Below are 144,179 nucleotides of genomic sequence, written 5' to 3' on the forward strand. Positions count from 1 at the left end.
ACTGTGCCCTGATTGGCTGTTGCTACAGCTGAAGAAGCTACCTAGTACTCTGGTAGAGTGAGGAACTGGGCATTCTAAATTATGTTGTATTGTGCACAGAGGCCTCTGCTGTTTTCACTGTTCGAGAAGCGACCCTGATTGACATACACTATACTGTCAAAAGTATTGGGACACCTGCCTTTACACGCACATGAACTTTAATGGCATCCCGGTCTTAGTCATTAGAGCTCAATATTGAGTCCCCCCCCCTTTGCAGCTATAACAACTCTTCTGGGAAGGCTATCCAGAAGGTTTAGGAGTGTGTCTATGGGAATGTTTGACCATTCTTCCAAAAGCGCATTTGTGAGATTAGGCAATGATGTTGGATGAGAAGCCCTGGCTTGCAGACTCCGCTCTCGAGATTTTTCCCTAAGGTGTTCTATCAGGTTGAGGTCTGGACCTTGCCTTGTGCACTGGTCCAAATCATTTGGTGGAGGGGGGATTATGGTGTGGGGTTGTTTTTCAGAGGTTGGGCTTGGCCCCTTAGTTCCAGTGAAGGGAACTCTTAAGGCACCCAAATACCAAGACAATAACATGTTCCCAACTTTGTGGGAATGGCCCATTTCTGTCCCAACATGACTGCACACCAGTGCACAAAGGAAGATCCATAAAGACACGGACGAGCAAGTTTAGGGTGGAGGAACTCGACTGGCCTGCACAGAGTCCTGAGCCCAACCCGATAGAACACCTTTGGGATGAATTAGAGAGCAAACTGCAAGTTTTTTCATCCACATCAGTGCCTGACCTCACTGCACTTCTGGAAGAATGGTCAAAACATTCCCATAGACACACTCCTAAACCTTGTAGACAGCCTTACCAGAAGAGTTGAAGCTGTTATAGCTGCAAAGGGTGGGCCAACTCAATATTGAACCCTACGGACTAAGACTGGGATGCCATTAAAGGGGGACTGTCTGAAGAGAGAGGACTACATGTTAAATGTGCTACACTGCTGTTCCAGAGTGTCCTGTGTTTTAGTGTTCCACTTATCCAAAGTGACATATATCTCGAGGAAGGACCCTTTTGCCAGTCAGAAGTCAAAGATGTATAGCCAGCAACTTATCACCCAGAAAGCAAAATAATTAGATATATATATATTAGATATATAGCGGCATATGCGTTTCAGCTACAAAGCCTTAGTCATAGCTATTACCAGCCACCGAGGAACTGTCCAGGACCAGAATTGGGGTCATCTTTTATGAGAGGCCTCTAGCCACCACCTGATTCATGTAGAGAAGCACTCCATCAAAGGAGTCCCATCATCAGCAGACTCTTTTTTTTTAATCCACGAAGGTGGATTTTATAAGATACATTTTCTATATGAAAAAATAAAGCTTGAATATATATTTTTCAGCAATCTCGGTGTCCTATAATACAAATTAACTGTCAGTGTGTTGAGCCAGTGTACTGTGTATAAGGCCCTACTTAAAATTGAAATATTAGGTTGTACAGTAAGGTAGATTAACAGTGTGGTCACACTTGGTTCCCTCTTTGAACAATTCACAGGATGATTTCTAATGCCAGATTCTTCATAAATTTGACTGTAGTCCAGACACTTATATGGCCATTGTGTTCTGCAAGTGCATAATTGCATAACAATTAATCAATCAAGTAAAACATTCATATATATCAAAAACTGTAAATAAGAATTTGTTAAAAAACATAATTAATTCAGTAAAGTCCATCAGAAAAAAAGAAGAGAAGTGCTCTTGTGCAAAAAGTTAATTTATACTTGTGTATCAACAAAAATCCATATTTTAGTGTGGACAGCAAAATATTCACACCCAAAAGTGCAGACCCAACTCTGAAGCAGCTACCCTGACCCCAAGATGGGGGTCTGGCTGCACTTTATCCCAGTATCACCATGGCATGGATGGATATCAGGAGCCAAGATTCCAGGATGGATTACCATAACCAGGTTGTTCAACAGTGGGCTCAGCAAAAGGGAGAAACAAAAGAGGAACTCATAGTGTAGTAATTAAAAGTCCAGGCTTTTTAATGTAGGTTAAAACTACTTACAAGAAGGCAGAAGTAAAATCTTATATTAAACAATCAATCACATGCAGACACCCCAGTGGGTGTGATAAAGTCCCTCCCAACTAGTTTCGCTCAAAAGAACATTATTAACATTACCATCAGAATGTAAGCTCTATGAGCAGGGCCCTCCTGTTCCTTCTGTATTGTACTGTAATTGTGCTGTCCCCCCTCTACATTGTAAAGCTCTGCGTAAACTGTTGGCGCTATATAAATAGTTATTATTAATAATAATAATAAGCAAGAGATAAAGGAGCATTATGAAGTTGACTATTCACTGCTGCATGCTGTCTCTTCGTCAAAAGTCATGTGTTCAGGCTCAAAGCTTCACAGAGCACGCAACATAATCGTCAAAATATATTCTGCCGCTCTTGCAGTAGCGATTCGCTATGGTATTAATTGTGTTTTGTGTTTATCCTGTAATCCATTGACATAATGGCCTGGTTCAACACATGGGGCTCCACTGACCCACTCCTGTCTTGTTCAAATGTGCAGAAGTTGTTTCCAGGCACTGAATTCATTCATTAAACCTCATTTTGCATTTATGGCCCCAATCCAACATTGCAATCATAATTCTGCAAGTTTCTAGGCTGAAAGGTATATAGGTCCCATGGACTTCAGCCTGCATTAAACATCTATGTAGTTCTTCAGCGTCTACTTCACCATCCTGTTCAGCTATTGCTGTGAAGTAGCCCCACATCGGGTCTCCTCCAAGGTACTGAGGTTATCCATAGAAGCCTCCATGTGACATGGCTTGACCTATTATTGGCATTGAGAGATTTACGTTTCCGTATCCTCCATATCCAAGGTACACCATGGTGTGGGTGCGCTGGGCTGTGTCCAAGGAATGGCAATGCTTGGTTCACACACCGATACCCCTCCTCAGGCCTCCGATGTATATACAATTACAATTACAGAACTGTAACATAACAAATACTGTCCACGGCCTGTCTCTGCCCTTTGCTGATTGGTCGGCAGACTCTTTAAATTGTCCTACTGGCCAGTGCTTAGGCAAAGCATCTATGCAGTGGGTAGGCTGTATTGCTATTGCAAACATTATTTGTATTACTACACTGTTGTTGTTTTTTTGCATTTCATCCTAGTATCACTCTTTCTCACCAGCCTAGAGCACCCTTTTGCACTTGTCACTTCCCAGTCAGACATGGTGAACGAACAGTGACAATTGTGTTGCTTAACAAAGTACCTGCACTGCTGTGATTTTGACAACTGTTGTCTAACTAACCTACTCCTTGTTAGGGCTTTCCCTTTAACCCACTGATGCTGACAGTAATCAGATATACAGCCTCATTGGACTGGGCTTTTTTCCATGGGGGCCGTCTGTCTTTGTGCTTCCTCGTGTTGCAGGCACAGAGACCGGGGTCTCACCGAGAGCCAGAGAGCCCAAGGTCCTGTACTAACGATCGGCTATCACAGTGATCAGTCACTGTGAAGCCCACCCTGTGTTTCTCTCTCTGCTATTAGTTACTTCCAGATTCCAATAAGCCTCCTGACCACACTCCTACACAACCACCAGGAAAGGTACTCTTCACATGTTTAGCGCTTGTGGTCTGGTATGGTCCAGAGGGATACAGTATGTCTGTCCCCCTACCCTCCTGGCCTGATTGGATAAGGGTCTGGCATTTTTTTTGTGAGTTTCCCCTTAAAATCCATACACGACCTTAAGGGTCTGGTATTAATTTTGGATGGAACCTCATGAAATTTTTTTTAATTTACTATCCCCGTTCTTTTGCTTACAATCATCTGCCTGCCTGGAATTCCTGATATTATGTTTTTTGGGAGGTTCCCCTTAAAGTCCATACAAGACCTTAAAGTGGTTGTAAACCCTTACAACACACTTTGACCTACAGGTAAGCCTAGATTAAGGCTTACCTGTAGGTCCAAGAAATATCTCCTAAACCTATACGGTTTAGGAGATATTTGCCCGAAGACAGGCACCGCTGTCTACGGCGCATGTGCCGTAGACAGCGGCGCGCAGGCGCACTGAGCGCGGCATTTCTAAGAACGGAGCTGCCGCGCGTGTCGGCTCCCGTGCGTATGCGCAGGAGTGACGTCATCGCGGCTTCGCCGAATGACAGCGGCGGAGCTGCGAGACCCCACCGACAACATGGATGCGCCGGACTACAGGGGACAGCGGTGACTTTGCTGGCTCCTGTGTCAGGTAAGTGACACATAATGGACTACTATGCGATGCATAGTAGTCCATTATGCTTTGCCTTTGCAGGGAATGAAAGAGGAAGTAAACTCATCAGGGTTTACTTCCTCTTTAAGGGTCTGGTATTCATTTTGGATGGAACCTCATGACTTTTGTTTTTATTTACTATCCCCATTCTTTTTCTTACAATCTTCTGTCTGCCTGAAATTCCTGGTATTTATTTATTTTTTTGTGAGGTTCCCCTTAAAGTCCATACAAGACCTTAAGGGTCTGGTATTTATTTTGGATGGAACCTCACAACATTTCTTTTTATTTACTATCCCCATTTCTTTGCTTATAATCATCAGTCTGCCTGGAATTCCTGGCTAACAGCTGAATGGCTGGGCAGGGATACATTAGGGATTGTTAGGACAGTGGCAGTTGGTAGCACCCTCACAACCAGGAGATGCTTGAACAGGAAGTTGTCACACTTCTCGTATTTATCCATCCACCACCACCACCAGAGTACAGAGACGCCAAATCAATAAATTATATTCTTACTAATATTCTTTGTGTCTAGGAAAAAGCAGCAAGAGAATTCATAATTTCGCAGACCACCAGCATCTATCAGGAAACCTGAAATGCAGTAATTCCTTGCTGTCTCTTTGAGGGGAGAGTTTTCCCCTCACTCCAGTGGCAGGCAGGAAATATATAAAATATATTACAGATTATTACCTGACATGCCCAGAGCCTGGGGAGTCTGTCTCTAAATAAATGTCTTGTGATGTAATGCTTCAGCACTATTTACAATGATGTGTCAATAGTAAATGTACATGTATTCATGTAAATGAGATTCTTTGTGGGCAACACTGCACTTATCTATAAAAATCACTCTTTTTATTTTTATGCATTTTTTTTTTTTTTTTTGTGTAACCTACTATGAAGACAATAAGCTTCCATCAATAGACTACTTAAAACCAAGCCGATAATGGCATGTGGCTGAGGTGTGTATGCTAAATGATCTGATCATCTTACTCATTCCATCAGTGAGCACAGAATGCCAAATTATCCCAGCTGTCCGATCAAGGGCCTGCATTTAAAGAAATTATCTGAGGGCCTAACCATTTATATGAAATTCAAATCCACCCTAGCAGTAATTTGGATGTAAGGAGATTGATTTTTACTGAGTTTTACTTTCTCATTTTCAACAGAGTGAGGCTGTAACCAGGTTAATTTCTGTTAAACACATTACGCAGGTACAGACTTAGTGAAGCTCCAATGATTTTATGTCTTAGCTGAATGATTATAATTGGGAGAAAATGGGACCATAACTGTTCTGAGTTATTAACTATGGAGAAAGGCATTTATTGCATATGATTTTATTGTCCTTTCCTTTATCAAGAACATGGGTACTTCTAAGGTCTGGGTTTTATATAAAGTAATACAATCTGCTAGAATAATGTATTTTTTTTATACAATAAGTATCACGATTGTTGGAGGTCATGTGTGCTTATTTTTAATTGTTGCACATGGTTTTACCAGTACACATACCTAGGAACTTGCCAGAATTGAAATTGCCTGGTCATTGCTAGAATCATTATAAACTCAGGAGTTCCTATAATGGAGATGTGCGTGTTGTAGTTTCTCTAGGTCACGCATGCTGTGTGTATCAACAATGCAAAGGTGATTCAGAGAGGAGAAGGGGTTCAGAACACATAGGGGTCAGTTGAAAGAGGAGTTAAAACAGTATTAACCACTTTCAAACCGGACCATTTTGCTGGCTTAAGACCAGACCACTTTTTGCGATTCGGCACTCCGTCGATTTAACTGACAATTGCGCGGTCATGCGACGTGGCTTCCAAACAAAATTTACGTCCTTTTTTCCCCACAAATAGAGCTTTCTTTTGGTGGTATTTGATCACCCCTGCGGTTTTTATTTTTTGCGCTATCAACAAAAATAGAGCGACAATTTTGAAAAAAAACACATAATTTTAAAATTTTTGTTATAATAAATATCCCCCAAAAATATCTAAAAAAACATTTTTTTCCCTCAGTTTAGGCCGATACGTATTCTTCTACATATTTTTGATAAAAAAAATCGCAATAAGTGATTATTGATTGGTTTGCGCAAAAGTTATAGTGTTTGCCAAATAGGGGATAGTTTTATGGCATTTTTATTAATAATTTTTTTTTTACTAGTAATGGCGGCGATCAGCGATTTTTATTGTGACTGCAACATTGTGGCGGACATATCGGACATTTTTTAGATATTTTTGGGACCATTGTCATTTATACAGCAATCAATGCTATACAAATGCATTGATTCCTGTGTAAATGACACTGGCAGTGAAGGGATTAACCAGGGGGTGGCAGTGTAGGGGTTAAGTGTTCCTAGGGGCGTGTTACTAACTGTGGGGGGCTGGGCTTTGTGTTAGTGAACATGGAGCAGAGATCAGCGTCATTGGAACATGGAGCAGAGATCAGCGTCATTGTTAGGCAGAACGGGGAGATGCTGTTTACAACAGCATCTCCCCGTTCAGCCGCCCCGTGAGACGATCGCGGGTATCCCCACAGCGATCGAGTCCATGGGACCCGCGACCAGACTCACGTGATGACAGGGCAGCATTAAAAAATGGACGTACCTGTACGCCAATATGCCTGCCCGTGCCATTCTGCTGACGTACATCGGCGTGCGCTGGTGGGGAACTGGTTAAACCCAAATACAAATTTTTATTATATTGCAGCTTACCAATTATTTGATGTTCTGTTTTTTAACAGAACAAGCTGTCCTGGAGATGTAGCAATTAAAGGGTTAAAGTGTTACTTTGAGGATATGATATGTGCCTGCTGTACCATTTACTTGTATGAGAAAGTATCCTGTTGTCTTTGTATTGCTTTATGTCAAATCCCCAGTGTTCCTGCCAATCCCTCTGCTTTATTATAAAAAAAACTGACCACACTAAGCAGTAGAGCACACGTTTGTCAATTCCTCCAAAGCATAGTAAGAAAATACGCCATATTCTCTGTGCCTGTTTTAAGCTTTATCTATTTCAAAGCAGACACCGCTACTACCTTGCCTAGGGCCTTAATTGGTCCTATATCCATCTCTGGCTTGAGTTACAAAAAATATGCATTTGATTACAATAGAGAATGACATGCATGCTACATCTAGGGCCAACCGTGATTAGGACCATTAGGACAAAAGAAAGGAGGCTGGCATTTCTGAGATATCCTTCTTACAACGTAAGCTACCTGTCTGGCAAAGTGATGCTCTTTCTTCAATATATTGAGTTCCTGGCTTAAAACAAATGTAGCATTCCTTCTCTTTTGGTGGTGTAAAATGAACCACTAAGTAATGTGGCAGGCCAACATTTCCATCTCAGGGTCTGGTCATTGGCCAATGGTGGGGTGGGGTGTGGTTAGTCTGTTCAATTCAATTTAACTGCTTGCCGTCTGCCCACCATCAAATGATGGTGGAATGGTGCGGTTCTTGTTCTGGGACGCTGACATATGACGGTGTACCATCAGAGCCAACCTTGCACGCCCGTGGGGGCACGCAGCGCGGCGATTGTGGCCACACCGTGTTGCTAGGACATGGCCCAACCCCAATCTGTGTAAAGACCCGCATCTGCGGCTCTTTAACTATGTGATCGGCTGTGTCCAATCACAGCCGGTCACATGTAAACAGAGAGATGCCGGCAATTGGCTCTCCTCGCCTCACACTGACAGAATATGAGGAGAAGAGAGCCGATCAGCGGCATCTCCTCACAGGGGGACATGTAGGAATGTAATCAGGGCACTGATCATCAGTGCCCTGATTACAATAAAGAAATATAGTGTCACAAAATAGTGCCCACCAATCCCAGCATACATTGCTCACCAGTGACAGCAATCAGTGCCCTCCACTGCCCACAAGTGCCACCAATCAGTGCCCATTAGCCATGCCAGTCAGTACTGGCAATCAGTGCTGCCTATCAGTGCTGCCCATCACTGCTGTCCATCAATGCCCATCAGTATTGCCCAGTGCCACCCATCAATGCCCATCTGTACCGCCTATCCATGCCACCAATTCGTGCCCACCATTGTCACTAATTACTGCCGCTTTTCAGTGCTCATCAGTGCCATATATCAGTGCCACCTATCAGTGCCCATAAGTGCAGCATATTAGTACCTCCTCATCAGTGCCACCTCATCAGTGCCACCTCTCCAATGCCCACCAGTTCAGCCTATCAGTGCACATCAGTGAAGGCAAAAAATTATATAGTTACAAAATTTACTGACAGAAAAATGTTTTTTTTTTTAAATTTGTGGCCTTTTTTTTTGTAAAAAATAAAAAAAACAGCAGTGATTAAATACCACCAAAAGAAAGCTCTAATTGTGTGAAGAAAATGATAAAAAAAATTGTTTGGGTACAGTGTAGCATGACTGCGCAATTGTCATTCAAAGTGCTGAAAGCAGAAAAATGGCTTGGGCGGGAAGGGGGTGTTAGTGCCTGGTTGGCAAGTGGTTAAGGAAAGAAGATTTAAGGGTACGGGTATTCTGACGTAGTAGTCTCTTAGTAATTGCTGGCTCTGTTAGAGCAGCCAGGCAGATCTTTGACCCCGTAGGAGCAGTCACAATCTTTCTTCAGGAGCAATGGATCTCTTTCTATTGAATTTGGTTCCTGGCCCTTACAGTATGAAACAATGAATGTAGTACTGAATATAGGGAAATCAGCAGGTTAGCATAATAAAAAGCATTCTCAGAAGGAGGTTAGCAGGCAGGTTTACTTTAAGAATTTCCATGCTTTATAAAGTGCATTCAAGAACATTAATGCGATATTTAATGAAAAAACAAAAACAAAGGAGCATGAAAAATTTGTGTAAAAACAAAAATCCAAATAAAAAAATGAATAATGGCAAATAATCACATACTGTATGTGAAAAATACAACAAAAATCTACCGTAATGCATTAGGTGCAAAGAATGTTCAGATTAATTAGTGATCGATGGTACTTTTTAAAGCTTGTTCCTTCCTTTTCAGTTTAGGAGATTAACTATTTAGACTGTATTACATAGAAAACTGATATTTGAGATTCAGTTAGCTTTGATCTGTCTGATCTGAGCAGACAACAGCAGAGATACGTAATAAAGTGCAGTTTCACTCCATTTAGGGCTACAAGGAATCTGATGCTTAAAGGATGATGATTTTGTTGGTCCCTGAATGAATTAACTAATTAGGAGGCATGCTTCTAAATCTCTAAGTTAAGTGTAATTTTATTTATGTAGTGGGAACAATGTGCAGGATGGTACGAATTATGCTTAGAGTTTTTGTTTAAAAAATAATATTTAAGTTGAATATTTTGCCCTTACAGAACAAACTTGATTTTTGTTCGGGAAATGTTCCACTTTAAGTGTTTAGCTTTGCAGTCAAACAAAGGCCTTTAACCAACGAAAATTTTAAATACGCAATTTTAAATACTGACATTTTAGAACAGCTCTGGGACTAACATACCCTCCAACTTTCCTCAGATGATAAAAAGGGATCATGCTTCCAGTCATGTGGACCACAAAGAACTAATATGCAGAAAGTGACTGGTTAAACCCAGAAGTGCCTTTTTCACCTATGCTTCATCTCTATACTATTTTCTTAAAGTAAAATCTACACTAATTTAGAGATTGGATGAAAGATTTAGTGTAGAACAACACTTTTGTTAGTTACATTTAGTTCATGTTTTATCATTATTAAGTATTAATTTGTAAGTATTAACCACTTGCCGCCCGCCCTATTACAAATAGACGGCGGCAAAGTGGTTTCATAATTCTAACCGGACGTCATATGACGTGATCAGGATTATGAGCCGCTGCGCGCCCCCGGGGGCGCGCATCGCGGCGATCGTTGTTGCGGGGTGTCAGTCTGACACCCGGCAACTACGATCTCGGTAAAGAGTCTCCGACGGAGACTCTTTACCACGTGATCAGCCGTGTCCAATCACGGCTGATCACAGTGTAAATGGGAAGAGCCGGTGATCGGCTTTTCCTCACTCGCGTCTGTCAGACGCGAGTAGAGGAGAGCCGATCGGCTGCTCCTCTGACAGGGGGGGTCTGTGCTGATCGATTATCAGCACAGCCCCCCCGAGGATGCCCACACTGGACCACCAGGGATGCCACCAGACCACCAGGGATGCCCAGCAGAGGTAATCCTCCCTAGACCACCAGGGATGCCAGTCAGGCACAATGGATGCCAATCAGTGCCCATAATGGATGGCAATCAGTGCCCACAATGGGCATCACTGATTGGCATGCATTATTGTTTGGCACTGATTGGCATCCATTAGTACAGTATAACACCTGTGTTGCTAATGAGTGCCCACCTGTGCCGCTAATGAGTGCCCACCTGTGCCGCTAATGAGTGCCCACCTGTGCCGCCTATCAGTGCCCACCTGTGCCGCCTATCAGTGCCCACCCATGCCCATCTGTGCCGCCTACCAATGCCCATCTGTGCCGCCTACCCATGCCCATCTGTGCCGCCTACCCATGCCCATCTGTGCCGCCCATCCATGCCAATACGTGCCAGCTATCAGTGCCAATTTGTGCCACCTATCAGTGTCCATCCGTGTCGCCCATCCGTGTCGCCTATCAGTGTCGCCTATCAGTGCCGCCTATCAGTGCCGCCTATCAGTGTCCATCAATGCCACCTCATCAGTGCCACTTCATTGGTGCCCATCAGTGCCGCCTTATCAGTGCCCATCAGTGTAGCCCCATCAGTGCCCATCCGTGAAGGAGAAAACGTACTTATTTACAAAGTTTTGAAACTGAAACAAAAAAAAACATTTTTTTTTTCAAAATTTTCGGTATTTTTTTATTTGTAGCACAAAAAATAAAAACCGCAGAGGTGATCAAATACCACCAAAAGAAAGCTCTATTTGTGGGAAAAAAATGATAAAAATTTCATTTGGGTAAAGTGTAGCATGACCGCGCAATTGTCATTCAAAGTGCGACAGCGCTGAAAGCTCAAAATTGGTCTGGGCAGGAAGGTGTTTAAGTGCCCTGTATTGAAGTGGTTAAAGTAGCTGTTAACCCACTTATATAATTTTATATAAGCCCCTCTGTGTCCTAATTACAAGTGCTCCTGACTTGGAAAGTGAAAGTGGGACAAAGATTTAGCTTTACAGTGTCTTGAAAAAGTATTCATACCCCTTGAAATTTTCCACATACTGTCATGTTAGTTAAAGTGCTTGTAAACCCTTACAAACCACTTTGACCTACAGGTAAGCCTAGATTAACCACTTGCTTACAGGGCACTTAAACACCTTCCTGCCCAGACCAATTTTCAGCTTTCGGTGCTCTCACACTTTGAATGACAATTACTCAGTCATGCAACACTGTACCCAAATGAATTTTTTGTCCTTTTTTTCCCACAAATAGAGCTTTCTTTTGGTGGTATTTGATCACCTCTGGGGTTTTTATTTTTTGCGCTATAAATGAAAAAAGACCGAAAATTTTGAAAAAAAACGCATATTTCTTTGTTTCTGTGACAGAATTATGCAAATTATTAATTTTTCTTCATAAATTTTGGTCACAATTTATACTGCTACATGTCTTTGGTAAAAATAACCCAAATTAGTGGATATTATTTGGTCTTTGTGAAAGTTAGAGAGTCTACAAGCTGTGGTGCGAATCGCACAAAATTGATCACATCTGATGTACTGGTGACCTATCTCGCTTCTTGTGACCCGAACAAGTCAGGAAAGTACAAATACCCCCCAAATGACCCCTTTTTGGAAAGTAGACATTCCAAGGTATTTAGTAAGAGGTATAGTGAGCTTTTTGATGTTGTCATTTTTTTCCCACAATTCTTTGCAAAATTAAGATTTTTCATTTTTTTTTTTTTTCTCCACAAAATTGTCATTGTAATAGGTTATTTCTCTCACATGGCATGTGTATACCACAAATGACACCCCCCAAAAAATTCTGCTACTCCTCCTGAGTATTACAATACCATATGTGTGGGACTTTTTCACAGCCTGGCCACATAGAGAGGCCCAACATGCAGGTAGCGCCATCATGTGTTCTAGGAACATAAGTTACACATCTAACTTGTTGACTATTTATTACACTTTTGAAGCACCAGGACAATGACACGTGACACTGATGACAGATGGCACTGATACGTGGCAATGATGACAGGTGGCACTGATGACAGATGGCACTAATATGTGGCACTGATGACAGATGGCACTAATATGTGGCACTGATGACGCGTGGCACTTATACGTGGCACTGATGACACGTGGCACTAATACGTGGCACTGATGACACGTGGCACTGAAACGTGGCACCGATGACAGATGGCACTAATACGTGGCACTAATATGTGCCACCGATGACAGATGGCACTAATACATGCCACCGATGACCCGTGACACTGATGACAGATGGCACTGATAAGTGGCATTGATGACACGTGACACTGACAACAGATGGCACGTGACACTGACAGGTGGCACTGATGACAAATGGCACTGATACGTGGCACTGATGACAGATGGCACTATGTGGCACTGATGACACGTGGCACTGACGGCAGGTGGCACTGACGGCAGGTGGCACTGACGGCAGGTGGCACTGGGGGCAGGTGGCACTGGGGGCAGGTGGCACTGACGGCAGGTGGCACTGGGGTGGATGGCACTGGGGGCAGGTAGCACTGGGGTGGATGGCACTGGGGGCAGGTAGCACTGGGGTGGATGGCACTGGGGTGGATGGCACTGGGGGCAGGTAGCACTGGGGTGGATGGCACTAGGGGCAGGTAGCACTGGGGTGGATGGCACTGGGGGCAGGTAGCACTGGGGTGGATGGCACTGGGGGCAGGTAGCACTGGGGTGGATGGCACTGGGGCAGATAGCACTGCTGGGGGCGGATGGCACTGCTGGGGGCGGATGGCACTGCTGGGGGCGGATGGCACTTTTTATTTCATTTTTTTTTTTTTTTTTTTTTCCGGAATCAGAACGGCTGCCGCTGCAGCCGTTCATCTCTCCCCTCTCGCACTGTCTGTGCGAGGAAGGAGAGCGGCGCTGCGAGATGATCTCATATGTTTACATATGAGATCATCTCCCATTGGACACGCCGATCACGCTGTAAACGGCCGCTGTGATTGGCCGTTTACAGCGATCTGTGTTTGCCTGTCCCCGGGGGACACGGCGAACACAGAACTTCCGCGATGCGCGCCCGCGGCGGCGCGCATTGCGGAAGTAAACATCAGGCCGTCCAGGGACGACCGCCCAAACGAACGCGCCTGCTCTACGGCCGTAATTCGGCTATAGGGCGGGCGCGAGGAGGTTAAGGCTTACCTGTAGGTCCAAGAAATATCTTCTAAACCTACACGGTTTAGGAGATATTTACAAAAAGACAGGCACTGCTGTCTACGGCGCATGCGCCATAGACAGCGGCGCGCAGGCGCACTATTGCCGTTAGCAGCATGCTCCCGTGCACTTGCGCGGGAGTGAGGTCATCGCTGCTCAGGCGCTGTGAGTGGCCGGAGCAGTGATACCCGGAAGAAGATGGACGATCTGTGCTAAAGGGGACAGCAATGACATTGCTGGCTCCTGTGTCAGGTAAGTGACACATAATGGGCTACTGTGCAATGCATAGTAGCCCATTATGCTTTACCTTTGCAGGGAGACAAAGAAGTAACCCCATCAGGGTTTACTTCCTCTTTAAGGTTTTATACAATTCTGTATATTAAACTAGAAAGAGGGCTAACTGAACGGGGAAGTAGGACAAAGTTTTAGCTTTACAGAGCCTTGAAAAATTATTCATACCCCTTGAAATTTTCCACAATTTGTCATGTTACAACCAAAAAAGTTAAATGTATTTATTGGGATGTGATAGACCAACACAAAGTGGCACATAATTATGAAGAGGAAGAAAAATTATAAATGGTTTTCAATTTTTTTTACAAATAAATATCAGAAAAGTGTGCCATGCATTTGTATTCAGCCCCCCTTAGTCAATACTTTGTAGAACCTCCTTTCAATGCAATTACAGCTGGAAGTCTTTTTGGGGATGTCTCTACCAGCTTTACACATCTAGAGAGTGACATTTTTTGCCCATTCTTCTTTGCAAAATAGCTCAAGCTCTGTCAGATTGGATTTAGAGCATCTGTGAACGGCAATTATCAAGTCTTGCCACAGATTCTCAATTGGATTTAGGTCTGGACTTTGACTGGGCCATTCTAACACATGAATACGTTTTGATCTAAACCATTTCATTGTAGCACTGGCTAATATTTAATGTTGTTGCCCTGCTGGAAGGTGAACCTCCGCCCCAGTCTCAAGTCTTTAGCAGACTCTAACAGGTTTCTTTCTAAGATTGCCCTATATTTGGTTCCAACCATCAACTCTGACCAGCTTCCCTGTCCCTGCTAAAGAAAATCACCCCCACGACATGATGCTGCCACCACGTTTCACGGTGGAGGTGGTGTGTTCAGGGTGATGTGCAATGTTAGTTTTCCGCCACACATAGCGTTTTGCTTTTAGGTCACAAAGGTCAATTTTGGTCTCCTCTGACCAGAGCACCTTCTTCCACATGTCTGCGGTGTCCCCCACATGGCTTCACACAAACTGCAAATGGGACTTCTTATGGCTTTCAACAATGGCTTTCTTCTTGCCACTCTTCCATAAAGGCCATATTTGTGAAATGCACGACTAATAGTTGTCCCGTGGACAGATTCTCCCACCTGAGCTGTGGATCTCTACAGCTCCTCCAGAGTTACCATTGGCCTCTTGGCTGCTTCTCTGGATAATGCTCTCCTTGCCCGGCCTGTCAGTTTAGGCGGAGGGCCATGTCTTGCTAGGTTTGTAGTTGTGCCATACTCTTTTAATTTTTGGATGATGAATTGAACAGTGCTCTGTGGGATGTTCAAAGTATGGGATATTTTTAATAACCTAACCCTGTTTTAAACTCTACAACGTTATCCATGATGTGTCTGGTGTGTTCTTTGGTCTTCATGATGCTGTTTTTTCACTAAGGTTCTCTAACACAGCCCTGAGGGCTTCACAGAACAGCTGTATTTATACTGAGATTAAATTACACACAGATGGACTCTATTTGTTAACTAGTTGACTTCTGAAGGCACTTGGTTCCACTAGATTTTAGTTAGGGGTATCAGAGCAAAGGGGCTGAATACAAATGCTTGCCTCACTTTTTATTTGTAAAAAAATTGCGTTTTTAGTTGTAACATGACAAAAACTTGGAAAATGTCAGGGGTATGAATACTTTTTTCAGGGCACTGTATTTTCTCACAGAGAATAATTTTGCCTAAAGAGACAAATCTCTCACTGACAATGATGAAGTACAGAACAGTTACCATCCAGCAGGTGGCAGGGGCACAGCAAGTCTAAGCAATCCAAGTGGAGGGCACAATGCAGGAGAGGACAAGGAACATGTTGTTCATGATCTGAAAGAGTAGATTGTTCCTAGCAAACAGCCAAACCATATTTGCAGTAATTTAAACCATACAGATTTGTAGATTATATTATACTCTCCCTCAATTGGTATTCTCTGCAATGTAGATAATGCATTGTTTCCAGTCAGTAAGGCCCAACTGATAAGCTTGCATTAACAAAAAGAAACCTTAAAGCGGAGGTCCACCCTAAAATACACTCCCAGGGCTATGTGATCCCCCCTTCCCTAAACGCTTGGTAACCCCCTTACCTTCCAGCTGTCTTCTTTAGTTTTTTTTCTATTTGAAATTTCCTTCCACAGTGAATTCCGGAACGGGGAGGAGCCGATGCGGAACGGGGGCGGGGCTTAATCGGCAGGTCACTCGTTCCGGTCTGCCGCATGGGCTCCTGGGACCTTTTTTTTTCCCAGGAGTCTGTGGTGTCTCATTGTTTATCTCCGTTGCCATCACAACGGGGCGGGACTTCCGACGAGAACACCCGTTGTCATGGCAACCGGAGCTGTAGACGGCGTTCGATATTGCGCTGACTGCGCATGCGCGAGATCTTTTATAGAACGGGCGGTGCATGCTGGTCATTTAGCAGCACACTGTCCCGGAAGAGGATGCCTGTGGGCTTCACATGCCCACAGGCAAAATGGAAACCGTCAGGAGACGGTTTTATAAACTCATTTTCGAGGAGACAAAGGCATGCTCCTGAGGCCAGAAACACCAAAAGTAAGTGTTAGCCTTTGTAATAGTATTGATTGTCACTATGCCGAAAAAAAAAAAACTTTATAAACGGTGGAATCCCGCTTTAACCACTTGCTTACTGGGCACTTAAACCCCCCTCAGTCCCAGACCAATTTTCAGCTTTCAGCGCTGATGCACTTTGAGTGACAATTACGCGGTCATACAACACTGTACCCAAATGAAATTTTTATCATTTTTTTCCCACAAATAGAGCTTTCTTTTGGTGGTATTTAGTTACAGCTCGGAGTTTTATTTTTTGCTAAACAAACAAAAAAAGATGCAAAAAAAAAAATCATGTTTTAATAGTTTGTTATAAAATTTTGCAAACGGGTCATTTTTCTCCTTCATTGAAGTGCGCTGATTAGGCGGCACTGATAGGCTGCATTGGTGGGCACTGATGGGCTGCATTGGTGGGCACTGATGGGCTGCATTGGTGGGCACTGATAGGCTGCACCGGTGGGCACTGATAGGCATAGTTAAGGCGGCACTAATAGGCACAGATAAGGCGGCACCGATGGGCACAGATAAGGCGGCACTGATGGGCAAAGATGGGCACAGATAAGATGGCACGGATGGGTGGCACGGATGGGTGGCACGGATGGGCACTGATAGGTACCACAGATAGATGGGACTGATGGGCACTGATAGGTGGCACTGATAGGTGGCTCTGATAGGTGGCACTGCTGGGCACTGATGGACGGCACTGCTGGGCACAGATGGGCGGCACTGCTGGGCACTGATGGGCGGCACTGGGGTGCAGCACCTTTGAGGCAGATTGGGTGGCACTGTGGGTGGCACTGTGGGGTGGCACTGTGGGTGGCACTGTGGGTGGCACTGTGGGCACTATGGGCACTGACGGGGGGCACTTACTTTTGCTTTTATTTTACTTCAGGATGGCACTACGGGAGGCAGGTGGGCACAGGCAGGTGGCAGGTGGTCCCTTGTATTGATGGCCGTGATCGGGACTGATGTCCCGATCACGGCCGCCGGTGATCGGCTTTTTTTTTCTCTCCTCGCGCTGTCAGCGCGAGGAGGAATAATAGCCGATTACCGGCTCCGTTCTATCACATGATCAGCTGTCATTGGCTGACAGCTGATCACGTGATAAGGGGTCAGGATCGACCCCTTACACGGATCGGTGATCAGGCGAGTCTCACGGACTCGCCGATCACAGAGAGCGCCGCGCGCGCCCCTCAGGGGGCGCGCAGGGCGCTCGTAACCGGGACGACGTCAATAGACGTAGTCCCGGAAATGTAGGTCCGCGCTAATGCCGTCATTTGGCAATAGCGCGGATCTGTAGTGGTTAAGGCAGACCACAAATGACTTAATAATAGCAAGAAATATGCCCACTTTCAAATACTGCCTAAAAATTAGGACCATCTTTGTTAATCATTGGGAACTAACGCATAAAATATCTCTGTGTTGGTTCCCTGACGCCCTACAGAATATCAAAATTTTCGCCATCCCATTCATCTCAGTGTTGGAGAAATTGTGGCTCTATTGGTCATATTATGCACATATTTTGGAGTGCAAGCATATTACTAGTTTTTGGAATAAAGTTTTCAGTGTTATCTCTGACATTACGGGCATCATTACGCAACCTGATTCAGCCTTAGAAATTTTGAATCTAGGAATAGAGAAGTTTCCTTTGGACAGTCGCGTTATTGTCACTCATATTTTACTAGCAGCTAAAATACTTATTATGAGAGGCTGGATTTCCATACATTCACCAAATCCGTCAGAAGTTATATAGCTAGCATCTACCAACCAAGCTTTTGAGAAACTACTGACCCCCAAGCCTGGTACCAGAACAACCTTTTTTTTTTAAGATATTTTTATTGCATTTTTTTACCAGAACAACCTTTGAAGCTCAATGGTAATATGATTAGTAAATACTGATATTAGTTTATTTTTGGCACATTCCCTGTCAGACCCAATATTTGTTTGTTCATCAGTTTAAATCTTTATTTGCATCCTTGTTATTTCTACTGCTGTCCAATAGAAATTAAGCAACAATGACATGGTATGACAATAGATTATACCTGGCAATCAATATTCGTATACTTTCCTTTGTAACTTTTGTATCTATATTTTGTACTGCTATATTCTTATAGACAATAAAAAAAACTATTAAAAAAAAATTAAGACCATCTTTGATCTTCTAGACCTAGGGGCTAATTATTACATGCACCACTCTCCACTCGCATATCCACTGCTAGGTTATGCTGTAATGATAATTACTTTTCTATAATACACACTGTGTACTATGTTGGGTGAGTTTAGATGACATATAAGAATTGGTAATTAATTTTTATATGTTAATGCATCATTTCTAGGTTACTTTCTTATAGCTTATAGCTACTTTTAAATCTTGACACTCTGAATTTTATTTTGTATAATGTCATAGTGACATCTTGTGGTCAAACTAGAAAATGCAGTTCAGCTACAAAAACACACATTGCCTTGTAAACTGTCACAAATAACCATCTGGCCAGAAATTACTTTTAACATTGTTGTTCAGTAAAAAGGTTATTTTGCTTGCAAGAAAATCAAAACAAAGTGACAACATACATAACATTCAATCACAGTCAGATTAATCCTCATGCATCAAAGACATACAATTAGATATACAAAAATAAAGGACATTGTCATAATTGAACTAAAATGGGTGTAATGTTGCCATGGTATGTATCCAGAAATCCATTGTCTTTTTCAAGGTAACTTCCCATCCCTCCCTTTTAATAAGGTACATGTTAATATGCATAAAGTAAATGTGAATGGGTGTGATCCACTTTTAAATAATTAGAAACCACACATAACCTCCTGTTTAATTACGATCAAGTTCTCATGCTGTGCAATCCTGTCTATTACATTTTAAAAAACATCACCAACTTAATAAGGCCTTAGGGGCAACTAAAGGAACTTATTAAAAGTATTTTCACAAATGGTAAAATTATTATTTTTTACTTTATCTGCCTTAGATAAATATGAGTAACAAAAGGCACCACACAATGTTGCTTCTCCTGCTGACTGTAGCAAATGGGCTTTGTTTTAACAAAGGGGCTGTTGGAATAGTGAGTATATTGCTTCTTTTGCATACAAAGTGACCCTGTGTTCCTCAATGTGCCTGCATACAACATGGCAACATTTAAACCCATGGTAGTTTTCCCAGCACTGAAGATAAAAATGTATCCCTTGACAACTGAGTTTTAGCAGCAATGCTTCAAAATAGGCCCAACCAGAATTGTTGCACAGGCTGTTTTTTTCAGTTAAATACAATCGAGATTAAATCACTATTACTAATTGATACAAGATTGTAGAAAATTATTACCATCTGAATAACTCTAAAAGAGTCAATAATATATAGTTGTGTACAAAGAAAGCCAACACTTTGTAAATTTTCCAAGTGGATGACCGAACAGAACAAACCCCCCTCTACAATGGGGTCACTACAAAATTCTCCAACAGGGTCTTTTATAACACATTCTGTTATTATCTGTAGTTTCTTATAAATTTCTAATTCAGACAGCTAGTTCACAATTGCTTTTTAAAAACAATATTATAACAAAGGACACACTTATAAGGCCTGATAACAATGTCCTGTCCACCAGATGATGATTCTAAAGTAAATTTTTCACCTGGTATCATTCATTTTACTCAATCTCTCTGTTGAAGCATATGTAGACAATGGGACAATTTGACTTGTTGGAATAAATTATATATGAAACGGCAATATTTTAGATTTTTTTTTTTCTCACATCAGACTTTAAACCAAAACTAACACAAGTGTACAAGTTCTTTGAATGGAATTACATACCAGGTTTCAAAATATTCCTAGTGGAAAAATGTATAATACAAAGCTCAGCAGCTCAGGGAATGTAATGTTTAACACAGCATACACCATGCAAGATTTTTTGTACATGGTGTGTCAATACATTGGCAGCAGTCAGTAGAGTAATGCACCAGTAATGTGGCTGTCTGTGAAGTAGAAAAGTGTGTTGGTAAGTGAAGAGGTGAGTTCATTTAATGGCAGTCGAAGCAGAAGTGCAATGAGGTTGCAGAATCAGTCAATGGAAAATTGGATTTTTATAACAGCTTGTCTGTAAAATCCTTTTCTTGGAGTACATCACGGTACACGGAGCCACAGTAATTACTGTATGGGTTATATGGCTCCTTCAGGTGATGGACACTGGCACACCATAGACAGGAAGTTCAACTCCCCATATAACCTTTCCCCTTACCATGAGTACCTCAGTTTTGTAGCAAAGCAATACACGTGTAACCAGAAGAGGGGAGGGACCTCTGTGTCCCGTGATGTACTCCAAAAAAAGGATTTTACAGGTAAGCTATTATAAAAATCCTATTTTCTTTATCGTACATCACGGGACACAGAGCCAAAGTAATTAGTATATGGGATGTCCCAGAGCAATGCTATCTGAGGGGAGGGAGACACAAACAAAAGTAGGGTGCAATCAGTCATGAGGACCTATACTGCTGCCTGAAGCACACTGCGCCCAAAGGCGATATCCTCATGTCTTCTTACATCCACCTGATAGAATCTGGTAAATGTATGGACTGAAGATCAAGTTGCGGCCTTGTAGATTTGAGCCATGGAGGCTTGGTGATGCACTGCCTACGAAGCACTAACAGCCCTGGTGGAATGCTCTTTGATTTGAAAAGGTGGAACTTTTCCTCTTCAAACCATAAGCTTGAATAATTACTTGTCGAATCCACAGCAATAGTAGATTTCATAGCCTGTCTTTTCCTAGGACCTTCAGGCAGCACAAACAAAGCATCAGTTTTACAAATCTGAGCAGTCGCTTTCAAATAGATTTTGATTGCACTCACTACATCCAGAGACTGTAATGACTTCTCTTCCATAGAATAGGGTTCTGGAAAAAATGAAGGTAGAACAATATCCTGGTTTAGATGAAAACCTGAAACTATCTTTTGCAGAAAGCTACGATGAGGACACAACACTACTCTATCTTTGTGAATGATTAAATGTGGCTCTTTACAATAAAGAGCAGTCAATTCTGATACCCTTCTTGCAGAATGATATGGCTACCAGAAAAACTAGCTTCCTTGTCAACAGGACCAAGGGAATATATATCGTATCGGCTCAAAAGGCTGTTTCTGTAACAACAAAATAACTAAATTCAAGTCCCAAGGGTTCAGGGGTGCTCTAGCCAGTGGATTAAGCCACGTTACCACCTGTATAAAGTTTCAGACCAAAGAATGCGAAGCAAGTGGTCATTGAAACAAAATCGATAAGGCCGAGACCCGGCCTTTTATGGTATTCAAGGCCAGCTTCACTTCTAACCCCATTTGCAGAAAGGCAAGGATTCTACCTATGACATACCTTCTGGGATGTCAACCCCGGATTCACACCAGGAAACATATGCCTTCCAAACTCTATAATAAATGACTCTGGAAGCTGGCTTCCTTGCAATAATCAAGGTAGATATCACTGAGCCTGAAAGCCCAGGATTCTTCAGAATGTGGGTTTCAATAGCCAAACCGTTAAATTTAGCGTTTGTAAGTGTCAGGGCTAGCTTAACCCTTCCTTCTCTGGGCTGGTGGCTAATTGCCAGCTCTCTTCTCTCTCCACAGTTACCAGCTGTTCCTGATGCTCGTCTGACCTGCCTACTTAAAGCCTTCCAGCTCACTTCACCTCTGCCTTCGCCTTGGTCACATCACTAGAAACCATCTCCTGCGGTTTGTTTTTTGTTGCTTGCTGACATCCCTTCTGGCTCCTTATCCTGCTTGCTGTTGCTCTACTTGGATCCCTGACTTCTGGCCTAGCTGACTAGCCGATCTGGTTACTGGACTCTAGCTATGCTTGACTACGCTTTTTCTATTTACCCTTTTATTTTTATTAATAAACAAGTGTGATTTAATTTTACTTCTGTCTCAGTCTGATTCATGGTTTCTGACAGTAGGCAAAGGCCATGAATTCAGAAGATACAGTCAATCCACTTGTTGGTAATATTTTTTCCAGATTGGATGAGCAAGATCACCGCATGGATCAGTTTGCCATGGCGTTACAAACGCTCCTGAATCGCACGGCTCACTTGGAATCCACCACGATGGCTGCTCCGGTACAACCTGAGTAACAGGCCGTCCCTGCTGCTGCTCCAGTCTCTGTGCAGGCACCCGCCTCGAGTATTACCTCTATAAGGGGTATGTCTGGTTCTGCTCCACTTCCCCAGAGATTTGGGGGTGATCCAGTTCAATGCAGAGGGTTTCTCAATCAGGTTGAGATATACTTCGAGATGCTGCCCCAGGCGTTTCCCACATGCAGAAGCAAAGTAGGTTTCGTGATATCTTTGCTTTCTGAGAGAGCCTTGGCCTGGGCTAACCCTCTATGGGAAACGCAAAAACCTGTTGTCTTGAGTTACCCTCAGTTTGAGGCCTCTTTTAAAAGGGTATTTGACATTCCCGCACGCTCCGCTTCTGCTGCCAAGTGCCTCATGTCCATCAAACAGAGTACGAAACTGTTGCCGACTACGCCATTGAATTCTGTACTCTGGCAGCAGAGGTTGCTTGGAACAATGAGACCCTCGTGGCTGCTTTTTCTCATCGTCTCTCAGATTCCAGGAAGAGATAGCAGCACGAGATATACCCATTGAGCTGGAGAGCTTCCGCCGAGCGTTCGCGTGACTGCGGGTGCTAGTCTGTACGCGCGTGTGTGCGCCTGTTGGCGCCAGACGGGCTATTTAACTCGGTCTGTCACATTGAGATCTTGCTGTCTGATCTACAGCGTGCGAGTATCCTGACCCTGAGAACCTGCCTTCTGTGACCTTTGACCCGGCTTGTCTACCTACCACCCCTGCTTGCACCTGATTCTGCCTGACTACCCTTCTGCTTAATCCTCTGGTACCTCTGCTGTCTGCCTGATTACAGACCCGGCTTGTCCGACCATCCTCCTGCTTGCTCCTTTGGTACCTCCTCTGACCGCCGACCCGGCCTATCTGACTTCCCTGCTTCCAGCCTCCTGGTGCCTGTCTGCTGTCCTGCCTCCAGTTGTTGGTCCAGCTCCTGCCTGCAGTCCAGCTTCAGCCTGAGTTCCTGCTTCTGAGTCCTAGTTCCAGCTGCCTTCCTGCTGTTCTGTTCCAGCCTACTGCACCCGCCCACTGACCCAGCTCCTTCCTGGTCCCAGCCTGTCTCCTAATCCTGCTGGAGGTTCAGCTACACAGTACTTCCTGGGTTCCAGACCCCTCCGCTGCTGTTGATCCTGCCAGGCACTCGTGCCACTCCAGACTCTTGTGCTTCCTGTATACTCTACCGGGGCCCTCGAGTCGGAGCCGCAAGAGAGGTCTCTCCCTGCAGGTCTGGCTCTTCCACTAGGTACGTGACACTCCTGTACGTTTGCCTCCAAGCTTTGTAGTCCCACCCATGCCTCCCTCACCTCCCATGCCTCCTAGTACCGAGTTGGTCAGTGAAGATGAACCCATGTACCTGGGCTTCATGCGTCTCTCTGTGGATGAGAGAGCCTTTAGGAGGAGGGAGAGATTGTGCCTTTATTGTGGCCAGGCAGGTCACTTTTTGAAGTCTTGTCCTACCCGTCCAGGGAACGCCCGCACCTTGAGGTCCTGTTATGGACAGACCTTAGGTGGCGCTGTTTCGTCCCCTGTTATCCAGAAGGATAAGCCCCTGGTTTTGGTCACCCTTTCTTGGGCTGAGTCGTCCATCGAGATACAGGCTCTAATCGACTCTGGGGCTGCAGGCCTGTTCATTGATGCTGCATTTGTTTCGCAGCACTCGATTCCGCTGCAGCTGCGTGACACTCCACTTGCCATTGAGGCTTTTGATGGGAGACCTTTACAGCCTGCCCATGTGACTCATGAGACGGTTCCGTTGTCCATGGCCGTAGGGGCTCTTCACCATGAGATAATCCAATTCCAAGTTATTTCCTCACCCGGGTTTCCGCTGGTTATTGGTTATCCTTGGTTACAGAGGCACAACCCTTCTTTTGATTGGCTCCGTGCTGAGGTTCTCTCCTGGTCACCACAATGCAGTGAGACATGCTTCCTGAAGGTATCCAAGGTCCTGTGCACCTCTTCACTTCCCTCCCTGCCGGAGTACCGTGATTTTAGCGATGTCTTTGATAAAGGTCAAGCCGGTAGTTTGCCTCCACACCGGTCTTATGATTGCGCAATTGACCTTCAACCTGGTGCCATACCTTCTTGTGGCCAGGTTTACCCTTTGTCGGCCTTGGAGGATAAGGCCATGGAGGAGTATGTTGCTGACGCACTTTCTCGAGGTTTCACCTGCAAATCCTCATCTCCTGCTGGTGCTGGTTTCTTCTTTGTGAAAAAGAAGAGCGGTGAACTGAGACCTTGTATAGATTATAGGGGTCGCAATCGTGTCACGATTAAGAATGCCTACCCGATTCCATTGATTACAGTTATTTGATCGCCTCAAGGGAGCAAAGGTTTTCACGAAGCTTGACTTGAGAGGGGCATACAATCTCGTGCGCATTAAGGAGGGCGACGAGTGTAAAACTGTGTTTAATACCAGAACAGGCCATTATGAATACCTGGTAATGCCTTTTGGCCTTTGTAACGCCCCGGCAGTTTTCCAGGAATTTATTAACGATGTCCTCCGAGATATGTTGCAGTTGTGTGTGTGGTTTATCTCAATGATATCCTCATATTTTCCAAGTCCCTGGAGAGCCACCACACAGATGTCTATCTTGTGCTTCAGAAACTAAGGGAAAACAATCTCTATTATAAACTGGAGAAGTGCGAGTTCCATCATGAACAGGTTACATTCCTGGGCCATGTCATTTCCACTGCTGTTTTTTTCGATGGACCCAGAGAAAGTTTTGGCAGTCCTACAGTGGCATCGACCCGTGGGTTTACGTCCTCTGCAGCGTTTCCTGGGCTTTGCCAACTACTATCGTAAGTTTATTTGTAACTTCTCATCTCTGGTCAACCCCCTGACTGATATGACCAGAAAGGACGGTAACCCACAGATTTTGGTCTCCGGAGTCCATTAAGGCCTTTGAGACTCTCAAGGCTGCCTTTGTTTCTGCTCCTGTGTTGGCACATCCTGATCCTACGTTGCCTTTTATCCTAGAAGTTGATGCTTCTGAGACTGGAGTTGGCACCCTTCTGTCTCAACGTCCTAACTCTGAGAGCGCTATGCATCCGTGTGGCTACTTTTCCAAGAAATTGTCACCTGCTGAGTGCAATTATGAGATTGGTGACAGAGAGCTGTTGGCGATCATTTTAGCTCTGAAAGAATGGAGACATCTCCTTGAAGGTACCACTGTGCCTGTTCTTATTCTTACTGACTATAAGAATCTTACATTCTTGTCTGAGGCTAAGCGACTCTCTCCCAGAAGGGCGTGATGGGCTCTTTTCTTGTCGAGCTTTAATTACATTGTCTCATTCTTACCCGGTACTCAGAATGTAAGGGCTGAAGCCTTGTCACAACAATTTTCCTCCACTTCCAAGTCGGAGTCAGTTCATATGATTCTTCTTGATCGTATCTTGGCTACGGTTCGCACCAGACTCCATGCTGACCGCAGCCGCCTGCCTGCGCCTTCCTACTAGGTTGGGGACAGGGTCTGGCTGTCATCTCGCAACCTCCGGCTTCGTGTTCCCTCACTGAAGTTTGCACCTCAGTTTATTGGGCCTTTCCTATCCTTCGCAGGATTAACCCAGTGGCTTACGCGTTGGACCTTCCTCCTAGTATGTGCATCTCAAATGTGTTTCATGTCTCCTTATTGAAACCGTTGGTCTTTAACCGATTTACCACCTCGGTGCCACGTCCTCACCCTATTCTGGTTGAGAACCATGAGGAGTATGAGATACAATCCATTGTGGACTCCCGTAGGTTCTGTGGGCGCATACAGTACCTGGTGCATTGGAAGGGGTTACGGTCCGGAGGAACGCTCCTGGGTTTCATCCTCTGAAGTACATGCCCTTGTCCTCCTCCTCGAGTTCCATAGATGTTTTCCCCTCAAGCCCGGTGGCCCTCTGAGGGAGAGGGGTCATTGAAGAGGGGGTACTGTCAGGGCTGGCTTAGCCCTTCCTTCTCTGGGCTGGCCACCCAGCTGTCGGCTAATTGCCAGCTCTCTTCTCTCTCCACAGTTACCAGCTGTTCCTGATGATGCTCGTCTGACCTGCCTACTTAAAGCCTTCCAGCTCACCTCACCTCTGCCTTCGCCTTGGTCACATCATTAGAAACCATCTCCTGCGGTTTGTTTAAAGACTGGCCTGCTGACATCCCTTCTGGCTCCTTATCCTGCTTGCTGTTGCTCTACTTGGATCCCTGACTTCTGGCCTGGCTATGCTTGACTACGCTTTTTCTATTTACCCTTTTATTTTTTTATTAAAAAACAAGTGTGATTTAATTGTACTTCTGTCTCAGTCTGATTCATGGTTTCTGACAGTAAGGTAGGATGGAACACTGGTCCCTCCGATAGCAAGTCTGGACGTGGTGGTAGGGTCCATGGGACCCCTACTGCCATTTTTACAATCTCTGCATACCAAGATCTTCTGGGCCACGCTGGGGCCACAAGAACTACCGACCTATTTTCCTGCTTGAACCTGCGAAGAAGTCAGGGTAGCAGCAGAATAGGAGGGAATGCATAAATCAGTGAGAATTGATCTTGCGCAGTCACCATTGCATCTGTTCCATAGGCGAGTGGATATCTTGTTCTTGACACAAAGTTGTCGACTTTGTTGTTGAACCTGGATGCAAACAGATCTACGTCCGGAATCCCCCATCTTTGGCTTATAGCCCGCAAGATGTCAGGGGTGAAGAGACCATTCCCCTGGAAACAACTACTGGCGACTTAAGAAGTCTGCTGTTAATTCTCTACCACTGGAATGAAGATTGCCGATATGCACAGCATATGCTTTTCTGCCCAGATTAGGATATGGTTCACCACTGCACGACTTCTGGTGCCCCCTTGGTGATTGATAAAAGCCACTGCTGTGGCATTGTCGGATTAGATCCTGACAGGACAATTCCGCAATCTGAATGTCCAGGCCTTTAGGGCTATGTACGCTGCCCGAATCTCTAGAATGTTGATGGGCAAGGTCCTTTCGGTTCTGGACCATTTCCCTTGGACAGTTGTCTCTTCCAGGACTGCTCCCCAACCCGAAAGGCTGGCATCTGTTACCACCATACACATAACTGGTAAGGATTTCCCCTTCCGCAGATTCTCGGGTATCAACCGCCAATTGAGGAGGTGCACTTTTGACGATAATATATATAACGGAAAAAAGAGCGCCTGGACCTTCTTGTTCCAGGCAGACAGGATACTTTTTTTTGCAGCAGTCGCAAATGAAACTGAGCATAGGGATCAGCATTCAAAAGAAGCCACCATCTTTCCCAACAATCTCATGCAAAGTCGAATAGCAGGACCCTTCTTTGCCCTGAATACCTGAATCAGATCCTTTATGGCGCTGATCTTTGCCTGGGGTAAAAACATCCTCTTCTGGGTTATATATATAACCAGACCCAAGTACTCTAGCTTTCTTACTGGCTTTAAAGAAGATTTCTCTAGATTGAGGACCCAACCTAGGTATTCCAGGTAGTTGGCTGTGGTGAACATGCTTTGGTCTAAGTGGGCTACCAACCAATCTATCAAGAGCAGGCTATAATCGTTATACCTCAGGCCTTTAATCTGGCCAGAGGAGAAGCCAGAACCTTTGTAAACAACCGAGGTGCAGTAGCTAGACCGAAATGCAGATCTACAAACTGAATATGAAGGTTTTCCACTTCAAAACGCAGATATTTCTGATGAGCAGGGAAGATAGTTACATGCAGGTATGCATCCTTGTTGTCGATTGATGCCAGAAGTTCTCCTCCTTATAGGATGGAGAATATTGATCAGATTGATTCCATACAAAAAGAGCGAATTTCCAGGAACCGATTTAGATCTTTCTTTGAGATCTAGAATGGATCTGACATCTCCATTTGGTTTTGGAACCATGAAAAGGTTTGAATAAAACCCCAACCCCTGCTCTTCCATGGGAACCACCATGATCACTTTTTGCGACAAAGATTGGTCTAACGCATGAAGGAGAGACTTCTTTTTTCTTTGGATCTTTGGAAACATTTGACCTGAGGAAAACGAGTTTTCTCAGAACTCTAGTTTGTAACCTAGAGCTATTGTGGAGACCATCCATCTGTCTTGAAAATCCACCTGCCAGACCCTTAAGAACTGAAGCAGTCTTCCCCCTACTTGCGTGAGCAGGGGCGCTCCTTCATGAAGAGGCTTTAGCGTTCTGTCTTGTAAGTTTCCTCCCCCAGGACTTCTTTTGTCCCTGGGGTTGACTCTCAGGTTTATCTCTTGAACCTGGCGGTGGAGGTCATCGTTATTGCCTGGAGGCTGATGCTCCTGGCACTGGAGAAAGAGCCTGTTTAAATGAGGGACGTTTACTCCTTTTCTTACCTGGCATAAGGGTACTTTTCCCACTTGATATCTTTTGGATATATTTGTCCAAATCTTCCCCAAACAGCCTTTCACCGCAGAAAGGAAACCCGGCAAAGAGCTTTTTGCATGGCACTTTAGCTGACAAATTTTTCAAAAATAAAATTCTAAGCATATGCACCAACCCAAGCGTGAGGCAAGAGGTCTGAAGAATAGAGTCTCTGATTGTGTCAATTGCAAAGCAGATCAGCTAAATCCTGGGCCTGCTGTTCAGGGAAAACCTTTAGCACCTGTTTCAAGTGGTCTCTCAAGGATTGACATACCCAAATTGCCGCCACTGCAGGTTGAGCTACTGAACCTGCCAAAGAAAAAATGTTTTTTAACAGGAATTTCAACTTTTTATCAGTTGGATCCCTAAGTATTTGAGCATTATTGACACAGTCAAACCGTTATGCCGCGTACACATGTATCAGACTATCCGGCGGACTTAGTCTGGCGGACAAACCGCTGGACTTTCCGCCGGACTTTCCGAACAAGCTACCTGCCCACACACCGTACTTTTGCGGCGGACTATCCGCTGTACCGCCGGACTATCAGCCGTACTTTTCAAATGAACGGACTCGCCCCCACACACACGGAGGAAAGGCCGCTCATTTTGAGCGTGGCTCCAGGTAGCCGGGACCAGCGAAGGAGGCGTCGCTGGCCCCGTCACCTGGTATGGACGTAAAGGGGAATCCCTACGCCGAAAAAACGGTGTGGGGGTGCCCCCCAGGTCTATATCAGACCCTTATCCGAGCACGCTACCCAGCTGGCCAGGAAAGGGGGTGGGGGCGAGCGAGCGCCCCCCCCCTCCTGAGCCGTACCATGTTGATGAGGACAAGGGCCTCTTCCCGACAACCCTGGCCATTGGTATGTACCCCATACTCATTCACATAGGGTGGGGGGGCTGGTATCTGGGGGCCCCCCTTATTAAAGGGGCTCACGGATTCCATTAACCCCCCGCCTGCAGACCCCGACAACCAACGGCCAGGGTTGTCGGGAAGAGGCCCTTGTCCTCATCAACATGGGGACAAGGTGCTTTGGGGTGGGGGGCTGTGCGTGGGGGGCCCCTTCCCCAAAGCACCCCCCATGTTGAGGGCACGCGGCCTGGTACGGCTCAGGAGGGGGGGCGCTTGCTCATCCCCAACCCCTTTTCCTTTCCTGGCCAGCCGGGTTGCGTGCTCGGATAAGGGTCTGATATGGACCTGGGGGGGACCCCCACGCCATTTATTCAGCGTAGGGATTCCCCTTTAAGTCCATACCAGGTGACGGGGCCAGCGACACCTCCTTCGCTGGTCCCGGCAACCTGGAGTCACGCTCAAAATGAGCAGACTTTTCTCCGGGCGGGAAAAGTCCGTTAATTTCAAAAGTACGGCGGACTAGCACACACACGGCCGTATTGATTGGCGGACAGATTGATGTGCAAAACTACTTTCTTAGGGTAAGTCTTTCTTTGGGTAAAAAAGTCCGCCGGAGCCCACACACTGGCGGATTGCGAGTCTGCCGGATTTTTCCACCGGATTGTTTGATCGTGTGTACGCGGCATTATTTACAGAGGATATAGCAGCGAGAATTGCTGGTATACCACACATCTTTCTAAATTTTTCCTCCATAGAATAAAGTGTTGAAAACTTTTTAGGAGGTAAAAAATGGTTACCTGGGTGATCCCACTCAGAATACATAAGCTTTTCCAGCAACGAACGGACAGGAAACAAAGCTTGAGGAGGCTTCCGCGAACCCAAACAAGAAGTGGGCTTTTCAACCGACTCAGTTAAGGGTAGCTTAAATGTGGAGCGGACCTTTTCAGTAAGAGATTGCACCAGCATTTTCTCAGCCTGTAAAGCTGAAGAAGGTCCTTCCCCACTTGATCCCTCAGAAGAGGAGTCATCAGCCTCTTCATGGTCCCCTGAGGGAGAATCATCTTCCCTCTCCCACTGTTCCTCTGTTTGGTGGTCCTGGGTGGTAGAAGGGGACCTAATGCGTTTTCTTCCACTCTGTGAAGATGCGATTAAAGCCACTAATCTTTCCTCCAATCCAATCATGGCTGAGGAGAAAACCTCCTCAGTAATATATACAGGGGCTGAAATGCCGGAAGCAGTTGCAACCCCTGACAACCCTGATGGCTCGCTCTGACCAGCCTCCCTAGGTCTGTCGGGGGGTGGCATTGCAGAGCGAGGGTCCTCATAGCCTGAGGGAGATCCCTTTGAGCCCCTATTTTTTGGGTTATTTGTACCACCCCTTCTGCCCATAGTGCTAAGCAGAGGTACTAGAGCTGCCATGACGTGTAGAAGTAATCGACTACGAAAATACGTTGACATGCGTGAAAGACGTTGACTTGTCTCATCTCGCGGGTAAATGGCGGTAAATGGCAGCTGTTGCTCCTGCTCCTGGGAATGGGTAAAGTTCCAGTGCAGCACGAAAAGCCAGACCACAACTTTCAAAAGTATGGAAATTCTTTAAACAGAGGCCAGATAAAATGGTCTTTTGTTCCCTCTGCAAAACCGAAATGGCGTACCACAGCAGCACTACTGCGATGCACGAGCACCTCAGAAGAAAACATCCTGGCGCTCTACGACTTCAAACGGACGAGCCACCTTTGTAAGTAGTACTTTTTAGTTTTGGGAGACCATTATGGGAGTAATTATTACAATTGCGTCGTGGTCAATTAATATATGCTAGTAAATAATTATGGATACATCATTATTAGTGCATGCTCAGGGGTACCCATATTTGTTGCTGTGCTTTGCGCTGCGCTTTGCTAATTGCTTTTTTGTAGTGGCCATCTCACGTCTTTTTAAATGTTTCACAGGGCACTTTGCACTGCAGCCCTCAGTGTCTTGCTGATCTGATGATCCCTCAGGGCATGGTTGACATAGAGAACTAACTGCAATGTATGACTAGCACAGAGAAGAGATGCCATGCTTTTCTTCCAAAATACACAGAGCAGCAACAACATTGCATTTGGATATGGCCATGGATATCTCAAACTTTTTCAAATAGATGAAATACATTTATTATATTTATTATAATCATTATCATTCATAATTAAACAACATAAACATAGTTATTAATCACATTCAGTTCATATTTAATATTATGCAGATTTACTACCCTACCCGTACTCTCTTTGAAACACAGTACAAGTACATTATTAGCATTGAGCATTCATATATTTCATGTTGGTTAAACTTGGTTGGTTCCTAAATGTTATTAAAGTGGTGTTGCCACCAAAAAATTAAAAGCTGCTTAAAATTCTTAAAAAAAAAGAAATAATAATAATTGGCAAAAAAAAAAATTTTTACTCACCTCTAAATACCGGTTGCTAGGGGGTCCCTCGTAATCTGCCTTCTTCATTGCCAGGGCTGGTGACATCACTTCCCCTCGCGCCGCACATTCACCTGGGACCTGTCATGTGTCCCAGGTGACTGTACAGCGTATCACCGCGCCCTGCGCCGCTCGCGCATGCGCAGTGGGTGCCCGGCTGTGAAGCCACAGCCGGGTGCCCACAGTATGCATGACGGCGCCGCGAGCGGAGCGGGGAGCGAGGGGGGGGCTTCGTTCCCCCGCATCGCTGGACCCTGGGGCAGGTAAGTGTCCGATTATTAAAAGCCAGCAGCTGCAGTATTTGTAGCTGCTGACTTTTAATTTTTTTTTTTAGGGGGTACCCCACTTTAATTATTGTGTGTTTTGTTGTTTTTTTCTCAGGAAGAGCCAAAGCTGTGTACAGGAGTTCTTCTTTCATAAAAAGGATGTCACTGTTTGCACACCCCAAATCGCCGTTGCACATACCAATAGAATACTCAACATGATTTTAAAATATATGAGACCTCTTTCTATTCTAGACGGTCAAGGTTTTCGTGAGATGAGCAACACGTTTTACCCAGGATACACACTTCCCTCCAGGTCCCATTTCACTAAGCTGATGGAAAAGAAATATGAGAATTTTGAAAGATTGAAAGCGTCACTCAAAGATGTGAAATCAAAAATAGCTCTCACCACAGACGCATGGACCAGTATTGCCACAGAGGCATACTTGGGTGTCACATGCCACTTCATTAATGAAGACTGGAATCTTACATCGTACAATCTGACCACTATGCCACTTGAAGATCGGCACACAGCTGAAAACATTGCAAACTGGGTGAAAAAAGCAGCTAAAAAGTTTGAGATATCCATGGCCAATGTAAATGTAGTTGTCCATTATAACGCTGCAAATGTTGTCGCTACTCTGTGTATTTTGGAAGAAAAGCATGGCATCTCTTCTCTCAGGTGTGCTGGTTATACATTGCAGTTAGTTGTCAACTATGCCCTGAGGGATCCCCAGATCAGCAAGACACCGAGGGCTGCAAAGTGCCTTGTGGAACATTTAAAAAAAAAAAGCGAGCTGGCCAATACAAAGCTTAAAGCAAAGCAGCAACAAATGGGTACCCCTGAGCATGCACTAATAAGTGATGTATCCGTAAGATGGAACAGTACTTTACACATGATCAGCCGTCTGCTTGAACAGAGGAGGCCCGTGACTGCAACTCTTTCTGATCCTGATGTCACACCACGAGGGAAGCGCTTCCTGGATTAGGGATGAGCTGAACACCCCCCGGTTCGGTTTGCACCAGAACTTTCGAACGGACCGAAAATTCGTACGAACTTTAGAACCCCATTGAAGTATATGGGACTCGAACGTTCGAAATAAAAAGTGCTAATTTTAATGGCTAATATGCAAGATACTGTCCTAAAAAGGGTTTGGTGACCTGGCTCCTGCCCCAGGGGACATGGGTCAATGCCTAAAATGTTTTAAAAAATGGCAGTTTTGGCAGGAGCACTGATTTTAATGACAATTAAAGTGAAAAAAAAGTGAAATATTCCTTTAAATATCGTGCCTGGGGGTGTCTGTAGTATGCCTGTGAAGTGCCACGTGTTTACCGTGTTTAGAACAGTCCCTGCACAAAATGACATTTAACGGAAAAAAAGTCATTTCAAACTGTTTGCGTTTTTAATGTAATATCTGGTTCTGGCAATATGGATGAAAATCATTGAGAAAAATGGCATGGGTAGCCCCCCCCCCCTGCCCATTACCAGCCCCTTTGGGTCTTGTACAGATATTAAGGGGAACTCCGTACCCATATTAAAAAAAGGGAAGACGTGGGGCCCCCAGGCCCTATATACTCAGAACAGCAGTATACAGGCGGTGCAAACAAGACAGGGACTGTGTAGATTTGCTGTGTTAAGTAGAATCTGTGTGTAATTTTCAACTGGTACATTTTTAAAGTGTAGCTCCAGTCAAAAAATCTATTTTTAAGCTTTTTGGAAAACATAGGGAAGGGTTATCACCCCTGTATAATTTGTTTTGCCGTCCATCTTTTTTCATCTCACTTCCTGTTGTCTCTTTCCGTTTGCAAGTAGGAGACGTTTGTAAGTTGCATGTTTGAAAGTAGGGGCCTGCCCTATATGCTCTGCAGAAATGGCGGAACAAGGTGTTGATGTTGCCACAACATTGTAAGCCCTCAAAGTGACTCTTGGTGGGCGCTGGAGTGCCCTGCTGTGAACGATTATATCAAGAATTGTAATTACATGCCATTATTGAACAGTGGTCGAAAAATTGACCTTTGGTGGTCGTGGTGCTGGTGCCACAACACTATAAGTCCTCTCAGTTATTGTAATTAAACGCCCCTGTTAAACAGGGGCTGAAAAGTTGGGCCTTAGGCACTGGTGCTGGTGCCACCACACTGCAACCTCTCCCATTTACTCTAGTTGTGGTGCAGGAATGAGCCCTGCTGCAAAGCATTGCATCAAAAATTGTAATTAAACGCCCCTGTTAAACAGGGGCATGTAAAATTGGGCTGCTGGCACTGGAGCTGGTGCCACGACACTGCAACCTCTCCCATATACTCTAGTTGTGGTGCAGGAATGAGCCCTGCTGCAAAGCACTGCATCAAAAATTGTAATTAAACGCCCCTGTTAAACAGGGGCAGAAAAATTGGGCTGGTGGCATCAACCAGAACCAAAAATGTTCTTTCAACATATCAGCAGAGAAGGAAGAGGATAGACAATCAACATAACAGGACAGTCACTCAGCATCAGCATAGGCAGTCTTGAAGGGATGTGATATTTCAAAAAAAATTATTCGGTTACATCAGCTTCAGGTGCTTGGTAGCTGTGGGTGATCCAAGACTGATTCATCTTGATGAAGGTCAGTCGATCAACTGAGTCGATGGACAGGCGCACCCTGTGATTGGTAACAAGACCACTAGCAGCACTGAAGGTGCGTTCTGAAAGAATGCTGGATGCAGGACAGGCCAGTAGCTCAATTGCATACTGTGCAAGCTCTGGCCAGTGATCCATCCTCAAGACCCAGTAAGCCAGAGGATTTTTGGTGGGAAAGGTGTCCAAGTCTGACCTTGCCCCTAGGTATTCCTGCACCATGTAAATCAGACGCTGGCGATGGTTGCTGGAACCGATCATACCTTGGGGCTGCGGACTAAAAAATTGTCTGAACGCATCGGTCAGACGCCCACCTTCTCCACCGCTCCTTCTGACCGATGCCTCAGCAACACGTTGTCCAGGACCAGGAGTTTGTAACCTCCCAGTCTCTGGGAACGCGTTGCACAGACCTTTCTGCAAGGCCTCCCGGAGATGTCTCATCCTCTGCTCCCTCTGCGACGGCAAGATAAGGTCGGCAACCTTACCCTTGTACCGTGGATCAAGGAGAGTGACCAGCCAGTAATGGTCCCTCTCCTTGATCCGAAGAATACGAGAATCCTTTGACAGGCTTTGCAGGATCAGGGAGGCCATGCAGCGTAGGTTAGCTGAGGCATTCGGTCCAAAGTCCTCTGGGTCACTAAGGACTAGGGATGAGCCGAACACCCCCCGGACGGTTCGCACCAGACCTTTCGAACGGACCCCAAATTCGTACAAACGTTAGAACCCCATTGAAGTCTATGGGACTCGAACGTTCGAAATTAAAAGTGCTAATTTTAACTGCTAATATGCAAGATACTGTCTTAAAAAGGGTTTGGTGACCTGGCTCCTGCCCCAGGGGACATGGGTCAATGCCTAAAATGTTTTTAAAAATGGCCGTTTTGGCGGGAGCACTGATTTTAATGACGTTTAAAGTGAAAAAAAAGTGAAATATTCCTTTAAATATCATGCCTGGGGGTGTCTATAGTATGCCTGTGAAGTGCCACGTGTTTCCCGTGTTTAGAACAGTCCCTGCACAAAATGAAATTTAACGGAAATAACGTCATTTAAAACTGCTTGCGGTTTTAATGTTATATCTGGTTCCGGCAATATGGTTGAAAATCATTGAGAAAAATGGCATGGGTAGCCCTCCCTGCCCATTTGGGTCTTGTACGGATATTAAGGGGAACCCCGTACCCATATTAAAAAAAGGAAATACGTGTGGCCCCCAGGCCCTATATACTCAGAACAGCAGTATACAGGCGGTGCAAACAAGACAGGGACTGTGTAGGTTTGTTGTGTTAAGTAGAATCTGTTTGTAATTTTCAACTGGTACATTTTCAAAGTGTAGCTCCAGTCAAAAAATCTATTTTTAAGCTTTTTAGAAAACATAGGGAAGGGTTATCACCCCTGTATAATTTGTTTTGCCGTCCATCTTTTTTCATCTCACTTGCTGTTGTCTCCTTCCGTTTGCAAGTAGGAGATGTTTGTAAGTTGGATGTTTGAAAGTAGGGGCCTGCCCTATATGCTCTGCAGAAATGGCGGAACAAGGTGTTGGTTTTGCCACAACATTGTAAGCCCTCAAAGTGACTCTTGGTGGGCGCTGGAGCGGCCTGCTGTGAACGATTACATCAAGAATTGTGATTACATGCCATTGTTGAACAGTGGTAGAAAAATTTACCTTTGGTGGTTGTGGTGCTGGTGCCACAACACTACAAGTCCTCTCAGTTACTCTGGGTGGGCACAGGAACGGGCCCTCCTGTGAAATATTACATCAAGAATTGTAATTACATGCCCCTGTTAAACAGGGACTGAAAAATTGGGCTGCTGGCACTGGTGCCACCACACTGCAACCTCTCCCATATACTCTAGTTGTAGTGCAAGAATGAGCCCTGCTGCAAAGCATTGCATCAAAAATTGTAATTAAACGCCCCTGTTAAACAGGGGCAGAAAAATTGGGCTGCTGGCACTGGTGCCACGACACTGCAACCTCTCCCATATACTCTAGTTGTAGTGCAGGAATGAGCCCTGCTGCAAAGCATTGCATCAAAAATTGTAAAACAGGGGCAGAAAAATTGGGCTGGTGGCATCACCCAGAACCAAAAATGTTCTTCCAACATATCAGCGGAGGAGGAAGAGGATAGACAATCAACATAACAGGACAGTCACTCATCATCAGCATAGGCAGTCTTGAAGGGATGTGATATTTCTAAAAAAATTATTCAGTTACATCAGCTTCAGGTGCTTGGTAGCTGTGGGTGATCCAAGACTGAGTCATCTTGATGAAGGTCAGTCGATCAACTGAGTCAGTGGACAGGCGCACCCTGTGATCGTTAACAAAGCCACCAGCAGCAGTGAAGGTGCCTTCCGAAAAAAACGCTGGATGCAGGACAGGCCAGTAGCTCAATTGCATACTGTGCAAGGTCTGGCCAGTGATCCATCCTCAAGACCCAGTAAGCCAGAGGATTTTCGGTGGGAAAGGTGTCCAAGTCTGACCTTGCCCCTAGGTATTCTTGCACCATGTAAATCAGACGCTGGGGATGGTTGCTGGAACCGATCATACCTTGGGGCTGTGGACTAAAAAATTGTCTGAAAGCATCGGTCAGACGGTCACCTTCTCCACCGCTCCTTCTGACCGATGCCTTAGCAACACGTTGTCCAGGACCAGGAGTTTGTAACCTCCCAGTCTCTGGGAACGCGTTGCACAGACCTTTCTGCAAGGCCTCCCAGAGATGTCTCATCCTCTGCTCCCTCTGCGACAGCAAGATAAGGTCGGCAACCTTACCCTTGTATCCTGGATCAAGGAGAGTGGCCAGCCAGTAATGGTCCCTCTCCTTGATCCGAAGAATACGAGGATCCTTCCGCAGGCTTTGCAGGATCAGGGAGGCCATGCAGTGTAGGTTAGCTGAGGCATTCGGTCCGGAGTCCTCTGGGTCACTAAGGACAACATGATCCGCAGCTACTTCCTCCCAGCCACGTACAAGTCCACGTGTTTCTTGGGACTGTAAATCATCCCTACAAGACTGCCGCTGCTGCTGATGCTGAGTGCCAGCCTCTACCTCCATGCTGCCTCAATCCTCCTCCTCCTCTTCCTGTGTGATGGGTGGCACAGCAGGAACACTGTCTGGATTTAGGGGGCCTTGAGAGGCAAGGAAGTCCTCCTCTTCCTGCCTCTGTTCTGCCTCAAGTGCCCTGTCCATTATTCCATGCAGCGTATGCTCCAAGAGGTGGACAAGAGGTACAGTGTCACTGATGCATGCACTGTCACTGCTCACCATCCTTGTGGCCTCCTCAAACGGTGACAGGACAGTGCATGCATCCCTGATCATGTCCCACTGGCGTGGTGAGAAAAAAACCGAGCTCCCCTGACCCTGTCCTGGTGCCGTAGTCGCACAGGTACTCATTGATGGCCCTCTGCTGCGTGTGCAGCCGCTGCAGCATGGCCAACATTGAGTTCCACCTTGTGGGCATGTCACATATAAGGCGGTTCTTGGGTAGGTTCAACTCCTTTTGGAGCTCAGCCAGCCGAGCACAGGCATTAAATGATCGGCGGAAATGCACACAGACTTTCCTGGCCTGCTTCAGGACATCCTGTAAGCCCGGGTACCTGCCCAAGAACCGCTGCACCACCAGGTTAAGGACATGAGCTACACAGGGCACATGGGTCAGTTGTCGGAGGGCGGAGAGGAGGTTGGTGCCATTGTCGCAAACCACCATTCCTGGCTTAAGCTGGCGTGGCGTCAACCACCTCACGGCCTGTCCCTGCAGAGCTGACAAAATATCTGCCCCAGTGTGGCTCCTGTCCCCCAAACAAACCAGCGCCAGCACGGCATGGCATCGTTTAGCCTGCGTACTTGCATAGCCCCTGGAATGCCTACGGAGCACCGTTGGTTCTGAGGACAGAGCACTGGAAGAGGCCATGGAGGAAGAAGAGGAGGGGGTGGAGGAGAGAGGTGGGCATTTTGGAGGCGTGGTGGCGGAACAACCTCCAACACTACTGCACCTTGTCCTGCATCCTTCCCAGCTGCCAGAAGAGTGACCCAATGGGCCGTGAAAGACAGGTAACGTCCCTGTCCTTGCCTGTTGGACCATGAGTCAGCGGTAATATGCACCTTACCGCTGACCGCCCTGTCCAGCGAGGCAAGGACATTGCCTTCCACATGCCGGTAGAGAGCCGGAATCGCCTTCCATGAGAAAAAGTGGCGTTTGGGGACCTGCCACTGAGGAACCGCACATTGTACAAACTCACAGATGGGGGTCGAGTCTACCAACTGGGAAAAGGCAGCAGTTGAAGTGCTAGCAATTTATCCAAGCTAGCATTCAACCGCTGGGCATGTGGATGGCTGGGAGTGAACTTCTTTTGACGGTCCAGCAGCTGGGGCAGGGAAATTTGCCTGCTATAATCGGACGTGGATATACTGCTAGCAGAGTGCCCTGAAGCACTTGGCTCTATTATAGAAGAGCGGTGTATAGTGCGGTCAGGGCATGCAGGCAACAGGCACAATCTCCTACAACTGACTGCAAGCTCTATTACAAAAGAGAAATATAGCTAGCTATATAGGTGGATATAATGGTGTATACTGTGGTCAGGGCACGCAGACAACAGGCACAATCTCCTACAACTGACTGCAAGCTCTATTACAAAAGAGCAATATAACTAGCTATATAGGTGGATATAATGGTGTATACTGCAATCAGGGCACGCAGACAACAGGCACAATCTCCTGCAGATTGCTAACAGCTCAATTACAGAAGAGCAAGAACACAAAATCGGCCGATAACGAACGGTGTATACTGTGTTGAAGGTACACAGAGAACACCCATTAACTCCTACAGGTGCCAACACACTACACAAGGCCGCCACGCTGGCGTCCTTATATAGTGTGGGGCGTGTACTACACAGCCTGAGCTATTATTGGCCACAGGCATCCTGCCTGTGGCCAATAATGGCTCTCCTTGCTGCCGGCACCGTGATTGGCCAAGCATGCAGGGTCACAGTGCATGCTTGGCCAATCATGAGCCAGCAATGCACTGCGATGGCACAGTGCATTGTCGCGAACGGCCCATAACGTTCGGTATTCGCCGAACATGCGAACAGCCAATGTTCAAGTCGAACGTATGTTCGTCTCGAACACGAAGCTCATCCCTATCCTGGATTTAAAACATGATCAGTGGAGCTTACATGAGGAAATGGAACAAGTCCTAAAGCCTTTTGAGTGTGCTACTGTTTTTTTGAGTGGAGAGTCTTATGTGACTGCTTCCGCTTTACCTCCTCTGGTAAAGAGCCTTCAGAAATCCATACAGAGCACAATTTGCGAGACAGCAGCAGTCAAGGCTTTCCAAAGTGTTGCTGCACAGGAGATGACATCAAGATGGGAGCGGGAAACTAAATTCAGAGATGATGGTAGAGAAAATATATGTCTTATTGCAGCCGCCCTGGACCCCAGATTCCGCAAACTAAAATTCCTGCCAGCAGAGGACAGTTTAAAATTTCACCTCAAGGTCCAAGCTCTTGCTCTTGAAGTGAAAAGAAGATATGAGGAAGAGCAAATGCAACATCAATGTGAGGAAAAACAGTCAGCCAGTACAGACATTACATTTTCTGAGAAGAGGCATGTGTCTCTGTTAGACACTTTGCTCGGTTCTTCAGATTCAGATGACCACCACAGTAATGGCGAGGATGACATGACTGGTCACATCCAAGATCAAGAAACCCACCTTGAAGTTGTGAGGAATGAGATCCACATGTATTTTAGTGAGCAGGCTATTCCAAAGGAAGAAAATTCGCTGAAATGGTGGAAGGAAAATGAAGAGGTTTCCCATCTTGGCCATGCTGGCAAAGAGTTACTTGTCTGTGCCTGCAATAGGGATGAGCTTCGAGTTCGAGTAGAACTCATGTTCTACTCGAACATTGCCTGTTCACCTGTTCAGTGAATAGTGAACAATTTAGGGTGTTCGCGGCAAATTAGAAAAGCTGTGGAACACCCTGTACAAGTCTATGTGAGAAATCTAAAGTGCTAATTTTAAAGGCTAATATGCAAGTTACTGTCCTAAAAAATGTTTGGGGACCTGGGTCCTGCCCCAGGGGACATGTATCAAAGCAAAAAAAGTTTTAAAAATGGAAGTTTTTTCGGGAGCAGTGATTTTAATAATGCTTAACCAATTAAGGACCGCCGCATGTCAATGTACGTCGGCACAATGGCACCGACAGGCACAAGCACGTACATGTACGTGCTTGCCTTACAGCGGGTGGGGGGTCCGATTGGACCCCCTCCTGCTGGCTGCGGCGGTCCGTTTCGCTTTAGGAGCAATCCAGGAGGGGATGGCCGTTGGTTTCTGGCCACCCCCTCTCGATCACTCCTGGCGAATGAGAAGCTTCCCTCGCCTGTGTAGTGTAAACACAGGCAGGGAGGAAGCGATGTCATTCTCCTCGGGGCGGTCTTTTTGACCGGACTGCGAGGAGAACAGAGATAGTAAGTGCACCAACACTACACTGACACGTAGGTACACAGAGGCACACTGTCACCCCTCCCCCGCCCCCCCTCCCCCAGTCAGTGTCACTGATTGCAGTGATCATTTATTTACTGATCACTGCATTTAGTGTCAGTTGTGACAGTAAAAAGTGTCAGGGCAGTTAGTGTTAGGTCCAGGGTAGCCCCCTACCCCCCCCATAAAGGTTTAACCCCCTGATTGTCCCTAGAGTTAACCCTTTCACCCCCCTTTGCCAGTGTCACTAAGCAATCGTTTTTCTGATTGCTGCATTAGTGTCACTGGTGCCGCTAGGTAGCTAGTTATTTTTTTAGGTTCACCGCCAGGTTTTATAGCATTAGGTACCCCCATATACTACCCAATAAAGGTTTTAACCCCCTGATTGCCCCTAGAGTTAACCCTTTCACCAGCGATCACCGTATAAATGTCACTGGTGACGCTGGATAGCCAGTTAGTTATTTAGGTTCCCTGTCAGGTTTTTATATAGCGTCCGGGACCCCCATATACTACCTAATAAAGGTTTTAACCCCCTGATTTCCCCTAGTTAACCCTTTTACCAGTGATCACCATATAAGTGTTACGGGTGACTCTGGTTAGTTAGTTTGCTTTTTATAGCATCAGGGCACCCACCATTTATTACCCAGCGGGTGATATCAATTAGATTTTAGGGTCAGGGTCTGCGTCGCCCCAGGCAGCGCTAGGTTAGTGCCAGTACCGCTAACACCCACGCACAAAGCATACACCTCCCGTAGTGGTATAGAATCTGAACAGATCAATATCTGATCTGATCAGATCTATACTTGCGTCCCCAGCAGTTTAGGGTTCCAAAAAAAACACATTGTTAGCGGGATCAGCCCAGATACCTGCTAGCACCTGCGTTTTGCCCCTCCACCCAGCCCACCCAAGTGCAGTATTGATCGATCACTGTCACTTACAAAACACTAAATACATAACTGCAGCGTTCGCAGAGTCAGGCCTGATCCCTGCGATCGCTAACAGTTTTTTTTGGTAGCGTTTTATATTTAAATCCTGAAGGCAGTGCTTGGTTTTCGGGGTGCCGTACGCGGCTAGGCTCCCAAAGAGTCCCACATATGTGGTATCCCTGTACTCAGGAGAAGCAGCAGAATATATTTTGGGGTGCAATTCCACATATAACTATGGCATGTGTGAGCAATATATCATTTAGTGACAACTTTTTGTAAACTTTTTTTTTTTTGTGTCATTCAATCACTTGGGACAAAAAAAAAATTATTCAATGGGCTCAAGATGCCCCTCGGCAATTTCCTTGGGGTGTCTACTTTCCAAAATGGGGTCATTTGGGGGGGGGGGGTTTGTACTGCCCTGCCATTTCAGCACCTCAAGAAATGAGATAGGCAGTCATAAATTAAAAGCTGTGTAAATTCCAGAAAATGTACTCTAGTTTGTAGACGCTATAACTTTTGCGCAAACCAATAAATATACGCTTATTGACATTTTTTTTTACTAAAGACATGTGGCTGAATACATTTTGGCCTAAATGTATGACTAAATTTTAGTTTATTTGATTTTTCTTATAACAAAAAGTAGAAAATATCTTTTTTTTTTTAATTTCAGTCTTTTTCCTTTTATATCGTAAAAAATAAATATCGCAGAGACAATCAAATACCATCAAAAGAAAGCTCTGTTTGTGGGAAGAAAAGGATGCAAATTTAATTTGGGTACAACATTGCATGATCGCGCAATTACCAGTTAAAGCAGTGCAGTGCGGAATTGTAAAAAGACCTCTGGTCCTTAGGCTGACAATTGGTCCGGGGCTTAAGTGGTTAAAGTGAAACACTAAAAGTGTAATATTCCTTTAAATTTCATACCTGGGGGTGTCTATAGTATGCCTGTAAAGGGGTGCATGTTTCCCGTGCTTAGAACTGTCCCTGCACAAAGTGTAATTTCTGCAGGAAAAAAGTCATTTAAAATCAATCGCGGGTATAATGAATTGTTGACTTCCGTAATACAGAGAACAGTCATTGAAAGTCATTGATAAGAAAAAAAAAAAAAGCGTGGGGTTCCCCCAAATTCAATTACCAGGCCCTTCAGGTCTGGTATGGATATTAAGGGGAACCCCGCGTCTGAAGGTGTATTTGTGTGCCACGGCTTCCTTTCAGGAGTCAGACTCACTGTTTGTTTCGGTGGCTGGTCCAAAGAAGGGTGTGACAGTCTCGTTGGCCACCATTTCCAGGTGGATCAGACAGATTGTAGTTCAAGCCTACGCCTTGAAGGGGCAGGTGCCCCCCTTTCCGGTCACAGCCCACTCTACAAGAGCAGTCGGAACATCTTGGGCCTTCCGACACCAAGCGTTGGTCGCTCAGGTGTGTAAGGCGGTGACCTGGTCGTCTGTCCATACGTTTACCAAGTTCTACAAGGTAGACATCAGTGCATCTGCTGATGCCTGTTTTGCAGGCGGCCGTGTAGATGCAATTGGATATGCAAGCTTAGTTTTTCCTGGTTTTTCGATAAAAACTCAGTACTGTTGTGTTTATGCACTGTTGCATTACTCCCGCAATGTTGCGGTCTTGGGGATCACTCCTGTTGAGGATACCCGGTTATATGGTGGTGTTTTTCCACACTGCTGTTTTTTTTGTGGGTTTAGTTTCACTAGTTCCCACTTGCCATGGTGGATGAAGTTTTTATGCTGTTTTTCTCACCCCTCGTTTGCCACTGCTTGGAGACGTTCTTTAATCCTTTTCTCTTTAATTCACCGACCGACACAGCACCCGCCCCTCCCTTTTCTCTTTACGTTATACTGCTTGTTGACATACTGAGTCTGCTAGGGCAGGCTGTGGGGGTTGTAGCCTAGGGACCGCCTCCTGGGAGGAACTAAAACTTCTGAAATGTTGTGTTACAACTTTGCCTAGTAATCTGCAGTGATAGGGCTGACAACCCATTTTGTTATAGAGAGATGTCGGTCGGTAAATTAGAGATAAAAAATCCTATTTTTGTTGGTCATAATATCTGAACGGAGACCCTTGGTATTGCAGAGAATTCCTCTCATATTGATAATAATTGTCCCGATAGGGACTATTATATTTTCTCCCTCCTCTCCCTCTTTTGTTGTTGCGTCTACCTCTTTGAGTATTCCTAGGAGTACGAGTATTGTGTGACCATCCTCCTTGGGATTGAGCGACTGCACCCATAGGTTGATTTTTGTTTATTGCCGGTTTTGGCAGAGAAGGTAAATCACCAGTAGTTCCATTACTGGTACAAGTTATATTAGTCTCCATGGCTGGAATATCACCAGCCTGTATAGCTGTGGTACCCGCAGTGGAGTCCTGCCATCTAAACACTTTCCCTGCCCTTTAGTCTCCTACATCTCTCGTGTATTTATGTTTTTTAATTTTTTGGTCCTTGTCTTCCTTGATCAGATGAGCATGAAAGTTGGAGGACAAGGAATTATACTCCACTGAATTTTAAAATTTCAATAATCCGTCCTTGAGTTCCTTAATCTCCCAATCTAGGACATTAACCACTTCAGCCCTGGACCATTTTGCTGGCCAAAGACCAGACCACTTTTTGCGATTCGGCACTGTGTCACTTTAACTGACAATTGTGCGGTCATGCGACGTGGCTCCCCATCAAAATTGTCCTTTTTTTCCCCACAAATAGAGCTTTCTTTTGGTGGTATTTGATCACCCGTTTTTATTTTTTTCGCTATAAACAAAAGTAGAGCGTCAATTTTGAAAAAACTCATTATTTTTTACTTTTTGTTATAATAAATATACCCCAAAAATATATATATAAAAAAAAAATGTCCCTGAGTTTAGGCTGATACGTATTCTTCTACATATTTTTGGTAAGAAAAAATTGCAATAAGCGATTATTGATTGGTTTGCGCAAAAGTTATAGCGTTTACAAAATAGGGGATAGTTTTATGGCATTTTTATTAATAATTTTTTTTTTTTACTAGTAATGGCGGCAATCAGCGATTTTTATTGTGACTGCAACATTATGGCGGACACATCGGACATTTTTGGGACCATTGTCATTTATACAGCAACCACTGCTATATAAATGCAGTGATTCCTGTGTAAATGACACTGGCAGTGATGGGGTTAACCAGTGAGTGGCAGTGTAGGGGTTAAGTATTCCTAGGGGTGTGTTACTAACTGTGGGGGGCTGGGCTTTCATTTAGTGAACACTGATCTCTGCTCCAATCACATGGAGCAGAGATCAGTGTCACTAGTTGCTAGGCAAAACGGGGAGATGCTGTTTACAACGGCATCTCTCCGTTCAGCCGCCCCGTGAGACGATCGTGGCTATGCCCGCGGCGATCGAGTCCGCGGGACCCATGACTCACGGGGGTCCCGACCAGCACAGGAGTGCGCCGGCGCACTCGCGATGGCAGGGCGGCATTAAAGATTGGACGTACCTGTACGCCAATATGCCTGCCCGTGCCATTCTACCGACGTACATCGGCATGCGCTGGTCGGGAACTGGTTAAGCCGATCTTGTTTTTTGGAGATCAGGAAGCCAAGAAGTTTAACGCCAGCCTCATTAAAATAATTGTACCATGATTCGGGATCTGTCTCACCCTGTTGGGGCTGCGAGGGACCATATTTTCAGAGACATATTGTCTCGGAAACACTAAATCCCATTGGAGGTGAAGTTCCGACACCATAATGTTTTTAAGCCTTTGGAATAGGCCTTTTCATATTTATTTTTACTTTATTTTTATATTTAATTTTAATTTTATTAATTTTTATTCTTATATTTATTATTTTCATTTTTATATATTTTTTTTCATTTTTATTATTATTTTATATTTTTCACATTTATCATTTATCTTTTCATTTTTGGTTATCGTTTCACATCTATTTTTAATTTATTTTCACATCTATATTTTGTTTTCATTCTCACATTCTCATTTTATTTACATACACTCTTTTGTACTTTATTGTAAGGGGGTAAAGATTGGTTGGCCAGACATTGTATCCATTCACTGCGATTTTTCGATCTCGTTTGCTTATAAGGCTAATTACGCAAAGTATACCGGCCGCTTTTTCTATTTAGATAGCGGAAGTGCGCCGTTGCAGCCTCCCTTTCAGATCGAGGCTTGGAACTTAGACGCCAAACCGGAAGCGAGCGTAACTATGCCTCATCTCCAAAGCGAGGCTTGAATATAGATAGGTCATTGGTTGCTATTGAGCTGAAAGCGTGGCTTGGCGATCGGAAGCTTATAGTGGAGTACAATGCAGGTTTATTCACACTTGGTCTATTTGTCTATAAGGGCTAATCGACAGATTGGAATAGGCATATAATATTTATAAATAATTATTATGAAGGGATATTTAACCTTTTTAACATATGACTTAGACGAGGTATACACTTCCGGTGTACAACCAGAAGTGACGATGGGCGGAAGTGTTTTGGCGGTTTGAGTGACACAGGGGTCATCATTCCTTTATAAGCGATGCTGGGAAGGGGGGTCCACACCCCAGATGATGACTCCGTAGTCGAAACGCATTGGGTGGACTCCTTTGCAGACATTGCTTGCATTCTTTTATCTATGTGCCGTTTTGATTCCTTCAAAATGCGAGTGTTCCTTTATGCTTTACTTATTAAAACACATCTTTATGGTTTTATATACAATACCGTGACCTCATCTCCTATCGGATAACAACAAATTCTCGCCATATTGATGCTGTGTTGTGAGCTGAATTTGCAGATTATTTATACCTGTTGGGTTGAATTCCAGCTATATGCCTACATGACTTGGGGGGCATATGCCTAGCTAAGTCCAAGTCTTCCGGTAAGCCTCCCCCAGTTTCACGGTGGTTGTGGTGTTGTATACACGAAGAACACACCTTGGAAGTTTTTCTTGCAATTTGGCACTGGATGTTATACTTTGTGGGACTCATCTAGTATTTGCACTTTCTGATAAGGACGTTGCGAATGATATCTAATTTTCTTCACTTATATTTATTTCTCACATACATTTATTTTTTTGTTGAAATATTTGATTTCACATTTTTTTGTTCATGCAGTAGTATTTGATATCTATTTATTTAGATGGTTTCAGATATATGTATGTTGACACATTTTCTCTGACACTTTAGCGCTACACAAAAGACCAAGTTAGACTTACCGGTAACTTGTTTTCCAGAAGTCTTTCAGGACAGCACCTGAGAGATAGTGACTCCTCCCTCCTCGTTAGGAAACACCTTCTTCCGCCAAACTTTAAAGGGGGGCACCTCCCTACCACACCTCAGTTGTAGAAGAGAACCTCCGGCTTGATCGCTGGCCGATGTGAGGTCCAGCCTATAATGTTTCACAAATGGCCCAGGATCCCTGAGTAAAACGTGTTCCTAGGTGGGCTCCCCACCCCCAGGAACTGGCGTCGGTTGTTAGCCTTTTCTCGACTGGAAAGGCCCAGACTAACCCCTCTGATAGGACATCTTGTCTTTTCCACCACCATAGAGACCTTTTCACCTGGGTTGGCACTCTTACCTCTGCCTCTAGGGATGCCACTGTGTGATCCCAAGATCTTAGAAGAAAAGCCTGCAGACACCTGAAATGCAGCCTTGCCCACTGGACTGCCGGCTTTGTTGAGGTTAGAACCCCCAAAGCTGACATAACCTGTCTTACCGTCAGATTTTGACTGGTCTGCAGTAAAGACACTGTACCGCAAATCCTGTCCTTTTTGTCTAAGGGAAGGAAGATCTTTTGATCCACTGAATTTATTAGATACCCTAAAAACCGAATCTCCTGGGATGGGTTTAGGAAAGACTTTTGGAGGTTCAAAATCCACCCCCAGAGCCTCCAAATGGCTGCGAGCTTTGCCTAGATTGATCTGCAATTCTTCGCTGGATGGGGCGAAAAACAGTAGATCGTCTAAATAAGGAATAACTGCGATTCCCTGAAGTCGCAGCAGAGCTAAAGCTTCTGCCATCACTTTGGTAAAAATTCGGGGAGATGATGACAGATCGAAGGGTAAGGCTCTGAACTGGAGATGATGAACCACACCCCCCAACCGCACCGCCAGCCTGAGGATCCTCTGAGACTGGGGCGAGATCGGAACATGCAGGTATGCATCCTTTAAATCCACTGACGCCATAAAACAAACTGGTGTCAGCAGATTCCTGACTGAGAAAACTGAGACCATCTTGAACCTTCTGTACCTGATGGACTCGTTTAAAGGTTTTAGGTTGAGAATCAACCGAAATTTTCCTGTCGGCTTTTTTACTAGGAAAACATGCAAATAAAACCCCTCCTGCTGTTCTTGCAGGGGCACCTGTACTACTACACCCTGCTGCATCAGTTCCTCGAGAGAGGACTTCATGGCCAGGGCCCTTAACGAGTCCCGCGGGGTGTTTGTAATCAAGAACCTTCTTGGGGGGTTGTTGGCAAACTCGAGTGTGTAACCCTGCGAGAGAGTGGTCAGAATAAACTGATTTGAAGTTATCCCTGACCACTGCGGAAGAAATTCCTGTAGTCTTCCGCCCACCCGCAGAGACGAGTCATTGAGATTTTTCGACCTGTATAGGAGGACGGAAGAGAATTCCGCCTCTACCTTTCGGCTTCGGGGCGGACCAATTTTTCCTTCTTCCCTGCAACTTGCTGTCTTGATCCTGAGTTTTTTTAGGTCGAAAAAGACGTTTTGGTACCTGTTTTTTCTCTTTGACCGGAAAGGATCTCTTTTTATCGGCTGTCCTGTCAAGAATATTATCGAGGTCAGGGCCGAAGAGAAGGTCACCCGAAAAGGGTAACCCACACAGCTTGTTCTTTGATGCCGAATCACCGGGCCAGGTTTTAAGCCATAAGGCTCTTCTTGCAGCAATAGTAAGAGCTGCTGACCTGGCTGACATCTTAATTGCCTCAGCTGAGGCGTCTGAAATATAAGCAACTGCCGCAGTCAGGGTAGGAAAAGAATCTAAGATTTCCTGTTTAGGGGAATCTGCAGCCAAATGTGGCTTTAGCTGGTTGATCCAATATTCTAAATTCCTGGCTACACAAGTTGTGGCCATTGCTGGCTTTAAATTGCTCATAACTGATTGCCATGATCTCTTGAGCAAAAGATTCATGCGTTTGTCCATCGGATCCTTCAAAACTCCCATGTCTTCGAAGGACAGATCCGTGGACCTTGAGACCTGGAGAAGGCGGCATCCAGTCCGGACACCTTATTCCACACTGCTGCAGGGTCCTCCTCGAAAGGAAAATGCCTCTTGTGGGCTTTGGAGAAAGGGTTTTTTCTATGGATCCTGCCATTCTTTCCTAATGGCCTCAGAGATGACCGGATGAACGGGGAACATTCGGCCCTTAGGCTCGTCCAACCCAGCATACATGCGGTCATGGAGTGATAATTCCTTTCTTTCCTCACTTAAGCCAAGCGTAGCACGAATAGCTTTAAGGAGCCCATTTACCTCTTCAAGGGACAATTTGAATTTAGAGGGGAGCACCTCAGTCTCCTCCAACTCCTCTTCCGAATCCTTAACGGAAAGAGCAGTGGACTGCTTTTCCCTATCTGAAGGGTCTTCAGGCAGAGATGCCAACACTGGGATAGACTCTGAAGTGGAAGGCTGACTAGCAGCCGGGTTTACTAGTGAGTCATGAAAATTCTGAATCATGGCGTATAGCTCCTTCTTTACAGAGGCAACCAGATCCTCACATACATAGGCCGATTCCTCTTTAACCAAAGAAGTAATGCAGGCACTGCATAAGGGTTTCTTCGAATTTTCTCCCAGTTTGGCCCTGTAAGAAGGACATCTCTTCTTTGGATCAGAGCTCTTAGCCTATGAAGAAGAAGAAGAAAAAAAATAAATAAAACAGGGGACCCTTAGTGAGACCCAGTCTCAGCTTTGATAAGGATCACCACACAGGTGCACTGAGAAGAAACCAGTCAGCCTCCAGTGCCCCGACAGGCCCCTTGCCACCAGGGGGGAAAGAAAAAAGAGAGACACCAAAAGCCAGGAAATAGGAGAAAAAGGCAGACTTTAACCGCTGCCTCCTACCTGGACTTTGCTGGTGCCTGTCCCCACTGCTGCAGACGCTGATTCTTCCATAGCAGGTGTGCAGAATTCCACTTGTGGCTTCACACGCTGCCTTCGGACTCCCATAATGCATCTGCACCGGACCGAAAGCGCAAATAGGCACCAGCTCCTGTCCTCCCTCCTCCCCCCTGCGTCCACGCCTGAAACAAAGTTTTCGCCGACCCAGTGACCCGCTCTGTCGTTTCCGGCGCGACCGCCGAAAGAACATGGCGGCGGCACACGCGCGCCGCTCCTACGAACGTGTGGGCCACTGAATCTTCGGCTCTCTCCGAGCACTAAGAGGGAAAGAGGAGCCCGCTTGCTACCGCTGCCGAGGCCTGGGTAAGTCGGGAGGACAGCGGGTCCCTAAGGAGGAAAAAAAAGGAAGGAAGCCCTGTCCCTCAGGAACACCCAAGATACCTTGACTCCCTCCCAAAAGATGTTCCCTCCGGGCCAGAGAAAACACAATAACTGAGATGTGGTAGGGAGGTGCCTCCCTTTAAAGTTTGGAGGAAGAAGGTGTTTCCTAATGAGGAGGGAGGAGTCACTCTCTCAGGTGCTGTCCTGAAAGACGCCTTGGGAAAAATGTGTTTTCACGCTTTTGCCTAAAAGCTGTGTTGGCGGCTTAATCAAAGTCCTTGTCACAGCGTAGTATACACCGATTAATATTAGTAGAGATAGGGGCCACCAAGTTACAGCGGACTGATGATGGTAACTGGGGGAGATATGTTGAGGAAAGATATTCCTCTACAGCAAACGAGGGTGTGAATGAAGGAGTCAGGTTATATAGAGAGGAATAATATTCTCCGAATACCTGGGCTATATCTTTTGGTAGTGAGGACATCTTTTCCTTTTATTTGAGGTGTATATGGTTATACTTCTTTCTTTAAGTTTCCCAGCTAGTAGTTTACCACATCTGTCTCCCAGTTCGTATGTTACCTTCCAACTTGATTGTATTGTTGCTTTAGCTTTGTAACGGAGGGTGTCTACAATCAAGTGAGCCAGATCCCTTCCCAGGGAGGGTAACTGAGGTTTTATGTTGGAGCTCCAACACCTGGATTTCCTCCAACAGTTTCATTATCTGTTTTTCTTGTCCCTTCTTTAATCTAGATCCATGTTTGATTAAGATCCCCCTAATCACTGTCTTGTGTGCCTCCCATACCAAATCCAGGTCACTCCCCAGTGTGTTGTTTACTTGAAAATATGCTGTAATTTCTTTTGCTACGTCTTCCCAGATATCGGGGTTCTGTAACAAGCTCTAATTTAAAGAGGAAGTAAACCCTGATGGGTTTACTTCCTCTTTTTTTCCCTGCAAAGGTAAAGCATAATGGACTACTATGCATCGCATAGTAGCTCATTATGTGTCACTTACCTGACACAGGAGCCAGCGAAGTCGCCGCTGTCACCTGTAGTCCGCCGCATCCATCTTGGTTGTGGCGTCTCTCGCAGCTCCGACGAATGACAGCGGAGAAGCCGCGATGACGTCACTCCCGCGCATGCGCACGGGAGTCGCGTCTCGGAGCTCCGACGCTGCCATTCGCCGGAGCCGCGATGACGTCACTCCCGCGCATGCGCACGGGAGTAGACAAATTTGGCAAATCCATTCTTGGACTTGCCGCATTTAGTGCGCCTGCGCGCCGCTGTCTCGGGCAAATATATTACTTGGACCTACAGGTAAGCCTTAATCTAGGCTTACCTGTAGGTCAAAGTTGTTTGGAAGGGTTTACTTCCATTTTAAACACCACCATCTTTCCAGGGAGAATACCGCATTGGACAGGAAGAGACGCAAAGTGATCAGGGCATGGTCTGACCCCGTTATGCTTCCTATCAATACTTCCAGTACTGAAGTAAGCAGATAGTGTGGGACAAGGAATAGATCTATGAGAGAATACACTTGATGGTGGTTGGAGAAGACGGTATAGTCTTTTTCTCCTCCATGTAGAGTCCGACATACATCTACTAACTGCAATTTCTGCTTTATTCTGTCCCTAACTGGGGCAGATGACGTATCCATTTTGGGGTCCAGGGGGGGATATTAAAATCTCCCTCGAGAATCAATTTACCTCCTGCAAACTCTATTAACTCTGAGTTTTCCTCATAAAGCAGTCTTGATGTACATTCAGGGCATATAAGGTAGCTTAGGTCACCTTCATCCCTCCACTATGACCCTTAAGGAAGAGAAACCTACCATTTATAGCTAAACGTTTGTCTACCAAGGAACTCCGAGATCAGAATCGATACACCCTTAGATTTTGCTTCTTGATTTGAAGCATGGTATACACATGGGAAGAATGAGGCGGCTCTTCAGATCATTAAAAAGCATCCTTAGTTTCTCTGGGACATTCAGTCCATTGGAATTTAAGGAAGTCACTTTTACTCCCTCCATCTCTTAAGGGCAAAAAAAAAAAATTTAAATCCCCCCTCCCCCCCCCACAAAATATCCTCCCCTTTCTAAGCACCTAAGGGGATGCACCCACTACTAAACTGTAGTTTTGGGGGGGTTGGTCTAAAATGGCCAAGGAGCTCCGATTCGATCTCATCCCTCCGGCTACTTTTATATAGTCACATAATACTTCAACTACCCCAGTAAAAATGTGAGCAAGAGGGGACAAGAAAAGGGCAAAATGAGGAAAAAGAACAAACTCCTCTATATATAAAACTTAGCAATTGGTGCCCATATACCCTCCCCTCAAGCTCCAAAAACTTTATCCTGATTCCACCCCATGTAACCCCCTTCCCACCTCCTCCCCTTATCCATTCCTCCTCCGCTATCTCAGAGGCCCCAACTCCCCTCAAGTTTCACCCACCCCCAATTTCAGGGTGTTACCCTCCTAGACTTGATCTATTCTGGGGAGAAAAAAAAAAAGGGGGGGGGTCTCCCTCCCATCTTTTTGCTACTTCTGGGACCTCCCATCTCCGGTCCAACAGGAGCCCTATATAGTCCCTTTCTATTTCCCGTTCAACGGGATCCTCTATTCTCATTTATAACATTTCGTCTTTGGTAGCTTATCTTCCTTCTGCTTCATTCCAGGCTGAGTGTCAGCAGTAATCTCAGCGGCTCCGGGATAATTCCAGGGGGTAGCCATCTTAACCACTTACAGACCGGACCATTTTGCTGGTCAAAGACTAGACCACTTTTTGCGATTCGGAACTGCGTTGCTTTAACTGACAATTGCGCGGTCGTGTGATGTGGCTCCCAAACAAAATTGACGTCTTTTTTTCCCCCCCACAAAATAAACTTTTTGGTGGTATTTGATCACCCCTGCGTTTTTTTGCGCTATAAACAAAAATAGAGCGACAATTTAGAAAAAAAAAAAAAACACGCTTTTATTTTGTTATAATAAATATCCCCCAAAAATATATATAAAAAATGTTTTCCCTCAGTTTAGGCCAGGGGTGTCCAAACTACGGCCCTCCAGTTGTTCAGGAACTACAATCCCCATCATGCCTAGTCATGTCTTTGAATGTCAGAGTTTTACAATGCCTCATGGGATGTGTAGTTCTGCAACAGCTGGAGGGCCATAGTTTAGACACCCCTGGTTTAGGCCAATACGTAATCTACATATTTTTGGTTAAAAAAAAAAAAAAAAAAAAAATCGCAGTAAGCGATTGATTGTTTGATAAGGGAGTACTATGAATAGATCTGGCGCTATACCTATATATCAAAAACTAAAATTACAAGTGTTACATCAATCCGGTGTATGAGTGCCAATGTGCAATATATTAGTGTTGAAATAAAATATAAACTATAAGCAAAAAATATGTGTATATAAAATGTTTGTCACATAGTAAATAATTGCCAGCGTGCTGGCTAAAAAGTAAGATTTAACTCAAGTGCAATAAAAACCTAAATAAGTGATCACCTTATAAACTCTAGATCATATAAATACCTTAAAACATGTGAACTACTTAATATATTGGTGATGAATTAGGTAAAAGATTATACATGTAAAATATAAACCACTAAATTAACACAGTTGTTGGGTTTAAAGTGCACAAATGTGACAAATGAAGTCTATGCGTGCAATGCTAAAATGTACAATAAATCTGTGATGAATATCAATACTTCACGTGAAACATGCCAAATGTTAGGAGTGAAAAAATAAGAATAAAAATAAAGGTAAATATAAATATAAAAATGAAAAATAAAAATAAAAATAAAATAAAAATGAATTAAAAATTCCCAGAAAAATAAAATTGAGAATATTCGATATTTGTCCCAAAAAATATAAAAATATAAAAATGTATACAAAGAGAAGATGAACGGTAAAAAAGTAAAAAAAGATAAAAAAGCAAGCAGTCTCTGGTGCAGTGCAATTAGTGGGGGATTTCCCGTGGGTAAAGGAGGGGATGTGATGGATCCAAACAACTATTCTTCATGCATTGTGGACACTTCTAGGTTGTACTCTCACCAGAAAAATAACCCCGTCCGGGGTGGATCAGCCTTCACAGTATGAGCTACTGTGTCGCTCTCTGGCTTGCTTCAAATAGGCTGCTGAGGATCCCTCGTTATTTCCAGGTGGAGTATGTCCCAGTGTATATATATATTGAAAGAGAGGACCATACATAGTGTGATACTGTATAAATCAATTTATTAAGAAGATACTTAAAACTACTCACACTTTTGGTAGAAATAATGGCTTAAATAGATGCAGTATAAAGGTGCAATGTGAAAGGTATGGAAGCTGCTGGGAGCGTTCCGTTCGTCTTCCACGCCGTCTGTATTGGAAGTGTGTGTTCGATCGGCCACGCCCTACGCGTTTCGTCACTAGGACGTCATCCGGAGCGGCCATCTTTACACACCTCACGCTCTTTATAGGACACAATACACCTACCGCGCATGCGCGGACAACCGCCGCCATTTTTACTGTGGGAATGCCCATATGTCGGATAAAGCGCGGTGGTGATTGTGTTCCTATTACCATCCTATGTAATATTCTGCCGTTTAGCCCACCGATGGTTTTTACATGCAGAGCTTATATGTGTATGTTAATTTGCTAATATACAATTATGCTGCTTACTTAAAACCAAATATAAATTACACATGAATATGGTAAATACAGATTACAAATAAAACTAATGATAAAAACATACAAATAAGTGACATTATTAATAGATAGACCGTACTATAAAAATAAAAATATTATTGCTAGATTGATTGTTTGCGCAAAAGTTTAGCATTTACAAAATAGGGATAGTTTTATAGCATTTATTAATTTATTATTTTTTTACTAGTAATGGCGGCGATCAGCGATTTTTATTGTGACTGCGACATTGTGGCGGACCCATCGGACATTTTTGGGACCATTGTCATTTATACAGTAATCACTGCTATATAAATGCAGCGATTCCTGTGTAAATGACACTGGCAGTGAAGGGGTTAGCCAGGGGGTGGGAGTGTAGGGGTTAAGTCTTCCTAGGGGTGTGGGGCTTTTATTTAGTGAACACTGATCTCTGCTCTAATCACATTGAGTAGAGATCAGCGTCACTAGTTGCTAGGCAGAATGGAGAAATGCTGTTTACACAGCATTTCCTCCATTCAGCCGTCCCGTGAGACGATAGCGGGTATGCCCACGGCGATTGAGCCCGCGGGTCCCGCGACCGGACTCACGGTGGCCCCGACCAGCACAGGAGCGTGCCGCCGGCGCGCTCCCGATGGCCTGGGGCGGCATTGAAGATTGGACGTACCTGTACGCCAATATGCCTGCCTGTGCCATTCTGACGACTTACATCGGCGTGCGCTGGTCGGGAACCGGTTAAGCACCAATTAGCCAAGAAGGTGGACAGAGCTATGCGAGCATGTCTACTCCATGTTCAGACCCCACCCTCTCAGGCTCCAGTTTTTACATTAATAGAACAATTTTTGTAATAGATTTTCTTCATGGATAGTCTTTATAGCCAGTTCATTTAAGATGGATAATTTTGTACTTTTCAATTCTAGTCAAATTTTTTTGCTCATTGGTTAATATTTGTCCTTATGGTAATTTGACTAATTGCTATGAGGTCTATTTTTTTGCCCTATTCTGTTATACGATTAGGTAGGTTTGTGAAATTTTTTATTCTAAAACAAGTAGTTTGTTTTTTAGTCTTCTGGCTCTGCATGTTAACGTTAGCCAGCATGGCCAATGAGCACATATTACGGTCTCTGGCTGTTCCTAAAATGAGGCTTGCATCGCAAGCCGTCAGGTTAGCGCGACATATGCGCCATTTCTCACTTCCAGTTTTTGGTTAATTTCAAACAGAGGCTTGCATTGCAAACCATTAGCGCAATATACATCCAGTTTCCCACTTCTGGTTTTAGGCCAATCCTAAAACGAGGCTTGCATCGCAAGCAGGTCGGCGCCATTTTTATTCATCCGGAAGCTTGGTAAACTTCTGGTCAGCGCAGTAATTACATGCTTATGGGCAGTCTTAGACTACGATGTAGCTATCAGATCAGTACTACACACTTGTGACGTCTGCGTTGTTTTCAAATGAGGTTTGGAACACATGCCAGCGTCACCATCTTGTTTTTTTCCCCCCGGAAATTGGCCCAATTAATTTTTTGGAGCCATAATTCAATGGGGGGGGGGAGGGGGGGAGAAGCACACATGCAGTAAAAACCGTGGATCAGTACTCCAGATGATGTCCCATAGGACGAAACACGTTGGGAAAGATTGCCGATGCCACTGCCTCTGTTAAGCAGTTGAATTTATCACAATTGTGAGCGTTATTCCTTTAATAAAAAAGCTGGGTTTAATAGAATTATGCTATGTGCCCTTCTATTTTTTCCTCCTGGCAGTTAAATCTCTAAATGCATGCTATTCTGAGTTCCGTTAAGGATTTCTGGAGTCTGCTGTTGTAGAAGGCTGCCATTATCTAAGCTCGATTTACCCAGTGGGTACAAGCCCTTCTGTGTCCAGTAAGCCTCTATCCATGGTGGGGGATCACCCATTGAACAAATTTGTTAAAACATACCATTTTCTCACCAATGGATTCACTACTTGTCTTTCTGGAGATGTTTGGACTTTGTTTATATGATTTGAGACTCAGTTTGGTTCCTCTTTGACACTTCTGATTTACGATTGTCACATTATTATATACAACACAAGTGTTGATAGCATTTAATTTTGTTGGTCACTAGTGATCTGTGATTCTATATGAGCACTGCACTTGTTTACTTTCACTGTACGCGATCGATGGCCAGGCTGGGGAGAGTATCCAGCCTGTCACCCATCCGGCTATTGATAGCAGATCACAGGATCTTTAATCTTGTGCAAAAAGCAAAGCTTCTGCAGAAAAATCCACGCACCGATGGGCCTGCAGGGTTCCTAGGTCCTTCACTAGGCAGAAACCCCCCCCCCCTACACACACCTGAAGCTGCAGTAGCAGGCTGAGGGTTTGTTACCCAAGGGACCACACCCAGAAAGTTCTAGTTTTATTACCCCATGTTATGTCTAGTCCTCTCCTGAAGGTGGCACAACAACCCAATGGTCTTAGAAAGGAGCTGTGTAAGTCCATGAACATAAAGAAATAACTTTTTAAATGAGAATTTACAATCACATTGAATGTGTTTAGACACCTTAGGGGCAACAGGGCTCCAGTCGAGACCCACCCCCCCCCCCCATAGATTTCACATATTAATCGGTGGTCTATGAAAATAATTACCGTCTGATGAACCCAGTAACATTACTTGTATTATGTCAGCAAACAGCATATTGAGGAAATGCAATTCTACATGCCAAGATATGCAGTTGTGATTTTAGTGGACACACTGAATGAATACATAGACAAGACTTGTTTAAATCACTGTTTATTAAATGTAAACACAGTACAAGACAAATGAATAATATTTAAACACATGTTAGGCTACTTTTCGCTACTGAATTGGTACTTGAAGCACTTTACCATGAATAAAATGGCAAAGAAAAAACAAAAACAAAAAAACATGCCCTTGCTGTATATTACAGAAACATTTGCTCCAATAAAAACTGCACAGGGAAAAGAAAAGTGACATGGCTAAGTATTTCTTAGTGTACAAAATGTTATATACAGTTATTTACAAATAAAGATCCCACCTGAAAATCTTGTGTCCTTCACGAACTAGGCCAAATCTGAAAAATAAGACCCATATTAAAAAGAACCATTGCCAAACACTGATCAATGATCAGATTAAACAAATCATTCCCATTTCCCTACCCGCTTGGTCATAAATACCCTCTATGAAAATATAATCTTTGAAAAACTGTACAAAAAAAAAAGTCCAGAAATACAGGCTATCGAGCCCTGCTTTTATAAGCCTCTTTAGGAGACAAGCTTTTTGAGAATGATTTCGCTTCACTGGTCACTGGACACCACAGCATGTATGGACTCCTATGGTTGGTCTCCATCTGTTCTTTGACAGCTTCCACCCTGTCTCGCGACGCAGCTCCATAACCCTGTGAAAAATAAAAGACAGTAAGCTTTATAGACTCAGTAAGTGGCACACACACTGACAGAACAAACCTGACAGGAAAAAACAAAAAAACACACCCTCTCACACTGGAGGCGTTTTTCAGGTGCTAAAGGGCTAAAAATAGCACCTCTAAAGTGCCTCCCCTGCAGCCCCAGCACGAGAGGCCGAGTGGTTTCACACTGGAGCAGTGGCACTTGCAAGACATTAGAAAAAGTCCTGCAAGCCGCATCTTTGGAGCGGTGAATACACTGGGCCTCCACCACCCCTGCCCATGGGAAAGAATGGGCACCACTGCTGAAGAACCTGCAAAGCACAGGAGCGCATTTAACCCTTTCTGCCATCGCCCCCCCCCCCCCCCCTTTAATCATCCTGCTAGCAACCGAAAAAGCAAAGCTAGAACGATGATAAAGTGATGCTGCCTCACCGCTGACATGGAGTGGTGCCAGTGTTTATGGGGTCTTAGTATGGTGCTTAATTTGTGTGCCACGAAGATGCAAAACACACACACACACACGGTGTAAAACCTTCTGGTCCATAAGTGGTTGTAAAGCTTCGTTTTTATTTTCTAAATAGGTTCCTTTAAGCTAGTGCATTGTTGGTTCACTTTTCCTCAGATTTCCCTTCTAAATGTTTTTCTGTCCGAATTTCTTACTTCCGGTTTCTCCTCAGTAAACTTGACACCATCATCCGAGCGGTGTTTAGTAGGGATGAGCTCAGGCGTGTTTGCAAGGACCACGTGCAGAGCCCACCAGAAAGTCAGCACAGCGCTAATCACAGGTAGCGAGACATTGCCCGATCTCTGCAGCCACGCATTGGAGCAATGTCTCACTGCCTGTGGTTAGCGCAGCGCCGACTTCCTGGCGGGCTCTGCACGTGGTCCATACGAACACGCCTGAGCTCATCCCTAGTGTTTAGTCAGCCTGAACAGCTTACTGAGGAACAGGAAGTGAAATTCAGACCAAAAAAACATTTAGAAGGGAAAAAAAGGTAAGTGAACCAACAATGCACTAGCTTAAAAAATCCTATTCAGAAAATAAAAAACAAACCTTTACAACCCCTTTAAAGATTCATTGGAAATTAGTATGTCACAGGGGGTTGAAACAAACAGTTTTGTACACTATACTTACGCTTGAACTACTGGAACTGCGCGACTTGCCACTTTGTCTATCCTCTTCTGAAGTTTTAGATCTCTTTTTTTAAAAAGGGGGGAGAGAACAGAAAGTATGGTTACTACAGGGGGAGAGGAAAAAAAAAAAAAAAAAATATATAAGCTTTCCTCTGAAGCACAATCCACATTTGGTTCATGCCTTAAAAGCAATTGATAGGCAATGAGGATGTGATGAGGCACCTCTTCAACTTTTTTTAACACCATTTTTGCCAACAGATGTGCCACATCTGTGTGCATTGCACACAGTTGTGGGGCGTTTGGCGCTTCCTGCCCACTTAATGTCAGGTAGATCTTGTCGCAGGCATGAAGAAAATTGCAATATGTATACACCGTCTGCTGTTTATTGCAGCTTTGGGGAGGGCTAGCAGGTGGTTAAAAAGACATGGCTCATCCACACATTTTTCTCCACCACCAACTGCATGTCTAAATGACCAATTTTGTCAGGGGGAAAAAAAAAAAAAACCCAAACATTTATCAGCTTTTTGGTCCAAAAAGTAAAAATCCATTTATAAAAATTGAACTTGTCTAGTAATTACAATACCTAGGCACAGAGAGGGTCAGTTGATTAAGGCCTCATGCTCACAGGACTTCCCCCCCCCCCCCCCCCCCTTCAACTTTCCTTTAAAACAAGTCTTTATGAGGAACTGCAATCTCACATAATTTGTAATACATCCATCTTTGCCATTCTGAAGTTTCCTCCAAACACTCTACATATTGTATTTATACACACTGCGATTCCGTACTTGTCAAATATGCTGCAGAAATCTCCCTCCACCAAGTCTGCCTGCAACCATTTTAACTGGACAGCTGAAGCTGCTGCCTGTTCACTTCCTGGATTTACAGACACCAACCTCCACAGCCTATAAAAGCATTTTTTGGGCTAAAAAGTAAGAATAAGCCCTTACTTTGCTTTTACAGGCATCAAGCTCTTTGGTGTTAAAGTGGGTGTAAACCCGATTTTTTTTGATGTCATAGAGTATAAGATTTCCTATCATTTGAGCCCAGTCTTGCCACAGTTAATCCAGCTCTGAGCAATCCTCATTGTTCAGTCAGATAATTATTGACAAACAGAAAAACAATCAACCCCCCCCCCCCCCCCCTGCTGTGAGCGACAGGTGATTTACATCTCGTGCACTAGCCTAAGAGACATGCATTTTTTTTTTTTTAATTCCCTCCCACTCCTTTCTTCTGCTTCTCTGCCAGAATTGGATGTTCCCCATCTCAGCATGATTTGGCATGCTGAAGTCATGTGGTTACCTTCCTGTCTTTTCACTGGATGTTAGAGATCATAGCAGAAGTTCAGTGTAAGTTCACAGGACAATATGCATATTGACAAGGGGAGTGTAGGTGGACGGGGAGTCTGACATCCCGACTCCACCCACCGAGCATGCAGTTTTTTGGGTCTCAGACAGAGGGGAGACATGTATATTCTTATGGTTAAACCCTATGGCAGTAGTTTAGAAAGAATGACATTGAACTTTAATTTTAATTCATAATTGAGTGAATTAAAGTAGATGTAAACCCAAACACTAGCCTTTAGGTTTTTTTGGCAGCAAACTTTTTTGCTCCTGGACACTGACAGTCCCCCCCCCCCCCCCCCCGCCTTTAAAAGCTCCTGCAACTAAATGCTGCTAAAATCCTATGTGTGCATAGACACATAGGCCAACATGGAGGGGCAAAAATAAAATAATGACACCCCTAGAAGCAGCTGTAAAGATGTCCAGTGTGCATGAGGCCCTAGTATAAACAAGAAATATAATGCAATAGTTAAGTGTTGAGGCAGTTGTGCTGACTTTAGAGTGCAACTTGGATAAGACTGGCTTTGACCAATGATAAAGAGACAACTGTTGCATTGTATGTTTATATACAGACCCACTTGGGGAATTGAAAAGCCCTTCTCAAAAATAAAATATAGAGCAAGTGCCAGCTCTTTTTTTCACCATATTACAGCAACAAGTCAAAAGAACAGAAAAATACAACCATCTGAGAACAGTACAGTAAACTTATCTGCAAGTGATGCAAGCCTCTTCTTCCATTTATTCTTAATCTGGAACATAGTTAATAAATTATGAAGGTTACCTCTACCTGGGCTTGTGAAATACCACTCAAGGGATTTTCAGTGACCCCACAGTGTAACAATGGAGGGGCGTTGTATGCAATGCCAAAGTAGAGTGAAAATTTAAATTGTAACATACCTCCCAAAAGGGCACATTTAAATTTTTTTTTTTTTTTTTTTTTTAAACATATGAACAAATTGGACATGCTAGCAATTTAAAATTATGTCTTTTAAAAAAGGGGGGGGGGGGGAGAAAAGAACCCCACTTGTCTACCAGATAAAAGCAATTGCTTGAACCATTAAGAAATAGGCGATGACAGGCCAAGCTATAAAAACGGGCTCTGTAAACAAACATGGCAGCCTACGATTGTGGGTGAAGGTAAATTAAGTGACAGTGTACTTCTCCCAGTTTAATCCCAATACCAATGTCCAACCACAACATTACCACCCGGTTCTCATCCTCAAAGGGCTGGTGTTCATTATTCTTTTCTATGAAAACAGAAAAGGCATTTAAACTGAATTCTGATCTGAAAGGGGGGAAAGAACAGCATTACCACAGATTTTATTCAAAAACAAAAATTCTAGTCCAGCGCTTCCATTGCCAACCTCTAACATTTCAATGCATTTGTAGTGCCAGATCAGCTACTGCTGAGGTCTACATATCACCTCCCGCAATAGTTGACCCTGCACTGTTGGGCATCCTCAAAAACGGGAAACCGATGCATCAGAATTGGCAAAGCAGCATTCCACTGCAGACTATTTTCAGCTTTAACCCAGTTACATCTGGACATTTGATGTATAAACCACAAGACATCAATATGGCAGCCATTTAAGAAAACGACGGCTTCCATGCACCCCTCTCCCAACCCCCCCACCCCTCCCGAACAGGCCTTCCATATTAAATTCACGACAAAAAAGAAACAAACACTGAAACCACCAATTATTTAAACACACCTCTATGATTTTCTTTAGGCTATCAGGTAGTTCAACCTCCTTTCCGAGGGCTTTTGAGGCATTCATTTTTGCGATTTCCAACAGCTTCAACTTTTCTGTAAAATAAAAAAAAAAGGTTCTCTTAATGCCAATACTTGTCTCAAACTAGCATGGAAAGTGAACTCATTCCTCTGATTTGATACTCCAATCCACAAGTACCTGCCCATTTAATGCAACTCTAGAGGGGTACACATGGACACACAGTTGGAGGAGCTAGTCATTGACTTGCATTCATTAAAATCCACAATCAAGGTGGCATGTTAAGCCTATATTTGCTGGCCTGCACAAGACCCCAGGGGGGGGGGAATTTTAGGTGTAACCCACCCCAAGAATGAAAAAGCATAAACAAATTAGGTCATTAAAGCTTTTGTTACCCCAACACTACAAATTGTTGACATGTCTGTTGTAGCATACGTATTGTATGAAAAAGTATTCTGCTCTCCGCTTCATTTGTGTGAACTCCCTGGTAAACATGCAAATCCCTCTGCTCCCCCATTACAAATTGATAACACTAGGCATAGAAGCACATCCATCCCAGCATGGTCAGTTCTCTAGCTATGCTGGAACTCAGTCTGCTTTCCTCCAATGAACAGATTTGTTCTGACACGCCCTCTGCTGCACAGCCATTCACTAGGAATCTCAGTGTGCCATTGCGTCGCTTCCCCCAGCTCTTATAAAAAAAAAGACCCCCATTCCCCCTCTTCAGCTGTATGACTACACAAATGTTTTGCCTCATTTCCATTTCAAACTGAATGGGTTGTTTCACAAACACAATCACTTTAAGCCATTAACCTACTCTAGGCTTAGATTGTAAAGGTAGGTTTAGCTTAACGTATTTTATGCCCCTCCAATACTTACCTGAGGTCCCTCTAGATCCAGCGATGTTGCAGGAGTGTCTTGGCTTCCCATGACTCCTCTTGGGCTCAGAGCAGCACAGAGCCATTGGTTCCTGCTGTCAGCCAACGACAAATGGAAAAAAAGGGGCAGGGGCCGTGCCCTGGCATCCCATCTGAATACACGGAGCTGTGGCTCAGCTTGGGCGCCCCCATGGCAAGCTGTTTGCTGTGGGGGCACTCAACAGGAAGGGGCCAGGGTCACAGAAGAGGGACCCAAGAACATCCAGGCCGCTTTTTATTTAAAAACACCTAAGACTTTAGTATCACTTTAAGAGCATATATGGTTTAAAACACAGGGGTAGGCATGCAAAGGCTCTTGCCAGTACTCGACACTAATGCATTCCAATTTTAAAATTCCCCACGCCACAATGCACTGAGGGGGAGGCACTGTGCCCCCACACATTGTAAAACATGGGAAACTTTGTTTGGTTCTCTAACCTTTCTGTAGCTGCAATCATCAGCTTTTGTGGTGGGGGGGGGGGGGGGGGTTTGGGGTCCCCATTTCCAAGAGGACTCATTGGTCACTGCCGAGTGCCTTGACTGAAAGGAGGTTGAGAAACACTATTCGATCCAAAATTACAGAGTTGAAAGGAAAAGTAGCAGTATACAAACTTAGGTTACTGTCATACTGTATGGGAGATCCTTTTGTTTTACTTGGTGACCTTTATTGTAGGGCCAAAGAACAGAACTTTTCCTACAATAAATATCTTACCTTTCTCACTTAGGCGCAGTGGTGTTCTGCTGCGAGAATGGCTTCTAGAACGGCTTCTCCAACTTCTGAATGTAGGAGAGTAGGGACGCCTCGCAAAGCCATAGAATCTTCTGCTATGCGATGGAGAACGGCTTCTTGAATAGCGTCTTCCACGAAATGAACGGGACCTGCTACGTGACCTGTATCGAGGAGGAGACCTGTAATATCTTCTGTAAGCAGGTGAATATCTTCTTCTCCGACGTGGGCTGTATGATCTGGAACGACTTCTGGAGTAGCTTCTTGAGTAAGACCTGGAACGGCTACGAGAATACGAGCTGGAGCTTTTTCTGCTTCTTTTCTGCCTATATCTTCTATCACGGGAAGGAGGAGATCGAGCTCTACCCCTACTACTTGACCGTGAAGAACTAGAAGTGCTGGATCCACTACTGGAGCAGCTGGAGGAACGAGAAGACCTGCGACTGATAGAACGCGTCTTGGACCTTGATCGAGATAGCCTCTCTTTTGGTGAATTCAAGCTCAAATCATCCATAAAGTTGGTCATTTTATTTGTTTGCAGTTTACTGGAATCACTTTCAAAGCTTTGATCAAGTTTCCTGTTTTCATTGCAAACAGCATCTGTAGGTGGGGAAAACAAATTTTTATATAATCTTTTTGTTTACACTTTTTTAAATCAACTTTATTGCTACCACAAGGGATACACAACATCACTTGTATGGGTAGAAATAGTTACTCTTTGCTAGACCCCAGACCTCTTCTCTGCCCTTCAAAGCCTCGGGTCAAACTAAAAATCAGTTTAATCTGATGCCTCCAAGCCAAATAATGAGGCTTGCTTACATCCAGCAAACCTGAAAGTTACAAAAGATATAGGTCACCGAGTTTTAGACCACAGATGATTGAGGACTTGAACATCCCCCAATGGCAAGCTGGCAGAACCAGAACAGCCAGCTTTCAGTTGGGATTGGTGGTCCCCTTGCCTCCACCTGTAAAATCATTCCAGCAGCCAATTAGCCACAGGGATCGAAAAGGGGGGGGGGGGTGGGACAGGCCCAATGGCTGGCTGAGAGAAAAAAAAACAAACAAAAAAAAAAAAAACACACACACACCCAGAGAGGAGACACCCTTTAGCCCCATTTCATACTATGAATCACATAGCATTCTTATGCAATCCAAGACCATTCGCTTTGAAAGGGCACAAATTGCATGGCATCACAGCTAGTTTCCCTAAGATGCCGATGTTAGGGACCCAAAAGTTTACTGAAGGATCGGCTTGGTGGTATGACAGCACTGAACCCCTAAACAGTAAGTGTCCCTATATTAATCAGCAGCTACAGTGTTTGTAGCTACTTTCTTAGCTTTGGGGGGGACCTGAAGCTCCTCTTCAACCACTTGCCACTTCACCGTTATGCGCTGATGAGGCGGCAAGAGGTTAGCACCGATCATCAGTGCAGATATCCCCCTTTCAAACTAGCCAGTTACCAGCTCTCCCCTCACTCTGACAGAGTAAAGGAATGCCATTAACCGGCAAGTATGTTTACATTGTGATTGGCTGTGATCTGACACAGCCAATCGCGTGGTAAAGAGCTGCTGTCGTTGGCTTGTTACTCTGACCTGTGATAATGAGCAGTGTCCTACAGACACCACTAACCACCAATTGCCTTGCACCCAAGGGAACGGGCGGGAGTCGTGACGTCCACCCAGAACTAGAGCGGCCCCGCCCAGCTATACAGCAGGTGGAAAGGAAACTGGTCATTTACTATCCAATGTGGATCCAGCCAGGCAGACCATTGCACTCAATGGCACTGCAATCAGCACTAGTCTCCCTCAGTGAAGGGAAGGGTTAGCGGGTTCACATCCAAAGTCATACTATCCCTCAATAGACCAATTAAAAAAAAAAAAAAAAAAAAGATTTTTTTAGTACCTCCCACTACAGGCAGTCCCAGGTTACAAACAAGATAGGGACTGTAGGTTTGCTCTTAAGTTGAATCTGTAAGTCGGAGCAGATCCATTTTTTTTGGTGTAGCAAAAAAAAAAAAAAAGGATTTAAAGAGGGATTCCACCTACAAAAATGTATTAAAAGCCAACAGCTATAAAAATACTACAGCTGCTGACTTAATAAATGGACACTCACCTGTCCCAGAAACAAGGTAAGGTCTGGTGTCTCATCTGTCCCAGGGTCCATCGATGTCAGCAGCCGAGACCGATCGACTGGCTCTCGGCTGCTGCAGCCACCATACTTGGTAAGGGAATCAGGAAGTGAAGCGTTGCGGCTTCAGTTCCCTACTGCGCATGCACGAGTCGTGCAGCACAATAGGAATGGTCCACGCTCTCCCTGGGACCCGTGTGTGTCCCAGCAAACAGCGCACCGTGACAGGAAGAGGCATAGACTCCCATGGGAGCATATACCTGTCTTAGACAGGTATCTGCACCTCCCTCCCCCAAAAGGTGCCAACGAGCAGAAGTTCCACTTTGGGGTGGAACCCCACTTTAAGCTTTTTGGATAGCATAGGGAAGGGTTAACACCCTTGTAACATTTGTTTAGCCATCTGTGCCCCTGTTCATAAGATTCCACCTCACTTTCTGTCCCAATAATTGGATTTTGAACATTTTGGGCAGTTAGGGAAACAAGGTTAGGTGATAAAGCATCAGTGGAGACACCTCTCCCTCCCCCATTTTAACTGTTACAGGAGTAAATTTCCTTTCACTTCCTGTTGTCTCCTTCCGTTCGTAAGTAGAGGACTGCCTGTACATAGCGTGTCAGTAAACCATGTTTATTGTAGTTAGCATTAGAATTTCTGGTCAGTCCCCCCTCCACAGAGATTGAATTTTTTTTTTTTTTTTTTTTTTTTTTTTTTTTTTTACACACACACACACACACACACACACACACTTTAATATAATTCACATTTTGTAGACGCAATAATGTTTGCACAAACCAAACAAACGCTTATTGCAATTTAGTTTTACCAATAATACAACATTGACCTAAACAGCTTTTTTTTTTTTTTTTTCGGGGGGGGGGGGAAGAAGAATATCTCCACACACACACAGATCAAATACCACCAAAAGAAAGCTCTATTTGGGGGGGGGGGGGGGGGTATTAGTGAGCAACATCAATTTGATGTGGGTAAAAACATCACACCACAACAAAAGTAACACAGTTCTGTATCTCCAAAATAAAAAATGGCCTGGGAATTAAGGGAGTAAATCCTTCCGGGGCTGAAGTAGTTAATAACCCCGATTACAGTGATGAAGAAGCACTCACCCAGTATTTTTGAGCTGTAGTTCTCATTGCGATCTGTACCAGACGAAATCCTGAAAATAAAGAAATCATCGGGATTAATGAACAGTTTAATATATATCAGTGAAATAAAAGAAGTAAACGTTCCATAGAATACAACACACGCCCTGTGAGGGATCGCAAAATGGCGGAGGAAGAGCGCGAGATGGCCGCCTGACACAGCCGCTCCAATAGACAGCAGCGCACCTTGTATTCACACACCATAATAAACACATGCACGTCCTTGCATTGTAAGATACACAGAGAAACCCTTACACATTGCTCGGTGTGTTTCCGTGCTCTGGCACCTCCATTTCCAATGTACGAGTCATGGCCGAGACCTAGGACGATACAACGAGAGCTCACGTCTTCCACTACCTTCTCTGAACTAGTCTGAGAGGAAAGTTCCAGAACGGATTATACAACAGAGTCAGCAGGGCGGGGAAGACAACTGGAGTTTCGTGATTGGTGGGCTGTTAATAAGCTCCGTTGCAGATTGGATGGCGGGACCTGTCAATAACCAGTGAGAGCTGTGGGAAGAGAAAGATTGTTCTAGAAACCAGAAAACTAGTATAAACCAGTTCTCTGACGTTGCTTGTTGATTCAGACACATGCAGACTTGTGTTATTATGTTGTATTATTATAAAACCGTGTAAGGCCCTTTTCACACTTGTGCAATTTTGACATAACTTGAAGCATATACTGTGTAACTTTGAGGGCTATGAACCTCAAATCACATCAAAATAATACAGGGACTACTTTGAAGTTGCTGTGACTAGAAGTGGCACTCATGAATGTTACTCGTTGGAAATCACGGGGTACAACTTGTCCTGCGACTTTGTAGTCCCAAGTCGCACAAGTGTGAAAGGGACGTAAGCCTAGGTTCACATTGCAGTGAGTTAGAAATCGCGTGAGTTCAGCTGAATCTGACTTTGGGGGGGGGGGGGGGGGCATTTGACAGGCATTTCTGGTTTCATGCACAGATGTCTATTGAAACCTGAAGTTGCCAAAAGTAGTGCAGGAACTACTTTTGGGAATTGGTGCGGCACACGCAAAGTCAACGCCGCACCGATTCAGTAGAATAGCGAAGATTCCACCCATGATCCAGGTCACCAAGATGTGAACAGAGCCTTATAAAGCACTTGAGGCCTAATAGAACTAACTGACCAGTCTGAGCTCTCACAGAGGCAATTCACTAAAAAGAATAGCTAACAAAGAAAAAAACATGGCCGCCATTACTAAAGCTGGGTACACAATACAGTTTTTTGGGCTGCACAAAAAAAAATGACAGTTCAGGTCAGAGCCGCTGTACTAACCATGTGAGGTTAGTCCAGTGATCTTCCTCACTGAACCGTTGTGTTATGACCCCCCCCCCCCCCCCTCCAGAACACTCTAGACAGGGGTAGGTAACCTTTTGAGCATAGTGTGCTGAAAAATGTTTTCAAAGAAATTGAGGGTGCTGATTTTATAACAAAAAATGTATACTTCTCACTCTCTAAATCACAAAAAGGATTTTTTAGAAAGTAAATGCTGTAAACTACTTTAGCAGTGAGAAATAAACTTCCTGCACTCACACCTCAGATCAGTCACAACTCATGTACCTTCACACCTCAGATCACTTGTACTACCTGCTCATCTGCCCCACCACTGTACCCCCCTGCTCACCTGCCCCACCACTGTACCCCCTGCTCATCTGCCCCATCACTGTAACCCCCTGCACAACTGCCCCATCACTGTAACCCCCTGCTCATCTGCCCCACCACCGTACCCCCTGCTCATCTGCCCCACCACTGTAACCCTCTGCTCATCTGCCCCAGCACTGTAACCCCCTGCTCATCTGCCCCAGCACTGTAACCCCCTGTATATCTGCCCCACCACTGTACTACCCTGCACATCTGCCCCACCACTGTAACCTCCTGTTCATCTGCCCCACCACTGTACCCCCCTGTACATCTGCCCCACCACTGTACCCCCCTGTACATCTGCTACAGCACTGTACTACCCTGCACATCTGCCCCACCTCTGTACCCCCTACTCATCTGTCCCACCACTGTAACTCCCTGCTCATCTGCCCACCACTGTACCCCTCTGTGCATCTGCCCCTGCACTGAACCATCTTCTCTTCTGTCCTAACACTGAACTTATCTGCTCACCTGCCCCACCATTGTAACCCCCTTTCTCATCTGCCACGCGACTCTGTACCTCCTGCACATCTGTCACACCTCTGTTCCCCCTGTTCCTTTGCCCCACCTCTGTAACCCCCTGCTCCTCTGTGCCACCAATGTACCTCCTTTCTCCTTGGCACTCAACACCCCCCCCCCCCCCCCCCCGCTCATCTTTCCCACCACTGTAATCCCCTGCTCATCTGCCCCATTACTGTACCACCCTGCTTTTAATCTTTATTTATGGACAAAATGTGAGAAATAACATATATCATACAATGGTTCCATAAACACATACCACATACACTGCATATATAATTTGAGGAAAATATGCTTATATTCGATCGTGTGTGGGCTGCAGCGGACTTTTGATTTGCAAAAGTCTGACTGACTTTAGAAATGGAACATGTTTCAAATTTTTCCGACAGAACTCCGCCGGACCCAGTTCCTACTGAGAAATCCGCTTGTGTGTATGCTAGTCCGACGGACAAAAACCGACGCGAGGGCAGCTATTGGCTACTGGCTATGAACTTCCATATTCTAGTCCAGTCGTATGTCATCACGTTCGAATCCGTCGGACTTTGGTGCGATTGTGTGTGGCCAAGTCCTTTCATTCGGAAAGTCTGTCAGAACTCTGTCAGAACTCCGTCAGAACTCCGTCGAAAGTCTGTCGGACTTAGTCCCTCGAAAAGTCAGTTCGTGTGTACGTGGCATTAGATTTCATTTCTTCAGCCTGTAGGTTGAAAAAAAAAAACAACCCAATCTAAATAAAATTATTCTCTTTGCTGTGACTCTCCCTCACATCCTCTCCCAGTATGGTTCAACTTGGATTTTCGTGGTCCGAAGCCTCTACCCAACCTTTCCAAATAGCATCAAATTTAACTCGGCACCCTCTATGCATATAAGTAAATTCCTCCTTTATTATGATTTCTTTTATTTGTGTTTTTCATTCTTCGACTGTCGGGGGGGTATATTGATATCCATTTCTGGTATTTTAATTTTCGTGCCTGGAACAGGCCTCTCGTTATTGCGATTTGGGTATTTTTTTAAATATTTAGTTCCTCCACTATATTTAATAAGCATAGTTTTGGTTCTAGTGGTATTTCTATACATAGTACACTATTTATATTTTTAATTATATCCTGCCAATATCAGTGAAGTCTGGGACATCTCCACAGCATGTGAATTAGATTGGCCGGTGTACCCTTACATCGAGGACATAAAGAGGATTCCTTGCGTTTCCCCTTATAGCGGAGGTCCGCCAAAATAGTTTTAGCAATTTTTTTATTCAAATACTGCAGCTACTTTTAAAATATGGACACTTACTTGTCCAGGGCGCTCGCAATGTTGGAACCCAAAGCCGATCTGTCGCTTGGCTCTCGAGTGCTCCCGCTGCCATCTTTAGTAAAGGAATCAGTAACGCAAGTTTACGTTATATCATAGGGGGCGGGGTCACCCGTACGTCACTTGGGAAGCCCAGTGTCCCATCATATAAGGTCCCCCATCCGATAGTGTCCACTGTATACTGCGTATGCGCAGTACACAGCAACACAGATTCCGAAAATAGCTGAGGATGAACGGCGCCTGCGCCGTGAGTCCAGGTTCTATCCCCACCATCCAAGTGGACATAGAGTAGGAATATAAAAGAGCCGAGCGCAGCGAGGCCCAGCCCGAAGCGTGGCGAGCGAAGCTCGCCCGCGAGGGGCCCTCTAATTTTCACAACCCTATGTCCACTTGGATGGTGGGGCTACCACCTCCACTCACGGCGCAGGCGCCGTTCAGCTTCTGAGATTTTCCGAAGTTCGTCTGCTCTGTACTGCGCATGCGCAGTACGGGGCGGACACTATATGATGGCAGGACACTATCTGCCAGAACACCGGCTTTCCCCTTGCGTCAGAGGGGGTGGGGTCAGGTGATGGGTGGCCCCGCTCTCCTCAGATAAGAAGTGTCAGGCTGCCGGGATTCCCGCAGTGTCTCCAGTGGGGACAGAGGATGGATGCGCTGCACTGGAGGGAGAGATCACCCATCGCTGGATCAGATCAGCCATCGCTGGACCCCGGAGAGATGATCATCCGTCGCTGGATAGCAAGAGTGGATTACCACCCCTGGAATCTTTTTTAAATTTTTAATGACTTTTGCAACGGTGTGTGTGTGTGTCTTTTTTAACTATTTTTTACACTTTCTTTGTGAAATGGTAGGAGTACTTTTGTACCCCCTTACCATTTCAAACAGGGGGAGGGGGCAGGATCTTGTTAAAGGGGGCTTCCAGATTCTGATAAGCCCCCCGCCCGCAGACCCCCACAACCACCGGCCAGGGTTGTGGGGATAAGGCCCTTGTCCTCATCAACATAGGGACAAGGTGCTTTGGGGGGGACCCCAAAGCATCCTCCCAATGTTGAGGGCATGTGGCCTGCTACGGTTTAGGAGGGGGGGCGCTCTCTCATCCCCCCTCTTTTCCTGCGGCCTGCCAGGTTGTGTGCTCAGATAAAGGGTCTAGTATGAATTTTTAGGGGGAACTCCACACCATTTTTTTTTTCATTTGACGCGGGGTTCCCCTTAATATCCATACCAGACCTGAAGGGTCTGGCAATTGAATTTGGGGGAACCCCACGCTTTTTTTTTTTATCATTGACTTTCAATGACTCTTCTCTGTATTACGGGGAGCCGACAATTCATTATAGCCATGAGTGATTTTAAATTACTTTTTTTTCCTGCAGAAATGACACTTTGTGCAGGGACAGTTCTAAGCATGGGAAACATGCGACCCTTTACAGGCATACTATAGACACCCCCCAGTACGAAATTTAAAGGAATATTACACTTTTATTGTTTCACTTTAAGCATTATTAAAATCACTGCTTCTGAAAAAACGGCCGCTTTTAATACTTTTTTTTGCATTGATACATGTCCCCTGGGACAGGTCCCCAAACACTTTTTATGACAATGACTTGCATATAAGCCTTTAAAATTAGCACTTTTGATTTTGAACGTTTGAGTCCCATAGATTTTAATAGGGTTCTAAAGTTCACACGAAGTTTAGGTCTGTTTGCAGGTTCTGGTGCGAACTGAACCGGGGGGTGTTCGGCTCATCCTTAGTCTCTAATAAGGAGGACATTAATGAATATCCCTTACCTAGCAGAAGTAGTAACCCCTGTATGGGATCATTCTCGTCTATCTCTGTCCATCCATAGAATTGGGTTTATGAAGCTAAAAAATAGTTTTATCCAGATGAGTTCACGAAAAAAGAGATTCTATCCTTCTAAACCAGATTATCCATATCTGGCAGCTATGAAAATTGTACAATAGCTGTGGGGCCCAGATCATCTTTATAAAATTGGCTCTGCCAATCACATAGTTTGATTGATCCTCAACCTTGTCCTTGGGTCTTTATATAATAATTTTAGCCAGGTTATAAAACCAGGGCCTATACCAAAGGCGACCAATACCATCCATAAATACTCCCATTCTACCATGTCAAATGCCTTCTGGGCATCCAGTGACAAAATGGCACCAGGTCCCCCGTTATCCATTGGCAATTGCAGATTCAGAAAATGCCTACGAATATTTATTGCTGCTGATCTAGAAGGGATGAAACCTGTTTGGTCCCTATGGATCAGGGTATCAATGTGCCTGGATAACCTGTTTTCCAAGACTTTATCTAGTATCTTGACATAAGATGTGAGGAGAGAGATTGGGCGATATGAACCAGCCTGTGTGCAATGTATCCTGCAGTGATGCAGGGCCCAGCAGGGGGAACCACAGTGCACAGCTGCTTTCTATGGAAGTGTTGAATGCCAAAGACTTTGCCAGAGGTCTTAGCACTTGTAAATACTGGATTCTGGACTCGCCACCTGTCAGAAAGGTATACCTGATGAACTGGCTGAAATGTGCTGAGCTGTTAGCCCAGCAGACTGGTCAGCTGTCAAAATACATACGCAGAAGGCATAGGTGTGCACAGCCTATTGCATTAGGGTGTGCACCTCACAGCTCAAACACATATGTGTTTATGCACATGTATACTGATGGTGTCAGTAGAGCAGTGGACAGTGTCAGTAGGGCAGAGATTGGTGTCAGTAGTTTTTATTTGTATTATCTTATTTTTTATTATTTTTGTCATTTTTTTTTTTTTTGTACAATTTTTTTTAGGAGCCCCGTTAGGGGGATTTGGTGAAATATCAGTGGTTTAAACAGGGGGAATGTGGGAAACACAGGGTGATTAGGGACACCTGGCAGACCCTGTGCGCACGCCTTTGGCAGCAGGAAATTCGTCCATTAGCGATGTATAGCATGGACAGAGGAATTGGTTAATTTTTGTTTTTTCTTCCTTCCAGCCCACAGGCTAAGGGCCAGTTCACACCGGGATTGCACAAGAACACATGTGTTTGAAATACACACACATTCTCGTGCAATTCCTACACATTCCCATGGGGTGAGTTTTGACAGCCCATTCATTTGAATAGGCTGCAAAATGCACAGGAAATGTTGCTCTGCTTTTAAAAACACACACAGTCTCAGTTATAGATTGGATTTCCAACTTTTAACAACAAATTTCACTTCAAAGTGGCAGGAGTTATAAAGAAAAAAAAAAAGTTTTGCCTATAGTTCTACTTTAAAGTAGAACTACAGGCAAAACATTTTTTTCATTTTGGATAGAGTAAGAGAGGGTTATAGCCCCTGCTGGATTTTTTTTTCTGCCATCTGTGTCCCATCCATTGCAGAGATTTCCTTTCACTTCCTGTCCCATAGCCAAAGAGGAAGTGAGAGGAAATCCCTGCAAAGGCAAGGAATTAGTGTCCCCATTGGAAGATGTCCCCTCTATTACTTTTCTGGGGGTAACCCAAAATTTGTGATTTTCTTTTACTTTCACTTTCAATGATAATAGTAAACAGGAAAAATAGAAAGGAGGAATCTTTCTAATGTGGCACAGACAGCAATAAAAACTGATAAGCATTCAAACCCCTCTCTACTCAATCCAAAACTAAAAAACGGAAAATTTATATCAAATACTTACCGTAATTTTCCTTTCCTGATAGGCTCCATGGCAGCATACGTGTGGGTAGCCCCGCCTCCACGATTACCCAATAGGACCCAACTCCCATAAATCTTTGCTCCTGGCCACTATCAGTGTTCCGTAACTAGCCGACTCCAGACATTTGGGAGGGAACTCCTGCTGCCATGGAGCCTATCAGGAAAGGAAAATTACGGTAAGTATTTGATATAAATTTTCCGTTTTCCTGAAAGGCTCCATGGCAGCATACGTGTGGGAAATAACTCGCCAAACACACCCGGGTGGGCAAAATGTCGAGCAAAGAACAAAAGTTTATTTAGCATTGTCAACCGACAAAACTTGCAAACCAAAATTAACAGAAGACAGAGCCGCTGGCTCTACACAGTAATGAGAAACAAAGGTATTAATAGAAGACCAAGAGGCCGCTCTGCAAATAACTTCAGGCGCCACATGGCGAGAAGCTGCCCACGATGTTGAAATACTCCGTGTTGAATGAGCTGTTAATGCCTCAGGAGGAGCCAAGCCCTTTGCTCTGTACGCCCTCTGAATGATCTGAATGATCCAGGTAGAGATAGATCTAGCCGAAGCTTGCAATCCTTTATTCTTGCCATGAGGGAGAACAAAAAGAAATTTCGTTTGTCTAAAGGGAGCTGTGACTTCCAAATATTGTTTCAGCGCGTGTCCTACGTCCAGAGGATGAACATCCTGACTCTCTGAGTTTTTGAAAGTGGGAAGCACAATTTCCTGATTCTCATGGAAGACCGAGGTTACTTTGGGATGCGATCCCAACATGGGAATCAATACTGCCCTATCTGGAAAGAAAGTCAGAAAGGGTTCTTCCGAACCTAGATTCCTAATCTCAGAAACTCTCTTGGCTGAGGTTATAGCTACCAAGAAGATGGTCTTGAGAGTGAGATCCCTTATGGACAGAGGCTCCGTAGAATCCTTTCCAAGGTTTGAGAGAAAATCCAGCACTAAAGGGAGGTCCCATTTAGGAAACCTTGGTTTTCTTTGGGGTCTGAGCCTAGTAGCTCCCTTGAAGAAGAATTGTTGTACCAGTGCATGGTTTGCCCAGGAAATACCCGTAAAGGCTGAAATAGCCGATACTTGGACTCTCAATGAACTGATAGCTAGAGGTAAATCAAGGCCTGTTTGAAGAAAGCTTAGTATGTCTTGTATTGTTGGAGAACTGCAAGAATTTTCTCTGGAGGACATATGGGCCGAAAACTTGGACCATATACGCTCATATACCCTATTAGTACTCCCGCGTCTGGAATTGAGAAGGGTTGGGATGACCTCTTCCGGACAATCAAGAGCTTCTAGCCTTTCCCTCTCAAAAACCATACCTTGAGGTTCAGACATGATGGGCATGGATGTAACCTTGTGCCTTGAGATAGCAAATCCGACCTGAGAGGCAGGGGAACTGGCTCTTGATAACTGAGGAGCAGCAGTAGAGGGAACCAAGGTCTGTTGGGCCAGAAAGGAATTACTGCGAGAATCTCCGCCTTCTCTGACCTGAGTCTCCGAAGGAATTGCAGGATCACCGGAACTGGAGGGAAGGCGTAAGCTGTCTGAAACTTCCAATGTTCTGTGAGGGCATCTATCCCATATGCCTGGGGATCCCTGAACCTTGAGTAATATTTCGGAAGCTTCCGATTGCACGGGGAAGCGAACAAGTCGACTTCCAGGGACAATCCTAAGGTCAGGAGCCAATCGAATACTTCCCGGTGTAGAGACCACTCGTTGTTGTCCAACTCGACACGCGATAGGAAGTCCGCCTGAACATTCTGCACCCCTGGGATGTAGACTGCAGAAAGGTTGGACAAATTCTTCTGAGCCCAATTCATTATTGGCTCTGTCTCCTGTAACAGGGACCAGCTGCGAGTTCCCCCTTGCTTCTTTACGTAAGCCACCGCGGTTGTGTTGTCCAACCTTAGCATGACCGAGGCATTCGCTGTCAGATGATGGAATGACCGAAGCGCCTGGAAGGCCGCTCTTAGCTCCAGAACATTGGAGACGACTCTCTGTGATGGAAACGTCCACCTGCCCTGAGCGACCTCCGAAAGGCAGTGAGCGCCCCATCCTCGGTTGCTGGCATCTGAAGTTACCGTGACCCATGAGATGGGAATGATTGAATGGTGGTTGCGCAGGTTCTTCCCCTGTAGCCACCAAAGAAGAGACGTCCTCATGGCTGGAGTGAGGAATATGCGCTGTGTCTGGCTGGATAAGTCCCACTGTTGTAGAAACCCCTTCTGAAAGGGACGAGTGTGCCACTGGGCCCACTTTACCATGGGAATGGTGGCTGACATTGTGCCAATCACCCTCAGACATTGGAGAGCCGAGAGATGGGATGCTGCAAGGGCTGCATGAATCCTGTCTCGTATGACTCCAACCTTCTCTTCTGGAAGGGCGATAGTACCTTCTGCTGTGTTGAACTGCGCCCCTAGGAAAACAAGAGACTGAGTTGGATCTAGGTGACTCTTTTCTAAGTTCAGAAGCCACCCGAACTCCTGTAGAGTGGAGATGACTAGGTCTTTGTGCTCCAAGAGCTGATCTTTGTTCTGGGATAGCAGAAGAAGGTCGTCGAGATAGTGATGGAGACGAACACCTTTGACTCTGAGAAAGGCCACAACTGCCAAAAGAACTTTGGAGAAGACCCGTGGGGACGTTGTTAACCCAAAGGGAAGACATGTAAATTGAAGATGTTGAATGCCTACTGCAAAGCGGAGGTATTGTTGAAACTCCTTTGCCACGGGAACATGGAAGTAAGCATCCTTCAAATCGACTGATATCATCCAGTCCCCCAGATACACGGACTGCTGGATGGTAAGCAGAGATTCCATCTTGAACTTCTCTTTGCGAATGAAGGAATTGAGATGGGTCAAATCTATTACCGGCCTCCATGTGCCATTTTTCTTTTGAACCAGAAACAAAGGGGAATACATGCCCTCTCCACGTTCTTCTTCTGGAACGGGAACGGCTGCGCCTTGATCCAGTAAAGAGTTCACGTAGGTCAATAGGACTTGTTTCTTCTCTTTTGATTCTGGAAGATTTGTGGGAATAAATCTTAGCTTTGGGGTGCTGATAAAACCCCACTTGTGACCTGAGGAAATTGTTTTTACAGTCCAAAAATCCCGAATTGAGGCCGCCCAAACATGCCTGAAGTGGAGAAGACGAGCCCCCACCTGACAAGTTTGAGCGGGCCCAATTTCAAAAGGATTTCGCGGAATCCTGCTTGCCGGACGAACCCCCTTTTGAGGTATTTTTGAAAGAAGATTGCCTGGATCTCCATGACCTTGAGAATTCTCGACCAGGTCTATAGCTCCGCGCCTCCCTGGCACGATCAGGGCCTTGTCTTCTAGGAAATGGACGCCTTTGATTTTGAAGACGTCTGTCCTGGGGAAGAAACCCAGATTTCCCACCTGTAGCCCGGGATATGGCAGTATCCAGCTTGTTACCAAACAAAGATGACCCCTCAAAGGGAATACGGCACCAGGCCTGTTTGGATGCTGGATCCGCCAGCCATGGACGGAGCCATAACGCACGGCGAGCTGAGACTGCTGCTAACATATCCCGAGATATCAGGCGGATAACATCAATAGATGCCTCCCCCAAAAAGGCAGACGCCATCCTGATTTCTTGAATAGGGGAGTCTTTTGCTGATTCAATAGAAATACCCCTCAGGAATTCCTCTACAGAATCAGCCCAGGATTCTATGGCCTTGGATACCGCTGCCATTGCAAGCACTGGATTGCAAGCCATTCCAGAAGTCAGATATATCCTCTTAAGGTCTGAATCGATCCGCCTTTCCAAAGGATCTTTAAAGGATACCGTATCCTCTAAGGGTAGGGTTACATATCTCACCAAACGCATGAGCGCTGCATCCACCAGTGGTGCTGACTCCAGGTGCTTCACATCCTCTTCTTTAAAGGGATATAATTTCAGGATTTTTGACTGCATGGAACCCTTTTTATCCACCTTGCTCCATTCCTCGGTAATAATGTCACCCAACTCTGAAAGGAAGGGAAAAAATTGTCGCTCCTTATTGAGCTGTTTAAAGAACTTTCTCTGCTTTGGTGGGGAAGTAACAGGGTCTTCCCACTTCAGAGCCTCTCTCACTGCTTTGACCAATGAAGGCACCAGTCCATAGTCAAAACCTAAACCAGGATCCTCACAGTCAGATTCACTATCTGAGATGGGAGCAGATAGGCGGCTTGGCTGAGAGGATTCCCATGTCTCCTGCAATGGGTTCTCTCCAGGTGGAGGAGCCAATAATTCTGACGGGGATTCACACAGCTGTAGAGCGTCCCTCTCCTGCAGAGACTCCTTCACAACCCGTCTTACTATTGACTCCAAACGCTGGTCTGCATCATCCCTTTCATCTGCAGCTTTGGAGAAGCAATGATCGCATAAGGATACGTCCGAAGGAACAGGCATCCTGCACCCCCAGCATGATTTTTCCGTACGCTTGCTGGAGTGAGCAGCAGGGGGGTGAGAATAATTCTTATTATGCTGTTCAGATCTTGACCTATGCTGGCTAGATCTTGAGGAGGATTTATGGCGGTGTGATCTTGATGATCCACTGCGTCTAGAAGTGTTAGGTTGTGGATCAGACCCAGAAGGGCTGTAAGGGTAAAACAGACAGAGAGAGAAAAGGATATACAGTCAATCCTACCTATGCCAAACACTCTCTCCAATATATAAAAAGCATAAATACTAAAGACCTACCTAACATGAGCGGGCTGGCCACTAGGAGGCAGTAAGGCGTCCATATTCACAATAAACCCACAGTTTAAGAAACACTGCAACTAAAGAGAAAAATAAAACACACATTTTTTTTTTTTTTTTTTTTTTTTTTTTTTTAAAAAGCATTTCCCCAGCCTAAGGGACACGCTCTTACCTTAAACCGCCGCGCTGACAGCCCCGGGAAGTCGCTGCGACCACTGCAAACATTCCCAGGGTTCTGACAGCTTCCAAAGCCTTTTAAATTTGGCGCCCGTGACGTCATCGCCGACGTCAGACGCGAGGCGCTCGCGCGCATGCGCGGGAACCAAGCCTCGGTCTCATACCGGGTTCGCACATGCGCAGAACGCCTGCATAACCCGGAAGTAGGAGAGAGGTTTGCTGGAACGCGGAAGCGAACGCAAACGGCATGGAGGAGACCGCAAGACAAACAAAAGAAATACACACAAATACAATGCTGCCATGGATAGATAAAAGGCTCACCACTCCACCAACGATCACCTGGCCGAACGGACTGGAACACACACGCCATACCTCCAGCAGATAATGGTCACCCATAACAACGGGACACAGACCGTGCGCACTCAGGTAGGAAATCCTTTCTTCAGCGCTACTCTGCAAATACTCTCCATACCCTGCTTAACAGTCAGGGCCTATCGGAGGAAAATTTCTCAGTCAATCAGCCAATCGATCGTCGTGAAGTTTTATTTCCAGGAAAGAAACCATCTGGTCCTACTGGGGAGGACAAAAAAGGAACACTGATAGTGGCCAGGAGCAAAGATTTATGGGAGTTGGGTCCTATTGGGTAATCGTGGAGGCGGGGCTACCCACACGTATGCTGCCATGGAGCCTTTCAGGAAATACAGTTTTGCCTTTAGACCGCTTTCACACTGGGCCCCTTTTCAGGCATTTTAGCGTTAAAAATAGTGCTTGTAAAGTGCCTGAAAAGCACCTCTTAAGCCACCCCAGTGGGGAAATCCGAGTGCTTTGACACTGGGCGGTGCGCTTGCAGAACAGGAAAAAAAGTCCTGCAAGCAGCATCTTTGGGGCATTGTGGGAGAGCAGTACACAGCACTCCCAAAATGCCCTGCCCATTTAAATGAATAAGTAGCGCTGCCGAAGCGCCTGCAAAGCGCTTCGGCAGCACTACAACACGGGTGCTATTAACCCTTTCTTCGGCTGATAGTGGGGGTTAAAAGCACTGCTTTCATAGTTTAAAACTAGCAGCGCGTTACCGCTAATGCTTGCACTGCCCCAGTGTGAAAGGGGTATTAGTTGTACTTTAAGTGAACTTGCTCTTTTTAAGAGACTACCCTTTCTTCACCTACCGCATTTGTACATTTATACACAGAAGCCTGATTTCGATCCTGAGAAGAAGCATAAGAAAACATCCCCAAAAAACCCCATCCCCTATATATGGGGGCCTATTATTAATATTATACAGGATTTATATAGCCCTATGATGAGCTTGCATTACATCCTACTTTCCAACTGTCTCAGATCTGCCAGCACAGTCATACTTTTTATTAAACTGTCCTGGGAAGCATCCAAGAACCTGTACTGTGCCCTCCCGATCCACGTATTGTGCCCTCTTGCCTTCCCCTGTACTGTGCCCTTTGTGTTGATTCGTTTATTCATCATTTATGGCATAAAAGAAAAGGGTGAGATTGCGCTATGGATAAAACACAGTGGGTAAGAGCTGCCTCTACCTTGTATGTCCAACCAATTAAGGTGGACTTATGCTGGTATAAAAATAGGTTAAGTAGAGTTGGCGCTATACCTTTAAATTGTGAATGAAAAACTTCCCCAAAAAAGAAAAAAGAAAAATATTAATTGTGTTCCTTTGTGCTGTGATATATACCCTTCCTACTGGGTATTACAATAAATAAATCCTGGTGACAATATTTGAATATGTCAGGGTATTGTATCCCCTGAATTAATTAGTACGTCCCTCCCAACCCTAGAAAGGGTGCTTGCAAAATTTGCTAAAAAAATGCGCGAAGGAAGAAAGAAAAATTATTTTTTATGAAAATGTGTAAAGCAGTGGATAATAGTACGTATCTGAGATCAATGCCTAATAGCCAGTTTACAACAGTTAACACCCATTATGCGTACATACTTGCCTATGGTGTATACAATGATAAACTGTTAATTATACAAGAATGCATGCATATGATAATGTGCATAGGTAAAAAAAATAAGATGAATTACATTTCTACATAAATTGTCAAATAAATAATATTGCGCTCACCAGGTACCCTGGCCCTGCAGGGGTAGATTGGCCTCCACAGTGTAAGCCCCTGTGCCGCTCTCTGGTGTTTCCCTGGGAGCTTTGTTTCTCATCCACTGGTGTAAATGCCTCATTCACATAGTCAATAAAAAAGAATGATATCCATGGTGTAGTATGTCTCCACAAATAATTTAAAGAAAGAAAACTACTCACATGTAATAAAGATTAAAAACCGCAATGTATGTTAACTAGATGCTGACCGCCGACCGTCAAATGACGGCCAGGCGGCGCACCTATTGTGGCGGGAGGCCGTCATATGACGGCCTCCCGTTTAAACAGGGAATGCGCGCGATCGTGCGCGCGCATCCCTGTTTCTTCGGTCGCGGCGTGTCACGGAGACACCGCTCACCACCGAACGGGGTGGCTGTTTACCACGTGATCGGCCGTGATGAAGTCACGGCCGATCACACATGGTCACACCCCGGCTGTGCACGGCGCATGCGCGCGATCGCAAAGCGCGCTGCGCGTGCACGTTGGTGGCGGCGTGTTCCCCGGGAACACTGCTCGTCACCGACGCTGGTACCTGTCACTGTCCATCAGAGTATTTGAGTACCTGTCCCAGCCCATCAGAGTACCCGAGTACCTGTCCCAGCCCATCAGAGTACCCGAGTACCTGTCCCAGCCCATCAGAGTACCCGAGTACCTGTCACAGCACATCAGAGTACCCGAGTACCTGTCACGGCACATCAGAGAACCCGAGTACCTGTCACGGCCCATCAGAGTACCCGAGTACCTGTCACAGCACATCAGAGTACCCGAGTACCTGTCACGGCCCGTCAGAACACCCGAGTACCTGTCACGGCACATCAGGGTACCCAAGTACCTGTCACGGTCCATCAGAGTACCTGTCACAGTCCATCGGGAGACCCGAGTACCTGTCACAGCACATCAGGGTAACCGAGTACCTGTCACGGTCCATCAGAGTACCCGAGTACCTGTCACAGTCCATCAGAGTACCCGAGTACCTGTCACAGTCCATCAGGGTACCCGAGTACCTGTCACAGTCCATCAGGGTACCCGAGTACCTGTCACAGTCCATCAGAGTACCCGAGTACCTGTAACAGTCCATCATGGTACCCAAGTATCTGTCACGGTTCAACAGTGTACCCCAGTACCTGTCACAGCCCATCATAGTACCCAAGTACCTGTCACAGCCCATCAAAGTACCCAAGTAGCTGTCACAGCCCATCAGAGTACCCGAGTACCTGTCCCAGTCCATCTGAGTACCCGAGTACCTGTCACAGTTCATCTGAGTACCCGAGTACCTGTCACAGTTCATCTGAGTACCCGAGTACCTGTCACAGTTCATCTGAGTACCTGTCACAGGTCATCTGAGTACCCGAGTACCTGTCACAGTTCATCTGAGTACCCGAGTACCTGTCACAGTTCATCTGAGTACCTGTCACAGTTCATCTCAGTACCCAAGTACCTGTCACAGTCCATATGAATTCCTGTCACTGCCCTTCGGAGTACCCAAATACCAGTCACCAAGCCAACAGAGTACCTGTCACCAGGCCATCAGAGTACCCGAGTACCTGTCACCAGGCCATCAGAGTACCCCAGTACCTGTCACCAGGCCATCAGATTACCCCGAGTAACTGTCACCAGGCCATCAGAGTACCCCGAGTACCTGTCACCAGGCCATCAGAGTACCCCGAGTACCTGTCACCAGGCCATCGGAGTAACCCGAGTACCTGTCACCAGGCCATCAGAGTACCCGAGTATCTGTCACCAGGCCATCAGAGTACCTGAGTACCTGTCACCAGGCCATCAGAGTACCCGAGTACCTGTCACCAGGCCATCAGAGTACCCGAGTACCTGTCACCAGGCCATCAGAGTACCCGAGTACCTGTCACCAGGCCATCAGAGTACCAGAGTACCTATCTCCAGCCCATCAGAGTACCCGAGTACCTATTTGCAGCCCATGTCCCATAGAATATACGTTGGGATGTTTGCTTTCCAAAATGGGGTCATTTTGTGGGTAATTTTACTGTCCTGGTGGTCCAGGACCTTCAAAAGTGTGATAGGTAGGAATGAAATGAGATGTGTCATTTATGCTCCTAGAACGCCTGAACGTACTACTTACTGTTCGGCCTCTCTATGTGGCCAGGCTGTGTAAAAGTCCTACACATGTGGTATCGCCATACTCGGGAGGAGTAGCAGAATGTGTTGTGGGTTGTAATTTTTGCTATATACATGCTATGTGTTAGAAATATCTCATAAATTTACAATTTTGTGTAAAAAAAAATGTGTTTTAATTTTTTTCCACATATTCCAAAAACTTCTGGAAAAAAATTAACCATTCAAAAGACTCATTATGCCTCACAGATTATACGTTGGGGTGTTTGCTTTCCAAAATTGGGTCATTTTAGTGGGAAATTCCATTGTCCTGGTACTCCAGGGCCTTCAAAAGTGTAATAGGTGGTTGAGAAATGAGATGCGTCATTTTTGCTCGTAGAACGTCTGAAGGTACTACATCAATGTTGGTGCTCTGTATGTGGCCAGGCTGTGTAAAAGTCTCACACATGTGGTATCGCCGTACTCGGGAAGAGTAGCAGAATGTATTTTGGGGTGTAATTTGTTGTATGCATATGCTGTGTGTGAGAAATAACCTGATAATATGACAATTTTGTAAAAAAATAATAATAATAAAAAAAATCTTCATTTTGCAAAGAATTGTGGGAAAAAATGACAACTTAAAAAAACTCATCATGCTACTTACTTAATACCTTGGAATGTCTACTTTGTAAAAAGGGGTCATTTGGGGGGTATTTGTACTTTCCTGACTTGTTAGTGTCTCAAGAAATGAGGTACACCTGATGTACTGAAGGCCTGATCAGATGTGATCAATTTTCAGCGATTGGCACCATAGTTTGTAGACTCTATAACTTTCACAAAGCCCATATAATATATACTAATGTGGGTTATTTTTACCAAAGATATGTAGCAGTATAAATTTTGGCCAAAATGTATGAAGAAAAATTACTAATTAGCAAAAATTTATGACAAAAACAAAGAACTCACTAGTGATTAAATACCACTAAAAGAAAGCTCTATTTGTGTGGAAAAAAGGACGCAAGTTTCATATGGTTACAGTATTGCATGACTGAGTAATTGTCATTCAAACTGTGAAAGCTGAAAATTGGTCTAGTCAGGAAGGGGGTGTAACTGCACTGTATTGAGGTGGTTAAACCACCGCCGACCGCTGTTGTTTACTATGGAGAGTGTATGTCCTATGGCCACGCCCAAATATTATTTATTTGCACCAAAAAGTGCACCGGGAGCTCTTTCCATCTTTGGAATAATTACAGATTGTCTGCACAAGTCATCTTCAATTTTTTGGGACTATTTCTGTAGAAATTTAAAGGGATTGTAAAGTAATTATTATTTTTTTTTTAAATAACAAACATGTTATACTTACCTCCACTGTGCAGCTCTTTTTGCACAGAGTGGCCCCGAATCTGCTCTTCTGGGGTCCCTCGGTGGCTGTCTCTGCTTCTTCCCGCAGGTACTTCTCACGTTCGTGCGAGCTCCCTCGCATGGTGAGAAGCACCTGCGGGCACGCTCCTGTGATACAGCCAGCGGCTATAGCCTCTCGCTGTATCACACGACCCCCCCCCCCGGCGCGCCGCGTCATTGGAAGTGATTGACAGCAGCGCGAGCCAATGGCTTCACTGCCTTCAATCCATCCACTCCAGCCAATCAGCGGCCAGGCTGAGTGGCGAAGAGGATGGCGGGGGCGAGCGCGGGACTTTCGAGAGGTGAGGTAAGTAAAATGGGGGGACTGGGGGCGCCGGCAGTGTGAAATGTTTTTTCTTCTTAATGCATAGACTGCAATAAGGTGAAAAAACATTTACCTTTACAACCCCTTTAATTCATCTTATTTGCTTTACCTATGCACATTATCATATGCATGCATTCTTGTATAATTAACAGTTTATCATTAAATACACCATGGGCATGTATGTACGCATAATGGTTGTTAACTGTTGTAAACTGGCTATTAGGCATTAATCTCAGATAAGTACTATTATCCACTGATTTACACATTTTCATCAATTTATTTATTTATTTATTTATTTATTTATTTATTTTTTCTTCCTTCACACATTTTTTTATCACATTTTGCAAGCACCCTTTCTAGGGTTAGGAGGGATGTACTAATTAATTCAGGGGATACAATACCCTGACATATTCAAATATTGTCACCAGGATTTATTTATGATTTATGGCATGTTTTCTTATTGTTTAAAATCAATTTTATTGAAAGTACTAATAAATATATGTTTAATTCTATCAACTATTTATACTTTAATTCTTGAGAATAAGTGTGCAAACTGGGGCAGGCTGGGAGGGGCCCCAGTGCATTACATTGCCCAGAGGCCCATGATGCTTTTAAGACAACCCTGGCCACAAACCTCTTGACAATGCAAGGAATGGCTGTAGATGGGACAGCCACCTATAGGCTGGGTAGCTGGCAGTAACCCTTCAGTGGCGGCCCGTGGACTGTGGGCGCACGGGCGCTGCCCCCCCCCCATCCACGCGCCGGCCCCTTTCAGAATGCCAGACGCATGGATTCACATGGTGGGGGTGGGAGGGGGTGGTACTTTTTGAAGCACCTGATTAGAGCCAGAGGCACTAATAGGCTTCAAAATAAGATGGGCTCGGGACGCAGAGAGCGCACCCTGATCCCACCCAATTGTGTGACGATAGCAAATAAATTTTCGCTATTTTGACACTTCCCTTCCTCCCCACCAATCAGGAGGGGAACCCTATTGGATGCCGGGAGCTTAGCAAGAGGAGCGGAGGAGACTCGTGCTGGAGCGAAGGTCGCTGCCACTCTGAGAGGAGCTTCTGCAGTGCTACGGAAGGTCCCATCGGCTCTGTCAAAGCTGCGCACGGGGGGAGGTAAGCTGCCAGAGCCGCAATCTGCACATGCGGGGGGGTGGGGGGTGCTGCCAGAGCCGCAAACCCCACAAGTGGGGAGGGGGGTTGGTGGGCTCAGTGGCTGCATATACTGGGCACAAGTGACTGCATTTGATGGGCAAGTGGCTGCATATCATGGGAACAGTGGTTGCATATGATGGGCACAAGTGGCTGCGTTTGATGGGCACAGTGGCTGTGTTTGATGGGCACAAGTGGCTGTGTTTGATGGGCACAAGTGGCTGCATATGATGGGCACATGTGGCTGCATATGATAGGCACAGTAGATGCATATGATGGGCGCAAGTGGCTGCATATGATGGGCACAAATGGCTGCTTACGATGGGCACAAGTGGATGCGTTTGATGGGCACATGTGGCTGCATATTATGGGCACATGTGGCTGCATATGATGTGGCACAGTGGCTGCATATGATGGGGCACAGTGGCTGCGTTTGATGGGCACAGTGAGGCTGCAATTGATGAGGGGGGTTCAGTATTTTTCAGTTTGTTTGCGCTCCCCCCCCCAAAAAAAAATCTGTTTGATCCAGGTAGACATATATAGTATATTTAAAGTTTGGTGGTATAAAGTCTTCATCTTCAAGCCCAGATTTTATAAGTCCGGTTACCTTCTAGGCATTACGGAATAACAAAAATACTAACATTACAACATACACAATCGTAGCATGTTGTAATCTTTACGGTTTGTATTGAAATCTGCTGCTGACCTATAGCAGAGTTCTTTCAGAAAGCACCCATATATAACAAATACATAGCTGCATTCCTGAATTGCTCCTCCCACTCTCACAATAGGCTTCCCCATGAAACCAGAGCACATTGTACAAAGGTTGGTAGAGCAGAGCAGAAAGGGGATTGCATAAGCAGTGCTGTGTTCTTCTACAGAAACAGCAATACAGCTACAGCTATGAGTGCAGACAACATTGACGATATACTACCCCAGAACTTCGCCTATGTCATCTTCACCTTCGTCTACAGCTATGTTCTAATTATGTATCTCGGTATAAACGTGGGAAAAGCCAGGAAGAAGTATGGAGTCAAGGTAATCATTCAGAGACAGATTTGCTGTGTTTAGAGGATGCAAATTGGGCTCCTTGTTATTGTAGCTGGCTCTTTAACTATAATGGTCTCTATCACTCAGCATTGGCAATGTCATTAGATATCTATTTTGCAATACAAATATATATATTTATTTATTTTATTTTTTGTTTTGTGTTTTTTTTTATTTTACAAGCTTCATGGTTAATTTACACTTCTGTAAATTGAAAGTATCCGTTTTTTTTCTTTATTTGTGTAACTGTAATTTGTGTGGCTTTGCATTAAGGAATTTGGGCAAGAGGGAAACCAGTTTCTTGTTTCAACCAGTTCAAAATTGCAAACCTTCATAAGAAAAACTTAATTTTTTATTTTTTTTCCTAGATGTGTATTTAATTCATCTTAGTTGCTACATCTATTCTTTGCGATGTCATTATACGATACAGTCACCATTGATTATGTTTATCATCATAGAAAACCATCTAACATCCCACTATAACGGGAGAGCCTCACTGCACCTTGAGATTAATTGGGCTGTATTCACAGCTATCCACTTGCAGTAAATCAAGTGAAACCTGTGTGCCTATCTGCAGTAACACAATGCACCACAATGTATGACCCCTTTCACACTGGGGCGCTTTTCAGGCGTTTTAACACCTGAAAAGCACCTCTTAAGCCTCCCCAGTGTGAAAGTCCAAGTGTTTTCACACTGGGGCGGTGCGCTTGCAGTACAGAAAAAAGTCATGCAAGCAGCATCTTTGGGGCAGTGTGGGAGTTTTGTATACACTGCCCCTGCCATTGATATCAATGGGCAGCGCTGCTGAAAGTGACTGCAAAGCGCTTTGGCAGCGGTGCTTTTCACCCCTTCTTTGGGGTTAAAAATTTGCCGCACAGCGCCGGTAAAGCACCACTAAAACTAGCGCCGCTTTACCGCTAACGTTCGGGGAGGTCTGAGTGTGAAAGTAGCCTTAATGTAAGTTGACATTTATTCTGAATAAATATATAAATGAATCCGCACTAAAGTGTACTACACCGCACTATGATTTGTGTTATATATGTAGTACAAGTCTGTTTTTGCTTTTAGGCCTGATTTACACCTATGCAGGTACAGTTTGCATATTCCAGCTGCAATTTGCATTTTTCAATACACGTTTTTGATCAATTGATGTCTATGGAACCAAAAGCCCGAAAAAAAAATCTGTCCCTTTCCATAAATGCACAGATGTGAACATGACCCATTGGAAACCATGTAAAATCGGCTGTAGTGAGTTTCTGCATAACTGAAAATGCACTAAAAAATGCAAAAGTAAAGTTCATTAACCACTTGACCTCTGGCAGATTTCCCCCCCCCCCCCATGACCAAGCCATTTTATTTATACGACACTGTGTTACTTTAACTGACCATTGCATGGCCATGCAATGCTATACCCAAATAAAATGCTATAAGCAAAAACTTAAATTTTGGGGGAAAAATAATATTTCTTACATTCTGCTATAAAACATCCAATAAAAAAAATAAAAAAATCTAATATATCTTCATAAATTTAGGCCAATATGTATTCTGCTGGTAAAAAAAATCCCAATAAAAAAAAAAAAAAAAAAAAAATTGGGTTCCTTAGTTTTACTTTAGGTGTTTGTACAGTTATGATGATTTAATCCTTTACATGGATCAATGATTCCTCCTCTATGTGCAACTCTGTTATTGGATACTGTTAAGAGGCTGTCACAGACTTCTTGAGGCTTTAACGCTCTGTGATCTTATGAAATAAAAGGAGAATTACAGACAAAGCTCGTTTGGCTGTACTTCTCCTGTGGACTCATTTTTAGCAGACATTGGGCTGAAGCCCGCTGTTGGCTGACATCAAAGAGTCAGTCCGCTGAGATCCTGAGCCAAATGCTCCCGCCCCTGCACAGCCCAGCACTCCTGTGAGAGCGGAGGAGCAGAGAGCCGGTGACTAATAGACACTAACCCTCTGCTCATGAGCTCTGAGAACCAAGCTATCAGAGGTCTTTGATCACTCAGTTCTCCGTCTTCGAGCCAGCGGGGAACATATGCAGCATCAAACCGATGCTGAATCCACCTAGGTAAGTATTATTTTGAAAAAAAATATATAAAATAATTTTTTAATGTTGCTGCTTGCCAAAACATGTATTAGTAAGCTACAAGTAAATTAAAACTGGGCATTTTACATTTCTTTGAAATTCGATTGTGCTACATGAAGTAGCTTTGCCCTATGGGAGTTTTCTGCTTTCAAGAAATGTGCCACCTCTTGTGTTCTCTAGAGAAATCTGATTGGAACCTTTTATGGGTCCTTCGTCCCTTAGCTGACAGTGCCACCTTGTGTGGGCAGAATATGGTCTTTTCTGTAGGGATCATGGATTGTTTCATTTGGTTCACAAGATCTTAGCTCACTTGCAACTAATGCTCCTGTATTGAACAACTTCAGAAATTTCCGTATGAACATAACCTTTTACCCCAAACATTAATATTTCCCTAAATGGAGGTGGATAGTATATTCTACAATGCCTGTATTTTGCATAAGGCAATGGTAATCATCCACTGCGTTTCCAGATAAGGGATTTCGTAAATTCTTCATTCAAAGTACAAGGTTGCTGTTTTAGTCTGTGAACCCTTCTCTAAAACTGCAAGTCATGATTGCAATGTTAAAAACACCCATCACTTCACATGGGTGTGGTGTAACCAGTTTATCTAGATCAGGGGTGTCCAAACTACGGCCCTCCAGCTGTTGCAGAACTACACATCCCATGAGGCATTGTAAAACTCTGACATTCAAAGACATGACTAGGCATGATGGGGATTGTAGTTCCTGAACAACTGGAGGGCCGTAGTTTGGACACCCCTGATCTAGATATTCAGGAAGATGTTCTAAAAACCCAGGAAGAAATAATCTGATAACACAGATGCATATAGGATTCCTACTGTAAGCCTGTTGGACTCTATATAGGTGAATTATATCTTCAAAGTAGAGAAATACTTTATGAATTAAATATTGAAATAAAAATTAAATATTTATTATATTTTAAAGAAGTAATTTTTCTTATTTACTTCAAAGAAATGTTACTTAAGACAAATGACAAAATTAAAGATAAATAGTGTATAACCCTGGGTTCATATCTATGCAGTTTTCATGTGCCTTTTGCGCTTTTAAACATGCATTTTTGCATGTGTTTTTTTTTTTATTAGTTTTTTTTCCCTGCATTTTGCATTTTCTTTTTCTATTTATTTATAATTTTTTTTATTATTTTGGTTATTTTTTTTTCTTTCTAACGAACTGTTCATATCTGGTTGTTGAGGAGCAGGCTGCTGTGTCCTTAAAAACTGATCAGTCATCAACTATCAGCGGGGACAGCTGAATGTAAAAACAAGAATTGCTGGCAAAAAGAGAAAAAATTGGGGAAAAACCGGAGTGGGTTTCCCCCCCATACCATGGGGGGGAAACTCAATCCAAAAAAAAAAAAAAAAAAAATGGCATGGGGTCCGCCCCAAAATCCATACCAGACCCTTATCCGAGCATGCAGATCAGGAAAGGGAGGGGGATTAACGAGCCCCCTCCCCCGAAAAAAAAACATATCAGGTTACATGCCCCCAACAAATTAAAGGGGGGGCTTCTACATTCCAAAAAAGCCTCCTGCACCCCTCCCCCACCAAAGTACCTTGTGGGGATAAGGACCTCTTCCCCACAAACCTGGCCGGTGGTTGTGGGGGTTTGCATGCAGGGGGCTTATTCGAAATCTGGAAGCCCCTTTAATAAGGGGGGCCCGCAGATCCCACCCCCCATGTAAATGAGTATGAGGTACATAGTACCCCTACTCGTTCACCTCAAAAAATAAAATCAAAGGTGTAGTGTAAAAAAATAAATAATGGGCAGTATTAAAAAAATAAAAAAAAATAATGGGCAGTTTTTGACAAGTCCTTTTATTTAGGAAACAAACATAAAAAAACAATGTGCCCCCTGATGTAAATCCATCATCAATCACTACGCCTGCCACCACCGCTGACCCTAAAAAGGGGGGAGGAAAAAAAACCCCCAGTTCACTCTTGTCACCTGCACCTTACAAAAACAAAGGGATGGGGTCAAAGGGGGGCTTTCAGATTCTGAATAAGCTCCCACCTGCAGACTTCCACAACCACCGGCAAGAGTTGTGGGGAAGAGGCCCATGTGTGCCAAAGCGCCACCCCCATTTGAAAGCATGTGGCCTCTGGTATGGTTCAGGAGGGGGGCGCTCACTTGTCCACTCCCTTTCCTGATTTGCCGGGCTGCATGCTTGCTCTAAGGATATCCGTGATCTACAGGCCCCCTGGACCAGTATCAACATTTCTTGATGACTTCTCTGCCTGGCTACCCTACTTTCTTCTGAAATCCCCACAATCATTCTTGGGGACTTCAACATTCCTATTAATACTAACACTTCTGCCCCTTCCAAACTTCTCAGCCTAACCTCCTCCTTTGACCTGAAGCAGTGGATACATGATCCTACTCACTCTGAAGGCAATATCATTGACCTCGTTTTCTCTCACCTTTGCACTCCATGCAACCTCACTAACTATCCATTCCCTCTCTCTGATCACCACCTTATTAGTTTCACTCTCTCCCTCTCCTTCACCTCCTCTCCCTCCAACCGCATTAAAGTTACCCACAGAAACCTACGTCATCTCAACCCTTCTCTTCTCTACTATCGACGACCTCTACGACAAAATCTTACCCCTATCCTGCACCAACCTAGCCACTTCTAGCCTCTCTGGACTCACTGGCCCCCCTCACTACACACAGAATCAAGCCCCGACCCCTTCAACCTTGGCAAACAGATGCTACTAGAAGTCTGAAAAAACAGTCGTGCTCATGAGCGCCTGTGGCACAAGACCAAGTGTCACGATCTGGAGTCAGGCTCAGAGACCAGTAGCTATAGCAGCAGAGCAGATATTCACACAGGTCACCCTGGCTGAAGGCACGGGTTCACCTGAGGTGCAGGGTCTAAGCACTAACCGGTATTCACCAGAGCTCCCAAAGGTGGAGATGGGCTTGGCTGCGTGTTAGTGCCAGGTCGCGGTCCTCAGGATAGCCCCACCAGGAGGTGAGCAAGCCGGGGGTCTGGTAGCAGATATAGCAGGTAGAGATCAGCAGAAGCGTAGTTGAGAAACAAGCCAAAAGTCGGTAACCAATAGTTGCAGGTTGGGATTCAGCAGAAGCGTAGTCCAGGAGCAAGCCAAATGTCGGTAACGAAAGGTAGCGAGGATACGGTCGGCAGCAGGAGAGATAGAAGCAAGATATTGGCTGGTAAAGGCACAATATTCTGGCAAGGAGGAAGTGCAGAGACATGGCTTATATCAGGAAGTTCATGGGAGGAGCAAAGGGTTCAAGGTTCAAGGCAAACAAGATTCAAGACAAGATCACTAAAGGAATTGTCCAAAGAGCTGTCCAGCATTCCAGGTGGCTCAGCAAGCAGAATCACTGCCAGACACAACAGAGGTCCCAGGTTCAAGCCCAGGTCCTAACACCAAGTCTCAGAGAGATTTCAACCAATATAAATTTGCCCTCCAAAAATACAATTCCAGCCTCTCTGCCAAGCAGAACTATTTTATCACTCTCATCAGCAACCTATCATCCCATCCCCGTCAACTCTTCTCTACTTTCAACTCTCTGCTTCGTCCTCCACCCGCCAACTCACTCACTGCCCAGGAGATTGCCAATCACTTCAAACAGACGATTGATACAATTCGTGCGGAGATCTCTACTGTTCTGATACCCTCCACGCTTTACACATCATGCCCACATGCACAATCATTACTTCCCTCTTTCAACCCCACTACTATAGACCAAGTTACTAAACTACTTGGTAATGTCCACCTTACCACCTGCCCTCTGGATCCTGTTCCCTCACAAATGCTACGTTCACCCTCTGGCTCTATGCTACACTCTCTAACTCACATCTTCAATCTCTCCCTCTCTTCTGGCATCTTCCCCAACTCTCTAAAACATGCACTTGTCAAACCCATACTTAAAAAAACCCTCACTGGACCCATCCAATCCTAACAACCTACGCCCCATCTCCTTGCTCCCCTTCTTATCCAAACTCCTCAAACGTCTGGTCTACAACCGACTGAGAGTCCACCTCGCTGATAATAGTCTTCTTGATCCCCTTCAGTCTGGATTTCGTCCTCAACACACCACAGAAACTGCTCTCCTAAAACGAACGATCTACTAACGGCCAAAACCAATCGACATTATTCTGTACTCCTCCTCCTGGACCTCTCTGCTGCCTTTGATACGGTTGACCACCCCTGCCTCACCTTTGGTCTCCGTGACTGTACTCTACGATGGTTCTCTTCCTACTTATCCAACTGCACCTTTAGCGTTTCTTACAACTCTACTTCCTCCTCTCCTCTTCCTTTCTCTGTTGTGGTCCCCCAAGGTTCTGTTCTTGGACCACTCCTATTTTCAATCTATACTTCCTCCCTGGGTTAACTGATAGCCTCCCATGGCTTCCAATACCACCTCTATGCTGACGACACCCAAATCTATTTCTCTACCCCTCAGCTCACTCTCTCTGTCTCCTCACGTATCACTAATTTACTATCAGATATATCAGTCTGGATGTCACATCACTTCCTCAAACTCAATCTATCCAAAACCAAACTTATAATTTTTCCTCCTCCATATGCCCCTTCCCCTGATCTCACTGTCAAAATCGATGGCACAACCATAAGCCCATCCCCTCACGCCAAGGTTCTAGGTGTAGTCCTGGACTCTGAACTCTGCTTCAAGCAACACATCCAATCGCTGTCCAAATCCTGCCGCCTCAACCTCCGCAACATCTCCAAAATACGCCCCTTTCTAACCAATGACACAACAAAGCTCTTAATTCACTCACTGGTCATCTCCCGCCTCGACTACTGCAACTCCCTTCTCATTGGCTTACCTCTACATAGTCTATCACCTCTTCAATCCATCATGAATGCCGCTGCCAGACTCATCCACCTTACCAATCGCTCTGTGTCTGCTACTCCTCTCTGTCAATCCCTCCACTGGCTTCCGCTCAGCCAAAGAATCAAATTCAAAATGCTAACAACTACGTACAAAGCCATCCACAACTCTGCCCCCAGCTACATCACTAGCTTAGTCTATAAATGCCAACCTACTCGTTCTCTTCGTTCCTCTCAAGACCTCCTGCTCTCTAGCTCCCTCATCACTACCTCCCATACTCACCTCCAGGACTTTTCCAAAGCCTCTCCAATCCTATGGAATGCCCTACCCCAATCTGTCCGCCTATCTCCTACTTTATAGCTTTTAAACGATCCCTGAAAACACTTCTCTTCAGAGAAGCCTACCCCACCCACACCTAACTGTATTTTCATTTTCTCCATCAGCTCATCCCCCCACAGTTATTACCTTTTTTGTTTCAACTTGACCCTCCCTTCTAGATTGTAAACTCTAACGAGCAGGGCCCTCTGATCCCTCCTGTATTGATTTGTATTGTAAGTGTACTGTCTGCCCTCATATTGTAAAGCGCTGCGCAAACTGTTGGCGCTATATAAATCCTGAATAATAATAAGGGTCTGGCATGGATTTTGTGGGGCACCCCATGCCGTTTTTTTTAATTTTTTCCCCAGCAATTCATGTTTTTACATTCAGTTGTCAGTGGGGTATCCTACCCAGCTTCCTAGCCCGCTCTTTGTCAACCAGCTAAACACAGTTTGCTACGAAGGAAGAAAAAAATAGAACCTTAAAGTGCATCAAAACCGCAACACTTGCTTTTTTGGTGCAGGTACATTGAAGTCTATTACACGCAAAAAGCAATCTGCCTGGGGAAAAAAAAAAGTCCCTGGCCCTTTCGATAAACGCACCTGCTGAAAAATGCATAGATGTGAACGTGTACCATAGGAAACCATGTTAAGTAAACTGTAGTGCGTTTCGGCAAACTGGAAAATGCACTAGAAATGCATAGGTGTGAGCCTAGTGTAAAGGTAATTACCATATTTTTCAGACCATAAGACGCACTTTTTTTCCCCCAGAAATATGGGGGAAAATGTGCCTGCATCTTATGGTGCGAATATACGCTTGGCCCCGCCAAGCTCCAGAGCGCGCCTCGGCCTTAGGAAGGGCCGCGGCTTCGACCTAGCTCCGGAGCGGCGGCCAGCTTGGTGCACCTGCTTTTTGCAATGTGATCACTCCGTCAAATGACGGGGCGATAATTTGTAAACAAATGGTTCCTCTCTCCCCTCTGTGTACAGATCTGTACAGTGGAGGGGAGAGATCGGATGGCAGCAGCGCTGCGGGCTGCATCTGTAGTGCCCACAGCGCTGCTCTGTGACAAGTGCAGTCACAGCTATACCCTGCCGGTACCCTGCCAATAATTTCTATGGTAATGGTCTACTCTGCATTTCATGGGCACTGGAAAATATTTTAGTACACCATTTGGTTCAGAATATTATTATTTTTTTTTCTTGTTTTCCACCTCTAAAACCTAGGTGCGTCTTATGGAGTGAAAAATATGGTAGTCCAGATTCCATGCCATATTACAGTTTTAGTTATTGATGTCTCATTTTTTTTTTCCCTAATTGGTATAAAATCTGCTGTTATCTTTTTTTATTACAGTATCCTCAGATGTATTCAGACAAGGAGAATGTATTTAACTGTATACAGAGAGCTCATCAGAATACATTAGAAGCGTATCCCACCTGGCTGATCTTTCAGCTTATTGCAGGACTTGCATTTCCAGTAAGTGATCGCATATATTACATGTACATTTTGTCTCCATTCTGGATGGAGGTAGAACAGAGCCACCTTTTGGACAGCAGCATTGTCAATCTGGGGAGAGGGTAGTGTTAGATGAAATTGCAGACTTAGACAGACTTTACTAACAAATTAAAATTGACTCTTGCTAACTTTTTATTACGGTACATTTTCCCATTAAAAAATAAAATAAAATATTACAAGGCATTTTTTAATGCAGAAGATATATAATCTGTCTCTTGTGCATTCGTTTCTTACCTGCCTGTCGGCATTGTACATTGTGCTGCCCAAATTCAGCTCAGGGTACCAACGTGCTATCTGCCAAGATAAATTAAATCTGCATGTGCAGGAGTGAGGTCAGCTTGGCCCAGCCAATGAAAGCAGTTATAGAAACCATTTTTTTTTTTTTTTTTCATTTTGGGATAAATGTTTTACATAAAAAGGAAGGCAGAGGGCAATGGACCAGCAACCATTATTGCCTGTGATCTTTTTGCAGCTGATCCTTTCCCCAATACAGATTTGCCAAGCTTGGTTTTGAGCAGCGTCTCAATATGGAGGTGGCCATCATGATAGAGACAAGGGCAGGTTTTACATCCTCATACTCAGGACTGTCTTTAGCGCAGGGCAAATAGGGCCCAATCACTGTTGGGGGGGGGGGGGGGGCAAAGCAGCTGCCAATTGAGCTGTGCTGCTACCTGTCGGAGTTCTGCCACTTGTTAGCTGCTCACTACTGTCAGTTGTAGATACAGAGAAGCACTGCTTCTGTATCTTTACAAGTGATAGCGCTCCTCTGTCTGTCAGTGGCCACACCGATCCCTCCCTGCTCCACACATCTCTATATGAGAGCAGAGAAGTGAGAGTGAGGAGGGAGGGTCCGAGAATGTACATAGGCAGAAGCTCCTTGTGAAGCAGCCTGCACGTATGGACATCCTGTAAGTTTAGTTGATCTTCTGTAGCAAGCTGCACTCTGAGGATTTGGGGAGGGAGAAATTTCTAGACTGGAGTGGGGGGGGGAGACAGGGAGTGTAAGCTCTAAACTGGAATCTGGGGGTAGAGATTTCTACTTAGGGGGATGGAGAACTTGGATGTACACACCCCTCCATACGTAGGGCACCCCTCAACCCCGCATTACATACATAGGGCACCCCACATTACAAACATAGGGAACCCCGCATTCCATATATAGGGAACCCCTCAACCTTGCAATCTGTACAAAGTTTGCCCCTCAACCGTGCACTCTGTACACAGCATACTCTTCAACCATGTACTCTGTCACTCCAGAACCATGCAGTCTATATAGTGCACTCCTGAAATCCTGGTTTATAACAATGCCTCACTGTTGGTGCAGTTTAGCCACACTCACAATTTGCAGAGGTAATTATGCGCAGTAACCTCTAGCAACCAATCAGTATGCAGTAGGGATTTCCAGTAACCTTTAGCAACCAATCGGCAAACAGAAATAATGTGTTTTAGTTTTTAGCAATCAGTCGCTGAGTGAAAATGATATGCTGTAAGCTCTGGATTTTACTAGATGTGGGGGCGGCAAGAAAATGTTTGCCCAGGGTCCAATCAATATTAAAGATGGCCCTACTCATACTGCAGATATAAAGCTATGAGACTGTAGGGTCAGGTGTATCTAGGCACACTCCAATATGCTATTCTATTCTATTATATATTCCCTATGACATAGCGAATCATTAGCAATAATTCTTTATTGCTTGTCACAGCCAATCTTGTGTATGTAAAGCAACCTGTCACTGGTAAGCCTAGTGTATATTTAAAGGGGTTGCAAAGGTACTTGTATTTTCACCTTAATGCACCCCCCCGTTTTACTTGCCCAACCCATCGAATGTCCCACGCTCTCGTGCCCAACATCCTCTTCGCCGCTCAGCCTGGCCATTGATTGGTTACAGGGGATGGATTGAAAGCAGTGAAGCCATTGACAGCAGCGCGAGCCAATCACATCCATTGATGCGGCGTGGCTGAGCACTCCACATCATGCGATGGAGCTCACATGAAGGCGTTGAGCCCTTGCAGGGGGGGGGGGGGGGGCGAAACAGCCGCCGAGGGACCCCAGAAGACCAGGTTCTGAGCCACTCTGTCCAAAAGAGCTGCACAGTGGAGGTAAAACGTGTGTGTGTGTGTGTGTGTGTGTGTAATTCTCTCTCTATTAGGGATGAGCCGAACGGACTGAAAATTAGTACGAACTTTAGAACCCTATTAAAGATATGGGACTCGAACGTTCGAAGTCAAAAGTGCTAATTTTAAAGGCTAATATGCAACAGACAACACCAGCAATAAGGGGTATCTTCAGGTGTATACTGTGCTGGAGGCACACAACACCCACTTTAACTCTTGCAGATGCCTGAGAAAAGAACACGCTGTCCCTGCCAATCTTGCTCTTTCCCTGCACGCCGGAACACACTACACAAGGCCGCCGCACTGGCGGCCTTATATAGTGTGGGGCGTGTACTAAACCCCCTGAGCTATAATTGGCCACAGGCAGGATATGGCTCTCCTCGCTGCCGGCGCTGTGATTGGCCAATCATGCGGGGTCACAGTGCATGCTTGGCCAATCATGAGCCAGCAATGCACTGTGATGGCTTAGTACATTGTGGGACGTTCGTGCCACACTAATTTGGTGTGAACAGTCCACAAAGTTCTGAATTCGCCGAAGAGTCAAACCCCGAGCTCATCCCTAATCTATCTATATCTCTTTAGTGATCCTTTAAAGTACAACTAAAGGGTTCCGAGAGTAAATAGGAGGCAGAATCTGTACAGAAATCATTATTGCAAAAGTGTGTGTGTGTGTGTGTTTTTTTTGTTTTTTTTTTCATGGGAGAGTGCATGTGATCAGCACAGGGCCAATTAGCACTGTCCAGACAGTCAGGGGTTCTGCAACCTCATATCACAATCGGGAATTGATGAATGAAAACTCCTACAAGCATTAACCAGGCTCTTACTTCCTGTTTGGCTAATGGACAGGAAGGCACACAACTCTATCCAAAATAGGGGGGGGGGGACTTGGAGGAAAAAAATGAATCAAGAGTCCCAAATCAGCAGTCCATATGTAGACAAGTAAAAACAAAGAACAGTATCTGTGCTTCATGTAGATAAAAAGGGTGTAGGTGAGGAAAGAGTGATAGTCCTTCACACTAGATAAAATCCTGCTCCACACCCAGGTGAGAGTAAGTATATCTTGCTTGGCAGCTCTCCGTGGTCTCTCCAAGTACAGGCAAATGAGTCTCCCAGGAACCTTAATGTTGGCTAGAATCCCCACTTTTCATATGGAACTCTGAAATGGAAAACAAAAGTAAAGAAATGCTCCCATAGTGCAGTACTTAAAAAATGCCAAATTTAATGGTATTAAAATATTGCTCTTACAGGATAAAAGCATCGAAACAGCATGTACAGTATTGGAATAGAACCACAGCGTCCCTGCGCACTTCGCTTCACTTCCTGGTTTGCTCGTGCGTCAACCTCTTGAGGTATAGTGTGATGACATCACCATCATAGGCCCCATCCTACGCGCTTCATCACAAAAAAATGTCTGGGGATTGGCCAGGTGATCGTGTCATCACGCATATCCATTATACAGCCCTACGGTGCCATCTTAAATACTCTCCGCTAGACAATGTTGTTGTCTATTATCTGTAAAGTGGCAGCGCCATTATGACTACTGGCCGCCCATTCAGACAATAGGAAACAAGAACAAGGAAGCTGCATACAAAATATAGAACACTGCCATCTAGTGGCAGAAATACAAACTAGCAGACTAATATTTATTATCAGTTAGCAAACTTGGGTAGGAAGCCAGAAGAACATATATGGACACCACATACATAATACAGTTGATACTAAAATATAAAAAACATTGATCTTAATAGAATATATTAGTAATCTAATCCATGTCTCAATCAGCATAATGTCAAAAGGGTATTCCTATAGCAAAGTGTACCAAAACTATTAAAAACGTAAGCATTATTTATAAAACAATTGATGTCCCAGTCAACATTCAAGCAGAAAAGTGCATAAGATTTCATATTGAATATCCATCGAGTTACTAACCTGGAAATTGACCTAACCATATTAGTCCCTTTCCAATGGGGCAGTGCCTAATCCAGTGCAATAAAACGTGTACCCTCAAGATTCTTATCGTGGTACTTTGCATAATGTGTGGATAAGTTGTGCTTTTTAAAACGACGCTTGATATTTCCCACATGTTAGGCTAAACAGTACGTCCAATGTACTGTTTAGAACATGGCGACTGGATCATGTAAACGTTTGCAATAGTCATTCTTTATGGTTAAGCAATCATTTGTTAGAAGGACTTTTGAGATGCAGGAATTGCATAGAGATAGATTGAGCAGAACATTTTTAATTTTAATTGCATGTACACTGAAAAAGGGAAAACATACTGACTATTGACAAAAGATCTTTTACGTTATTTTTTTGCCATTGCAGGCATTTAAAGCATTTACTGCATTCATGCTCATTTAGCCAACTCCAGGCAGAGTAAGGAGTTTGGGTAGGCATACTTTTAACTGCATTGTGCTCAAGTCAATAAAGAATAATGATAAAATGCAAGCTTTAAAGTGTTATCAAATCTTGATTTTTATTTTGAAATGAATAAATATAAAATAACTGGTAAAAAATGCATCTTCATTTGCATTGGTTCCCTATCATGCTGAAAAACCAATAGGAAGTTACTTTAGGCAAAAGGGACGGCCAGCCTTCGGCTTTTTTATTTTTATTTTTTCGCAAAATTCAATATTTGCATCAGTGAAACCCCCCCCCCCCCCCATCAATTGCAGCCTCACTGTGCCCCATCAATTGCAGCCACTTGTGCCACGAGTAGGGGGGGGGGGCCCATCATATGCAACCACTTGTGCCCCATCAAATTTAGCCATTCGTGGCCATCATATACAGCCACTGTGCCCACCGACCCCCACCTCGAGGCTCTGGGGGGGGGGGGCCCGCATGCGGACCTCACATCGCCTGCCTTTCTGATCACAGTGAAGAAAAGTTACAGCAGGGAAGTGAGGGGGTGAGAAACAACTGTTGAACACACATCCTTATGTTTACACAGATACTGGCGATTGGCGAATGATCGCACAGTCAGCAGGGCTCCCAGATGCATAACTGTAATAGGTAGTTGGGTAATAACAAAAATTGTGCAAGTAGAGCACCTTTTTAAAATGCTAGATGTGTAGAGGACATATCTATAACACATTTTATTCTTTCTTTAGCTTTCTTCTGCTGTTCTGGGAGCAATCTGGGTAACCAGTCGATTTTCTTACGCTCATGGATATTATACAGGCGGTATGTAACACAGACTGATTAAATTGTATCTATGGTCATAATATATCATCTCCAAATTGTATTTCAATAATTTCTAGCCTATTCCTATTAATCTGAACAATCTTGAAGTTATTAAACTTTCTTTATGAAGATTCCCACATTATTGCTTAACTTCTGTGATACATATATACTATGCCCTGTGGTTAGGCACTGCTGTGTCACAATTTTCACAGAGCCTGCCTTCTGAACTACAGAGGTGCTGAGAGTAGGCAGGAGTAGGAGGCAGAATCAGTGCATAAATCATTATTACAAGGTGGTGTGTGTTTGTTTGTTTTTTCTTAGGAGAGTGCATGTGATGAGCACAGGGCTATTTAGCACTGTCCGGGCAGAGGGTCAGGGGTCCTGCAACCTCACATCACAATCGGGAATTGATGAATGAAAACTCTTCCTACAAGCATTAACCAGACACTGATAGAAGTCACAAGCTTTAACTGATGATGAGAAAATATATTTAGCAGTTTATATGTACAAAAGCTATTGCATTTTCATGTTCTGTGTCCTGTGGGAGACCAGATAAAGTAAATAAGGTTCCTGGGTTTAGTAACACTTTAAAACAGTTCAGTTTAGGCCATCTTAGTCCTGTAGGGGTCAACAGCAGAAGCCAGCTGAACATGTATGTTTTAGATCTTACTGACAATGGACTCAACCTTTATTTTTTATTTTTTTTTTAGATTTCAAAGGTGTTCTTACAATAGGTGCGGGATTTAACCCAATGTGTTTTTTGATGCTGTACTGGAATATGTGCGTGGGACAGCTCTTAGGGAAGTCTCCCAGGAGTATCTGTATAGGAATCCAAACGTCTACTTTCTAATTTTGAAGGAACATTTTAAATCATGCCTACTTTAAAGAAGTCCAGCCTGGGCTCATGTGGCTGGGCTTCTACTATGGATCACAGGAGTGCAATTGGTTGTGAACTGTTTTCAGCAGAGAACAGTCTGAAGTCTGCTTTCTGCTGATGTCACTGGAATCAGTCCAGGCACCACTTCATCTTTACAATGGAAGCCTGGATCCTCCAGGTGCCTGGACTGACACCCGTCTCAGCCTCTCAGCGAGCCGATGAGAGCCTGAGACTGATGGCCGCTCCCACTCCTCCACTGCTCAGCGCTCCAGTGAGCATGGAGGAGTGGAGAGGTGCTGATTGACAGGCAGCAGCTCTCTGCTCGGGGAGCTGTGAGAACTGAGCCATTGACAATGTTCGATCGCTTGGTTCTCAGTGCAGAGAGGCTGGAAAGACAGATGCAGCATCATATCAATGCTGCATCCACCTAGGTAAGTATAAATTAAACCCATGCTTCTCTTTTAATTTAAATGTGTACATGCAAATACGCAGACACATTTGTACATTTTGCTCTAAGTATAACTAAAGGCAAAACTTTTAGTTTTTGTTTACCTGTGGAGAGTAGTTAGAACACCTATCAGGTTTTTATTGCTGCCTATGTTCTTGTTGGGGCGACTCACCCTCTCTGTTTGTCCTGGTGAAAAATGTCAAGTTTTCAGTTATCAGCAGAAGAGTAGAAGAGAACTCTTTCAATGTGAGCCTGATTGCTTTTTGAGGGATTTCCTCTCACTTCCTGTGCCTATAGGACAGGGAGTAAATGGAGATCTCACCAATGGGGCCAAATACCTGACTAACAGGGATTTATAACCATCTTTTGTTCTATCCAAAATGGGGGGGGGGGGGGGGTTGCCTATAGTTCTAATTTACATTATATATTTTTTCCTTTCTTTACAGATCCAGAAAAAAGATATAGAGGTGCTTATGGATACATCGGTCTGTTTGGTGTAGTCATTTTGTCTGTTGTAGCAGGTCTTCAACTTCTTGATGTTGTTTGATCACAAACACAAAATCTAGATTTACTAAAAAGGGAATTATTTCAAATGTATCAACCCATCTGCCTTACCATTTCTTATGTAAAAAATAAAATGATTTGTTTTGGTAAAGTAGAAATGTCTCTGTGTTTATTTGCAATAGAATGTAACATTCTTTAACTAAACATATTCTGTTCTTTTGGAAACTGATATGGACATGCCAAATATGCCACTGGAAGTTGGATCCAAAGATAATGGCATAAAAAAGTAAAATGGCAAATTGCAGAAAGCTTGATGAATAAAGTCCTTACATTTTTTTTTCAGATTATCAACTGCCCAATTGTTGAAAATTTGAAAATATGAGAGTATGGATTCTCATGGTTTTTAATAATTTGCATATAAAAATAAATATAATTTGTTTAAATTGACACATAGCTGAACTGCTTTAACGTTATTGGCCACTTTATCTGCACTGGTGTCATTCAAGCAGGATGAAAAGGGTAGGTAATGTAAGGTCACCCATTTTCTTAGAAAAAAAAATACTTTTGATCCCTGTCCTATAAATAACAGAAATAACATTGAGAAAGAGGCCTATTTTAATGGCTGGTAAGATAGCAGTCAGGTGATCTGCCTATAAAATGGTATACCGCTTGTGTGTGCCATTTTCTTGTGTATATTAAAATTGAGCTATACCCAAAAGCAAAAATGTAATACATTGTAGCTTACTAGTCCTAGGGGTGGTGACTGCATTCATTATTATTATTTTTTTTTTTTTCAAGCTTCTTTTGCTTTATTTTCACCTGGTGATCCTGCAGTTAACACAACCCCTGTTCATGGGTGGCTACATCATTTCTCTACTGTGTCTATTAAGGTAGCCATGATTGTCACTCTAGGCTGATTTGGACTACAAACAGGTCCATATCTCCATCACATGGGTGGCACATGGGTGGCAGTGCAATTTGGTAGTTAAAGCGGAGGTCCACCCTAAAGTGGACCTTCCGCTCATTGGAATCCCCCCCCCCCCCTCCGGCGCCACAATTGGCACCTTTCAGGGGGGAGGGGGGTGCAGGTACCTGTACAGTACAGGTATCTGCACCCACTTCCGGGATAGCTCTCTGCGGAAAGGGGCGTAGATTACGCCCCTTTCCGAAAGTCCCCCGCTGCCTGCTGGGAAACACACAGATCCCAGAGGCAGCGGGTCCATCCTTATTGCGCAGCGAGACTCGCGCATGCGCAGTAGGGAACCGGGAAATGAAGCCGAAAGGCTCCACTTCCTGATTCCCATACCCAAGATGGCCGCGGCAGCACCCGAGAGACGATCGAGAGATCGGCTTCGGGTGCCGACATCGCGGGCGCGCTGGACAGGTAAGTGTCACTATTTTAAAAGTCAGCAGCTGCAGTATTTGTAGCTGCTGGCTTTTTTAAAAAAAAAACGCGGACTCCCGGCGGACTCTCGCTTTAACAAAAAATAGTTAGGAAGGAAGATATTCTTTTGGTGCAACTCACAGAAAGTGATAGAAACAGGGAATTCCTGGCTATACCAATTATTTTCTGTATTTGTTGAAAATGTTCTTGAAGATCAAAAATAAAAAATGTATAATTCAGCCACCACATCTAAGGACTGTAAGCAGCAATATACTGCATTTTTTTTTTTAGGGTTTGGGTACCCTTAAACAATATGAAAGTTTGGGTGAAGTTTGGACTGACACTATAAAACAGAACTAAACTCTCTCATTAATCATTAAGGGTGGCTTCACACTGCCCCACTGCACTTTTGCTAAAGTGCAGCTAAGCTGCATTTTTATTTATTTATTTTTTTTGGTTCAGGTTAGCTGCGCTTTCTCTTTTTTTTTTTTTTTTTTTAGATTTTTATGAGCTTCTGCGGTTTTGGTGCAAAGTGCACCAAAACACCTGCAGGCTGCATCTTCGGTCCATTTTCTGAAACGACACTGTGGAATATCCTAGAGCAGTGATGGCGAACCTTGGCACCCCAGATGTTTTGGAACTACATTTCCCATGATGCTTATCCACTCTACAGTGTAGTAGAGCATCATGGGAAATGTAGTTCCAAAACATCTGGGGTGCCAAGGTTTGCCATCACTGTCCTAGAGCATGGGTCTTCAAACTATGGCCCTCCAGTTCAGGAACTACGATTGCCATCATGCCTAGTCCTGTCTGTGAATGTCAGTTTTACAATGCTGGGATATGTAGTTTCACAACAGCTGGAGGGCCGTAGTTTGAGGATCCCTGTCCTAAGTATTATGGCAAAGCGCAGCTAACCTGCACGAAACCCGCAGGTTAGCTGTGCTGTGCCTAAAGCCCTATTTTAAATCCTAATGATTCTAGCCTAAGAAAATAGATATGAAGGTATATTCTATTTAGTTGCTTTAACGTTCTTATGTTTTACATTTTTTCAGTTGCTTTCTGGTCTCTGGCCTAGGCCATAATGATGTCATACATCGCATGCGTCTTCATAGGTATATTTATTTTTTCATCTGGAGGAGGGGTTTTCTCAGCTAAGCACACCCACCTGTTGCATGCCTGAGCTAAGAGCAGATTGATTCCTGGAAGTAAATGCTACATGAATCATCTGCCCTTACTCAAGATGGCTGTGGCTAGAAATGCTAGGAGGTGTTTTTCAAAGTGATTTTTCAATGCAATAAAGCATGGAGACATGGTTAGATGAGTTTGCTTTGAATATTAAAAATGAATTTAATAGCGTTTTCCGTTTTTTGGTACTTGGATACAGTTGAGTTACACTTTAATAACGTATATTTGACCATGAGATTTTTACCTAAATAAATACCTGGTCACCAATCGTGCATTACGAAGGCAGTTCAGAAGGCTTGTTCTTTGGCATGTGCTAATGTTGACCATATATACAAATGGTCTACTAAATTAAACTGTTTTCTGGTATATACTGTACAATAGTGAGGCCAGAAATATGGGAGGTGTCATTACGATTTTGATTTTTGAAGCAGCAAACCGTGGGATTGTCATTCTGATTTCACAATTTGGCATATTACTGACCTGGAACAAGCATTCGGGATCAGAGATCAGGATTTTCATTTTCATCAGTGCATATTTGTTCCAGGCAACTGATTCAGTGAATAATAAAGCCAAAATTAGAATGATTGTATAACAGAACCAAATGATTAGTAATGGAATCTGACAAGGCTGCAAATGACACTGACAAGGGTGCAACGTTGGACAAGGCTGCATGACAAAGCTGCATATGACACTGACAAGGCTGCAAATGATGGACAAGGCTGCATGACAAGACTGCAAATGACACTGACAAGGGTGCAATGATGGACAAGGCTGTAGATGGACACTGATAAGGCTGCATTGATGGGTATTTAAATGTAAGTTTTTTTAATTTTATTTTATTTATTTTTTCCTTAAACTTCCCTCCTAAACTTGGGGTGCGTGTTATACGCCGATAAATGCGGTAATGTTTTCATGTATATCTGCTGTCTTCAACTTTATGTATTCTTTAGAAAGTTCAGACTGTGTAAGCCCTTGTACACACAGTCGGACATTCCGACAACAAAATCCGTCGGATTTTGTCTGAAACTGGTGTTGCATACACACGTTCGGACAAAGTTGTCAGTTGTCAGAAAATCCGATCGTACGGAACATAATGACGTTATTTCGTTACGACAGGACTACATTCAGGCTAGTAGCCAATAGCTTTGGTCTAGGAATTTGATCTGAGCATGTGTGGTACTTTGTCCGATCGGAATTCTTTACACATGATCGGACGGAAAATTTTATAGCCCAGCTCTAAGACTTTGTTGTTCGGATATTCCGACGGAAACAGTCCGGTGGAGCCCACACACGGTTGGATTATCCGACAACATGGTCCGACCGTGTGTACAAGGGCTTAGAGATTTTCTCTTCCTGTTCACCACTGGGAGTGAAGTCTGGACATACAGCCAAGACAGCTGATTGGAGGAAAGACACACACCTTTCTCCACATAGGCAGAGACTCTCAGAGCTGCCCTGTGAATAGTTTAGCTCTCTGCTAATCTATTTATAGCAACCTACCCAACACAAAATTCAGGCTGGTTTTACTCCCTGTGTAGGAGAACTTGTCAGAAGTTATCATGCTGATAATAGAAAAACGGAGCAGAAGAAAGCCACGTGACTTAGTGCTTTGAAGAGAGATGAGAAAACACTGCAGATATATGCTCAATTTTCATAAATCCAGTTTACATCCACTTTAAATTGGTGTTAAGAGGTGTATTTATCCAACAGGGTTCTCATTTAAAGAAAGAGTTTTTTTTTTGTTTTGTTTTTTATGGTTGATATTCTACCCTGTCAGCTAAGGTTAGAGTAAATGGTTCTTCTCCTGATTTCCCATCAATAATGGTGTCCGTCAAGCATGTCCTTTATCCCCGCTTCTCTATATATTAAAGTGGTTCTAAACCCTTACAAACCACTTTGACCTACAGGTAAGCCTAGATTAAGGCTTACCTGTAGGTCCAAGAAATATCTCTTAAACCTACACGGTTTAGGAGATATTTACAAAAAGACAGGCACCGCCGTAGACCGCGGCGTGCAGGCGCACTATCTCCGTTAGTGGCGGCTCCCGTGCACATGCGCGGGAGTGACGTCATTGCTGCTCCAGCGCTGCGAGTGGCCGGAGCAGTAATACTCGGAAGAAGATGGATGCTCCGCGCTACAGGGGACAACGGTGACATCGCTGGCTCCTGTGTCAGGTAAGTGACACATAATGGGCTACTATGCAATGCATAGTAGCCCATTATGCTTTACCTTTGTAGGGAGACAAAGAAAAAGTAAACCCATCAGGCTTCACTGTTATCCTAAGAAAGTGAGGGAAAATCTACACCAGTAAAATTAACAACAATAAAAAAGATACAGATGTTATAGCATTCCTCTTCACCAGCGGCCCCCAATCTTTTTGCCACCAGGGACTGGTTTTGTGGCAGCCAATTTTCCCAGGAACCAGGGCGTATATGGTAGGAGAAATATTCACAAAGTCTGTCTTCAGCTCACCTTCAAATCACAACCCCCCTTTAAAGCACAGTTAGCAGTTCCCCCTCGCTTCATAGCCTCCCCTTTACAGTGGAGTGCCCCTCTACAGTGCAGTCCCCTCTACATCACAATGCCCCTTTACATTAATGTAAAGGGAACTGCACTGTAAAGGAGCACTCCAATAGAAAGAGGAAGGACTGCCCTGTAAAGGGACACTGTAATGATTTTTTGGTCTTATTTTATATCACTGTGGCCTTTTACATTACAGTACCCCTAGCAATCGCAGCTCTCCCTCACATCACAGCCCCCCACCCCCTTTTTTCTCTCTAAAATCACTGGGCAAAGGAAGTTATCAGCCTGTGTGTCCTCTCCTAGGTCTCCCTATCAGAAGGGCTGGGGGCAGGAGGAGCTGCAGATCTGGACAGAGGGTGGGAGCTGCCCAACTTATCGTGTTAGCAAGCGGGTAATTACCCACTTGCTTATATGAAGATTCCTGCTCTCTCCCTCTCAATACAGATCTCCAGCTGCTCCCGCCCCCCTGCCCTGAAGACCTGGGAGAGGAAACACAGGCTAAGTGGCACAGCTGCACAGCAGGAGATGGGCAGTGACCACACTCTGTCTGGACTGTGGTCGCCACCCACCGCCTCCTGCGTAGCCCGGCCACCAACATGCCACTAACTGGTACAGTCTACGGCCCAGGGTGTGGGGACCCCTGCTCTATACAAGATTAAAAAAGCATTTTCACTCTTGTCTTTGTTGATGCTAGAGAGATTCCCTCTCACTTCCTGTCCTGGAATAACATTTTTGCCAGACAGGAAACAAAGGAATCTTTCCAACAGAATCTTCAACAGCAGTAAAAACTGACAGGAGTTCTAATCCTTCCCCACTCTATCAGAAATGTGAATAAACTTTTGGCTATAGATATAATTTAACTATCAAACCAATTCTATTTTCTTATCTCCAGTAGGAAGTCAAGAGAACTTTGAAACCAAACATACAGTATTTATTCTGAAAGACACACCTAATGTCAGCCAGTAAACTAAGCAGGATGGACTTTGACTATATAAAACTAAAATGAAGACAATGTAAGCAAATAAAAGCCATTATTGTATTCTCTGAAAACACAGAACAATACATCTACATCAGCCTTAAAAGTGAAGTATGGGGTATTTTTTTTTTTTTAGATTCATACTTGCCTAGGTCAATGCAGCATCAGTCCGATGCTGCATCTGTCCCCTGGCGCCTCTAACACTGAGAACCGTGCAAACAAACACCGCCGATTGACCGGTTCTCACAGCTCCAAGAGCTGTATGGCTCTCTGCTCTGCCCCTACCTCGTTCACTGGAGCACTGGGATGTGGAGGGGGTGGGAGCAGCCAGCTCAGCCTCTCAGCGGCTCGCTGAGAGGCTAAGCTGGGCGCCTGTCCAGGCATGGTCATGATGTATGCATTTGTGAGGTCAGGCACTGATTTTGGACGAGAAGGCCTTGCTCGCAGTTGCCGTGCTAATTCATCCGAAAGGTGTTCGGGTTGAGGTCAGGACTGTGCAGGCCAATCAAGTTCCTCCACCCCCAACACGCTCATCCATGTCTTTATGGACCTTGCTTTGTGCACTGGTGTGCAGTCATGTTGGAACAGGAAGGGGCCATCCCCAAACTGTTCCCACAAAGTCGGAAGCATGAAATTATAAAAAATGTCTTAGTATGTTGACATCTTAAGGCCCCTTTCACACTGAGGCCTGCAAAGCGCCCTCAAACAGCCGCTGCTGTCTCTCCAGTGTGAAAGCCCGAGGGCTCTCAAACTTTCTTGCGATCGGACCAGATTTTCTGACAACATATTCCTTATGTCTTTTTTTTCAACCTCACCTACTATGTAACCACTATATATATATATATATATATATATATATATATATATATATATATATATATAATTTAAGTTATAGATACCTTTTCCTCCCCTTTTTTATAAGTGATCCTATAATCTGTTCTCAACTACATAAGGAGCTGAGAGAGCTGGTGGAGGAGAAACAACAGTATACTGACCTTCCCAGTTAAAGTGGTTGTAAAGCTTTGATTTTTTTTTTTAAATAAAAATAAACATGTCGATGCTTACCTGCTCTGTGCAATGGTTTTACACAGAGCAGCCCCAATCCTCTTCTTCTGGGGTCCCTGTCAGCACTCCTCCTCTTCATCAGGTGTCCCCATGGAAAGCAGCTAACCATAGGGGCATTAAAGGAGAGCACACTGAGTTCCCAGCACAGCTGGAAAACTGACCACACTGTGCTCTCATGCCTGGTCAGTTTTTGATAGGAAAGCAGGACTGGAAGGATCACCAGGTATTTCACACAAAGGAAGAACTACAAAGAGAACAGGATATGTTTTCATATAAGTACATTGTACAGCAGGCACATATCAGGAATATGAAATGTTGTGTTTACATTTTTTTTTAAGCCATGTAAGCCCGCTGTCAGCTGACATCTCAGAACTGGTCAAGATCGTGACAATAAAATTGGGATCCGCCCACATGCCTGGACCAGAACCTGGCTCAGCCTTTCAGCGAGTCGCTGAGAGCCTGAGCCAGCCCCTCCCACCCCTTCCACAGCCCAGCGCTACAGTGAGCATGGGGGGGGGGGGGCAGAACAGACTGACAGTCACCAGCTGTCTGCTAAGGGAGCTGTGAGAACTGATCAATCAGGGCAGTGTTAGATCGCTCTGGTCTTACACAGTGGTGGGCCGATGCTGAATCCACCTAGGTAAGTACGATTCTACAAAAAAAAAATATTCTCATACATCTCTTGTTGCAAAAGGACATGCAGGATCTATAAAACCCACCACTTCACATCCTCTCCCCAAAAGAAGACTTACATGCTACCAAACTCAGCGAAAAAACACAGCTAATTTCAGTAACTTACATGTATAAAGTATAGTTTGCCTATTATATATATCCTCCTATTCTTTACAGCCTGGAAAGCTACTTCTGTTTGATCTGCAAGTGCTATGGAGCTGCACATGTGATCAGTTATGACACCAGCCATTTGATGGTTTGACAGTTTGCATGAGGACACAAGCAAATGTGACAGTTAGCAATCCTGGCATTCTAGGAATGTAACTGTTTTTTGAAACCGTTATATCTATTACATTAGTTCCATTTTATGATTTACTGCTGTTCAGGGGCTCTGGGCTTCAGCAAAATGGAAGCCTCCAGCAAGAAGAAACGAGCAATGCTGGAGGCAATTTACAGCACACACTCATTTTGGCCGGATAATTATTAAAGTGGGATGTATGTTCCTTGCTAAAGAACATTATTTTTTAGCAAGTTGTTATGAGTAAAGTTTGGCTTTAAAGTGATTGCAAACAATCACCTTGTGAAACAACCCGATTTGTTTAGAACTGAAATGAAAGGCTAAACAATTGTTCATAGGTATATACAATTATCATTACCTTTTTTTCCCTATAGGTGATCAAATTCACTCTGTTCTCAGCTGCATAAGAGCTGGGGGAGGAGATGCAACAGTATACTGATCTGCCCAGTGAAAGGCTGTGCATGAGAGGTATGTCAGGACAAGTCTGATCATTGGAGCAGAGCAGGTTAAGTTCCCAGCATAGCTAGAGAAAGGACCACAATGTGTTCTCATGCTTAGTGTGGTCAGTTTTTAACAGGAAAGCAGAGGGACTAGCAGGAATACCAAAGATTTCACATAAAGGAAACAATACAAAGAGAACAGGATACTTTCCCATAAAGTACATTGTACAGCAGGTTCAGTATGTATCAGGAATATGAGATGTTGATGAGAGGAACCAAACACTTTAATATCAGCTGTTAAAGAGGAAGTAAACCCTTTCAAACCACTTTGACCTACAGGTAAGCCTAGATTAAGGCTTACCTGTAGGTCCAAGCAATATCTCCTAAACCTATATGGTTTAGGAGATATTTGCCCGAAAATGGGCACCGCTGTCTACGGCGCATGCGCCGTAGACAGCGGCGCGCAGGCGCACTAAATGCGGCAAGTCCAAGAATGGATTTGCCTAATTTGTCGACTCCCGTGCGCATGCGCGGGAGTGACGTCATCGCGGCTTCGCCGAATGGCAGCAGCGGAGCTGCGAGACGCGACTCCCGTGCGCATGCGCGGGAGTGACGTCATCGCGGCTTCGCCGCTGTGATTCGTCGGAGCTGCGAGACGCCACCAGCAAGATGGATGCGGCGGACTACAGGGGACAGCGGCGACTTCGCTGGCTCCTGTGTCAGGTAAGTGACACATAATGAGCTACTATGCGATGCATAGTAGTCCATTATGCTTTACCTTTGCAGGGAAAAAAAGAGGAAGTAAACCCATCAGGGTTTACTTCCTCTATAAATTCAGCACTGCTTGAAAACCTACCAGTCTCCATCCAATGACAATATTCTGTTGGACACTGATGACCGACTGGAAATTACATAAATAACATTGGATTCAAGTTGATAGCAATAGCACAGGGGCTACTGATTTCCTGATCATGATTTTGCGTTAAGTGCTGTAACATTAGACCCCATTCACACTGGGTCGTTTTGCAGCCGCTATTGCGCTAAAAATAGCGCCTGCTAACAGCGGTCCTTCACTGCTCCTGCCCATTGAAATCAATGGGGCAGCACGGCTATACCACTGGCAAAGTGCCTCTGCAGAGGTGCTTTGCTGTGGTTTTTATCCCTTTCTCGGGCGCTAGCAGGGGGTAAAATTGCCCTGCTAGCTTCCAAATATCGCCACAAATCCGTAGGTAAGGGCCGCTAAAAATAGCGGCGCTTTACTGCCGACGCACCTCCCACCCCAGTGTGAAAGGGGCCTTAGGTAAAAGGAAGTGGTCATCTTGGGTAAGGACATTATGGTCAGTATTCAGGTTTTTAGAAAGCATGAGTGGCTTCCCCAGGAGGAGCTTTCAGTGATGCATCCAAGGGCCGTCTTGGTTAAAGCGGAGGTCCACCCTAAAGTGGACCTCCGCTCATCGGAACCCTCCCCCCCTCCGGCGCCACAATTGGCACCTTTCAGGGGGGAGGGGGGTGCAGATACCTGTACAGTACAGGTATTCTGCACCCACTTCCGGGATAGCTCTCTGCGGAAAGGGGCATAGATTACGCCCCTTTCCGCAAGTGCCCGCCCCTTTCCGCAAGTGCCCCGCTGCCTGCTGGGAAACACACAGATCCCAAAGGCAGCAGGGACCGTCCTTATTGCGCAGCGCGATTCGCGCATGCGCAGTAGGGAACCAGGAAATGAAGCCGAAAGGCTCCATTTCCTGATTCCCATACCCAAGATGGCGGCGGCAGCACATTACAGACGATCTAGAGCTCGGCTTCGGGTGCTGACATCGCGGGCGCGCTGGACAGGTAAGTGTCACTATTTTAAAAGTCAGCAGCTGCAGTATTTGTAGCTGCTGGCTTTTAAAAAAAAAAAAAAAAACGCGGAGTCCCGGTGGACTCCCGCTTTAAGAACATTATGCCTAGTTGTCAGTATCCATGTCCATGGTATGTGTTATTTCGGTTCTGGAACACTGGATATTCTCCTACTAAAAGTAGGTACACTACATCTATATTGTGTATTTTTGCCTTGAATCCTATATATGTAATTTATATGTACTTTTACCTTGTGAAACAATAAAATATAAAAAATATATTGATCTCAACTGTGGAACATGCAGGGGTGACACTGTCACCACAACTCACCGCTTATGCCACGTACACATGATCATAATTTCGGTCAGAAAAAGACCGATGAGAGCTTTTCATCAGAAAATGCGACCGTGTGTATGCTCCATCAGAATTTAGCTGACTGAATTCCCGCCAGCAAAAATTTGAGAGCATGTTCTCAATTTTCCCCACAGAAAAACTTTCAGAAACGTTCTCATCAGAAATTCCGATCGTGTGTATGCAATTCAGACGTGCAAAAACTCAAGCATGCTCAGATTCAACTACGAGATGGAAGCTATTGGCTACTGGGTATTGGACTTCCTTTTTCTAGTCCCGTCATACATGTTGTACGTCACCACGTTCTTGGCGGTCGGAATTTGGTGTGTCCGTGTGTATGCAAGACAGCTTGAGCGAAATCCAGTCGGAATTCCGTCGGGAAAACCATCAGAGCTTTTTCTAACCAAAATTCAGATCGTGTGTACGTGGCATTAGGTGTCACTTATGGGATGTTCCAGTTTTGAAGGTAGATGCTGCCAGATAGATTAGGCGATGTGATCCCATGTAATATTTATTTTGGAACAGAAAGGGCATTCGTTTCTGGCAGAATTACCAAGTTTAAAGGGCACCATGAAGCTCATCTCAGGGAGCTTCCAACTTATCAAAATAGGGATGAGGGCAACATAGGTGAGCATTTTGCTACATAAAAGGAGGCAGAGTCTTAAGTAGGGTTGCCACCTGTCCAGGATTCACCCGGACAGTTCGGGTTTGGAATCATGTGTCCGGGTTTCAGCCTGCCTGAAACCCGGACACATTATTTAGACTGGGCTGTGGCTCCCCAAGTAGCTTAGATAGTAACACAAAAATCTGTTGCCATTCAGGATCTGCTCTCTGAGGGTAGGTTTGGCATCACTGGGGGGGGGTGGGGCATGATGTTAGTAAGAGCAGTTTGGCCACACCCACCGTTTGCCGCAGCGCACTGCATTACCACTTTCCTTGGGGGGCACCCAAAGGTGTCCCAGGTCTTTTGTAATCCTATAGTGCAGGGATATCCAATTAGCGCACCTCCAGCTGTTGCAAAACTACAATCCCCATTAGGCATAGCAAGAATCTGACAGCCACAAGCATGACACCTAGAGGCAGAGGCATGATGGGACTTGTAGTTTTGCAACAGCTGGAGGTCCGCTAATTGCATATCCCTGCTATAGTGTATACTATGAAAAAATGTGCCCATGTGCCGCTAAAGTGTTTGGGTTTGGCTTGAAGAAAAGGTGGCAACCCTAGTCTTAAGATGGAGTACTGATCTGTCTTTTCAGCCCTTCAAGTCAAATTCTCATTCAAGGTGAGTGTCAGGGAGAAGAATGTAGCATCCAGAGTAACATTTCCTGAAGGAGAGAACACTACAATCTTTACATTCCATACCTCCCCCTACCAATATTTTCTCATAATTGCTGTGTGGAAGCAGCACATGTGGGTCTATGTGTTTCTATTGATGCACACAGTGTAGGAAGGCACAACTCTAGTCCCAGCACACATTAGTGGCTCCATAGGATGCTGCAAGAATAAGCAGCCACCCAGAAACAAGAAACTTGGGACAGGAGGCGTGGCATCAATTAAACAGGACCATAGGTAAGGATTAAATGATCAATAAACTGAATACTCAGTAAGTGACTAAAATGGGCTGCTAAAAGTGCTTAGAGAGCTCAGGGTTTAATATTACTTTAGGAAAGTTTTCTTGGTTGCAATCACTTTCAGCAGAAGAGTTTTGGAGCTGAAGCTTTTGGGATGCAGAGGATCATTGCTGATGCTTTTTGCCAACCCCCATCCCTAGACTCCTTGTTCAGAGATCACCACCAGCACCCTAAGCAGCCTCTGCACTGACGGGGTGAAAACACAAGACACATGGGGGGCAGGGCTGCTCCTGCCAGCCAACCCAGTAGCCTCAGTGTAGCTCATTGGTCTCCAGACCAACCAGGGGAGGCGAGCAGGGCTGGACTTACCATTGGGCTTGACTGGGCTCAAGCCCATGGGCCCCGCCCAATAGGGGGCCCTGCCGAGATACATAGCAGAGTGTACTCTGCTCTGCTCCGCTCTGCTCACAGTCACGCCCAGCCCCGCCCTATGATGGACATAACACAGGGACCGGGCGTGACTGTGAGCCAAGCCAAGTACACTCGGCTACTCTCGGCTCCGCTCGGGACGGCGAGAGGACCCGAGATTTGTAAACTTCAAGACTGCAATTACAAGGCTGCAAATGACAAGGCTACACTGACAAGGCTGCAATGACACTGGACAAGGCTGCAGATGGATGGGCAAGGCTGCAGATGGACACTGATGAGGCTGCATTGATGGGCATTTAAATGTAATTGTTTTTTCCTTAAACTTCCCTCCTTAAAGTTTTTTTCCTTAAAATTCCCTCCTAAACTTGGGGTGCGTGTTATACGCCGGCGTGTGTTATACTCCGATAAATACGGTAATGTATAGAAGGTAGGGCCTAAAAGTGACTCAAGCCCAGGGGCCCCCACCAACCCAAGTCCTGCCCTGGAGGCGAGGGATAGGTGGGTGGCAGTGTCACAGGAGGTGGGCAGAGGAAAAGAAGGGGGACAGTGTCACAGGAGGGGGCAGCATTAGAGGAGGGGGGCAGCGTCAAGTCATCAGACAGCAGTGGGTGGTGGGACTCGTGCAGTCCCAGATAGGGGGGGTGAGCATGGGGGTTAAAGAGGTGCTCCTAAGCCAGGGGTGCGAGGTGTCCACTGGGATAATGGTGTTTAGGTGGCAGAGGGTTTCAGGCAAGTGTCCATCTCTGACAGTGGCTGTGCTCCTCCTGCCTATCTTCTCCAAGCCCTACTGAGACTCAACATGCGAAAGAGAGCTGAGCCACCGGAGATATCCTGCCACTTCAAAGAATGCCCCCTGTGCCCCCTGCTCACCTCTGATGCCTGGCTCCCCCCTCCTCCTCCCCGCTTATTCCCTAAAGCCCCATACACACTATCAGATTTTCTGCTGATTTTTGTCTTCAGATTTACCAAAACCATGTAGTGCAAGGGACTGCCTGATTGCATACAAATTGTAACTCCTAAGGTTTGACCTCCTATTATATGATTTTGGTAAATCTGAAGGAAAAAATCAGCAGAAAATCTGTGTATGGGGCTTAAGGCATCCATTGGTACAGAGTGTGTCAAAGCACAGTGCCCCCCTCCTCCTTGGGGCCTATGAGCAGTGAACACATTGCACCCATGGATGATACCCCACTGATCCCCATTGGAAGATTCATCCTCTATTCCTGGCCCTCGGCAACCCAAAATTTTAGATTTTTTTTAATTTTAACTCTTGATGATACGATAAACAGGACAAATAAAATAGATCAATCTCCCTAACGGAGATACAGACAGCAGTTAAAACCTGACGAGTCCCACTCCACTCTATACAAATCCAAAAAGGTTTTGGTTTTAACTATAATTTAAGGATAGGGCTGCGTGACCAATTGTTGATGTGCTACTAAAATCACATGCAAATAGTCACACAACATGCCTTGGCCCACATTTCTTTGTATGCTATTTGATAACATTCACTGGTGATTTGTAGTTAGATGATCATATGATCAATCATAAACTGTAGCTTGTATTTCCTAATTTGTAGCGTGACCTTTGATTACAGAAAATTATTCGCTGATGATTTCCACCTTTTTTCAAGTCAACTGACTAAATCAAGAGTAACCACACACACACACACACACACACATATGCACATCATATTTTTTTGGGTGGTAAGGTGGTCACAAGATTAAAAGCTGCCCATGTAACATTACCCTAGCCATAGGGACATTTAACCCTGATGCATTTTTTATGCGCTTTTGTGCAGTTTAGGGCCTTTTCAAGCTGATACACTTTTGAGGAGTTCTCATTGACTTACAAAGAAAGTTGTCTGTTTGGTGTACTTTGGAAAAACTGTACCAAAGATGCAGCATGTAGGACTTTTCAAAGCATGGTGCTTGGGTTGCCACCTGTACAGGATTCACCCAGACACATTTCTTAGGCCGGACTGTGGCTCCCTATGCTTTAGGGGCCCATTCGGCCTCCCTGGCATGACGTGTCCAACCCCTCACCCCACCCCACCCCACAGTGCTGCTGGCTTCCCTCATCTCTTCACTTGCAGGGGATATTTCATTTACTCGCCCTTTCCTTTCCCAAATAAACACAATGAGTGATCAGTACCAATCACTCCTGCATGCATTCATAACTGAAGCATAGTAAACTGTGTTTACCAGTTTGTGAATGAACAGGAAGCTGCTCACCACAGAGCAATTTCCATGTGTTCACTGTCCATGCAGCTGAGGCTGCAGAGAAAGGTAATGGGGAATATCTGTCCTTAGTCCCTTTTTAAGTCTTAAAATTCAGACATCAGGGGTCTGTTTAGACCCCTAATATATTTCACCTAAGCATTCCAACATGGGTGATAAAAAAATTGTAAAAAATAATAAAAAAACTACTGAATCCTCCACTTCCCTACTAACTGACACCATCACTGTCCTACTGACTCCAACCTCAACCCTACTGACACCATCCACTTCCCTGCTGACACCATTCACCGCTCTACTGACACTACTACTTTTAACCACTTGCCTACTGGGCACTTTTACTCCCTTCCTGCCCAGGCCAATTTTCAGCTTTCAGCGCTGTCACCCTTTGAATGACAATTGCGCGGTCATGCAACATTGTACCCATATGAAATTTTTATCATTTTTTTCCACATAAATAGAGCTTTCTTTTGGTGGTAATGTACTTAACCCCTTCATGCGTGAGCTCATCCTTAACCGCCACGCCCCCCCCCCCCCCCGCGCACATGCGAGGGTGTGACGTCATACTTCCAGGTATCGCGGCTCTGGCCAATCACAGCACCGGAGCAGCGATACCAGAAAGTAAGCTCCAGGAGAGGTGTCAGCGGATGGAGGGGGAGAGTCGAGGACGACTGTGATGTAAGGTAAGTAATACATAATGAGCTAGAATGCTATGCATACTAGCTCATTATGCCTTTGTCTTGCAGGTTTTTCTTTTTTTTTTTTTCTTTGAAGGGTTTACAATCACTTTAACAGCAAGAATTGTTAATGCTCTTTTGCTGCCCAGGAAAAGTACAGTGGAAGCACACCAGTGTGAAAGGGGCCTAATAGTTTCCCTTTGGTGAGCTCAGTAATAAATTCCAGACATGCCACCATCACATGATTTTATTCAGGTTTAGCTTCCACTGTGAGGTCCCTTTAACAGCCTATTCTGAGAGCGCCGAACACTTCCTGCTTCTGTCCGTTACCAACATGGATGCCAGCCATCAGTTTTTTTTCATCTTTATTTTACCAAACAAACCATAATTTAGCACTGTGTTCAATACGAATATATTAATGGTTATCGGCCACAAGTCATACGGCCTGTCCGTCAGCGGAGGGGGGTTGTGTAACATTAGGAGGCTGAGGGCTGAGCTCCCTGTAGTAAGATGGCCGCCACTGGCTTCATCCTGTCGGCTTCCTCTGCAGGGAATAGGCTCTGGCTGCTTCTGCGTCACTGCATCCCTCACAATTGTTTATTATCGGGATCGCTGAGGTCTGTCGTCTTGTTTGTCGTACTGGTGACTATAATCCATTGTCTGTGATCATTGTAGAGCCGGGCTAGGTGGGTTGTGTGTGTTGGGCTGTGTATGTATATAGATGACAGGAGGACCCTAGAGTAGATCTACAAACACAGAGGGCTTTCTTTTGTCCTCCTTCACATCCATGGACCGAGCACAGGTATACAGGGCTTGTAGCTGCTGATAATAATTGTAGAAATATTACCACCAGGCTTGGTCATGGACCTTTCACTCAGGAGAGGCCTGTATGTTCTCATATCTATCCTAAGGCTCCACTTTTATTTGTCTGCAAACATTTCTTTCCAGAAAATAAACTTCCCCTGACAGATTTGTTGTGCCAATCTGTTGACTAATTGTTAACAGGCAAAGGATGTTTCATGTCAAATAACTTATGTTTTAACTTGGGTGAGGAGCTCCAGGCTCCTTCAGAAAAAAACTAGAAGTCAGCAGCTACAAATACTGTAGCTGCTGATATTTGATATTGCTGTTATTACACCAAACTGTATTCATTTCCCGTCTCTGTTTTTATTTTAATCATTGTCATCTCTGACTGTAAAACTGCCTCATCTTGAAAAGTAAATAAAGGAATTAAAAAAAATAAATAAATACTGTAGCTGCTGACTTTTAAGCACTTCATTCCCGCAAGGATTTACCCCCTTCCTGACCTGATCGCTTTTTTGCGATTCGGCACTGTGTCAATTTAACTGACAATTGCGCGGTCGTGCGACGTTACACCAAAACAAAATTTACGTCCTTTCTTTCACACAAATATAGCTTTCTTTTGGTGGTATTTGATCACTTCTGCAGGATTTTATTTTTTGCGCTATAAACAAAAAATGCAACCGTTTTGAAAAAAAAAAAGCAATATTTTTAATTTTTTTGCTATAATATCCCCCCCCCCAAAAAAAAAAAAATATATATATATATATATATATATATATATATATATATATATATAAAAAAAAATTTTCCTCAGTTTAGGCTGTATTCTTATACATATTTTTGGTAAATAGAAATTGCAATAAGTGTATACTGGTTGGTTTGTGCACAAGTTATAGCGTCTACAAAATAGGATATAGTTTTATGGCATTTTTATTATCATTTTTTTTTTTTTTAATTAGTATCTGCAATTTTTATAGTGACTGTGACATTATGGCGGACACATCGGACACTTTTGACATTATTTTGGGACCATTGGCATTTATACAGCAGTCAGTGCTATAAAAATGTACTGATTACTGTGTAAAGGACACTGGCAGGGCAGGGGTTAAATGCTAGGGGGTGATCAAGGGGTTAAGTGTGTCCTAGGGTGTGATTCTAACTGGGGGGGGGGGGGGGTGGGCTTTAACTCACATGGCAGCTGCTCCCGATCATTGGGAGCAGTAGATCCCTGTCTTGTCGCTAGGCAGAACTGGGAAATGCCTCGTTTAGTAGTTCTGCGGCTCCATGACATGATGGCTGGGACACCAGTGCACATCGAGTCCGCGGGAACGGTCACACTGTAGGCAGCAGGCGCCCACTAGCCCTACCAATTAAAGAGGATGTACAGGTACGCCCATTTGCCCACCGCTGCCATTGTACTAACGTATATCGGCATGTGGTGGTCGGCAAGTGGTTAATATTAGGACACTTGCTTGTCCACGAATCCAGCGCTGCCATCGCCTTTTCTTGTAAGGGATACTGCGGCTTCACAGCTGGTCCTCCATTGTGTGCCACACTTTGTGAATAGCCCAGCGACAGTGGAAGGAGGAGGGGGCCCAGACTTCGGGGTAACTTTGCCGTGGCAAGATCAGCCAGAAGTGGAAATGGGTACCTGTTAAAACCAGGTATCCGCTTCCCCTCCCCCCCCCCCCCTGAAAGGTGGCAGCAGAGGAGACCAACAAGCGGAGCTTCCCCCTTTTTGGGTGGAGCTCCATTTTAAGGTTAAAAAAAAATAACGCCCCACTAACTGCTCCACCCTGCCATTCCAAACACTTACCAGACTCCTCCATTGATCCTGAGCTTTCCTGTTTGCAGCAGTGCTGCTCTCTCTTTTCTGTTCTCACAGGACACACACATTGCAGAGGGAGCAATTGGCTCCTCCTTCCTCTGAAGATCGGGGCCAAGCTGTGTGTTTCTATGGACCCACACAGCCTGCTTCGGGAGTACACTCACATCTATGCACCCCATAGGACATGGTTTGCAGTGGGTGCACTTGGAGGGGAGGATAACGACATTGGGAGACTCCATAAAAGACACAAGACTGTTCTGTACAATACCAGTCCACAGAGCAGGTAAATATAACTTCTAGATATATCTTTTCCTGGTACCAACAATGCAGAATACTACCACAGGTATTCTGCCATGAATCTGCACCAGGAAAAGAAAATGACAGTAAGTATTTAATACAATTTTTCTATACTTTTATTTTAACTAAAACAAAATGTTGACCTTTCAATGACTTTAAAGTGGTTGTCAACCCACTTCTACTAAATCCTGTAATCCATTCAGTACCATAATAAGTGTCCCTGTGTCTGTGTTATGTAAAAATCTGCTGATCTGTACCTATTTAAGATCAGCTCAGGTTACTTGTCAGCTATCTTCTCTCTCCGACTCACAGATCCAGTGGGCCGGGCCGAGCCCTCCCACTGACTTCAGCCGGGGAGGCAGAGAGAGAGAGAGAGAGAGAGAGAGCACGTGACAGTCAGCTGAGCACCAGGAGCCACGCTCATATAGGTTCAGATCGGAAGATTTTTTTCCATTACAGTGACATTTTATTATTATTATGGTACAGAGGGGATTACAGGATTTAATACAAGTCATGAGATCGGCAGGAGCTGGGCGGGCACTGGTACAAGCAGACAGGCAGGGAGGGGGGAGGAAGACAGATGAGACACAGACACAACAGAGCAGGGCTGCAGATGACGGAGGCACATACTCAGATCACTGTGTCGGGGCCCAGCAGCCCTGGTTATCGTGGTCAGTTTACAGGGGGAGGGTGTAGCCAGGCAGGATCAGCCAGGTATTTCAGGTGATACAGGGGGCCAAATTACACAGCATAAGTACTGTGCTGTATAACATGCTTTAACCACCTCGCACCCAAGGTACGCCATATGATGTTCTGGACTTTCAGTGGGGATATCTGAATGATGCCTGCAGCTACAAGATAGCTTTAAACATTTTTAAAGCCCTGCTTACAGAGATTTCTAAGTGCCAAAGTTTGGCACCATTCCATGAACATGCGTAATTTTAAAGCGTGAAATGCTAGGTATCTATTTACTCAGCATAACTTCATCTTTCACATTATACCAAAAAATTGGGCTAACTTTACTATTTTCTTTATTCATGAAAATAAGTAAAAAAAAAAAAAAAAAGTTTGAAAAATCGCTGCACAAAGACCTTGTGACATTAAAAGGCCGCAATTTTATTCCCTACGGTCTGCTAAAAATATATATATAATGTTTGGGGGTTCTGAGTAATTTTCTAGGAAAAAAAAGATTTTTACATGTAGGAACGAAGTATTGACTTGGGCGCAAAGTAGTTAAGGGAACAGGACCTTTTTTTTTCTTTTTAGGTGGGGGTTAACTGCTGCCGTTGTTATAGGGTGCAGGTTGGCACTGCTGCTCGAATCGCCGTAGCTGTAGGGTGGCCGCTTTAAGAGCTATAGCAGGCGCGTGCACTGCCGGAGGCTGTGGCCACGCCCGTGATGTCCGCCAGCGACATAAGAACGCTCAACAGAGAGCCAGAATGAGGATCTGTCAATCTAAACAGACAGATCCCCGTTCTGTCAGGGAAGTAGAGAGAGATCTTCTGTTCCAAGTGATCAGGAACAGCGATTTCTTTCTACTCCCTGTCAGTACACACTCCCCACAGTTAGAAACACCTCCCTAGGACACAGTTAACCCCCTTGATCGCCCCCAGTTTTAACCCCTACCCTGCCAGTGGAATTTATATAGTAATCAGTAGGTTTTAGCTCCGATTGCTGCATTAATGTCAGTGGTTCCAAAAAAGTGTCCAATCTGTCCGCTGCAATTTCGCAGTCCTGCTAAAAATCGCTGATCACCACCATTACTAGTAAAAAAATAAAAATAATAATAAAATCGACAAATATATCCCCTATTTTGTAAATTCCATAACTTTTTCGCAAACCAATCAATATACGCTTATTTCTTTTTCTTTTTTTTTTTTTTTTTTTTTTTTACCAGTAGCGGAGTACATATTGGCCTAAACTGATGAAGACTTTTTTTCTTTTTTTTTTTTCTTGGGATATTTATTATAGCAAAAAGTAAAGAATATTGTGTTTTTTCAAAATTGTTATTTTTTTGTTTCTAGCGCAAAAAACGTAGAGGTGATCAAATACTACCAAAAGAAAGCTCTATTTGTGGGGAAAAAAGGGACGTCAATTTTGTTTGGGTACAATGTCGCACAACTGCTCAATTGTCAGTTAAGACAACGCAGTGCTGTATCGCAAAAAAATGGCCTGGTCAGGAAGTGGGTAAATCCTTCTGGGGCTGAAGTGGTCAGAGTGATTGTAAACGATCACCTTGTAAGACAACTCAAGCAGTTTAAAATATAAGTGGAAGGCAAAATATATATATATATATATTAGTCATGGGCAAAATTGTTGGCATCCCAGAAATTTTTCCAGAAAATCAAGTATTTCTCACAGAACAATTTCGTCCATGACTGTGTGTGTGTGTGTATATATACACATGCCACACCTTCCCCCTCCCCTTTTTATATAATGAATCATGTTCCTTCTGTTCTCAGCTGCAAGCTACATAAGAGCTGAGGGGAGGAGAAATCGAAGTACACCGAGCTTCCCAGTGAACGGCTGTGCAGGGGGTGTGTCATTGGAGGAGAGCAGGCTGGGTTCCCAGCATAGCTAGAGATATGACATTATAGAAATATGTGCTTTAACCACTTTCAGACCGGACCATTTTGCTGGTAAATGACCAGAGGTCTTTTTACACTTTGGCACTGCGCTGCTTTAACTGGTAATTGCGCGGTCATGCAATGTTGTACCCAAACAAAATTTGCGTCCTTTTCTTCCCACAAATAGAGCTTTCTTTTGATGGTATTTGATTGCCTCTGCGATTTTTATTTTTTGCGATATAAACGTAAAAAGACCGCAAATTTTGAAAAAAAATGATATTTTCTACTTTTTGTTATTAGAAAAATCCAATAAACTCAATTTTAGTCATACATTTAGGCCAAAATGTATTCAGCCACATGTCTTTGGTAAAAAAAAAGTCAATAATTGTATATTTATTGGTTTGCGCAAAAGTTGTCACATCTACAAACTAAGGTACGTTTTCTGGAATTTACGCAGCTTTTAGTTTACGACTGTCTATCTCATTTCTTGAGGTGCTAAAATGACAGGGCAGTACAAAACCCCCCCAAATGACCCCATTTTGGAAAGTAGACCCCCTAAGGAAATTGATAAGAGGCATGTTGAGCCCATTGAATATTTTATTTTTTTGCCTCAAGCGATTGAATAATGACAAAAAAAAAATTTTTTTTTTTTTTTTACACAAAGTTGTCACTAAATGATATATTGCTCACACATGCTATGGGCGTATGTGAAATGACACCCCAAAATAAATTCTGCTGCTTCTCCTGAGTACGGGGATACCACATATGTGGGACTTTTTGGGAGCCTAGCCGCGTACAGGGCCCCGAAAACCAAGCACCGCCTTCAGGCTTTCTAAGGGCGTAAATTTTTGATTTCACGCCTCACTACCTATTACAGTTTTGAAGGCCATAAAATGCCAAGATGGCACAAAACCCCCACAAATGACCCCATTTTAGAAAGTAGACACCCCAAGCTATTTGCTGAGAGGCATGTTGAGTCCATGGAATATTTTATATTTTGCCACAAGTTGCGGGAAAATTACAAACTTTTTTTTTTTTTTTTTTTTTTTCACAAAGTTGTCACTAAATGATATATTGCTCATGCATGCCATGGGCATATGTGAAATGACACCCCAAAATAAATTCTGCTGCTTCTCCTGAGTACGGGGATACCACATATGTGGGACTTTTTGGGAGCCTAGCCGCGTACGGGGCCCCGAAAACCAAGCACCGCCTTCAGGCTTTCTAAGGGCGTAATTTTTTGAGTTCACTTCTCACTACCTATTACAGTTTTGAAGGCCATAAAATGCCAAGATGGCACAAAACCCCCACAAATGACCCCATTTTAGAAAGTAGACACCCCAAGCTATTTGCTGAGAGGCATGTTGAGTCCATGGAATATTTTATATTTTGCCACAAGTTGCGGGAAAATTACAAACTTTTTTTTTTTTCACAAAGTTGTCACTAAATGATATATTGCTCACGCATGCCATGGGCATATGTGAAATGACACCCCAAAATAAATTCTGCTGCTTCTCCTGAGTACGGGGATACCACATATGTGGGACTTTTTGGGAGCCTAGCCGCGTACGGGGCCCCAAAAACCAAGCACCGCCTTCAGGCTTTCTAAGGGCGTTACAGTTTTGAAGGCCATAAAATGCCAAGATGGCACAAACCCCCCCCCCAAATGACCCCATTTTAGAAAGTAGACACCCCTAAATTTAGGGGTACACTAGTGAGACTAGGTAATAAATGGCGGGTGCCCTGAAACTATAAAAAAATAACTAACCAACCAGCGTCACCTGTAACAGTTATATGGTGATCACTGGTGAAAGGGTTAACTAGGGGGCAATCAGGGGGCTTTATGCGGTAGTATATGGGGGTCCCTGGCGCTATAAAAAGCTGCGGCGAACCTAAATACCTACCTGCCTAACTAGCGTCACCTGTGACACTAATACAGCGATCAGAAAAATGATCGCTTATTAGGCTGGGTTCACACTGGAGCGATGCGGGAACGCCACGAATGCGCGGCGGGTTCCCGCATCGCATGCCTCCCGGCGGCAGTTCACACTGCCCTATGCGAACTGCTGGGAGTGTCAGTGAAATGTTAATGACACCCCCAGATCAGTTCGCATATCGCAGTGCGATCTGCAAACTTGGATCGCATGGTGTGAACACCCATGCGATCCGATTCTGCTGCGGACCAAAAAAAGGGTCCCGTGCGAGTTTGCGGCGGGTGCGGCGGGTGCGACACGAATTCAGCCATACTATCTGTATAGCTGAACTCGAATCGCACAGAGATCGGATGTGATTTGCACTGCAGTGCGGTGCGAATCACATCCGTTCTCATAAACCGCTGCAATGTGAACCCAGCCTTAGTGACACTGGCGACGGGGGGTGATCACGGGGTTAAACCTTTATTGGGGGGGTTAGGGGGGTACCTTAGAACTAAAGGGGGCTAACCCTAACTGCCCTAACAGTTATTAGTCACAAATGACACCTGCCGGGTGATCAGGGGGTTAAACCTTTATTAGGTAATAAATGGCGGGTGCCCTGAAACTATAAAAAAATAACTAACCAACCAGCGTCACCTGTAACAGTTATATGGTGATCACTGGTGAAAGGGTTAACTAGGGGGCAATCAGGGGGCTTTATGCGGTAGTATATGGGGGTCCCTAGCGCTATAAAAAGCTGCGGCGAACCTAAATACCTACCTGCCTAACTAGCGTCACCTGTGACACTAATACGGCGATCAGAAAAATGATCGCTTATTAGGCTGGGTTCACACTGGAGCGATGCGGAAACGCCGCGAATCCGCGGCGGGTTCCCGCATCGCATGCCTCCCGGCGGCAGTTCACACTGCCCTATGCGAACTGCTGGGAGTGTCAGTGAAATGTTACTGACACCCCCAGATCAGTTCGCATATCGCAGTGCGATCTGCAAACTCGGATCGCATGGTGTGAACACCCATGCGATCCGATTCTGCTGCGGGCCAAAAAAAGGGTCCCGTGCGAATTTGCGGCGGGTGCGGCGGGTGCGGCGAATGGCTGAACTCGAATCGCACAGAGATCGGATGTGATTTGCACTGCAGTGCGGTGCGAATCACATTCGTTCTCATAAACCGCTGCAATGTGAACCCAGCCTTAGTGACACTGGCGACGGGGGGTGATCACGGGGTTAAACCTTTATTGGGGGGGTTAGGGGGGTACATTAGAACTAAAGGGGGCTAACCCTAACTGCCCTAACAGTTATTACAGTCACAAATGACACCAATGCAAAAAAAAAAAAAAAAAAAAAAAAAATGACATTGGTGTCACTGTGACTGGGGGGCAGGGGTAATTGGGGGGGTGATCGGGGGGTAAAGGGGGGGTGTGAGTGTGCCTGGCATGTTCTACTGTGTGTGGGATGTGTTGGTGCAACTCACTGATCCGCTCTCCTCCGTGTCGGAACGAAAAATACCGACACGGAGGAGAGAATACATCACTTCCTCTCCTGTGTTTACATTACAGGAGAGGAAGTGATGTCACCGGGGATTTCCATTCGTCGGGAGCGATCGCGAGGGGGTGGCCATGAATGAATGGCCGTCCCCTCGTCCGGGATCGCTCCCGAACGAAAACCGACCGCCGCAGGCACCGGGCGGGGGCCCGATCGGGCCCCCGACCCGCGGGAGGCAAAGCACGTACATGTACGTGCTTATGCCTGCCCGTGCCATTCTGCCGACGTACATCGGCGTGAGGCGGTCGGCAAGTGGTTAAGATTTCATATCTGAGGTTTACAGCCACTTTAACCCCTTGGAGCTGGCATGTCGCAGTCCTTTAAGGGATTTAGGATGCTGGGGTTTTGGATCATGTGACCGCCATGATTGGCTGTGTGCGATTAGAAAGCTCCCAATCGCAAGCAGCGTTCGGGAGCTTTTATGTTAGCCGCTAGTAACTGCCGGAAGCATGCTCTTGGCACAGCTGTTTTTGCACTAATGCAAGCAAATATGCGGCAACGCCAAGAAGTTAAGGTAAAAAAAACTTCTACTTGTACAACTATGATCTAAAACATTTCAGACTTTAGAACCATTTTAAGGCATATCCAGCCCCCCCCCACCAAAACATAAAATATTGCAGCTTACCAATGTTTCTTGCACACTAAAGCCCCATACACACTATCAGTTTTTCTGCAGATTTTTTTCCTTCAGCTTTACCAAAACCATATAATATGTGCTCAAACCTTAGGAGTTTCAATGTGTATGCAATCAGGCAGTCCCTTGCACTATATGGTTATGGTAAACCTGAAGGAAAAACTGGTGCGTATGGGGCTTAACACTTACTAGCCCCTTTGTGGTGAGGACTTCAAATGAATGTCTATACACACAGCTGTGTTCAGGTAAACACATGGATTCTGCTTCAGTGTTTACTTGTACGTACAGCACCTCTCCCCAGATGTGAAAGCAATGCATCCAGGAAGAATAGCCATACCTGCGTACACAGGTAAACTCTGATGCAGAAGCCATTGACATTTACCGAAGCCATGGCCAGGTACAGCCATTCAATTGAATTGGCCACTGTACACAGCTCCCTGGGTGCCCAAAAGCATTGGATTTTACACTTGGCACACAAGAGCTAGTTGGCTCCTTGAGTGTATGAGGCCTTAGATGCGGTGGCTGCATTGGCAAAGTTTTTTTTTTGATTTTTTTTTTTTGTTTTTTTTTTAATGTTTGCCCTTCTTTTCCCTGGGTGATCCAGCCAGTAATACACTTCTTGTCTTAGGGTGACTACACTAATCTACAGTATCTGTTGGGGAGGAATGTAGCCATCTTTGGGTAGTAACATTGTCAACTTGTGACGAGGGTTAGACTGTTTAAATGGGCTTTACATAAGTAACATGTACTTTTCCATGTACACACGAGCGGAATGTCAGACGGAAGCTTTTCATTGTATATTCTGATCATGTGTGTGCATCTGACTTTTTTTTTTTATTATTATTTTGACGGACCTAGAAAGAGAACATGTTCTAAATATTTCCGATGGAACCAATTCCTATCAGGAAAACCACTTGTCTGTATGCTGTTCCGATGGACCAAAAACAACGTATGCTCTGAAGCAAGTACGAGACAGAAGCTATTGGCTACTGGCTATTGAACTTCCTTTTTCTAGTCCCGTCATACGTGTTGTACGTCACCGCGTTCCTGACAGTCAGACTTTGGTGTGATCGTGCATACGCAAGACAGTTTCAGCTGAATTCCATTGGAAGAGCCTTTGGAGTTTATTCTGACGAGAAAACCGGTCATGTGTACACGGCATTAGACCTCATGCTAAAGGATGCTATGACCCATGTGGCCCAAATCTAAGTGTTTTTTAGATACCCAGGTGGCACAGGTGCAGCATCCATCATTGCTGACTTAGAAGCATGTCAATTTCTGACAGGCTGTAATAAGTGGCGGCTGGACACTGTACCAAGCCGTACTTGCTTTCAAGGGCCGTATGCATTCAGGGATTATGAGAACCGCTTATTACAGTGTTGGGCTTCTGCATAATTCAGCCTGTCGTAGATTTTGAAAATGCAAGGATTTTAAACACATGCAAGCATAGGTAGAACATTTAAACTTCATGCTAACAGTGTCCTGACCTGGATTTGAATGGGGAACCCCAGTGCTGCAAGGCAGAAATGTAAACCACTGTGCTTCTTATGATTCTGTGAATACATCTAATACAGATTGTCATGTGTTTAGTTAGGAGAGTATGATGAGGTGACAGGGTACCTTTAGAGAGCAAACCACAAAAACAGGAAACAGATTTGTGAAGCCTTTGTTAGTGTAACTCTGCAGTCTTAATTGCAGAGGATTTAGATGTACTTTTCTTAAGCTAGAATCTGCCTAAATTTGGTCCGTGTATTGCCAGCTTCAATGCCATGTCACATTAACAATCCTAGGGAAGGCCCAGCTGCACACCAAATATTATTAGTGACCCGGGTTTAGCAGTGAAAGTCCTGTAATGATCAAACAGATGGTGCAGACAGCTTTTCAAAATACATTTCTTATTACTAGCACACAAAAACTTTCTTTCATTGACTTTACAATAAAGTCACTAGAAGGAGCAATTAGCATGCAGTCTGCTTTAAATACAAGAGTATTTTTCAGGCCATCTAACATAAAAAAAATAAGCAATATTGTTCACATTTGCTGAACTATGGAGTCTTCTGACTCCAATATGAAGCCGGCTACTCAAGTAGTATCCACTGCATCAATTGTTTATTAGCTACATGGCAGGATATAGCAGTAAAGCGCTAACGCGTTTCAGCCAAACTCCTCGTCTTAGCTAGGCTATGACTAAAGCTTTGTCCAAAATGCATTAGCGTATTACTGATGTATCCTGCTATGTTGGCAATAAAGAATTGATGCAATGGATGTTACCTAGTAGCCGGTTTCATCCCATTGGAGGACTAGTGCTACATTCCAAAGGCATTTGGGCCAGAGCACCTGTTCCCAGTCTTCCAGGTAATTTGCGGTAGAGCATGTTTTCTTTGTTGAACAGAGTCCTCTGATTCCTCTCAGCATCCTTTGCAACCCCTACAGTTCTGTTTCTAAATTAAGGCCACAGATCTCCAGTGTGACCCTCTCCCCAAATGTGCAGAAGTGGAGCTTTGGGTTATTGCACCATACACGCATGCACAGGTAAACGCCAATGTAGAAGTGATGGTTACACTATGATTGTTGACAGCCACTCACTTATTTTGGGTGACTGAATTAGAGGTCGACCGATATGGGTTTTTCTCTGCCCGATGCCGATAATTAGAAATCATGGCGGCCGATAGCCGATATATGATGCCGATTTTTTTTTTGGGCCGATATGTTAGGCTGATTTTATTTTATTTCTTTCCTTTTTTCATATATTATTATTTATTTTTTGAATCCCCCTTGATCTAACACACCTTTCCCACTGGGGCGTTTTTCAGGCGCTTTTGGGCTAAAAATAGCGCCTGTAAAGTGCCTGCAAAATGGCTCCCCTGCAGTCTGTGTGAAAGACAGAGTGCTTTCACACTGAGGCGATGCGCTGGCAGGATCTTAAAAAACAGTCCTGCAAGCAGCACGTTTGGAGTGGTGTATACCGCTCCTCCACCACTCCTGCCTATTGATATGAATGGGCACCACTGCTGAAGCGCATGCAATGCGATTTGGCAGCAGTGCTTCATGGGCGCATTTAACCTCTTCCTTGGCCGCTAGCTGGGTTATATGTGCCCCACTAGCAGCCAAATAGCATCGCTAAAATGATTGTAAAGAGCCGCTAAAACTTGCGTTTTACCATCAACGCCTGCCCCGCTCCAGTGTGAAAGCAGCCTTCATAAGTGATACAGAAAATTTCTTACATTTAAACATTTATTAAACAAAACAAACCTCCAATCAGTTTACTTGTATGTATGATTTAGATAAAAAAAAAAAAACCTATGTATTAAATAAAAACAGGTAGTCAAAACTTTTGGACAAAAAAAAAAAAAAAAAAAACAGGCTAACTTTACTGTTTTTATTTTTTAAATAGTGTATTTTTTCCCCAAAAAAATGCATTTGAAAGACCTCTGTGCAAATGCCGTGTGACATAAAATATTGCAACAACCGCTATTTTATTCCCTAGGATCTCTGCTAAAAAAATATATATAATTTTGGGGGGGTCTAAGTGATTTTCTGGCAGAAAATACAGGATTTTTACTTGTAAGCAACAAGTGTCAGAAAAGATTTAGTCTTTAAATGGTTAAACTGAGAACTTCTACACACAGAGATGACTTCATTCATTCAAGTGTAAACATTGTGTCTTTCTGTTCTTTTCTTGGCAGCCTGCCCAGAGAGGAGGAAGACGTTTCTATGGCAACTTACACTGACTTCTATACAGAAGTCATTTCAAAGTCCCGCTGTAGTTCTAAATCGGCTTTTTATCAGCACAATCGGCCGATGCCGATTAATTAAAAAACGGCAAATATCGGCCGGCCGATATATCGGTCGACCTCTAGACTGAATATCACGTGCGGTCCCCCACGCATTGGGAGAGTACTATGGATTTTATTCTTGCGGACTTTGGAGCTAATAAACATGCATGAGGTCTTAAAACTGATTATTTCCTGTTCCATACGTTTTCATATCATGCAAACAGTACTCTGCTTACTTCTTTCCCCACATGCATTTGAATGTGAAAAAGTTTTGTATGTTGTCTCAAAGTTGCATGCACAGAAAATGTAACAAAACTTGGGTAAACTAAGCAATACAAAACCTCAAGTTTAGTGCAGTAACCCAGTTGTTTTTATAACCTCTGCATATGTTTTAAACTTATACAGCTGTATTCATCAGGAAGTGAATCTTTCCAGTACTAATGACAGCAATATGCAGTCTATATTTATAAATGGGACCCATTCATGCTGTAAGTCATATGATTCATTTGTGGGAAATCATGTGTATACATCCCAACCTTATTTTATCCCGCCAGTGTCTGCCAGGGATTCTCATATACAGGTTTCCACATCTGTTATTCTTGAAGACTGTTGATTCCACCAGGTATTTCCTTCTTAAAAAAAAAAAAAAAAACGTTCCAGTCCCATTGGTGGAAAATTGCACCTTCGCTCAGAAAGCTAGAAGTGGACAAATCTTTAGCATCTGACACTTCTGAGTATGTCCGATTCCCTTATTTCCCACTGCAAGCTGTGGCTCCCCAATGGCCTCTGTCACCAGTGTGTCTCTGGAGTGCACAAAACTCTTTTAAAGCAGAGCTCCACTGCCGGTTTTCCTTAGCCGAGATGGCAGCAACAGTACCCAAGAGCCTATTGAAGAATTGCCTTGGGAGAGGACACCACTGGATGCCTGGACAGATAAGTGCCCTAATAGTAAAAGTCAGCAGAATTTATAGCTGCTGACTTTTTTAATTTTTGGAGAGGGGGACAGAACTCTACTTTAATTATAGGTGGACAGCCAAGTCATTAATTCTGTCACATGGTTCTGGCTGTGCCCTTGCCCATCTTGGTTGTTAATTGTGCCTAAGAAGTATCATGAAAAATGTACTTTGTCTGGAATTACTCTTAAAAAGCAACCATGCATGTGCTGGTGTGGGGGGTTTCCTGAACACTTCTGTGCCTACAGGCACATAGCCGTATATTTGCAGTGCAAAGTCTAAAGCCCCGTACATACAGGCAGAATGTTAGGAGTAATTTGCCAGTAAAAAAAAAAAAGGGTCATCATTCTGCCCATGTGTATGTCCGTCTGTCTGACAGAAGCCGGCCGACTCCCGATCAGCGCTCTTAGCCAATGGCAGAGAGTTCTGGGGGATGGTTGGTCCCCCTGTTAGAACACAACAGCTCAGTGTGGGAGATCTCTGTACTAACCTCGCATTGGTTAGTATAAGGCAGTGATGGCGAACCTGAAGTATAGTTGAGCATCATGGGAAATGTAGTTTCAAAACAGCTGGAGGGAGTGGCAGAGTTCGCCATCACTGGTATAAGGGCTCCAACTTGAGCTGTCTTTTTTTTTTTTTTTTTTTTTTTTTTTACCGTGCAACCTGCTGGATTGCACGAAAAAAAAAAAAAGGCTAGCCATCTTGTACAATTTTTTTTCCTTTTTTATTTTTTATTTTTTATTTTTTTTTAGATGTACAAAAACCATATGAGGTCAAACCTAATGCTTTTGCTTACACTTTCAATTTGTATGCAGTCAGGCAAGCCCTTCCACTACATAGTTGAAGAAAATGAAAAAAGAGAATTGTATAATGTGTGGCTAGCCCGATAGCCCTACACACGATCTGAAGATCGGATGAAAAATACCGCTTTTCAATCGATTGTAAGATAACGGGATCCTTAGTACAGAGGTTTCAACAGCCGATCATGACAGTTCATCCGATAGTATCCGATCGGACAAACACAAAAAAATTCTTGTACAATACCAGATTGTACGATTTTCGTTTAATCCGTACAGTTGCGCGAAAATACAATAGAAATACACAACACATGACATTACTTCCGATTTTTTTATTCTGTCGTACAATAATTTTCGTAACTTTAGTAACCTCTCCATTTTCGATATGTGACTAGCATGCAAAAAACGCGTACAGGCGTATAACAGGCAAGTTTCAGGAAAAAAAACATACATTTTAAATAAAGAATTGTGAAGCAAAATAAGGGTCAGTGCCCATCACTGCAGCCTGATCAGTGCCCATCTGCAGCCTTGCCCATCATTGCAGCATGATCAGTGCCCATCCACAGCCCTGCCCATCATTGTAGCCTGATAAGTGGCCATCTGCAGCCTTGCCCATCCTTGCAGCCTAATTTGTGCCCATCTGCAGCCTTGTTATTGCCGAAATAGACAGGGCTGGATCTCCTGTGTACTCTGCTTAGCTCGCAGTCACCCCCAGTCCCACCCCTTGGCCTGGCTCTTATGATGGACATAACACTGGTCCAATGGTGGGACTTCAATGCTAGGAGGTGGGACTGGACATGACTGCGAGCCAAGCAGAGTACACAGGAGATCCGGCTCTGTCTATTTCGGCTGCGCTTGTTCCCTCCTTCTCCCCTGAGGCAACCGTTCATGCATCCACTATTTTCCCCTGATTTTAAGGGGGAAAAAGTGAGAGTTATATGCCGAGAAATACAGCATGGGGGGAAAAGATCAGCTGCTAGGTTGACATAGGCAATACTTTTGGCAACTAGTTTCTTGCCTTCTGCTTGCCTTTTTTTTTTTAATATGGCTTCCAGACTTCAGTTCCCTTTTTTTAAAGTAAACAAGTAAACTGATGGCCTTCTTTGCTGATGTGCTATGCTGAGAACTGTAACATGGATATCTCTTTTAATGAAACCCTTGCCATTACCAAAGCACTAAAATATTCATTTGGGTGCACTGACCCTAGTTATTGCATTTCTTTACATGTACACTTTCAGGAAAACCTATACTGGGAGAATATGAAGACTGACAAAAACTCTTCAGTATGCCGATCAGTTTTCATTTCACCTTGATTTTATAGTCTGCACGCTAGTTCCAGGTCAGTGAAAAATGCGAGACTGCCAGGCAACTAGTATTCTTATTTCACTTAATACAGGGTTCCCTCTAAATATAAACGTTGCTACTATGATTTTACCGTCACTTTGGTTAATAGGTAGGCCTAGGGGATTGCAATCTAATTTATCAGAACTTGGTTCTTGGATTAATTATCACAAAGTACACTGTCTGCATGCAGAGTGGATTTCCTACATGTAGTCTACTTGTTACTTAGTCAATTTTTACTCAAAATTGCTTCAACGTGACTGTAGTATGGACCTGAAATTGCTAGTTCCTTAAAGAGGAAGTAAACCCTGATGAGTTTACTTCCTCTTTCATTCCCTGCAAAGGCAAAGCATAATGGACTACTATGCATCGCATAGTAGCCCATTATGTGTCACTTACCTGACACAGGAGCCAGCGAAGTCGCCGCTGTCCCCTGTAGTCCGCCGCATCCATCTTGTTGTTGGGGTCTCGCAGCTCCGCCGCTGTCATTCGGCGAAGCCGCAATGACGTCACTCCCGCGCATGCGCACGGGAGCCGACACGCGCGGCAGCTCCGTCGCTGAGAATGCCGCGCTCAGTGCGCCTGCGTGCCGCTGTCTACGGCGCATGCGCCGTAGACAACGGTGCCCGTTTTCGGGCAAATATCTCCTAAACCATATAGGTTTAGGAGATATTGCTTGGACCTACAGGTAAGCCTGTAGGTCAAAGTGGTTTGTAAGGTTTTACAACCACTTTAAAGTGATTGTAAACCTCATATATGAAATGTGAACAAAGCATATCCTTCTACACTGTGTACTTGTCTCTAACCAAAGCATTGGATGTGATTTCTCTTATCTGTCACTTCTGAGTCACTTCTGACATATTTTCTGAGCATCAAGAGATAAAAGGGTGACTGGGAGCAGAGATTTAGCACACAGCCTGTGATTGACAGCCACAACTGAGCATGTTCTCCCTGTACTTTAAGGAGGGGGATGTGTCCCTTCCCTCCAAGCTGTCCTGACTGTGAGACTTCAGATCCCTCATGTCCTGCATTACAGAGCTGAGAGATGCTGTATAAGGACAGCTGTAGAGATGAGAGGGCAGCAGATAAACAAGTACAGCGTATGTAGGAGAATTTGATTCATCTCGGTGTACCACCTGAGGCGAGGCAAGTCACTTCACTGGGTATGTAAGGGTTTACAGCCACTTTAAGGGTCTATTCACACATTGCAAACCCATTGCAGTGTGTTTAATGCATGCTGCATTAGGGCAGCTTATTAATTTAAACAGATTGCTAACACACCACAATAGACCAAAAATTGGACATGCACGTTTGCTGGTAATACAGAACTTATATCTGCATTGTAGTGCCATTGAAAAATAGCATGTGTATGGTGTGTTTCCATATGTTGTATTATCTTGGTTGTGGGAAAGAAACTTTATGGCAGGTACTGATGTGAGATATTGTATACTTGTACTGTGCAAAGTGCTGCCATATATAAGTGGGGAGATTTGACTTGCAGTATTCTGACCATTCTAGTTTTTTTCTTATCATGTAAATTGTTATATACCGTTTACTGATCTTTACATTTATTTGTAGGTCTTTTGAAGATGTCAGGCTTTCTTGACAGCATACGGTGCTCAGACTGCATTGACTGGGGTGAGAAGCGAAACACAATAGCATCTGTTGCAGCTGGCGTTTTAGTAAGTATATCAGTTTGTGTGATGACATGGGATGATTAGACTATGTGGTGGATGTGGATTATTTTTTTTTTTTTTTTTGAGACGTCCGAACTGTGTTTTAAGGGCCCAGGAGCCCACTTTTATTAAAAAAAAAAAAATATAAAGCCCACAAATGGGGCTTTCGGTGTGTTACAGCATAAATAAGTAACAGAATACCAAGCCATCTGGTTCTCTTTCAGCAACACCTCTGTTCTTATTAATGGGGTCTCTCAGAACATATGCGATTCAACACACACACAGCTCCTAGTCAATGCGTACAGCAACATGCAGCGATACTGGTTCACACCTGTCAGCTAAGGTGAAGCCTTGTCTTCAGAATGGGAGCATAGCTCCCTCCTGGCTGGTGCTCTGAACTAATCTCAGTACTTCATTATAAAGGCTGTATACACACACCTTACTGGTCTTCAACAAAACCTAGGCCCGCCATAGATGGTTTGAATCTCGACTGGCTCAACAGGAAGTGGTTCAGGCAATCGACTTGAGTACAACTAGCCTGCTGGATTCTCTTGCGATTATCGCTAGTTGCTCCTATAACTGCTAGTGATAATCACGGTCTTCTGGCAGTGGTGGGCGGGTGAAAACAGGGATTATCGCTAGTGACTTTAGGAGCCGCTAGTAATAATCACAAGACAATTCGGAGCAGACAATGGCTTGGCAGAAGAGATTCCTTTGTAAGCACTGTGTTGATATGGGAAACTTGTGAATTCATTTCCTGCAACCTGTGGTTGCAGGAACGAAATCTGCATTGTGTATGGCCTACCCTAGACTCTGGGTTGGAGATTACTTCCCTCCCAAGGCAATTCAAAATCTCAAAACTACGGAGCCTGATCCGTGAATAGCAAAATCTGGAGAAGGGTGTAAAAACAGTTTTCTCTACTCAAAACCAATACTCCAGAGTCCTGCAGTCGGCATACATGAGAACCTTGTGCCCATTTTCTCAGTGGCAGAACCTCATACTGTCACAGTGTGTACCTCCTTTTCCTGGTGCCTCCATGGCAGCATACCAATGGTTGATGGCTCTGCCCTCGATCAACCCACAGGACCATGTGACTCTATAAAAAAAAAAGAGTTACTCCTTCCTCAGGTATTCTTTTTCCTGTCCTCATCCCTGCAGGATCACAGTCCAGCCCTACCTCACCGTCATATGGTGCGACCATTGCAGGTTCATGCTCTCCTGCAGGATGGAGTCTCATTACTTGGGTTGCTAAATGCACCAGATAAGTATGGGAGCCCGTTTTTCTGTGGATCTTTTTGGGGCAGAGCGATCCAGGAGCATGTCTTCTCCTCAGTCTCCCGGCTACCTATCACAGAATTCCCCCGGCGGGGGAGCCTTTAGCACAAGATACCTGTTTCTGATCAGCCAGGACAATATGCTGCTTTTTCCGCCTCATGGCTGGCTCCCTGGGATGGCCAGCAGCCATCACAATGCTCTTCCTGCTTCCTCCAGGGGGGGCTGGGCTACAGTGGATCACTCGGAGCATGCCCAGTAGCCTGCTGAAGCCAGGCAACGGCCATCTTGGTACCCCCAAGCTGTTTAAACAGCCTGAAGTATCATTTTAGCCAGGCTGTCAGTGGGAAGGTATCTGAGTGTCTTATTCTCTCTCTCTCTCTCTCTCTCTCTCTCTCTCTCTCTCTCTCTCTCTTCTCTCTCTCTTCTCTCTCTCTCTTCTCTCTCTCTCTTCTCTCTCTCTCTCTCTCTCTCTCTCTCTCTCTCTCTCTCTCTCTCTCTCTCTTCTCTCTCTCTTCTCTCTCTCTTCTCTCTCTCTTCTCTCTCTCTTCTCTCTCTCTTCTCTCTCTCTTCTCTCTCTCTCTCTCTCTCTCTCTCTCTCTCTCTCTCTCTCTCTCTCCATGCCACATAATAAAAAAGATCCTCAATATCCCACTAGGTAGGGGCTGCAACATTTAGGTAAGTCTCAAAAAAAAATAGCTTTCTCGGGGCATTTGGAAATATCTCGTTTTATTTCCACAGCCCGTACCGAGAATCATCTCGCAGATCTTATCACGAGATTCTGCCGATAGGTCAAGAGGTCGCAGAAGCTCTGGACATTCGCACTCCTTCCCGCAGCAGTCGGAGATCACCCCAACATGTCTCAAGCAGGCATAATTCCCAGGGCAGGTCGGCACATCTATGGAAGAAGGCCTGCTGGGTCTGTGGGAAGCAAGCTCTCCTGGACAAATTGGCATGCAGTCAGTGCCTCTTGGAAGCCACAGCGGATAAGCAGGGATCCATGGATTCAATTAAAGATTTAATCTGGATTCCATCCGGGAATTAGCCCTGTCTCAAGATCAATTAGTTCCGCCTGTGGAAGAAAGAGCGGGGGAGGGGCTCTCTCACCAACCCTGTTCGGAGGCTAACTCAGAGGACGAATCAGATACAGCTGAGGAAAGTTCATCAGCATTTGATTTTGCCTTAGTGAATCCATTTATTACCGCAGTTAAGGATGCGATTCAGTGGGAAGAAGACCGGAGCCTCCGTCCAAAACTAAAAAATACTTTCCTCACCTGACCAGAAAGGTTGCAAATTTCCCTCTAATGGATGAAATTAAGGAAGTGGTGACGGAGGAGTGGCAGAAGGTGGACAAGAGACCCGTCACCTACAACCGGTTTCTCAAGCTTTACCCGCTGGCAAAGACCCAGCTCTTTGACTCCGTACCAACTGTGGACGCTTCGGTCATGCGATTAGCCAGGAACACAACGCTGCCTTTAGAAGATGCAGTCTCTTTCAGGGACCCCCTGGATCGCAGGATCCACTCAGACCTTAAAAAAGATTATCAGGCGGCAGGGAGAGCCTGCAAGCCAGCAGTGGCACTGTCTTCGGTCTCCAGAGCTACAAAAGTATGGGCGGACACTATCGAGACAACCCTCAGGTGAGGCCTGGATCCAAACAAAATCATCAAAGCTCTGGATGAATTAAAACTGGCCATCTATATCCTGAGGTGCTCCTCCAGGACTATGCTTTACTCTATCACAGCCGGAAGAGCATTATGGCTAAAGCCATGGTCGGCGGACCCATCTTCAAAGCAGTCATGGTCTCGCATCCCATGCGATGGTAAGGTCCTGTTCGGCGAAAAGATGGATACAGCCATTACCCGAGTCACAGGCAGCAAAAGTGGCCTTATCCCTCAGGATAGGAATAGGAAAAGAAGGTTCACTTCGCGACCAGCCACCCAGCAAAGATCTAGGGATGCCGGATCATACTGTCCCGGTAAGGAATACAAAGACGTTGGAAGGGCTTACAAGCCACTTTCCTTAAGTTGGGAAAGCCTAAGGCAGTGATGGTGAACCTTGGCACCCCAGATGTTTTGGAACTACATTTCCCATGATGCTCATCTACACTGCAGAGTGCATGAGCATCATGGGAAATGTAGTTCCAAAACATCTGGGGTGCCAAGGTTCGTCATCACTGGCCTAAGAAGAACCAGAAGTCTTTTTGACTCCTTACCCATCCAAACCGGTCCAGTAGGAGCAAGACTCAGGTCTTTTCCCAGGTTTGGGTGGAAAGTTACACGGATCCATGGGCAGTCTCCACGGTCCGGCAAGGACATTACTGGAGATTCAAAAGCCGTCCTCGACCTTTTTCATTCCAACCCACCAAGATTCCGACCTCTGGAGAAGAGAGACAAGTTCTCTTTCAATATATCCAATTACTCCTTCACCAACAAGTGGTTCAGCCAGTTTCCGGCTCGGAAGTTCACTCAGGGTTCTATTCCCCAATCTTTTTAGTTCCCAAGAAATCAGGAGGTTGGAGGCCTGTTCTGGACCTAAAGAGGCTAAACTGTTACATACGAGTAGAGAATTTCAAGATGGAATCCCTGAATACAGTAATTCAGTCAGTACAGCCGTACCTCCACATCCCCATCCATCATTTTCATGTTTTTCTCCGTTTCAAAGTGGGCAATCTGCGCCTCCAGTTCCAATGTCTCCCATTTGGAATCCCATCAGCTCCCAGGACTTTCACCAAAGTTTTAGTGGCCATCCTAGCTCCCCTTCGGGAAAAGGGGTCAGGGTCCTGCACTACCTGGGTGACATACTAATCCTGTCTCAACACAGAGAAACTCTGCGTAGGCACCAAGAAAGGAAAATTACGGAAAGGTGAGTATTCAATTTTCCGTTTTCTGCTGGTATTGTTCTTGTTGAGCGTACCAAGACAGCAATATAATTTAATTTATCAAGCTCTCTTGTACTGTTTGTCTAAATTATTTAGTATATAAGTATTCTGCCAAGGTTAAATCTGTCTTTTGTATGACAGATATTGGCTGGCTTAGCATTATATGAAATTTAGTGATTATAGATCCTCATTATTAATTGCAGAACTTGAACAGTGGGTCATAATTAAAAGTGAAGGTCACTTATTGCTTTTGGTACCCTACCAGATCTTCTATTATCATTCTTTGGCGTTCTAATAGAATAATATGAAGAATATGAGCGGCGCTGTAGCCAGCAAGAAAAAGGGCTTACCGTATATACTCGAGTATAAGCCGAGATTTTCAGCCTCTTTTTTGAGGCTGAAAGTGCCCCCCTCGGCTTATACTCGAGTCATCGCCGTCTGCCTGCCCGATCAGCGTGTCGAGCAGACAGACGGCGGCCATTCTACTATTCAAAAGCCGCGCCTCCCTGTCTGTGATGGGCGGAACACTCAATTTCCCAGCAGTCAGTGTTCCGCCTATCACGGACATCCGCTCATTCTCATACTACGGACGAGGATGAGAGGATGTCCGTGATAGGCGGAACACTGACTGCTGGGAAATTGAGTGTTCCGCCTATCACAGACAGGGAGGCGCGGCTTTTGAACAGAGGAATGGCCGCTGTCTGTCAGACGAGGAGAGCATGGCACACAGAGGCTGCAGATCGGCACAGGTAGGCAGGGACGGACGGGACACAGGGACGGACGGGACACAGGGACGGACGGGACACAGGGATGGACACAGGGATGGACGGGACACAGGAATGGACACAGGGATGTCTCACCCTCGGCTTATACACGAGTCAATAAGTTTCCCAGTTTTTTTGTGGTAAATTGGGGGCCTCGGCTTATATTCGGGTCGGCCTATACTCGAGTATATACGGTACTTTAGATCAGGGATATGCAATTAGCGGATCTCCAGCTGTTGCAAAACTACAAGTCCCATCATGCCTCTGCCTCTGGGTGTCATGCTTGTGGCTGTCAGTCTTGCTATGCCACATAGGAGTTGTAGTTCTGCAACAGCTGGAGGTCGGCGAATTGCATATCCCCGCTTTAGATTCAAAAGAACAAAAGCACCTATTACCCCAATCTATCGAGCAGTCTTTCTAAGTTGTCTCAGATGCCTCGTTCTAGATATGACCTTTTGGTAAAGCAACCTTGTGTGATGAGATAAAATGAAGATGAAAGTTTCAAGCAATAGAGCTTAGAGCTTTTATACCATATGGCCTGCCTTCCCTTTTTTCAGGCATTACAGCCTGTCAGCTTCTTCAACATTTTGACACTTCTAGGAGTGATGGGTGTCAACATTCTCCACTCTTATGTCACTGCTGAGTCATGTAGTGATTAAGAGGCCATGGATGGAACTACAGTGAGCAGTAGGAAACACAGGCATCCAACACTTCCAGAGGTGTTAAATGCCAAATTGACAATGAAAACTGCAGAACCGGATGTTAAGAGCAACACACTTTACTTTTTCCTAGTTTTGTAAATTAAGCCAAGGGCCATTCTGGTGAACAAACCTCTTTGCTACTTGGAAACATAACATCTTGTTGCTCATCATCTCCTTAGCTGTACATTGATTTCAGTGTGCTCCAAATGTGGTTACTGCCAACAAGTGGTTTTGTCTGTTTTTTTTTTTATTTTTTTTTTTTTTTTTTTTTAACCTGTGCCCATATATCCTGCCTTTGACCACTTTTCGACCACCACACTCCGATATACGTCAGCACAATGGCAGTGGTGGGCAAATGGGCATACCTGTACGTCCCCCTTAATTTGCGGGCTAGTGAGCGCACGCATGCCACTGTGTCCTGCTTGACTGTGTCCGCGGTTCCCGCAGACTCTATATCTGCTGGTGTCCCGCGAACGTGTCATGGAGCAGCAGAATGGGGAGATGCCTATGTAAACAAGGCATTGCATTGTTCTGCCTAGCAACATGACAGAGATCTACTGCTCCCTTACATCAGGAGAAGTGATCTCTGTCATGTTGTAGTCATGTGAGCCCATGCCATTAACAGTTAGAATTACTCCCTAGGACACACTTAACCCCTTGT

At 44.7% G+C, this 144,179-nt stretch overlaps 3 protein-coding genes and 1 pseudogene across 5 annotated transcripts in view; 2 read left to right on the forward strand and 2 right to left on the reverse strand.

Moving 5' to 3' along the window:
* Nucleotides 1-2,344: 2,344 nt before the first annotated feature.
* On the reverse strand, nucleotides 2,345-2,887 carry LOC143984372 (grancalcin pseudogene; annotated as a pseudogene).
* Nucleotides 2,888-58,264: 55,377 nt separating this feature from the next.
* Nucleotides 58,265-68,469, reverse strand: RSRP1 (arginine and serine rich protein 1). 2 transcript variants are annotated; one of them, XM_077481885.1, is made up of 6 exons: nucleotides 68,301-68,469; nucleotides 68,010-68,059; nucleotides 64,748-65,362; nucleotides 63,101-63,195; nucleotides 60,050-60,112; nucleotides 58,265-58,905 (listed from the first exon to the last, which is right to left on the reverse strand). In XM_077481885.1, exons 1-6 carry the CDS (start codon nucleotides 68,354-68,356, stop codon nucleotides 58,744-58,746), a joined length of 1,041 nt encoding a protein of 346 aa, XP_077338011.1. In that variant the 5' UTR covers nucleotides 68,357-68,469; the 3' UTR covers nucleotides 58,265-58,743. The 2 variants fall into 2 exon arrangements, with proteins under 2 accessions (XP_077338011.1, XP_077338012.1); XM_077481886.1 differs by lacking the exons at nucleotides 58,265-58,905; nucleotides 60,050-60,112 and adding an exon at nucleotides 62,031-62,635.
* A 19,508-nt stretch (nucleotides 68,470-87,977) lies between these two features.
* LOC143982840 (glutathione S-transferase 3, mitochondrial-like) lies at nucleotides 87,978-104,264 on the forward strand. The gene is made up of 4 exons (XM_077481887.1): nucleotides 87,978-88,209; nucleotides 96,818-96,940; nucleotides 102,205-102,277; nucleotides 104,049-104,264. Exons 1-4 carry the CDS (start codon nucleotides 88,075-88,077, stop codon nucleotides 104,147-104,149), a joined length of 432 nt encoding a protein of 143 aa, XP_077338013.1. The 5' UTR covers nucleotides 87,978-88,074; the 3' UTR covers nucleotides 104,150-104,264.
* Nucleotides 104,265-120,218: 15,954 nt separating this feature from the next.
* TMEM50A (transmembrane protein 50A) overlaps nucleotides 120,219-144,179 on the forward strand; it is a 43,246-nt gene continuing 19,285 nt past the window's right edge. The window contains exons 1-2 of one of the 2 annotated variants that reach the window (XM_077481888.1): nucleotides 120,219-120,370; nucleotides 137,803-137,906. In XM_077481888.1, the coding sequence (XP_077338014.1) occupies nucleotides 137,814-137,906 (93 nt within the window). In that variant the 5' untranslated portion in view covers nucleotides 120,219-120,370; nucleotides 137,803-137,813. Of the gene's footprint in view, nucleotides 120,440-137,802; nucleotides 137,907-144,179 lie in introns of both variants that reach the window. The other variant, XM_077481889.1, reaches the window with a different exon arrangement.

Source organism: Lithobates pipiens, unplaced genomic scaffold (assembly GCF_037356315.1).
Source record: "Lithobates pipiens isolate NorthernLeopardFrog02 unplaced genomic scaffold, aLitPip1_a1.2 Scaffold_16, whole genome shotgun sequence".
NCBI lineage: Eukaryota > Metazoa > Chordata > Amphibia > Anura > Ranidae > Lithobates > Lithobates pipiens.

Excerpts from the sequence above, each read along its gene's own strand:
- RSRP1 (XM_077481885.1), bottom strand. The coding sequence starts at position 68,356 with ATGACTCGTACATTGGAAATGGAGGTGCCAGAGCACGGAAACACACCG. Across the intron at positions 65,363-68,009 it reads CTACAGCTCAAAAATACTGG|ATGCTGTTTGCAATGAAAAC; the intron begins GTGAGTGCTTCT and ends CCCCACCTACAG. Across the intron at positions 58,906-60,049 it reads GCAGTTCCAGTAGTTCAAGC|GGTTATGGAGCTGCGTCGCG; the intron begins GTAAGTATAGTG and ends TATTTTTCACAG.
- LOC143982840 (XM_077481887.1), top strand. The coding sequence starts at position 88,075 with ATGAGTGCAGACAACATTGACGATATACTACCCCAGAACTTCGCCTAT. Across the intron at positions 88,210-96,817 it reads GGAAGAAGTATGGAGTCAAG|TATCCTCAGATGTATTCAGA; the intron begins GTAATCATTCAG and ends TTTTTATTACAG. Across the intron at positions 96,941-102,204 it reads TTGCAGGACTTGCATTTCCA|CTTTCTTCTGCTGTTCTGGG; the intron begins GTAAGTGATCGC and ends TTCTTTCTTTAG.